Source organism: Schistocerca gregaria, chromosome 1 (assembly GCF_023897955.1).
Source record: "Schistocerca gregaria isolate iqSchGreg1 chromosome 1, iqSchGreg1.2, whole genome shotgun sequence".
Lineage (NCBI taxonomy): Eukaryota > Metazoa > Arthropoda > Insecta > Orthoptera > Acrididae > Schistocerca > Schistocerca gregaria.
In genome coordinates, this window is record NC_064920.1 from 1,030,571,379 (window position 1) to 1,030,693,274 (window position 121,896).

Below are 121,896 nucleotides of genomic sequence, written 5' to 3' on the forward strand. Positions count from 1 at the left end.
CAACTTATGTAAAAGGTTATTTGCTTTGAAAGTAACGCTTTTCAAAACACCATTTGCAATATTTTCTCGCGAGCTGTTAGAAGTAGGTTCGTTTCAGTCAATGCCAGAGAGGCAGATAACAGGCGACACTGTGCTTGCGCAGTTATCATGACATAGGAAGCCCATATTTACGTACGTGTAAAACTTTGAAAGATCATAAATTATGTCATAAAAGAAACAAGACATCACTGGATACTCCAAGAGTATCGGTATTTCGTGAACCATATTAAAATATAAACATTTAAAGTGCATACTTAGAGCATACATTCGTATGTCCAGATTCCCAATGAAGTAGACGTCGACCTGACATTAAGCTTTTCAGTATGGTTTTTCTGGGATGTAAGTTTTCTTGGAGCACCAGTGCGGTATTATATCATCTTTGGTTCTTTATTATGGCATAAAGCTAAAAATGCTAGAAAATGAAAACATGCACTTGAAATGCAGCGAACAGTTGAAACTAGCCAGTACAGTGGAATTAAACATTTCGTTTCAAATACATTGACTGCCTCTGTGGACAGACAGACAAAAATAACTTCATTGTTCTGCAAGGCAATTAGTACTCGACTGCCAGAAAGGTGGAAATAAAAGAAAATCCGTAATTATTTGAATGCATTTTAATTCAATTGATAGCTCTCTGTCACAGATATCTGTTTTGTTTTCATTTGACACGAGAGTAAACGAAGAGGAAACAGCAAAATCACTAAATGTAAACACGGATCACGTGGAGACTACCCATTATAACTCAAACTGCTCTGAACATCAGCCCCGTATCTACGATATTTGTGAACCAGGTCAATGCTAAAAAAAATGAATTTTCAAAAATATGTTCTTCTTGTAGCGCACATCTTTCAGAAAAGTCTGAAACATAAAACATACGTGTTCGAAGAAATGTAGGACATTTTATTTGGTCTTAAATATGCCAAAGTGCTGTGCCATGCCTCTTCATAAAGCATTCTTCTAATGCACATCACTGTATTTCGCTCTGTGGAATTGAAACGTGTATATTTTGTAATGGATGCCATCAAACTCAATTCAGGACAGTGGAAATTGAAATGTCCTGTGGTGTGTCTCCTGCTCCCAGACAGCCGGTTTGACAGCCTGCCCCTCTTAAAAAAAAATCTCGCAACCAATAACAGAAGGGATTATTTGTAATCGGGAGAACAAGAACTCTTCAGAAAATTTGCACTCTTTATTGCCTATTAACTAATAACTTGCTGTTTTGTGTGACATAAAATTAAATATAGGATACATAAAACAAATAAAGACAAGCGAGAAACTAGACATTTCTTCAATCCTTAGCTCCTAGCATTTTTTTTCTCTCTAATCTTTCTAAAGCTTTCTGCGAAAGAATCTAGTAACTCATCAAAGTTCGTCAAACGTTTTGTTACAAGAAAAATGGAAATGTCGTTATCTAATAATGAAAAAGCTGTTAACACTAATAATACCCAAGACTGGCGTGGTTTCTCGAATTACGTATATTTTGTCACTGTCTGCTGGATAAAACAAAATAGGCCTTTCTAATATGGCAGCAATTTTGTAGCACATACCAAATAAATGAGACTGTTTTGGCACAAATAGTAATTTTTATAATGCGACAGAATATAATTCACGAAGTACCAATATCAAAAGCCTATTAGACCTATTACAAGCAAAAAGCTTTATAAAAGTTTCATATCAGCGCACACTTCGCTGCAGAGTGAAAATCTCATTCTAAAAAGCTTTATGTTAGGAAATAGTTTCACATTTCATTCCTACGCACCAGTTTCTCAAGCACGAGATCAAAAAGTAATATTTCGAAATTTTTATATAAATTTGGAATCGTCTTATTCTTCCCTTATTTGTGAGATGTCCCCGTTTCTTCTCCTTCCGCGATCTAACAAACAATCTTGTCATCACCAATTTTGAAGCTATTCCTGCAAGTGTCAAAATTTGTTCGCCGATTAACTTCACTAACACTGACAGGATCACAGGTTTAGTTATCCCGTGATTATTTTCCGGTTAGGCGTTATTATGTGTTCGTACAACACGTTTTCCCGTTACTTCCAGAACAGAACTTAAGCGACTGCTAGCCGGGCCGGGGACTGTACAACTGATCCTAACTAGTGTAGCCATCTGGCCAAAAATTTTCTGTTAAAATTTCATTTTCTTGGATACAGCGAGAAGTTAATACGTAATCTTTCTCACCTGTTATTCCTGTCAGTCGTTTATTTCCATTGTGGTAGTCTGAATCTATGGATTTCGCTAGTAGTTATAACAACGCTGATTATTCGCAAAAGGGTAGCATCACGGCCGCCTGTATTAGGCCGTGGTGGCAATCATCTCACGCTAGGTGAGGAGAACCCTACGTCATAGTGAAGTAACACCACGTTATCGTGACGTAAATAACCTAAATCGACTACATGAGTGCGTAAATCGATCTTTGCGGTTGAACCGATAACGTCAAAGCTAAATGTAAATACATGTGTACAAACGAAGTGACAGGAGTTATCTGTTACGCTCATCCCAGTTGAATTAATTATTAAGCTGTAATCCCAACAATTTGGGATGGTATTATGTGTTTCAGGAACATAATGAATGTCTGAACAAAGGAACCATAACGGAAGTTAAAAAAAGCTTTTATTCAATTTTTCTTTAAAAATCCGATGAATCGTGCATAAATCGTGTGGATAGAAACGTGAAATAATTAATTATTAAGCTGCAATCCAAAGAATGTGGGATATTATTGTGTGTTTCATGTACATAACGAATATCTGAATAAAGGAATCATAACCATAACGAAAGTGTCTTGTTATTTTTCTAGCCGGAAATTTTTTGAGGAATCCGATAAATAGTGTCTAAATCCTGTGGATAGAAAAATGAAATAATTAATTATTAAGCTGCAATCCAAAGAATGTGAGATGTTATTGTTTGTTTCATGAACATAACGAATATCTGAATGAAGGAATCATAACCATAACGAAAGTGCTAGGCATTTTTAGTCCGATTAATCGTGCATAAATCATGTGGATAAAAACGTGAAATAGGGAGAAATTAAAGTGTTTCGTATTTTTATAAAAGCCAATGAATTGTACATAATTCATGTGGGCAGAAACGTTAAACTGAGAAACTAAACTTCGAAGTAATTCCGAATGTTGCTGGAAATATTAAACCATCTATGTCGATTTAATTTGCCTTCATGTTGTAAATCAACTAATAAGAACAACGAACAGTGCAGATTCAAGACGCACACAACAGTCGATGCATACAGAATGGACACAACAACTCATGAAACTCACGATGACGCGTGCGTGTCACGTTGACGTAGGGCTCTCCTCACCTAGCGTGAAATGAATGCTACCCATTCACAAACCGAATCAACCTCATAATCAGACAGCGATTGACATTCATCTGTACGGCTTTACACCTCTCAGCTCCTATAGCCCCGTCTCCTTTTGTCTGTGGAAAGTTTATTTCCAGATGCGACGACGATTCTCCTGACAGAGACATCACGTACACTATGCACGCATTCAAAAATCAACTTATGATTAATTCATAAATCAACTTAAAATGTGTTCAAAAATCTTCAAAAACCAACAGGGAATCGTTTCAAAATCATATGAATAATCCATAGACAAACATGCGCAGGATGCCAGACGCTTTGTGAAACGAGTTTTTTTCCTCAAGAATATGAATTTGACCCCCCCCCCCCCCCTTTTCCCGGTAGCATCTAGCTGCTTGCTGCGACTGCTTGGACAGCCAACAGCCACATTCCTGTAGCCAGAAGCGGGAGAATCTACTACTCAAACGCGACTCAACTGCGCATGCGCATGAACCAGCTCGTAACTGCTAAAACGAATCTAATGTAAACTGGTAAACAGTTGTGACTTCACTCTCATCGGAGGTAATTTGTTGTTATGAAGCATTGTATAGTCTTCCTAAAGCCTTCGATACATTTTGCAGTTGACAGGCGCTTTCATGAGCACTGTGTGTCGTTGTTGTATATGCACATTTCCTTTGCAATTTAAGTTATTTTCATTTTTCTCTCGTTTATGTTTTATTGTTGAAATATAATTCTACAGTAACGGGATACAGTAATGTCCTTTGTTAGGTTCTTACCAGTCAAAACTACAAAAATTTGACTGAAAAATAAAACAAAAATTCCCGGGTTTTTCTCGGTTTTCTCCCGGATGAAAAAATTCGCGGGTTTTTCCCGGATCTTCTGGTTGTCCCGAGTCTTACACACTCTGTCTGAGGATGATGGTATGCTGTGGTATGACACCAACAACAGAAGTTGTATAGAGCATTGAAGAGTGAGGAATCATATTGAGCTCTTGATCCATGGTGATGGTACATGGACAACAGAACATGATATACAAGCCATTACGAAGGTCTGGGCATGGATTCCACCATCTGTGATTGGAAAAGCTCCCAATCAACATGAAATGCAGCCAGTCATGGAGAGAAGGTATTTGTACCACTCTAACTCCTACAGGGGTCCAACGAGGTTCAAGTGCACCTGCCAGAAGCATTGACGTGGAATCGCACAATTGCTGAGGGATGTCTGCACATACCGGCCCTGGTAGTCGAGGCATGTCCATGACCATTCACAGCAGTTGCACCTGATCTGACACCTGGCCAAACGAAGTGTTCAGTGACAAGTTGGATTGTCAGTCGAACTTCTGGGAGACTGAGGTTGTTTAGACGATCGAAAATTGTCCATCACATCGACTGTGTCGTAATATGTTGCAGAAGACGCTGGACCCTGAATTAGGAATCGATCAGCACTCAATTTGGAGGTGGAAGGATTGTCATCAAGTATGGCATGAATTATCAGCTGCCACTCTTGTTCATTTGCCACACTGCTGTAATTGAGACTGGGGGAGATTATATGCACTAGTAAAAGGTAATTAGTGACAGTATTAACTTCCCTATGAAGAAACCAGACGTCAGTAGAGTATGGGCGACTAGATCGAGATGACGGAATTTTCTTGGGTTGACAGTCATTGACAGATGGTGTATGGCGCTCCCCCAATGGCTTGTGGTAGTGGAGATGATAATGTGGCATCCCTCGCTGTCCTCCTGAAAGTAATGTACAGACTCTTACATGGTGAGCAACTCATGAACAATTGCGAAGCATTTAATTTGCATTTCGTTTAGGACACTGTTACCTTCCAAGAGAACAATTATAGAGGTGGCACATCACCAGCCACCCCTTGCTGGAGGTCTGTCCCAATAGCCAAGTAATTTACATCCGTGATGATAGTAATCTGAGCGACTGGTATGGTGTGTGTCAGAGAATCAGCCATTACAAGACATTCCTAAGAACAGTTCAATGCCACTCACATATCCATAATCCATACCAGTTCCTGTATGCCGAGTGTGTGGACCCGCAGCAGTTTGGGTATGGGTGCTTGAACCTCCATGGTGTGCGAATAGTGTTTCCAGTAAAAATTTAGGCTTCCAAGGAACCAGTAAATATAGTGGCACGTTTGAGGCAGTGTCAATTGGCGAACAAGTTAGGCACAGTCTGGTTGGCGTCAGTTTGATCCCCTCAGCGATGAGTGTGTGTCCAAGGAAAATAAACTGCTGCTTCAACAATTGCAATTTGTCCTCATTAATGGTCACTTCTGTGTCATGGAGGGCAGTGACTGGGGGATAAGTGGCTGGGGGATAAGTGGAGAAAATTAAGATGCCATCAAGATATGCATAACAGCAGTCAAACTTCAAAAGTACCCCTTCAATGAATCGCTGCCGCATTTGTGCTGCATTTTTCTGTCCCTAGGGACTTGAACAAACCAAAGGGTGTAATAATTGCTGTCTTGGGAACATTGTTTGGATGCATGGGTATTTGATAATAGGCTTTGCGGCAATTGATCACACTAAAACTCATAATCCCTGGTAAGCGAATTTGTGAAATCTTGTATATTTGGCACAGAACAGCGATCATAAATTGTGCGGAGTTCTTAATTTGACTCCAAATCTGTAGTTCCCACAGAGTCTTAAAAAACGTGTCTTTTTAAGCACTAATTTTAAGGGCGACGTTCAAGCACTGTCCGAAGATCGAATGAAGCCTGCTTGCAACATTTGCTCCACTGCCTTCTTAACAACTTGGAGGAGAGCAGGTGGAAGGCGCCATGCATTTGGTGACCAGGTGGGCCCACGATTGTATTGCTGCGGTGCATCATGCTGTTCCTAACAACACACTGGTAGAGCCTAATTCGTGGTATGTTGTAGGAGAGACTGGAATGTGTTTGCTGAAGTGGCAGAGATGAAGCAGAAAGCACTGTACTGACCTATGTTGTTTGTTGGAGCAGCACTCGCGCATTGTGGTTTCCTCAGGCTAGTAGCGGAGGGGGGAGGGGGCAACCATTGGGGGCATGGTCAAGTCATCTGAACCACTGCGGCGTGTGGCAGGCGTCGGATTTGATCCTGCACATGTGACAACTGTGAGAGGCTTCTCGTATGTATCCGTCAGAGCAGGTGATCGTTTCTGGAGCATAGCAGCTGCAAGTCATTACAGGTCATGAGGAAGAGACATCCATGACATCCATGGACTTCGGAGATAACTTCTATCATTGCAACACATTCGTAAAGAATTGAATAGCAGTCAGCAGCAGCAGTGATGTAAGTTGTGGACAGAAAAGGGCATTGGTTTGTGGCCCATACTGGAGCCAGGGCAAAAAGCCAAGGAAAAACTGCTGTGTTGTATGGCGAAACAGAGCAGCATGGTTGATGTAGGGGAAGACACGAAATTTGTGGAGAAAGTCGATTCCTAGCACAGGTTTACCAACATCAGTTTAAGGGTAGCACAGCTCGCCTGTTTGTTGAATGACATGATTCATAATGTCATATAAATGGATGCTGGCATCACCAGCTGTGTGGAGCCACAATCTAAGAACTAAATACAGTCTGAACAACAGTTGAGGCACTGTGCAAATGTCTTAACCCATGGCAATGAGGAAGTATGTGTTTGTGGATTGATACTGGATATACAAACGTCCTTCAGCAGGTGTCAGCACCATGCGAGAGAGGCGACTTATTGTGGCGTGAGCCACCACATCTACTGTGGCTCACTTTTGTTACTTGGGCTGGCTGGAGTGGCCATGCGGTTCTAGGCGCTACAGTCTGGAACCGCAGGTTCGAATCCTGCCTCGGGCACGGATGTGTGTGATGTCCTTAGGTTAGTTAGGTTTAATTAGTTCTAAGTTCTAGGCGACTGATGACCTCAGAAGTTAAGTCCCATAGTGCTCAGAGTGGAGGGGATCCATGACATCAGCTATGCATTGAGTCTGGTGATGTCTGACTTGTCTGGGGATGTGTGTTGGCTGGGTGTGTGGTACGTTCAGTCAGGTGGCAAATCAGCATAACAAACTTCAAGTTGCAATCACTATGCCCAGTGAAGAAAAGACATCCTCGGCCATTTGCAAACCACAATGGCGCTTGATCAGGACAGGAAGGGGTATGTTGAGTTGAGTTGTAGCTTGACACTGTGCTGCATAGTCTGGTAGTGGGTGTACCATAAAAGCCAGATAGTAAGGTATGATCAGGGCCACCAGTAGCACCTTCGATGCAGTTGTAGCATCGAACAAAGCACTGATATTGCACAATGGTTGTGCATCCAAAGTGGTTGCGTCAAATGAGAGCGATCGCAGCATGATAGGCATGTAAGACGTGGTTGGTGGTTGGGATGGTATTTCTCTGTACAAACACTGAACCCGAAGTATCATTGACACTTGCTGGAGTAAGTTCAGAGTGTGAGTTCACTAATTGTTATTTCATACTTATTGTGTCTTGTGAAGCAACGTTGGCACTAGCATCCTTTTGGATATCAGTACTGTTTGTTGTTGAAGGCAATAAGAACACTTAATGGTGGCCAGTCCTGATGATTTCAGTACAGGAGAGCTGCAAGGAGTGGCGAGACTGCATGATACAAAAGTGGCCATGAAATTGCATCACGCAGCAGTTCAAAGCACAGACGCTCCACTCCACTGCTCGGCTGTGGTGGCATGTCGAATCCCTCTGTTTCTACTGCACTTGACTTAGCAGCCCTCCAAGCACTGTTAGTACACATAAACAAAAACCTTATGATTAAGTGAAGAAATAAGGAACAGTTTGCAAGGCTAAACAAACAGAATGAAGAACAGCTCACAAATCAAATGAAACTGCATAAGCTAAATTGAAGAACAAGGACAGACACAATGAGAAAGAAGAGGGCTGAACCGCACAATAACCCTGGATTCAGTGTGAGGTGGTGGGGAGGGGGGGGGGGATTTATGTGGCCTGTGGCCTGCTGTGGGTTTGTGAACAACTGAGATGAAACCTCTCCACTATTTCTAGGTCCCCGGTTTAATACAATGCAATATAATACTCCAATTAATAACTTAAAAATAACTTTAGATTGAAAAGATAGAAAATTTAACAGAAGCTCATATGATGAGGATGGAAAAGATTAAGGAACTAGAGTAGAACGTGTGACATCCCCACCACCAATACCATTCCAAATGGGAGGACCTCAATAGTACACTTTTAACCATTTGTCTTTGCGAGACATATTGATTTCTAATCTTACTGATTGACTGTCTGTAGGGAAGCATCTCTGAACGAATTTGTAGTCTTGGTGATTAGTCTGTTTTCTATGCTATTCTAATCTAATTACTATTATATTCACATTTAATGTAAGTCTTTTTATCGTTTTATGTGTGTGGTTTGTCTATTTCATTTATACATCTATTGAATATCTAGTGGTACTGAAATGCCAGTTCATGAATCTAGATGTCTCTAGCTGCGAAGAGGTTTTAATAGCCCATGTTTGTCTGCTCGCATTCAGTAACACGGAGTACTCCAAAACCACCCAGGAGCAGAATGTCAATGACAGAAATGTTCTGGAATTCAGGACTTTTAAAAGCACTAAATGCTCCTCACCAGATACACTGATGTGAGGTATTTTCAGTATTATCTTGCTGATTGTGATCATATTCTCCTCTTGAGCTCCTAAAATGTAAGTGTTATTGTCCGTTGCACTCCACACAAGAATGAGCTCCTGTTTAGTGCTCATAATAATCTGTCTCATGTGCTCTAAGTACCCCATAAGCATTTTTAGAGGTATGTATGCAATAAATCGCTTGTACTCTGCAACTGTTCTACCCTTTGGATCGTCTATGAATCATCCCGCATTTTCTAATCCGTGCAAATTTGCAGGTGATGCCGAGACATGTATTTTAAGGGTCAATGTTATATTGGCATTTTGTGTACGGTCAATCTCAGACCCATTGAGTTCATAGCGTATCTCTTGGAAGAGGAATGATAAAGCATTAAGTGTAACCTTGGATCCCACTGTATTGCTGCCATCGGTTTTCTTGAATGACCCCTCTAGATATAGGAAACTTGCACGGAAGCGTGAGTGCATTTTGGTGCTGGATGACAATCCTAATGTCATCATTCTTGTTAAATATGGTTGAAGCGTAAGGTTTACGAGAGAAGTATTCCTGATGTGTAATTCTCTCATCATATTCCACCAGACTGGTTATATTGAGTGACGACATCATTGCATGGTTTCAAGCCATCTGATTTAAGAAACTTGCACTTTGCACATATTATCACTTTGCTGTTTGGTAGCGAAGTGACATGCTGTGGATTGCGTGCCTTAGATGTAATCGTACAATGATCTCCTCACCAAGAAAGTCAACAAGTTGGTTATTCTGGTCCACAAAACGCAGCTCCAAATAATCGATTGCCTGAGCTGTCACTGGAAGGTATATTGCATTGGCAGGGGTCTCAACAATCTTGTACCCGATTGCAACTGAGGGTAATTATCCGTAAATAGAATGAATCAGACTATCGTTGAGATTGGAGTTTGTTGCAATGTTACACTCGACCTGCTGACGGGAAGAATGTCCACAGTCTGATCTGACTTGTAAAATTTACCTGGATCCTTCTTCCAAACCAGCCCTTTTGTGAAACCCGGCAGGTGCCCCATTGAACCTTTCTGGTTAAAGTCAATCATTGCATTTACAGTCCTTATTTCAGATTTTAGTGTATTGGTGTTTCCAGGTAGTTCAACACCTATTCCAGACTGCTTTAAGTCTTTGTTTAAATCATTGATATCATATGCACCTGGTTCTATTTTCATAATGTCTTTTTCACAATTGATATCCAGATGCAGTTTGTTGTTAGTCTCTGTGATGTTTGGGATGCTGTTGTACGTCTCCAGTTCAATCATTGCAATACTCTATTCACCAATGCTCAAATCAATTTCCAGGAAGTAATTTGCACACAATACAGATGATCATTCTTTTAACATCAAAGTGTATCTGAACCTCAACTAATGAAGGAATGTTTAAAGCTCCTCCTTATACAGCATGCTGCTTCTTCTTTGCAAACGTCAAGAGAAACATGATGCATAGATGTCCACAGAGGTATGTATTAAAGCCCTGAAAGCATCGAAAATTGTAGAACACAGATCTTATGTGAGTATAAATATCGTTGTAATTCTTCTGGCAGTTGCAGGTCACCATATGAGTTGAAATAGTAGACAGTATCTGCATTTTTCATAACATATGATACCCAGTGGGTGCCAGGGCCTCCAGCAACATCTAAATTCACAATGCCTCATTCACCAGTTTTCTACATAGCCTTTGGTAATGTATCCTGCCTAAACACACCACGGAATCTTGGTTTGTTGAATTTGTTTCTAACAAACTTAAGAAGATCATTATTTGTGAATGTTTGATCTGGTAGGACCGTTAATGGACTTTCTTTTATTTATGAATATACCAAGCCCTTTCCTGTATGGTTTCAAGTCTAGTCCTTTTCCGATGGCTGTAACTTCTATCATGCAGTTATGTCCTCTTGCCTCTTCTAACTGCAGTTGGGAGTTTTGCATGTTCTTGATCATTCAAGTGATAGCTGCAGCACCATCAGCGAGTGATCCTACCGCCAAGAGCCCGGAGAGTGCTGGGATGAGAAATAGAAGAAAACCACCAGATGTCTTGGGTATTGCTAGAACTTGAGGTGCTTTAACCAATACACTTCTTCTTTTTCTTCTTCTTCTTATTCCCACATCTTTCTGCTTCAGTGCTTTTTTAAATGCATTCATTGCTCTCAGGATACAGTTCTTCAAACACTCTGCTTCCCAACCTTGTCCTTCTTATTGTTTAGTGCACAATGTGAAGTATTCATAACTCACTTGAAATTCATCCCTCCTAAACCCAACTTAATTTTTCCTCACATGGTTTTATCAACTGCAAATGATGTGATTTGTTGACCTATACCATTATACTTTCTTCTCTGCATCGCCTTAGCCTTGTCAGCTAAAATTCTGTCTGCAATGTGACAGCTTGATAGATCTTTATTTGCAGTGTATGCAATGTCATGTTCCATACATGCTTCATTGAGCCGATTAACTCCCTTATCACCTCATGGCAAGCGTTTCTGAAGCTCTGTCCCAGGTCCACAGTAGTCATACCCAGGGATGTGTAATTCCTCTGGCAGTTTGTCTAGAATACCACCACCTCCACTAATGCATTTCCTAGCACGCGTGTTATGTTACTGCAGCAGTTGCAAACTATGCGGCCCCATTATGTAGCAAATTGTCAGCATCTATCCAACTGTTTTGAGTAGCAGGAAAACCAAGCAATTTGACACAATACAGACTGGTGATGGGCAGTTTGAGAGAACACCCGGTTTAATGAATCTTATTTTCCTAAGACGTCCCAAAAAATCTATAAATTATTCAGTTAATGATAGGGAAATGTACTGTGAAATACTGTAGATGACTGATGTATATAAGATCATGAAAAGCCTGAGCAACAAGAAATATAAAACCAATACTTGAAGGCAAAAACAGCAACAACAACAGCAGCAACAGCAGCTGTGACGTTATTGACATTTAGCATAAAGCAGTGAACAATCGAATCCCGCAGTATATATATTATGATGACCCCAACGAGCTAATAGATTGACTACGGCTGCTCATGGCGTCAGCTGTGCAGGTAATACAGCTCTTTCGAATGAGGTTGTTTCAATAATCTCTCAGTTTAGAGAGAGAGGTATCATCAAATAAGTACGGAGACAGTAGTTTGAGGCCTTCACAAAACAGCACACAAAACATACCCTTGTAGGCATGTTATGATTAAAGGTTTGGATGACTTATGGCAAGTTGATCTTGTAGATATGAGGGAATATTCACTTGAGAATAATGTGTTCAAATTTATTTTAATGGTTATTGATACATACTCCAAATTTGCATAGGCGTTATCTGTTAAAACAAAGATGGGTGGAAATACCGCAGATGTTTTTGAGCATTTGTTACAGACAAGGACGAATTAATGCCCAGACAACCTCCAAAATTGATCATATGGAGAGTTTTACAATAGGTATTTCAAGACCGCGATGCAGCGGTATGGAATACATCACTACTTAACATTCACTCACCTGAAGGCAAGTATCATGGAGCATCTGAACAGCACAATAAAAGGTCTAATGTGGATGCATTTTAACATTCGCAGATCATACAAATGGAAAGATATCCTCCCAGAAATAATTGCTCAGTATAATCGAACCAAACATACCACAATAAAAAGAGACCAATCGATGTTCATGATAATGGACTCATGGAACTCATTACATTAAGATGCTGCATCCACACAGACAGAAATTGAATGTGGGTGATTTGCTACGTATCTAAAAACACAAGATGGCATTTGAGAAATCACACCTACCGAACTGCTCAACAGAGATATTTACAGTTTCAAAGGTGCAAAGAATGAATGCTAGAACTTATATATTGAAGGATAGTAAGGGAGAAGAAATTGCAGGCTGCTTCTACACCGAGGAGTTGCAGAAAATCTCAGAATCAGATGTTTTTCTCATGGAGACAGTCATAAGACATTGTGGAAGTAAAGCATTAGTCAAACGGCTTGGTTTATCTGCTACACAAAACATTTGGATTGATGCCAATGATTTGCTATATAATGAGGGTGGGGTGCATAGTTCACAACTATTGCAGTAGCATAACATGCATGCTAGGAGATACATTAGTGGAGGTGGTGGTATTCTAGGCAAAATGCCAGAGGAATTACACACCCCTGGGTATAACTACTGTGGACCTGGGACAAAGCTTCAGAAACGCTTGCCATGAGGTGATAAGGGGGTTAATCGGCTCAACGAAGCATGTATGGAATATGACATTGCATACACTGCATATAAAGATCTATCAAGCTGTCACATTACAGACAGGATTTTAGCTGATAAGGCTAAGGCGATACGAAGAAAAAAGGATAATGGTATAGGTCAACAGATCGCATCATTTGCAGTTGATAAAACCATGTGAGGAAAAATTAAGTTAAGTTTATGAGTGATGAATTTCAAGGGAGTTACAAATGCTGCCCATTGTGAACTAATCAAGAAGAAGGACAAGGGCGGAAAGCAGAGCTGTTTGAAGAACTGTATCCTGACAGCAGTGTATGCATCTAAAAAAGCACTGAAGCAGAAAGATGTGGGAAGAAGAACAAGAACAAGAAGACGAAGAAGAAGTGGATTGGTTAAAGCACCTCAAGTTCTACCAATACCCAAGACATCTGATGGTTTTCTTCCATTTCTCATCCCAGAACTCTCCACACTTTTAGCGGTAAGATCAGTTGCTGGTGGTGCTGCAGCTATTGCTCGAACGGTCAGGAACACGCAAAACTCCCAAGCGCAGTTAGAAGAGCCAAGAAGACATAACAGGCATGATGGAATCTGCAACCATCAGAAAAGCACTATATTTGAAACTGTACAGGAAAGGTTCAAATGGTTCAAATGGCTCTGATCACTATGGGACTTAACATCTGTGGTCATCAGTCCCCTAGAACGTAGAACTACGTAAACCTAACTAACCTAAGGACATCACACACATCCATGCCCGAGGCAGGATTCGAACCTGTGACCGTAGCAGTCGCGTGGTTCCGGACTGAGCGCCTAGAACCCCGAGACCACCGCGGCCGGCTACAGGAAAGGGCTTGGTATACTCATAAATAAAAAAATCCCATTACCAGTCCTACCAGATCAACCACTCGCAAGCACTAATTTTCTTAAATCTGTTAGAAACAAAATCAGCATACCAAGATTCTGTTGTGTGCTTATGCAGGATACATTACCAAAGACTATGTGGAATTGTGAATTTAGATGTTGCTGGAGGCCCTAGCACCAACTGGATATCATATGTTATGAAAAATGCAGATACTGTCTACTATTTCAATGCATCTGGTGACCAGCAACCGTCAGAAGAATTACCATGATACTTATACTCAAAGAAGATGTGTGTTCTACAATTATTGGCGCTTTCAGGACTTTAATACATACCTCTGTGGACATCCATGCATCATGTTTCTCTTGACGTTTGCAAAGAAGAAGAAGCATGCTGTATAAGGAGGAGCTTTAAACATTCCTTCATCAGTTGAGGTCCAGATACACTTTGATGTTAAAAGAACAATCACATGTATTGTGTACATATTACTTCCCGTGATTTGATTTGAGTGTTGGTGAATGGAGTATTGCATTGATTGGACTAGAGACAAACAACAGGATCCCAAACATCACAGAGACTAACAACAAACTGCATCTGGATATCAATTGTGAAAAAGACATTATGAAAATAGAACCAGGTGCATATGGTATCAACGATTTAAACAAAGACTTAAAGCAGTCTAGCTTATGACACGTATGCAAGGTTTCGTGTTTCTTACTATGAAATTGTCGAAGGAGAGGGAGGAAGGTGTCTACTCAGTCCACATACGTTTGAGCAGCTTTCAGATATCATTGTAATAGACTGCTCAAAACAGAATGAGATAATTAAATATGGACCTATAGATGTGAGAATTGAATTTGAATCATAGACAAATTTCTCAGAACACACTGACACGTATTCTCTAGCTCTATATGAGCGTGTTATCAACTACTGCCCACTCACCGGTGTTGTGTAATGAGCTGCATAAATGAATAGGTGCTGCACCATATCTAGAGTATTTCACAATGGTGTCTCAATGTGTGAACATCATTGCAGATGCTCTGGGTTTCTATGATGGTGAGCGTAGACAGTTCATGTTTAAAGATGTTGCAAGATGTTGGAATAATAGCGACATTCTCAGCAAACATCTCATCACTGAGGTCTTTCAAGTACATGAAGTGTGCTAAAACATGGAAGAGTGCAAAGTAGTGAACACATTTCTACCATGGAATTCACTGGGATGATCCTGGCATACCCCATAACGATATGGTGACGGCACTTAAATTATTCGATGACTCAGATACCATCGTCTACTTGAAGGGGGAGGAGAAGATGTCATGGATGTGTTGAATCTTTAAGTTTGCTGCTATTCAAGACCTGGAATTCTACGGGTGTCCTTCTCTCCACTGACTCAAGAACATGTATGAAAATAGTGTTGCTGTGTCTGCTTATGAATAGTAAAATTACTTTTAAGTTGGATCAGAAATAAATGAATTTTTCACTCACAACCTCTGTGTTCTTTTTTCTCAACTCTGCTCCCACTGTGACAGTGTGCAGTTTTTTTTAATCACATGCTATGTCTGTGGTTTTCTTCAAGTGCAGGAGGTATAATTTTAGACATGTCTGCTATATATCTTTGGAAGCGAACATGATCACGTGCTTCCTGCTCCAATAACCCAATTCATGCTGTATGATAGGTGTAATTCCATGCAACCATTATACAGGGTGTTACAAAAAGGGACAGCCAAACTTTCAGGAAACATACCTCACACACAAGGAAAGAAAATATGTTATGTGGACATGTGTCCGGAAGCACTTACTTTCCATGTTAGAGCTCATTTTATTACTTCCCTTCAAATCATATTAATCATGGGATGGAAACACACAGCAACAGAACGTACCAGTGTGACTTCAAACACTTTGTTACAGGAAATGTTCAAAATGTCCTCCGTTAGCGAGGATACATGCATCCACCCTCCGTTGCATAGAATCCCTGATGCGCTGATGCACCCCTGGAGAATGGCGTATTGTATCACAGCCGTCCACATTACGAGCACAAAGAGTCTCTACATTTAGTACCGGGGTTACGTAGACAAGAGCTTTCAAATGCCTCCATAAATGAAAGTCAAAAGGGTTGAGGTCAGAACAGCATGGAGGCCATGAAATTGGTCCGCCTCTACCAATCCATCGGTCACCGAATCTGTTGTTGAGAAGCGTATGAACACTTCGTCTGAAATGTGCAGGAGCTCCATTGTGCATGAACCACATGTTGTGTCGTACTTGTAAAGGCACATGTTCTAGCAGCACAGGTAGAGTATCCCATATGAAATCATGATAACGTGCTCCATTGAGCGTAGGTGGACGAAACTAAAATGAGCTCTAACATGGAAATTAAGCATTTCCAGACCCATGTCCACATATCATCTTTTCTTTATTTGTGTGTGAGGAATGTTTCCTGAAAGTTTGGCTGTACCTTTTTGTAACACCCTGTATATATTTTATTATCTTCCATCTTAACTTTCACCTCCTTAATGGCACTCATCTCCAGCAAAAGCTAATGTCATTTGAGACGATACTCCTACACTGGCAGCAGCAGCAGTTTGACGGGTAAATTCAGTGACAATCGCTAGAAAGAATGCACTCTGTGTTATTCTGGGAAGCATTGGGGCATCTATCTCAGCACTAGAATTGCACCACAGCTATGCGTCATTGCACCAGCAATGGTACCTAGGTGAACATGTGTTTCGACAAGAATTTCTCGGGTGAAAGAGATGTCACCGCCTCATCCTTGCGGGACCCAAACTGACACCTATGCGTCGCTTGGCAGCTGATGGCAGTTCTAATGCTGGGGTGGGGGGGGCTGGGGGGGGGGGGAGGGGGGATGCGTTTTTTATTAGCGATATTTTGTTTTAACTATATTCCATCGATTTAACCGACTAATAGGATGCTGCGAATTAAAAAAAACTACCCCATACATGTGAAAAATATTTATTTAATTAATTTGCATAAATTTTGTATAGCAATGTAGTGTTAGCTGTACAATAGTTGAGTGGGGAGGGGGGCAGGGGAGGATGTGAGTGGGTGACATGGAGCAGAGCAGCAGGGTAAGTGCATAACACTAGGTTAATTTGCATAATTTCTGTGTAAAATGCAATACAATAGTTTAAGGGGGTGGATGACAAAGAAGAATGCACCAGAAAAAGTGCTCAAAAGCATGTATAATTTGTAAAGTGTACCAGAAAATGGCGGGAGGACATAACTATCTACTTAATTTGACATCAATGGTGGTACAATAGTTTGAAGAAATGGGAGTGACATGGAGAACCAATTAACAGAACAAAGGGTTAGGTAAGGCTTATGTCCATCCTATCCAGCACAGGCTGAGTCCTTTTCTGGCCAATTCCTCGGAACAGGTGGCAGTCAGATGACTCAGGTTAGTGTAGGTAGCCCAAGTGCCTTTTTTCCCATCATTTTCTTAGGTTAGTAGAGGTTAGTGTTGCGTTGTCCTGATGGAACTTGAGCTTCCCACCATTTTCTGGGGGGGGGGAGGGGGAGGGGAGGGGATTTACCAGTGGGTGAGAGGTTAATTAAGTTACCAATCAAATTGATAATTGTGGAGGGGGGCCTATTCCAATAATTCAGACCTGAGTGTACCTGTAGCAGCGAGGGGGGGGGGGGAGGGTGTTGTGGGAGGGGACAGGGTGGTGGGGGCAATAGGATAAGTGCCTGTCAATCAAAAGGAAATGGGGATGACATGGAAACCCACTTAACAGAACAATAGGATAAGTACCTGTCAACCAAAGGAGAACAATAGGTTTAGTAGCTGTCAATCAAAGGAGAACAATAGGTTTGGCCCTGAGTGCATACCTTTCCCTGACTAACAAAATGTGCTCATACATAGTTTGTTCTTCTACTTCAGTAGTGCATGTTCCGCAGATTCACATTACCATGATTTGTAAATGAAGTCTTGTCTGTAATCAACATATTGCTTAGGAATACTGGATTACCTTGCAACAGCTGAAGTGCAAAATGACAGAATGCAATGCAGGATTCAAAGTTGTTCCCGTATAGTTCTTCATGCAGTGAGATATGGAACAGATGAAACTGAAGCTGATGCAAGATTCTGCACACACTACTCTGGTTTATTCCTGCACCTTGTGTAATTTCTTGTACAGCCACCTGAGGATTATGTGCTGCAGCAGCCAGCAAATTTTGTTTCCTTTGCCAGTCTCTGGCATTGTACATCAATGTTTTATGGAAGCCCAGCTTCCTGTTTCCGTGAGTGTCTTGCATATGTTGCCAATGGTTCAACGTGATGGACACCGACAATCTGGGTAGTGTTCAGCATACAGTGTCTCAGCTGTAGTTGCATTTCTGTGACATTCACTATAAATTAAAATAAAAGCTAGGTTTTCTTCATTACTGAAGACCGGCATATCAACTAGATGACGGCAAATGCAACAAGCCACAAGAAACAGGTTTTAATGTGGCAACTTATGTGAATCACATTACAGTATGAGAGCAGTTCAGCAAACCAGGTTAGAAGACACTTATACACAGAAGGTAGAGCATGCAATGGTGATATTGGTTTCTTTAGGGCAGGATACAGGCACCAGTGTAGGCATCCCCTGCTCTGAGCACAGTACTACATGCGATGCATTACGTCAGAAACTGTGACGTCATTGCCATCTTTTACAAGCCATATATTTCACAACTTATGAGATTTAGAAACGTGAAACTAAGTGTGTTACCACTAATTGTATCTCTAATTGTCATTTCACAACAATAAACATTATGCACTGGACATCCATCATTCTGATACTGCATTATTTGACACATTATAAGAGGTGAACCTGTTCAAGCAAGGTACAGCTCAAGAAGTGGCTAAACTGTCCCCCTTTAGGAGTGCCATCAATGCAAATTAATGCCTTTATTGTGGCACCATACACAATCATTAACCTGGCTACAGGATGGTAGGGGCCCCTTCCCTGTTCCTCCACTGGGGTAATTCATGTCTGGCGCATCCACGTCGCGGGGGTGGCCATCCTATTCTTCAGTAGGCTGGAGTGATAGGATGGCTGAGTTCAGACAGGGACCCAATCCCATGGGGTATAAAATGGAACCCATGCCCAGGGCTATGGGTGAAGAGCTAAATGGCAGCAATGGCGGAGAAGAAAGACTTCTGAACAGTGTAGGTGGCAGATGAGGCAACCCTCCTTTCTGGGCATTAAATGAGAAGGGAACCACTGCCTTATGGTGGAGGAGAAACTCCAAAGGTCAAGGGAGACAACCCCAACTGAAAATCCTTTCTTGCATTAGGTCTAACAAGTCAGTAGGAAAGTCTTCATATATTGCTTTCAAAACACAGATGAGCCTTGGATAGAAGATGGATACATTAATGTAATAAAGACAATGTACAAAGGACACAATTGTGGAATTAGAACATCATTGGGGAACTCTGAATACTTAGAAATAAGACAAGGACTTAAACAAGGAAGTATTCTATCTCCTGCACTTTTTAATGTTATGATGGAGGGAATGAATAGGGCAGTTAAAGATATAGTAAAAGAAAAAGACAAAAAGATGATTTTTGCAGATGGTATGATAATATGGGGCAATAAAGAGGAACATGTACAGTTGCAACTTGATGCGATGAAGGAAATAATGAAAAGGTATGGATTAAAAATAAATAAACATAAGAGTGAAGTAATGGTATTTGGAAGAGACAAAGGGATCAATGGAAATATTACTTTGAATGGAGAACACGTCAAAGTGATAGACAATTTCACTTATTTAGGGAGTGAAATATTTAGTGATGGAAGAGTAACCAACAAAATTAATAGGAGGCTACATAAGGAAGCCAATTTCTACCAAACAATAAAATACCTGATTTGAAATAAGGAAGTTTCAGAAAAAGCAAAACTCCATATATGTATAAGAGTTATTACTTCCCTATTGTCACCTATGGAGGCGAAACATGGACAATGACAGAAAGGGTCTGGGGCAGACTGTGCAAGCAGGGGAAATGAAATTTCTCAGAGCAGTTAAGGGAAAAACAAGAATGGACAGAGTGAGAAGCATATATATCAGAAAGGACCTTAAACATGTAAGTATGAGAGAAGAAATTGAAAAAAGAGATTAAGATGGTATGGGCATGTTAAGAGGATACTCGCGCGCACACACACACACACACACACACACACATCCATACATACACAGACACAAGCAGACATATTTAATGGCCTTGAAATATATCTGCTTGTGTCTGTGTATGTATGGATGGATATGTGTGTGTGTGTGTGTGTGTGTGTGTGTGTGCATGAGTATATACCTATCCTTTTTTCCCCCTAAGGTACGTCTTTCCGCTCCCGGGATTGGAATGACTCCTTACCCTCTCCCTTAAAACCCACATCCTTTCATCTTTCCTTTTCCTTCCCTCTTTCCTGACGAAGCAGCCGCAGGTTGCGAAAGCTCGAAATTCTCTGTGTGTGTTTGTGCGTTTTATTTATTGTGCCTATCTACCGGCGCTTTCTCGCTTGGTAAGTCTTGGAATCTTTGTTTTTAATATATTTTTCCCATGTGGAAGTTTCTTTCTATTTTATTTACATCACACAGATGTATTTCAGATAGAAGTCCTGTAAAGCCATTTTCCAAGAGAGTTAAATAATTCCCTGGAGAAACTATGTTTTTATTTAATTCACCTGCTCTAGTGAGAGAATTATTGTTAAAAACTATACATATATCTGACTTATTGGTAGCAGAAACATCTTTGATATGTATTGGCTTTACATGCTCATCCTTGCGCTGTCGACCAGATACTTCTTTCATGGCTGACCATATCATTTTAATTTTATCCTCAGCAGCAGCTTTTCTATTTGCATAACACATGCTTTTGCCTTCCTAATCACATAATTATTTAACAACTTTACAGTACTGTTTGTAATGACCTATTGCAGTTTCATTGTTACTTGTACTATCCCAAACTTTTTTGATATAATAGCCAATTTGTTCTACATAATATCTGTATCCCATTAATCAGCCACCCATGTTGCCTGTAAGTGTCAGTATCCTCTTTTACAGTTTTAATAGAGAGCAACTTTCAAAGAGCATGAGAAATATGTTGAAGAAAGCATTCGACGTATCATCTATTTTATCTGCACCGTTAACTTCCAATAATCTTTTCTTGCCCGAGCGTGGTGGTGCAGTGATTAGCACACTGGACTCACATTCAGGAGGATGACGGTTCAAACCTACCTCCGGCCAACCTGATTTAGGTTTTCCATGACTTTCCTAAATCATTTCAGGCAAATACGGGGATGGTTCCTTTGAAAGGGCATGGCCGTCTCTTCCCCATCCTTCCCTAATCTGAAGGGACCGATGGCCTTGCTATTTGGTCCTGTCCCTCCAAATCAATCAACCAATCTTTTCCTTGCACAATCACTTTTAAGATTAATATCAAAGTCACCACACACAACTAATTTGGATGCTCACTATATACTGAACCAAGAGTGTCTCTAGTTTGAGAAGAAATGTACTGACATCAGGGTTATGGGACCTTTAGATAACTGTAATTAAGAGTGTAGTACCACTAAATTCAGTTGGCCCTGCACAACATTCATTGACTTGTTCAGTGTAGTTCTTTGATAAGTCAATAGTTTGAAACTGAATACTGTTTTACACATATATCTCCTATCCCCCACTCCACAAATAGCTCCTTGAAAAATAGCTAGCTGTATCCCACAGAACCTGTCTACCATGGAAAAACTTTGCACAGCTCTGGGCTCCATTGGTGTGGCTTTGTAGATACTTAAATGGATGATCAGGACTTCCTCTGTGGACACATAAATGTTAGTTTCTCCTTATATTTCTTAAACGTCCACACCACACAGTATGATTTTCCATTGAGAGTGAAACGGAGGGTGTAAGGAGTACTTGACAGTGTTCCGGCCTCAGAAGAACTGAAAGGCTGCAGCACATAACTATGGTCTGTTATCAAGGAGCAAAATACATGGGAGCCATTTGATGACAATCATTCTGCACAGACCAGCTATTGTGGTCTCAGACATGTTACTGTGATGTGTACAATAAACAGAAACCTGGAGAAAACCTTTAATACTATTAATCAAACTGTGTAAAGAAATGAGCCCTCAAAAGCACTACAAAAAGTGACTAAGCTATGCTGTTTACCTCTAATATTTCTACAACTGTCTAAGATATCATAATCCTATTTTCACACAAATGAATTGTGAAAAAGTTCTCTCTGAATAATGTGCAGTCTCTTTGCATAGCTATATTTATCACAGAGGTATGGGTATCGACTTCATTTTCTGAAATGGAGCTACAGTAATTTCTGCTCATAGTATCATAATTCTAAATGAGACCAATTGAAAGATATTTTACACTTCAAAGTCTGATAACTACTTATGGGGAATTTATCTGTTCTCACAATGAAACCGCTTGCTTTCTTATGCAGGGTTCATGGTTTTCATACCGAAACAACGAAGTTCATCACATTGGATAAGGAGAAAACAGAGTGTGGTACCGCCGCAATATCTGTATAAAAGGAGCACAGAGGAAATAAACTGGGTGGCTATGATTAATGTGCAGGTCCTTTGTGGGATTTAATTATCGCATGGCAGCAAAACTTGGTGATATTCTAATGCATTAGTGCTGAAGCGATTTATGCTGGAAAAAAATTACTTAAAATTTTGGCCACTAGGTGATAATCTGCCACTAAACAACATCTTGTTGACGGCTCCAGTGCTTATACTGATCAAACTGTGTAAATGGTGGTTAATAATAATGCCAACATCATGACTTTCTAATTTTTTTGGTCTTATCTGCCCATGTTCCATTCCTAATGTCCACATTCCATTCCTAATCAGTTATGTACAAAAACATTTCTGTGTGTCTTTCTTGCAATGTGGCCAAAACTGGACTATTTTTTTTTTCATTGTAAATAAGCCTGCATTAACACATCAGAATATCTACCAAGTTTCACTGCCATACAATAATCACAATCCACACTGGACGTCTCTGAGTAGCTGCACTTTAATTTGCATCAAGAGTTGAGTTATATACATGAAGTTATCCTGACAGACGATGTCCAACAACAATCACCACTCAGCAAAAGTGCAAAAATTGTTATTTGAAGGGCACTGAAATATAACACAGAGGGTAAGGAGCAACCCTGCAAAGAGCAGAGTGAACAAAATAGGTGTTTGGCAGCGTTTAATCTTCATGCTAGCTCTACAGAAAGTGCGAGTGTCTCTAGAGTAAGTAAGATCTGCATAGTTCGCACTTTCCACATGAACAGTTTCTATCTGTTTCACGTGTCTCTTCATCAGCAGATTAATAACGAGAATTGCAGAAGGGGCTTGGAACTCTGTTGGTCGTGGGGTGAATTTTCCCTCTTCTCCAGCTGAAGCATATTTTGTAGGGTTTGTGGTAGGACTTATACTAGCACTAGTGAGAAGTTGCGTCCCCAGCCGATATAACTGGGCAATATTGTGCCGACCCTAATACACCGCTAGATTAAAGTAGTATTATCTTTATCCTCTGTTCTCAGAGTATTTGTTAGGTGGTAGTGGGAAGTTGCGTCCCCAGCCGATATAACTGGGCAATATTGTGCCGACCCTAATACACCGCCTGATTAAAGTAATATTACCTTTATCCTCTGTTCTCAGAGTAGTTGTTTGGTGGTCCAGATCCTTCCGTGCCACCTCCCTGTCGATCCACTTGTGACGAAGATTCCTGGAATGATTCCGCAAGTTCTCTCCACTGCGCTACTAAATAAATAGCTACACTTCTCACAAACAGGGGCATATTTTAACCAACATTTTCACTATTTCTTTTAACAACACAACAAACAATTGCTATGGTAATACCACTCTCTTGAGTACATTAAAAAACATCCATACGTGCGTACTTTAGGATCTGAGGGAGCAAACCAGATAAACAACTGCTGCTGTTTAATTGTTCATTACGCCCTTGTTGGTGCATTGTTTATTCCATGGCACTTGGACTCAGGCACTTGCTGCACCATGGCATAAATGACTCCTGGATGATTAGTGGTTTTAATTCAATTTTTACCGGTCCCCTTCTCGACGGTTCTATCACTGCTTCACATTCACTGCATAAAAGGAAAGGAAAACACACAGTTCCCCTTTCCCACAACATTTATCCTCATTCAACTTATGAGCATCTCTTGTCGACGGCTTTCCAATGGTGTGTTGGGATGTTTACAAATATCCTGAAACACTACATATCCCGCCACTTAGACAAGAGATCTTGTGCTTAAATCTCTAGTTGCACACACATTTTTGTTAACAATTCTATTATTATTATTATCCTACCCTTACATCTTAAAGCTGCCTTTACATAATCTCTCCAACATAACTTTTTATGATCATTAATGATCACTTGTTACTGTGTCCACTTAATTACTTAACTACTTTGTTCCTGTTTGGCAGTTTCATTCATCTTCTTCATACTTGTAATATTATTTCTCATATCATTACTTTCTTCAATACTTTGGTTAGCTTTTCTAAATCACTCAAAGTATCTGAGAAATGTACATAGTAACACAAAAATATTATTTGTCAATAATGTTGTTCTTAAGTGAGGGGCATGAAAGGGAAGCAGTGGTTGGGAAGGGAGTGAGACAGGGTTGTAGCCTATCCACAATGTCATTCAATCTGTATATTGAGCAAGCAGTGAAGGAAACAAAAGAAAAATTTGGAGTAGGTATTAAAATCCATGGAGAAGAAATAAAAACTTTGAGGTTCGCCGATGACATTGTAATTCTGTCAGAGACAGCAAAGGACATGGAAAGCAGTTGAAGGGAATGGACAGTGTCATGAAAGGAGGGTATAAGATGAACATCAACAAAAGCAAAGCAAGGATAATGGAATGTAGTCGAATTAAGTCGGGTGGTGCTGAGGGAATTAAATTAGGAAATGAGACACTTAAAGTAGTAAAGGAGTTTTGCTATTTGGGGAGCAAAATATCTGATGATAGTTGAAGTAGAGACGATATAAAATGTAGACTGGCAATAGCAAGGAAAGCGTTTCAAAAGAAGAAAAATTTGTTAATATCAAGTATAGATTTAAGTGCCAGGAAGTCGTTTCTGAATGTATTTGTATGGTGTGTAGCCATGTACGGAAGTGAAACATGGATGATAACTAGTTTGGACAAGAAGAGAATAGAAGCTTTCGAAAAGTGGTGCTACAGAAGATTGCTGAAGATTAGATGGGTAGATCATACAACTAATTAGGAGGTATTGAATAGGATTGTGGAGAAGAGAAGTTTGTGGCACAAGTTGACTAGAAGAAGGGATCAGTTGGTAGGACATGTCCTGAGGCAACAAGGGATCACCAATTTAGTATTGGAGGGCAGTGTGGAGGGTAAAAATCATAGAGGCAGGCCAAGAGATGAATACACTAAGCAGATTCAGAAGGATGTAGGTTGCAGTAGGTACTGGGAAATGAAGAATCTTGCACAGGATAGAGTAGCATGGAGAGCTGCATCAAAGCAGTCTCAGGACTGAAGACCACAACAACAACAAGTTCCTTTTAATTTGTGATCCTCTTTTCTCATAACCAATTAACCATTTTCGTTTTTTGATTTAAGACAATATTATGATCTATCTACTGGATACTTGTGAGACATTTATTCTGATACCCTTAGACAACATAATATTATTCGTCTTTAAACAGGTAAAGCAATATTAACCTTCAACCTTCTTTCCATAGATAGCTCATCTTCCGTTATTATACTGACTATAAACTTTCTGAGTTTCCATTGTATTTACATCTAAGTCTTCTTGTTTTAGAGAACTTAACTTCTTTAATATCCCACCTTCCAAGAGTATGGACTTGTATTGCAAAGCCTTTGCGCACAATGATCTGGAGTGTAAATCACCTCCACCACTGCACTAAAATCTTTTCACTTCTTTACTATAAACCATTTGGAAAAACCTCTTGTTATTCATTACCAATTTTAAGAATAATTATGGATTGTCCTTTTAACAAAACATGTTCCTCCTTCCATCAAAGAACACTTCTATGTTTTGGTGCAATAAAATATATCCATTTCATTCAGTGTGGTAGTGCCCCATATTAATTCCTATTCTACTATGGTACTACAGTCAATACAGTCAATACTTCAGAATAGGTCCTCACTTCAAAGCGCTCTCTTCACTGATGACGATACCTGTAAAACATGGAGAGTGAACCTAAGAAATATATATTATTGGGACACTGAGAATCCATATTGGCCGAGACAGGTTGAACATCAGTGGTAATGGTGTGTAAATGTTTCATGTAGATTGTTGGAGACTACATTCTTACTTCACTGCAGGAAACTTAAAAGGTAAAAGATATGCACAATTATTTACTGAAGTGGTACCGGCCCTCATAGAGAAAGTAATTCTTGAAGTACGTAGATATTTGTGGTTCCAGAACAATGGGTGCCCAGCTCTCAACTTATTTGTGCCTAGGAAAGTGCTCACACAACTCTTTCCATGCTGCTGGATATGACGTCAAGGCATTACGAGATGTACTATACTGCAGTGCCTGTGTTGTTAAGAAGAATTATGCAGTGTTCCTTTGGGGACACCCACATGTGTGAAGGAACAGGCACTACAGCAGTTATAAATTACATGAAATGTATTTGCGTTTGCAAATATGAACAACCATCAGTTGTATAAGGGAGGGAACTGAAAATTTGTGCCAGACTGGGACTCGAGCCCGGATGGTCTGATTTTAGCAAGTGCTCATATTAAATGCCACTCATGGCCAGACTTTCAGCTAAAATGTCCTCCCCTGTATGCGACTTACATAATCTGTGTATATGAGTAGAGGCTGTGATGCAGGAACAGTAACACATGGCAGTTTGAGTCTGGCCATGAGTTGTGCACGGATAGCCAAAGCAGTTAAAGTCTGACAGAAATTTTCATTCTTGTCATTCCCTTATACAGCTAATTGTTGTTGGCAATCACAACAGTGAACACATTTCATTTCATGTATTATCACTTCGTCTGCATGTTCACTTGATTTGATGCTACTGGACTATTTTCTCTGGGGTAAACTTAAAGATGAAGTCTGTTCATAAGTTCTGATGACCCAAGAGGATTTAAAACAGAACATTATTTCAGCATGTGCAATGATATCAAAAGGATCTCTTCACGCTGTCAAGAAGTCTTGAGTCACAGATTGCAAACATGACGTTTTCTCGCCAGATACGCTCCTAATCATGAGTGAACAGCCACAGGCAGATTCCATATTCATAGATTTGGGAAAGCACTTGACACAGTGCCCATTGCAAACTGTTAACTGAGATCCGAGGATCTCACATATGTGAGTGACTCAAAGACTTTTAAAGTTACAGAATCCTGTACACTGTCATGGATGGCGAGTGTTCATCGGAGACTAGGGTAATCAGGAGTGCTCCATGGAAGCGTGATATTAGAACTCTTGTTCTCTATATGCATAAACAATATGATGTATAAGATGGATAGTAAACTCCGACTCTTTGCTGATGATGCTGTAGTATACAGAAAAGCATCGTCATTGCTTCGTTGAGTGAATAGGAGAATACAGGATAACTTACACCAGAATTTCTATCTGGTGTGATGAATGTCAGCTTACTCAAATGTTGAAAAATGTAAGATAATGCAGATGGCTAGCAGAAACAACCCTCTAATGTTCAATTAATGGTGTACTGGTTGAAACAGTCACGCCAATTAAAGTAACACTGAAAGGGATATTAAATGAAACAAACCTGTAAGGTCAGTAGTACAGAAGGCAAATGGTTGACTTCAGTTTATTGGGAGGATTCTAGGAAAGCATCGCTCATTTATAAAGGACAGTGCATATTGAACACTTGTGTGACCGTTTCTCGACGACTGCTAGAATATATGAGATCCCCTCCTGATTGGATGAAAGGAGTATGTCGATGCTTTTCAGATATTTGCTGCTGGATTTATACCAGTGGGTTTGGTCAAAATGCATCTATTATGGAAATGCTGTGTAAACTCAAATAGGAATCAATGGAGGGAAGAGACTGTTGTTTTCATGAAACATAATAACATTTAAAGAACCGACATTGATGACTGCCTGCAGAATGATTATGCTGCCGTCAATAACATATTGTGTGAGGACCACAAATATAAGAGAAATTAGGGGTCCTATAGAAGGATATAGGTGGTCATTTATCCCTTGTTACACTGATGAGTGGAACAGGAAAAGGAATGACTAGCAGCGGTGAAAGGTACCCTCCTATCACAAACGTAAATGGAATTTTAAGGAATTGTTTATGACTACTTTCTTTTGTGATTTCCTTTTAGGTGCCATTGTTGATGTAATTTTTCAATGTGAAAATGTATCTTAACATTAAACTCATGATGTGAAGTTATTATTTAATAGTCTTTGTACATCAAGTCCCTGTTCTACAAATCCATTTAATTTTTGTCATACATCTTTCTTTCAGGGCTTTGATAGAAAGAAGAGCAGAACTGTTACCAAAGTTAACTGATGAATTATCCTTAGATGTCACATCCTTTGCCTTCCACTTGCTATCTCACACTCACCACATTCAGTCAAGTGTGATTAGTATCAGTTTTGAATTAAACTTTTCTCCACTATTTCGATTTTCATGACAACCAGGACTGTGATGTTCTAACTCATCACATTAAGCGAGTTTGGTTGGATACATGACAAGTGTTTCCAGCTTGTTGTGTGGTGGTCTTCAGTCATGAGGCTGGTTTTATGCAGCTCTCCATGCTAATCTATCCTGTGCAAGCTCCTTCATCTCCCAGTACCTACCGCAACCTACATCCTTCTGAATCTGTTTGGTGTATTCATCTCTTGGTCTCCCTGTACAATTTTTACCCTCCACGCTGCCCCCCAGTGCTAAATTTGTGATACCTTGATGCCTCAGGACATGTCCTACCAACCGATCCCTTCTTCTAGTCAAGTTGTGCCACAAACTCCTCTTCTCCCCAATCCTATTCAATATGTGATCTACCCACCTAATCTTCAATATTTTTCTGTAGCACCACATTTCGAAAGCTCCCCAAATAGCAAAACTCCTTTACTACTTTAAGTGTCTCATTTCCTAATCTAATTCCCTCAGCATCACCTGACTTAATTGGACTACATTCCATTATACTCATTTTACTTTTGTTGATGTTCATCTTATATCCTCCTTTCAAGACACTGTCCATTCCATTCAACTGCTCTTCCAAGTCCTTTGCTGTCTCTGACAGTATTACAACCTCAAAGTTTTTATTTCTTCTCCCTGGATTTTAATACCTACTCCAAATTTTTCTTTTGTTTCCTTTACTGCTTGCTCAATATACAGATTGAATAACATTGGGGAGAGGCCACAACCCTGTCTCTCTCCCTTCCCAACCACTGCTTGCCTTTCATGCCCCGTGACTCTTATAACTGCCATCTGGTTTCTGTACAAATTGTAAATAGCCTTTCGCGCCCTGTATGTTACCCCAGCCACCTTTAGAATTTGAAAGAGTGTATTCCAGTCAACATTGTCAAAAGTCTACAATTGCTAGAAACGTAGGTTTGCCTTTCCTTAATCTTTCTTCTAAGGTAAGTCATAAGGTCAGTATTTCCTCATGTGTTCCAACATTTCTACGGAATCCAAACTGATCTTCCCCGAGATCGGCTTATACCAGTTTTTCCATTCGTCTATAAATAATTCGCGTTAGTATTTTGAAGCTGTGACTTATTAAACTGATAGTTCGATAATTTTCACATCTGTCAACACCTGCTTTCTTTGGGATTGGAATTATTATATTCTTCTTGAAGTCTGAGGGTATTTCGCCTGTCTTGTACATCTTGCTCACCAGATGGTAGAGTTTTGTCAGGACTGGCTCTTCCAAGGCTGTCAGTAGTTCTAATAGGATGTTGTCTACTCCCGGGGCCTTGTTTTGAATCAAGTCTTTCAGTGCTCTGTGAAATTCTTCACGCAGTATCATATCTCCCATTTCATCTTTATCTACTTCCTCTTCCATTTCCATAATATCGTCCTCAAGTACACTGCCCTTGTATAGACCCTCTATATACTCCTTCCACCTTTCTACTTACCCCTCTTTGCTTAGAACTGGGTTTCCATTTGAGCTCTTGATATTCATACAAGTGGCTCTCTTTTCTCCAAAGGTCTCTTTAATTTTCCTGTAGGCTGAATCTATCTTACCCCTAGTGAGATAAGCCTCTACATCCTTACATTTGTCCTCTAGCCATGCCTGCTTAGCCATTTTGCACTTCCTTAACCACACAGTAAAGCTGCATGCCCTCGGGAAAAATTTTGGCTGTTGTTTCCCCTTGCTTTCAGCCATTCTCAGTACCACAACAGCAAGGCTGTTTTGGTTAGTGTTACAAGGCCAGATCAGTCAATCAGCCAGACTGTTGCCCCTGCAACTACTGAAAAGGCTGCTGCCCCTCTTCAGGAACCACACGTTTGTCTGTCCTCTCTACAGATCCCCCCCCCCCCCCCCCTCCACCATTGTGGTTGCACATATGGTACTGCTATCTGTATCTGTAGCCTCCCCACCAGCAGCAGGGTCCATGGTGCATGGGGGGAGGGCTTCCAGCATATTCAGTCTAAATTTCACTGTTTCCATTTGACAGAGGTGGATAGATATAGAGTGACTTCTGATGCTGGTGACTTTCAGTAAAAGATAATCATTTTATGGATAGACATTCTCAGTTAATTTAATCGTCAATATAATGCAGCTTTTTTCAAAGACTTAAGATTTGTACTCCCCATATATATGCAATGTGAATGAGAGGGTTGTGCATTTAGATTTGAGCATTGAACAAAATTACACATCGATCAATGCTGTACTGACTGCAGTAACCTAGTGGAAAATGAAACATGATGGAATACAGAACTATTGTGGCAATGAGAATTATGTATTGCTTATTTAATTTGGAGGACCCCTTACAACTTGGGAAATACTACTTTCTACACTACTGCTAGCATTGCTATCCACCTCATAACAACTCTCACATTATACTAACTACTTGAGTAATGTCAATGTAAGTAGATGCCCCATGGAGAAAATTCCATTTTATAGAGACAATTTCATTTAATATTGCCTACTATTTCATACAGGGAAAATTATAAAAAATAATGTAAGATGCTTCAGAAGTCTGAATCAACCAACATAATGTAAAAATTAAGTAGGTAGGGAATGCTAGAATCTGAGCAACAGCTTTTGTGTTCAGAAAATTTTTCTTTGTTGAATATCAGCAATATTAATGAACAATGAATACTTCAGTGCACTAACCATTTTTTTCTATAAGTGTTACTCATACTCTCTGAATGATATTTGTGCTCACATAATTCATTTTATAGAACTTTAAAGTTAAAAGAAGACAGTCAGTAAGAAAAATACTTATATTTGTTTATACAGATAGAATGTCACAAATGAAGTAAATATTTAGATACATGTACTCATTTTGTGTTTATAAATCAAGATTTTAAAGTTCTGGCAGACGAAAATTGATGCAATAAGCTGACTTGTTGTTTTCCATGAAATTGAGGGATGGTTTTTCTGGCGACTGGGAACATATCTTGCAGTTTATGGTAGTCCCCCTGCTGCCACATCTGTGAGAAAATTTAATGTTTTAAATTTCAGGCAGCATTCTCTTATGTTATATTATATGCTGTGCAAGAAAAATCTCATAAACCAGTGTAATTTATATTTTATTTTTATTTTTAAACGTTCACAACAAATTGTAGAAAATGTAACTAGTTTTCATAAAAAGATCATTGTAATAACGTGTTTCTGTCAAATCTCATCAGTGTCAATTATTATGGATTTTCATTATTGATTTTAGAAATTAAGCTGAACATTTGTCATAAACATATCTATACTATTGAGAACTTAGTAATTAGATCATGCATAAAATGCATTACAAACTATGAAATCAGATCCTGTTTTGAAGAAACGGTCTCACTGTATGTCTAGTTCAGTAGCACCTCAAGTTGCAGTTGTGTCTGATTAAAAATGTGGTGTACAGGTCGCTGTTTTTTCTGTGACCACACACACACTACTCCATTCTCTCTCTCTCTCTCTCTCTCTCTCTCTCTCTCTCTCTTTCTCTCTGAAATCTCTCCTTCTCTGTATGTTGTAATTTCTAATTTCAGGAACACATGTTCGCCTGTTGGGATTGCAAGAGATTTATCAAAAACATCTCAACATGTGGAAAGTACTGTTCCACCAGAGGAATTGTGTTGTTATGGAATACATCAAGCAGATTGAGTTGGGTGTCATTTAAAATCCTAAGAAGATAATATTATGTAATTCATACTTATGAACACTCAGTCTACTCATCCTTATGTGGAGAAATTCATAAGAGTATTTCACAAGGACTGTTGTAGCCAGCCACTGCTGTTTTACTCTACTAGCCCATTTTACTATACAGACAACTATTTTTGAAGTTGGGTTCAGTGGAGATCATTATCAATGATGATTTTTCATGGTGTTAGTAGTTAATCAAGTGGAGTATTTAAACATGATAATTGCAAATAAATGTGCTGAATAAGTGAAAATATTTGTGTACACGGTAGAAAGTATTGCGTTCTTTGAGACATAGGTGGAAAATACAACATAAAAAGCATAGAGTCTTTACACAGCTACGACTCCACAAATTCGAGTGTAGACATGAGTGATGCATCAATGATAAAATCGGGTTTTGTGCTCATAAGAAACAGAAATGAAGAAATCACTGAAGAAATTTCATATTTGCAAGTTGTCATAGATACATTTTGTGATTCTCCTGACATGCAGAAAGAACTGTGCGAACATGATCCTAAAGATAGGATTACTGTGCAACTTAACAAATTAGAGGAAAATTGTGTAACTATACAAATAATATAGCTCAAGAAAAACTAAATGGGGTACCAAATGTAATTCAGGAATATGTAAGTTCTGAAACTAAATGTATAAGGAAATAGACAAAAGTTTTCATCTTTCAAAAAATAAAATGTTATACATTGTGAAAACATGGGTATGACATGTTAAATCACCAAAAACAAGTAGCAGACAGGAGCAGCAGTGAGTTTTGAAAAGGTGACAGAAGAAGCACACTTACACCCAGTACCACGAGAGACAAAAAACACTGAACACAAGTTCCTTCTTTTGCAAGAAACATGCTATCACTGTTATAATGCACTTAAATTGTAGAACTGTACTGTTTATCACATTAAATGTGCTAATATAAATCTGAAACTAAAAGTGTGGCTTTGCACGAAATGTGCGGAGCTGAGCCAAAAACTAACAGAATTATTATAGTGTTTTTTAGAAAAAAAAGCATATTGTAAAACATACATATTATGATGGGAATACAAGCAACCAAACAAAAATTACAACAATGAAACGTATAGTGATAAGAAAAAATATGGAAAGTTCTTCAGTTTCACAGCTCGACAGAATCCAAGTCCACAGTGATAAAAATGTGCCAGTCCACCAGATTGAAAAAAAAAATCAAAACCACACAGGTCCAAAATTGCAAATAATGTAGTTAAAACATTAATTTTATCAGGCAGCTGAAATTAGTAATCAGGTGACAAAGCTGAATGCAACCAGGGGAAACAAAGTGCCCCATTGTCAGAGGTGGGGAAGCCACTAAAATTTATTCACTGTGACAGTTTAAACCAACATGATTTTGTGTCTTAATAGAGGGTGAAATGATGTATATATAAATGAATCTCAAATGGCTACATGATATCTTAAATGATACTTGAGCCAGCTCCCACACATATCTATAAATTTCATTGTCTGCATCATAATACACAGGTATGAATTAATGCAATGGTCCTGTGTAAGAAAACAAAACACAGTGGCTAATATATTTTGCTCAGATATTAGCAGTTATTTCAGAAATGTCCAGATTCAGCTTTATTGGCCACAGGTTCCCTCTGCACAAGGCCTATATCTTAATAAACTGCATAAGCCACTCACAACAAAACAAACTCGCAATATTGCTACAGTAACAACAAAAGGAGCTGTACCAAAGATAGTATTGGCAGCAACAATATCATCAACAGCATGGTCACCTGCAGCAGCAAAAGAATCATCTCTGGATTCAAATGAGGAACAGTGCCTTTAATATCCTGAAGCTGATAAATCATCATACTTATTAAGGACACGAGGAAAAACAACTGAAGATACAACAGAGACTACAATGGATGCAGTATCTACAACAATTTCAGCACCGATATAACTAACAGCTCCAGCAAAAACATCAACATTGTAATGTTACATGTATGTAGGCAAACTAATCAGCCACTTTATTGGTGCGAGGTAACATGAAATTTTTGTATGGCTGAATGCTAGGGGGCCCAGGCCTCAAGGCACATTGCAGCAGGTCTAGTGAGATGACCAGTACAGGTGAGTCCAGGTACAAAGACGATGAGCATCGTTGATAATGGGTACATCCCAAAGCAGGGAATTTGGAAGGCTGTTGCTCAGATGGCCTTTGTGCAGGAGATGCACCAAAAAATTGCAGGGTTCAAACAAGCCGAAAGGTGGGTTTTTGCAGCTCTTTGAGAATCTATAATGATTTACAATCAAGTATTAAAGACAATCTGAATACCTTTGTGATCTCAGAAAAATGAGCCACAACTAATGACACAACAGTCTCTTCAATATCTTCAAAATTACAGAAGTTAATATTTCACAGTGACTAAAAATTTTCACAATGAACCCCTGAATTAACAACCTTTACACACTTCGTGCGAGTTTGGCAAACGATATCTCATATCAATCAAAAACAAACTCTTAAACTTACATGTAGCTATATAAAGCAATGGTATAAGACTATTGTTCTCTGTGTAACTGAACATTGGCTAAAAAACAATGAAATAACTGGAATAAACGTAGACAATTATAAGTTAGTATCATAGTTCTGCAGAAAGAATTTAAAAAATGGTGGTAGCTGCATATTTGTTAGACATGTCGACCATTATTTAGGAAACTCAAAATATTAACTCTGCCATCCTTATACATATATGAGATTATTATATTTTTGTACTCCAGACGCGACTTATTTGAGGGAAACCATTTTGTCCATTCACATGATACCAGAAACAAAGAAAATTTTATGCTCCCCACCCACCGCCTCAGACTGTTTGCCCAGGGACCTCAATACATGGGAATGAAAATTTTTAATAAATTAAAAGGGAACAAGTTGATGCAGATGAATTTAGGTTCACTTAAAAGAAAGCTATATGAGGTACTGACAATGAAGTGTTATTACTCAGTGGATGAATTCATGCAGGACAATCTGGAAATTTGAGCTGGGTACAATGTGTTACATGTTCCAAGAAATATCCTTATAGTGTTGTTATTTATTATAGTGCTATCATTAATTAATGTAAAAATCATTGTAATTGTTTTATAAATTTTTGACATGTCTCCTGTACGCAAACCAAATGGATTGCAAATGTACGTCATGAGATGAATAAAACACAATTCACAATTCACAATTCACATTGCATCTCTTGCCCTGTAGCTGCAATTTCATTTGAAATGTGTTGTTGTTGTGGCCTTCAGTCCTGAGACTGGTTTGATGCAGCTCTCCATGCTACTGTATCCTGTGCAAGCTTCTTCATCTCCCAATACGTACTGCAGCCTACATCCTTCTGAATCTGTTTAGTGTATTCATCTCTTGGTCTCCCTCTACGATTTTTACCCTCCACGCTGCCCTCCCATCTAATCTTCAGCATTCTTCAGTAGCACCACTTTTCAAAGGCTCCTATTCTCTTCTTGCCCAAACTATTTATCATCCATGTTTCACTTCCATACATGGCTACACTTCATACAAATACTTTCAGAAATGACTTCTTGGCACTTTCGATGTTAACAAATTTTTATTCTTTAGAAACACTTTCCTTGCTATTGCCAGTCTACATTTTATATCCTCTCTACTTCAACCATCATCAGTTATTTTGCTCCCCAAATAGCAAAACTCCTTTACTACTATAAGTGTTTCATTTCCTAATCTAATTCCCTCAGCATCACCCGACTTAATTCGAATACATTCCATTATCCTCGTTTTGCTTTTGTTGATGTTCATCTTATATTCTCCCTACAAGACACTGTCCATTCCGTTCAACTGCTCTTCCAAGTCCTTTGCTGTCTCTGACAGAATTACAATGTCATCAGCAAACCTCAAAGTTTTTATTTCTTCTCCATGGATTTTAATACCTACTTCGAATTTTTCTTTTGTTTCCTTTACTGCTTGCTCAATATACAGATTGAATAACATTGGGGAGAGGCTACAAACCTGTCTCACTCCCTTCCCAACCACTACATCCCTTTCATGTCCCTCGACTCTTATAACTGCCATCTGGTTTCTGTACAAATTGTAAATGACCTTTCGCTCCCTGTATTTTACCCTTGCCACCTTCAGAATTTGAAAGAGAGTATTCCAGTCAACATTGCCAAAAGCTTTCTCTAAGTCTACAAATGCTAGAAACATAGGTTTGCCTTTCCTTAATCTTTCTTCTAAGTAAGTCGTAGGGTCAGTATTGCCTCACGTGTTCCAATATTGCTACGGAATCCAAACTAATCTTCCCTGAGGTCGGCTTCTACCAGTTTTTCCATTCGTCTGTACAGAATTTGCGTTAGTATTTTGCAGCCGTGACTTATTAAACTGATAGTTCGATAATTTTCACATCTGTCAACACCTGCTTTCTTTGGGATTGGAATTATTATATTCTTCGTGAAGTCTGAGGGTATTTCCCCCATCTTGTAAATCTTGCTCACCAGATGGTAGAGTTTTGTCAGGAGTGGCTCTCCCAAGGCTGTCAGTAGTTCTAATGGGAAGTTGTCTACTCCTGGGGCCTTGTTTTGACTCAAGTCTTTCAGTGCTCTATCAAATTCTTCACGCTGTATCATTTCTCCCATTTCATCTTCCTCTACATCCTCTTCCATTTCCATAATATTGTCCTCAAGTACATCGCCCTTGTATAGTCCTCTATACACTCCTTCCACCTTTCTGCTTTCCCTTCTTTGCTTAGAACTGGGTTTCCATCTGAGCCCTTGATATTCATACAAGTGGCTCTCTTTTCTCCAAAGGTCTCTTTAATTTTCCTGTAGGCAGTATCTACCTAACCCCTAGTGAAATAAGGCTCTACATCCTTACATTTGTCCTCTAGCCATGCCTGCTTCACCATTTTGCACTTCCTGTCGATCTCATTTTTGAGACATTTGTATTCCTTTTTGCCTGCTTCATTTACTGCATTTTTATATATTCTCTTTTCATCAATTAAATTCAGTATTTCTTCTGTCACCCACGGATTTCCACTAGCCCTCTTCTTTTTACCTATTTGATCCTCTGCTGCTTTCACCACTTCATCCCTCAAAGCTATCCATTCTTCTTCTACTGTATTTCTTTCCCCCATTCTTGTCAATTGTTCCTTTATGCTCTTCCTGAAACTCTCTACAACCTCTGGTTCTTTCAGTTTATCCAGCTCCCGTCTCCTCAAATTCCCACCTATTTGCAGTTTCTTCAGTTTTAATCTACAGATTGTGGTCAGAGTCCACATCTGCCCCTGGAAATGTCTTACAATTTAAAACCTGGTTCCTAAATCTCTGTCTTACTATTATATAATCTATCTGAAACCTGTCAGTATCCCCAGGCTTCTGCCATGTATACAACCTCCTTTTATGATTCTTGGAAAGATATGAAACTGAAAAACATTTTGAGTGTAGTGGTATAAGAATTCAACTCCAAAATGTAACCTATATAATAATGTCTTTATACAGAGCTCCCAATGGTGATTTCAGTGTGTTCATAAAAAACCTTGATAGGTTGGAAGAAAAAGTTAATTTCATGCAGACACTTGAATATTGACTCCTTATCTGAATCAAAATATAAAACAGAACTAGAGAGCTTACCTATAATGTACGGTTTACATAACACAAATTCAAAACTATACAAGAATAGGCATGAACAGTCAAACTGCCATTGATTACATAATTACAAATATTCAGTCTGTCAGATATAATTGCCTTATAGAAGACATGAATTTATCACATCACAACTCACAGACTGTAATAATAAAAGAAGCAGGGAAATTAGATTCACTTAGCTTTATCCCTTACAGAGTTATGAGAAGTTCTGACATAACAGAACTAAAGATAAAACTACAAAATGAAAAGTGGCCAGAAATGTACTTATCTAATGGTGTTAATGATAAATATAACAGTTTACTATACATCCATTTAAAAATCATTGAAGAGTGTTTGCCAACCAAAACTAAACCAATAAAGAAAAAGTGGGGAAATCTGCCACGGCTAACAAAAGGTCTATTAGTATCCTGTAAAAAGTTGAAACTTCTTCATGCAATTTGGAAAGCTCCAGATATGCCTATTCATTTTGTTGAATATTATAGAGCCTATAAAATATTTACAATAAAACTTTAAAAGCTGCAAAAAACTGTATAATGGAAATGTTATTACACAAGCTCCCAACAAAGTCAGAAGCACTTGGAAGATAATAAACAGAGAAACAGGGAAGTCATCAGGAAATAACAATAAAAGCTTATGCCTAAAAATCAATAATGTTGTAACAGAAGATCCAATTATCATTAGCAATACTTTCAACCAATATTTTACCAGCATCTGCCATCAACTTACACAGGGTAACAATAGCGATTCTCTGCAATCCCAAAAACTAGTTGAAAATAAACAAAAGTCACTCAGTAACTCGTGTTACCTGTATATGGCAACTGAACAAGAGATAAGAAAAATAACAGAGAAACTAAAAAATAAAGCATCCACAGACATAAATGGCCTGTCAAATAAAATTCTGAAGCAAACTACTAGGGAAATTGCTAAACCCCTCTGTCACTTAGTCAACTCATGTCTCGAAATAGGAATCTTCCCAGATAGAATGAAGATTGCCAGAGTACTACCACTATTCAAAAAAGGTGATCACATGTGCCCAGATAATTACAGATCAGTTAGCCTCCTTCCCATTTAGTCAAAGATCCTAGAAAGAATAATATTTGTTAGGTTGATGGCATTTTGTATAAAAACTGTATCATAAATGGTAGACAGTTGGGGTTCCAGAAGGAAAAATATACAGTGTCAGCTGCATTTGAACTAATTAATATAATCTCTGCAGGCCTAGATCAAGGCCAAATCCCGGTTGGTGTCTTTTGTGACTTATCTAAAGCTTTTGATCTTGTCAATTACCATACATTAATCATGAAGCTACACCACTATGGAATTAGAAGAACTGCTCTTGATATCATAAAGTCATTTCTTCAGAACAGAAAACAAGCAGTGGAATTGTCACACAATCAAGGGAAGCAGCTATCAGAACTACAAGATATAAAACAAGGGGTGCCACAGGGTAGTATTCTAGGGCCACTCCTTTTCCTTATATATGTAAATGATTTACCTTGTTATGTAGACAATGAATTGATACTCTTTGCAGATGACACAAGCATAACTGTGAGACCGAGCTTACAGGAGGCCGTAAGTCAAAGTAATCAAACAGTTGAAATGATCACCCACTGGCTTGAAGTGAACAGGTTAATTCTCAATTATGAGAAAACTAGTGCAATCCTATTTAGGAAAAACAAAAGAAAAACAAGTGAACTAACAAATCTGCAAGAGCTAGATGTAAGAGTAGTTGAAAGTGCTAAATTTTTAGGGACCACTGTGGACAGTTGTTTAGGATGGAAAGATCAAATTTTCAATATAAGCAATAAACTTAGCAGTGCTGTTTTTGCTCTGAGACAAATTAAGCCACTAATAACTGAAGATGATGTGCGCATGGTGTACTTACTTTTCATACTTCAATGCTATAATGAGCTATGGTATAAAAATATGGGGCCACTCGACTGAGACAAATAAAATATTCAAATTATGAAAGATAGGTAATAGAATAATAGGAAACAAAAGAACAAGAGATAGTTGCAAGCCTCTTTCCAAAAAATATAAGATTCTAACCTTCCACAGCTTGTATATATATAAAATTCTGCTCACTGCTTGGGATCATAAAGATAAATTCAACAAAAATGAATATGTACACCATCACCACACCAGAAACACCAAGAAATTAACACAACTCAATATGAGAGAAGCAGTGGTTACTTGGCAATAAAGTTGTACAACTCTTTACCACCACACATCACTAATGCCAAATCGAAGGGATAAGTTTAAACAGCCAATCAAACAACTGCTATTAGAAACCCCTTTATATTCAATCAGAGTATTTCTTTCAAATGAAAATAACTGAAGAAAACAGGCACAGTACACTAAAAGAAAAATGTACACAGGTATAGAGAAAAAGAATATGTATAATGTGTTAACTTCTTAATAGCGTTGTTCTATCTAAAGATTTTGTTTTTCTAAAGTATTATTGCTGTTAAATGTTTTTATAAATGTAAAAAAAAACAGGATCTACAATATATATGTGCTATGTGACTGTATTATACCATATATATAAAATGATGGACCCATAGCATAGAATTATTGCAATTAAATGTTCTGTAATTTAAGATTACATATGCCTCAGTTTACAGTATCTAAAATTTTGTAACTATGATGTTAATTTTCAGAAATGTTGTGGCTAAAAATTATTAGTTATCTTAGCAAAACTATAGTTAGAATCAGTAAAAGTAATGTATTTTATTGGAAAACTGACAAAGCAAATACGTACTTGGACTTACTCTATAGATGTACATCATAAGCTGCTAAATAAATAAATAAATATGTTAGAATTGCATGATAGCCAATATACCAGAAAGCCACTACCTTTATATATTTCATTTATTGACTTATGATGTCCTTTATATCTTTTTTCCTATGCAAACATTTGTAAGAATATTGTATTCTCCACAATTACACGACATATAAAAGCAGCATGAATGCCTCATATCTTGACATACTTGTGTAGTTATTTAATGAATAGTTTAGTGTTTTACCTGCAATTTTATGTAAGTGTTGACTGCCAGTGCTATTAAAAAACGTGCAAATTTAAATGTGATCAATTGCACGTGTTAGCAGACACCACCACTGTGATGCTTCTGTCAAGAAGATATAAATTATCAATTAAACAATATTTAATGACAATTCATTGTCATTTAACATGAGATCGCTTGCACAAACTGTTATTTGTAATTATTGTGAATGATCTGAATGTGACTGAACATTTAAAACATCTGTTTACTTAAATATTGTTGTAATATATTAGTTTAGTCTGGTAAATGGTGAAGTAGAGTCAAATCATGTCTTCAGAACTTAAAAACAATGTATTTTTAGTTGTGATGGCCTTCAGCCAATGGAAAAACAGATTATGAGAGTCAAGTCGAGACTGGGGATTTTTGGGTGAAGAGCTCAGGGGAGGATTCTGGACTCTTGGATGTTCATTCTAGAAGAAGGCAGACCTGCCTGTGGTAATGGATGATATTTGATTAAGTGGATGACAGATTCTGGATGATGAATGGCTGCTATGAGACTTTATAATTTTTAGGTACACATTTACATGTTTGCTTGAAGGAGGCAGAGCTGCCTGTGGTAAAGAGTGGTATTCAATAATGTAGTTGATTGATTCTGACTAGTGAGCGGTTGCTATCACACTTTAAATACCAAAGGGACTTTATATTTTGAGAGACCTGAATGTGCTCCAGAGTACTGCACTCCTCCTCCTTCTGGGGGTGAAGCCACTGTGATCCACTGAATAGGAAGGTAGCGATGACGAAGAGGCCCCCGGCGTCCCACAACCGGAGCCTAGGACAGAACTGGCGACAAGCTGTCGAACTTCGGATCCTGTTCCACCATGGGAGGGGCAAGACCCAGGGGTGGGGACAATGGGTAAGGCACAACCACAGGTGAACCAGCCTCCTGAGAAACCGGGCCTGCGAGGGGGGCCGGCTCTCACCAGGGCATCTCGAACGATGGCGATGCTGGTGTTGGAGCTACTGGAGTCCGCCAAGGCTGAGAACCACCGCAGTGTGATGGAGTCACAGGGGGAAGGGAGGTAGCGTCCCCTGAGAAAACAACATGGGTTCAGGCAATGGGGAAGCTGGCACCTGAGGGGTCGGAGGGTGGGTGCCCAAACGTGGACGTAGCTGATTTTGGTGACGGCGCACCTCCCAGTCCCCCACCTGCAAGGTATAGAGCAGGTGGCCATTGCAGTGCAGGATCACTGCTGGTATCCAAGGTGGACTGCGACCAAACCCATGTGCCCAGACCGTCATACCCGGTGGAGAGCCAGGTACCTTGTTTTGCAATGACTGGCAAGGACCAGGCCGGAGGAGGTGTAGCAGAGTCCTACGTTGGCGCTCGTAGAGGAGGTCTGCGGGGCTGCGTTCTCCCATCGGTGTGGTCCGGTATGCCGTCAGGAAAAATGTCAATGCCTTCTCCGGAGGAAATTCGTGCACATACTTTTTCATCTGCGTCTTAAATGTGCGCACCATGCACTCGGCTTCCCCATTTGATTGTGGATGCAAGGGGGGAGAGCAAACGTGTCGAATACTGAAGTGCCTACAAAAATCCTGGAAGGTCTGTGAAATATGCCGGTCATGGTAGCCGAGCGGTTATAGGCGCTTCAGTCCGAAACCGCGTGACCGCTACGGTCGCAGTTTCGAATCCTGCCTCGGGCATGGATGTGTGTGATGTCCTTAGGTTAGTTAGGTTTAAGTAGTTCTAAGTTCTAGGGGACTGATGACCTCAGATGTTAAGTCCCATAGTGCTCAGAGCCATCTGAACCATCATTTGCGAAATAAACTGAGGTCCATTGTCCGAATACCAGGGTGACTGGCAGACCTTCCACAGAAAGATTTTTGCGAGTGCCTGGATTGCAACTTCTGAAGTGGTTGAGGAGCAGCGAACCACATATGGGAAACGGGAATAAGCATCAATGACAATAAGCCAAAAGCCATTGAGAAACGGGCCAGGAAAATCTATATGAACACGTTCCCATGCCTGGGTTGAGGGCGGCCATGAAGAGAACACTGACCTGGGAAACGCCTGTTGGCTCGCCCACTGGGAACAGGCGGCCACCAAGTGCTCAATTTCCCTGTCAATATCAAGCCAGTAAACATGTCTGTGAGCCAAGGTTTTAGTACGGGAAACACCCCAGTGCCCCTCATGTAATAATGTGAGGACCTCCCTTCGCAAACTGGCAGGAACAACCATGCAAGGAGCTGTATCATCGGTAGCCAGAAGGGGAACTCCTTCCAAGACTGAGAGGTGGTCTTGTAGAACAAAATAATTATGAAGAGAGTCCAAGGTCCAGCCTGGAGGTCGGGACGACAACCCCTGCTGAGCAAGGCAAACTACTTGCTGGAGAACCGGGTCAGCTGATGTTTCCCTGGTAACTCTAGAACTAGTGATTGGGAAGCCATCAACAGCGTGGCGGGACGCCACATCCACATGAAAACACATAATCTCCTCCCGATCGAACTTAGGATCTGGGCCCACCAGAAGACGGGAAAGAGCGTTGGCATTAGCATGTTGTCCGGTAAGGCAAAAATGAGTGTCATAATGGTACTTAGAGAGGAATAAGGTCCAGCGCTGCAGTCTGGTCTGCTTGTGTCTGTGTATGTGCGGATGGATATGTGTGTGTGTGCGAGTGTACACCTGTCCTTTTTTCCCCCTAAGGGAAGTCTTTCTGCTCCCGGGATTGGAATGACTCCTTACCCTCTCCCTTAAAACCCTTATCCTTTCGTCTTTCCCTCTCCTTCCCTCTTTCCTGAAGAAGCAACCGCCGGTTGCGAAAGCTAGAAATTCTGTGTGTGTGTTTGTGTGGTTTATTTATTGTGCCTATCTACCGGCGCTTTCCAGATGACAGAGTTGGATTTTTACAGTTTATGGACCTCACTGAACTTCTGCACCAGGCAAAACACATGAGCTTTTGTGCTCTAAAATGGTAAGTTATTTAGATTATAATAACAATTAGTTTTGTACAGATTAATTAGTAAATACACATCTTAGCTTCCCATACTATTAAAGGTTTACTTTTCTTTATGTACTATTTCAGAAAACACTAAAATATCGTAAAGTTGGGTTGGAGTCGAATTTTTGTTTATGTTTTGGTGCAGTGCACTTACTGAATCTTGTTAAATGATTCTTTTTTCTTTCCAGTAAATTAAGTGGAGCACATCCATTTATTATTTAATTGAAATTTCTGGAAAGTAGCATAAATTTTAAGTTGTCTGATTCAGAAACTATGCATTAATATTTCGTTTATAAGCCCTTGCCTATAGGCCTAATTTTTGTAAATGTGTTGTCTTTTTTTATTGGTAACTGAAATTCCTTTTTATCATGAGTGAAAAGTGCCTCACTCATCATAGAATTATTAGTTCTGGTGTTTGTGTGGTGGGTGCTGTAGCTATATCCGTTGGGGTGACTGTAATGGTGAGGGAACTGGGTAAGTAAATGAGGCCCTTCAGCAGTTTTGTAGGATATGTAGCAGAAATAGGTAGATAGCGGAACAAGAGAGAAAAACTGCTACCCTCAGGCTGAATTAGACAAGGCTAGGAAACATTTCTGGAGAGGTTTAGGAGGGAGAAGAGGAACGAAAGGTGGGAAGTGGAAACAGTTGCTTCAGTTAGAAATTGATGAGTCTCAAGCAGATGTAGGTGTAGACAGGGCACAACAAACTTTCCAAAATAAATTGAAAAGCAAGAATGTAGGGAAGCCAGCAAAGAGAAAGAAAGGTTTGCTGTTAGATAGTTATCATATTAGACGTGTAGGCCAACTGGCATGGACTACACCTCAACAGGAAAGGGAAGGGTAAATGGCTGGGCTAATAGCAGAAAATGAAATGGGTTGGGGTGCACTGTCATGAGTGTTCAATACCAGTGATTACAGGTGCCACAGCAGAACCTTTTTTATGGTGGGAAGGACAGAAAGGAAACAAGTTTTAAAGAGATTAGAATGGAAACAAACATTTAATTTGAGAAAGAAACTGAACAATATAATTCTGGAATATTGCATCAGGACAAATATCTATTGGTTAAAAGTTTTCAGCAATCAGCAGAAATTTTATCTGTCAGTGTGAAATGTCAACTATCTTCACTGCATCAAAATATTCGAGGACTAAGAAGAAAATTAATGAACTATTTATCTGTATTGATGAATTAGCCACCAAACCTCTTAATATAATCTTCCTGTCTGAACTTAATATGATCACTGGTATAGATGTGCTAAATGTTACAGGATTAAGGTTAGCTTCTCACATCTGTAGAGGTGAAATCCAGAAGGGAGGAGTTGCCACATTGATCAGGAAACATCACAAATTTAACATTCAGAAATTTTGCCTAGAGCATCATACAGAAGCATGTGCAACAGAAGTAGATTTTCACTGTAAATCCTTCATAATAGTAAGAGCGTAGCACCTGTGAACACCTGCAGGTAACTTTAATTCGTACTGGCCTATTTAACAGCAAAAAACAAATAAATAATGCAAATATTGAGGAAAATAGGTAATCTACTAAATTTCAGTTCAAGAGGGTAGTCAGTAAGGTAGAAATGGTTTATTTTAGGACCCCCCTCAAAGACATAAATTTAAGTGATGTACACAGCCCTCATGGCATGAATGAAAAATACAACACTTTTAGTAATAAAGTACTTGTCTTATCTGAATATTGCTGTCCCTCAAAGCTAATGCAGATTAAGCCAAAACTACAAAAAAGCTATAGATTACTTGAGCAATAAAGATACCATTACTCGAGCAATAATCTTGTAAAACAAAAACCAAACTGTATCTGTCAGTCAGAAACAGTTCGATATTGATGCTGTAGCTAAATGCAAACATTCTGCAAAATATTAAAGATAGTAATACAGACATTGCAACTAATGCATTATGAGGAAAAAATAATCACACCAAATGATAAAAACAATATGGCGTATAGTGACTGAGGAAATTGGTAGAACTAGACACAATAAGCAGCAGATAGCATTACGAGTAAATGCTGCACTGGTAAGAAATGTGTGCAGTGTTGCACGCTGCCATGGAAAATTTATGATCACTCATTATAAATAACTTTAGTAATATGAATATGAGCCTCACTACATCAGTAGAAGCAATGTTCACTACAAAATCTTTGAAATCAAAGAATTCTAGTTGTAATAAAATGAAAAGGTAGCAATGTGCTTCTGAGTTTAGCAAATATTGGGTTATCTGTGTAGCCAGTTAATTATCAGCGGAACATTTCCTGAATAGTTCAAACATACTGAAATTAAGCCTTTGTTTTAGAAAAGAGATAAAGAAACACTGCCAAATTTCCATCCAATTTCACTTTTTCCAGCATTCTCAAAAATTTTAGAAAAGGTGATATACAATAAGCTATTAACTATTTCACAACAAAAAATGTATTGTCAAAGTTACAGTTCAGATTTCTAAAATGTTTAGATATTGAGAAGGCTGTCCACACATGTAGCAAGAATGTACTTAATTCATTAGATGCATATTATAGGCTACTTGTCTATTTTGTGATTTGTCAACGGAATTTGACTATGTAAATTGCAACACCCTTTTAAGTAAATTAGAATCTTGCAGCATAACAGGAAATGGTGTCAATGTTTCAAATACTCTGAGATGAAACAAAGGTTGTCATTTTGAGAGAGACATCTATTAAACAATCAGAGACCATCCAAATGAGAATGAACTATTTGTGGTGTCCCGCAAGATTTAATATTAGGGCCTTTACTTTATCTTTTGTGTGTTAATGACAATTCACATGTAACATTACCCGATGCCAAGTTTATTTACTTGCAGATGACACAAACATTGCAATAGATAGCAAATCAAGTGTAGTCTTAGAAACTGCAGTTGTTAAAATTTTCCTGTATACACTATGTCATCAAAAGTATCAGGACATCTGCCTGAAAATGACTACAAGTTCATGGCGTCTTCCATCAATAACGCTGGAATTCAATATGGTGTGGGCCCTCCCTTGTCATTGATGACAGCTTCTATCTCGCAGGCATACGTTCAATTAGGTGCGGGAAGGTTTCTTGGGGAATGGCAGACCATTCTTTATGGAGAGTTGCACTGAATTATTGATGCTGGTCAGTGAGGTCTGGCACAAATTTGGCATTCCAAAACATCCTAACGATGTTCTATAGGATTCAGGTCAGGACTCTGTGCAGGCCAGTCCATTACAGGGATGTTATTGTCATGTAACCACTCTGCCACTGGCCGTGCATTATGAACAGGTACTTGATCATGCTGAAAGATGCAATAGCCATCCCTGAATTGTTCTGCCACAGTGGGAAGCAAGAAGGTGCTTAAAACATCAGTGTAGGCCTGTGCTGTGATGCAAAACAACAAGGGGTGCAAGCCCCCTCCACGAAAAACATGACCACACCATAACACCACCGTCTCCAAATTTTACTGTTAGCACTACACATGCTGGCAGATGATGTTCACCAGCCATTCGCTAATCTTGCAGTCTCTGTCAGTCAACAGATGAGGATGGCCTATACACTTTTGTGGTGTACATGTCCATTCATGTTTCCACTACACTATCACATTGGAATCAGAGGACGTTTGGGAGTGTGGAAATCTCCTGACCATATTCGAAGTTTGGGATATCCAAGGAGCGCCCCATTCTGCTCTCTCACAATGTCTAATGACTACTGAGGTCGCTGATATGGAGTACTTGGCAATAGGTGGCAGCACAATGCACCTAATATGAAAAACGTATGTTTTAGGGGGTGTCCAGATACTTTTGATCACATAGTGTATTAATAAATCATTCCTAGACAATTCTTTGTTACTAAACTTAAGAAAAACACACTGCATGTAGTTTAGAACTTGTAAGAGGTTTTCTACCAGGCTATGCCTAAAATATGACAATGAACAGACAGAAGAGGCTGACTGTTAAATTCTCAAGATCATAGCTTGATAATAAATTAAGTTAGGAACAGCAGACCACAGAACTGCTGAAGCACCTAGACAAATGTCTACTCACAATTCATGTATTGCCAGACATATTAGATACAAAAGCCGGCCGTTGTGGCCGAGCGGTTCTAGGCGCTTCAGTCTGGAGCTGCGCGACCGCTACGGTCGCAGGTTCAAATCCTGCCTCGGTCATGGATGTGTGTGATGTCCTTAGGTTAGTTAGGTTTAAGTAGTTCTAAGTTCTAGGGGACTGATGACATCAGATGTTAAGTCCCATAGTGCTTAGAGCCATTTGAACCATTTTTTGTGATATAAAAAAGATAGCATAATACCCTTATTACCATTCTGTAATGTCATACAGTATTATTTTAGGGGCAACTCATAGTTTCCCATGCCCAGGAACATACAATAAGAATTATTTGTGGCGTGTACAAAAAAACATTCTGCAGAAGCATGTTTAGGGAAATAGGAATACTAATTATTGCTTTTCAACATATTTATTCCTTAACAAAATTTATTTTGAAAGTATATCTCTTTTTCAAACCTACAGTTCAGTTCATTGAATCAATATCAGAATTATCTTCTCCAAGTCACATTGCCACAGAAAAGTATCCATTATTCAGAAATGAACATTTTCAATAACTTGAAAGGAGCCCTGGAAAGTTTAACCACTAACAAAGTTCATTTTAAGAAGGGCCTAAAGGATTTAACGGTGGCCAACTCCTTCTACTCCACTGATGAATTTTGAAGTAGAACCAGCTGATAATAATATCAAATAATGTGATTAGTACTATAATCTCACTTCCATACAAATTCAGTACACTAATGTAATCATTATAAGTAGGTTTGTAACATGATTTTTCTATTTGATCTTGCAAGGCCTCAATAGCCTAAGAATTGTCATATGCACCTCAGTGTTCTGAACATTTGTAAGTACATGTTTTATGACAAGATATTTATTATCTTTTGAATGAAATATGTTTATGACTTTTTGACTTATTCCACATCCATACAATCATTCCACTTGGGATCTACTGAAGGTACATTGGCAAATTTGTTTTTGTTTGTAAATATTTATTATTCATTCTTGTTTTTCTGACATGTTCTACCTCATAGAGGATCTCCTCATTATGGAACTAGTACAACAAAAAGTAAATCTAATCTACTCTAATTTCATCTTGTTATGCTTATTGAAGGATTGTTGAATACCTGTTCTTTCATTCCTGTTTTATAAGTTGTGAGAAGCAGTCCATAACTGGAAACAATTGGCAACTGAATTTAAAAATGTTTTATATTCAGACTGTCCTGCAACTTTGGTGTAGGTGATAAAAAACATTATTTGTGTACATGGATAAGGACAAGGCTCTTCAGTAGCATATTTTTATTTTTCTGGACTGGCACTGAGATACATGCTCACCATCAGGAGTCATGTATTTTATTTTTATGTCCTCAAAGAATTTTTGGCAGGTGTCGTGATTTTATCTGGTTTCCAGCAGGCCCTCATGTTGGTATGATAAAGGGCATATAATAAAATACGTGATCACTGACAATGAGTGTGGAGCTCAATACTGGTTTAGAAAAATAAAAATATAAAAAAGCCAGCCTTATCCTTCTTTACATATACAAATAACTTCATTTTTCAATGAATTTAAACATCATTGCTACAGCCTCAATCTCATCACACCATGGATTTACTCTAAAATTAAAGTATTTTGTCATTCAGGTTAAAAATTGTAAACCAAAAACCAAAAAATTGTAAACCAACAATCCTGGAAGAAAGGATAGCCACAGCCTGAGGGATGTTTCCAGATTGAATTTTCACTCCAGGAGTGCTAATTCTGCAAGGTTTGCAGCAGAGCTTCTGTGAAGTTTGGAAGGTAGGAGACAAGGTACTGGCAGAATTGAAGCTGTGAGGACAGGTTGTGAGTCGTGCTTGCATGTCTCAGTCAGTGAAGCACTTGTCTGTGAAAGGCAAAGGTCCTGAGTTCGAGTCTGTCAGGAAGTTTCATATCAGTGCACACTCTGCTGCAGAGAGAAAATTTTATTCCTGTAACATCCCCCAGGCTGTGGCTGTCATGTCTTCGCAATCTCCTTTCTTCCGAAAGTGCCGAAACTGCTAGTTGTGCAAGGTTCGCAGGAGACCTTCTGAAGTTTGGAAGGTAGGAGACAATGTATTGGCAGAATTGAAGCTGTGAGGACACATTGTGAGTCATGCTTGGGTGGCTCAGTCAGTACAGCACTTGCCCGTGAAAGGCACAGGTCCTGAGTTCGAGTCTCGGTCTGGCACACAGTTTCAGTCTGCCAGGAAGTTTTATAACTACTATCATCCTGTGTAGTCTGGCCTTTTTTCCAGGTGTACCTTCTCCTGTGATTTTCGAAAATGCTTTTGTTATTACTAATGGATCCTTACTGCAGAACTCAACTAGTGTACTGTCTTCATTTACTTTTTATGAGCATATATTCCCTGCGGCTCTGTCTTCTAATCATATCTTTATACAGCATTTCAACTCACATTACAATGTATTCATCTCATTTAACATACTTATTCAACATATCATTATATTCTGCTTTTGAAGTGGGTGTACATCCCAGTAGTTGTAGTGTCAATTTGGTTTCTGTTCTGATGAGAAGTATGTTATTGCTGAACTGTTCACAATACCTCACTACTTACCCTCCTTTACTTTTCATAATGACTCTGTTCTTTTTATTCCATTTCCAAATGATGTTGATATTACTTTATTTTTGTCTAATCAAATGTCTTTATCTTCTTTCCATTTCCCTTTGCTGATTTCTACCACATCAATATTCAGCATTTTAATTTCCTTTTTCAGATCTTCTCACAGACCTAACAATATCAGACTTCTGAAATTCAATGCTCTGACTTGTATAATGCTATCTATTTGTTGGTTATTAATTTTTCTTCTCATGATCATCTCTTGTTTGGCATCTCCCCCCAGCAATTACAATGTGGACCAATGGAGATATCACCATGGTCTTTTGCAAATTACAGATTATATGTGCTGTAGGTCACTTTCTATGTTTGCAATGCAGTATTTTCCTCAGTGGCTTTCTGCAGCCCTTCACCACTGGAGAATGCTGATTCTATTGCCCTTATGGACTAATGCTGAACTTAGTGGCTAGATACTGACTTGATCCTTTTCAGTTGCTTTTCTGCCTTCCTTTTACTAGGTTATTGACAATTTAAGGTTAATGTCTTGCATGGGAAATTATTAGTTGCATATTTCTGTCATGATGAAAATATGATATTTAGAAAAAATTTATGCTAAAATATCTGCTGGGAATTGAACCTGGGCCCACCAATTACTTATCAAACTGTCAGACAGCTCAGCTGTACGTTCCCCACTGTTACTGGTAAATGCCATCTTCTTTAATTTTCTTTACTTATGCCAACTGGGATGCTTCCTCAGAACTGGGGTGAGCCCTCATAGTTTTCTGACTATATATTGTCCCATTTTCTTGGCTCCTCACATCACAAATACGTATGAGAATGGGTCTTACCATTACAATATAAATTGTTTAAATAAAGCATCTTTTACATAAATTATAAGCAACATTGCATGTGTGTTATCATGACAAGAAAAACAAGACTATTTGATTATATGTTAATTAGTACATCAAATTAACTTTTTTAATGTTATTCACAATTGTGCAAATTAACCATGTGAAAGAATTATATCTATGTATACTGTCTCTTCTCTTGATACTACTCAAACTTTTAGAATGGTCATATCTCTCACTGTTCTCTCATAATGTATGCATTCAATTTTAACCTTATTATTTATCACTTTTCCTATGTTAATGTGGATATATTACATCATTTCAAAGTGCTGTAGTAATTATAACTTCAGATGCTGTGAGGTGTCTCTGTTTCTTACTGCCACTAGGTAAAAAAACAATTAATTTTATAATCATAATACTTCTCACTTTTGCGCCAGTCTGCTCTATAGTATTACAAATCTGAGTTGCTGAATTGATAGCTTTTACCTCCAGCTATCCAACGATGCCTTGAGTGCTAAAATGTGATAAGTTATCTTTCTGTACTTAACCTGTATGTTCCAGTGCACTTTCGTGTCTTTTATTGTGACTTTCTTTTACTAAAATTGTCATATCGAGAAGCCGTTATCAGCCAGCAATTTTGTTTCTACATTTTTTTTACCAGTTAGTTTACTTGCATATTATATAGTGTAACATTCTTTAAAAATATTTCTAGTGCTACACTAAATGAAGGCGAGTGCATACAAATATACATATTGAAAGTTATCTTAATAAGAATAAAATTATTTTTGCTTACTGGCAGTGTAACCATATATTGTGGTTTCTCACAAAAACAAATTAAATATGCTAGCTACAGGCTCAATATCTTTGAAAAACATATGACCTGAACAGGGTGGCGGTACTGATTGTGGTGAATTACTAACTCTGACATTTTAGTGAAATTATATTCCCAGTTAAGTTTGGCTTTTCAAAACATTTGAAAATTGAAATTGCATTACTCAGAAAAATTACATCCTTTTTTACAAATTTATTCACAAACAATGAGATTGATGCAGCAAGTATTATCCAACCTCACTAAAAATGCATAAATACAAATCATGAACTTACATATACCAGTGTAAACAAACCTTAGAAACCTTTGAAAATTCCTACAATATAATCTAACACTTGGTAGCTTCATAGAGCACACAACAAAAACTGCCTACTCCATCCTCTTTCACTCACAGACAGCTACCAACTACTGTGTTCCAAGCACTCTCTTACTCCAACACTACAATCACAGACCAGAAGCAGTATCTTTAGCTCTGTGGTTGTGCACAGTCAGTGATCCACTTTATAAAGCATATCAGAGATATACATCTTTTATAATATAATAGTTTCATTTTAGTTTACATTATTATTATTATCCAATTCATGTGCCACATGAAAGTGTACCCAGCAGACTCCTTTTAACAGCATACAGGTTATCTATTTTTACAGTAACCCTCTGTAGTACTGTTTGATGTATTCTGTAATACTGGAAATGTTAAGGGAAGCAGTCATAACCTTCCTGCTACCAGTAGTGCCCATAGGATATTCCATTACATCACTATGATTGCATTACTGGCTACATGCTGCTGCGTTCCAGAAAAGTTTGGCATGCAAATATGAATTTTTAAAGTTTTATTCCCACTGCAGTCAGGCAGCAGAGGCCAGCATGGCTGATGTGCTAATCAAGTAAGCCTCTGGATGGTATTGTTGACATTATGATAAAACATTCCAGGCATATGGGACTTTACAACACCAGTCAACAGTTGAATACATAGAACATCTGATACAGTATGACCAAGAGTGAAGTAATATTCTGTAACTCAGATACTTGCATGCTACTAAGAAACTCACAAGTTGCAGACCCAACAACCTGTTCTCAGGACATAGCAAGCTAGGAAAATTAAAAACAATATTGACAGGAAGCAAATCTACTCTTACCCCTCCAATAAGATGGCATTGGAGGTGTAGCTATAAGGGTATAAATAATCGAGTTTAGGGTCTCAAAACATTAAGTCAGGCCACCATTCTGTCTGCATCTTGAACCAGAGAGAATGATGGGTTTTTGACTTTCAGAGAAACCAAGACCCACCCTAGACGATGATGATCAGTTGACTACCTGCTAGTTGACTGACTCATTGAGTTCTGGTGAGGCGCGCCTGCCTGTGGTGTAACAGCTGCTGAACTTGGGAGCTGGAGTGCAGTCAGCATCTGCCCTTTGAGGGAATTAAGCCAATGGACTGCAAGCTGTCTATGATCCAGCTGGGGGAGGTGTGCCCTCATGGCCTTCTAGGTGCCTAGACGTCATCGGCCATTGTAATAGTCGATATCTGGGGAGAGGGGTACATGACCAGGACTTCACTGCTCAGCAGTGGACATGGCATCGGCAACCGCATCCAAGTACATGACATGAGGACCATGAGTAAACACAAGGTTGCGTAACCAGCAAGACTCTGGAGGACCTGGTCAGGTCATAATTGTTCTTCGCTGCTGGTGGAATGCATGGCGCTGCCTGCTGTTGAGCTGCCCAGCATCGCAGTACCTGCTGCCTGCAACCCAGAACAATAGACATTACCAGTGGATCGGGCTGTCTGCAATCAGCTGTGTTTGCAAGCACACAGAGCAGTTGTGAGGATGGCTGTAGTGCTGTATAAGGCCACCTTGAATAAACAACAGTCAATATTACCGCCGTTTGTCTATACACCATTTTGTAAATAATCTGCACTCTCCCTCATCGTTTCTCACCCTCGTCCTGACATGAAGCACCCCAAAACAGGCTGGATTGTTACAATTAGTGGCAGCAAGTGGTTGTTACACTTCATGATAAAGGTTGTGTTGGGAAATGTTCAGCCGATGTCCAAATGCTACAGTTTGGTGAGAAAAGTGATTGTTGTGTAACTCTTGAAACCCAAGCACTGTGGTCTGGTATCAAGCGATAAGATTGCGTACTTTAGTAAATTATCTACAAGCAGTGGTACTTGGCATATCACAAGTTTGGCAGTGTTGGGGCTCAGCATAAAGGGGTGCAGAGAGTCTCACTTTGTTTATGTTTAATCAGTATCTGTTCTCAGTTACTATATCTAACTTGTGGATTACTGCATAAAGTACATTTCAGGTTAAGTTTGTGAAGCCACATGAATGTGTGGACTTATCTTTGTTTAAGGATAATGGTAGACCCAATAATCTGGTACCCATAAGGTGGCAGTTTTGCAGTCTTGCTGGGCATGGATTGCCATGTACTAAGGCTGTAGCAGCCACATGTTTTATGCGTAGAAGTGTTGGTCATTTGGCTTGTGTTTTTTCAGAGTGTAGCTGGGTGATGCTATGCAGGAAAAAGTAGTTTATAAGTTTTTTTTAATGTATTAGTGGATTATTTGTGTTTCTAGTATTAATTACAGTAGAGTTAATGTACACAAAATGGTTGTAACATGTGCTGCTACTACTTAAGAGTCTGTTGCTGCTCAAACAGAGTGAGTGTGGAATATGAGGACATCCTCCGTAAACCTGAGGCTTTGGAAGCTGGTCAGGTTCAGTCAAAGACTGAGTCACGGAAAAATGAGGCAGAGATGAGGGTAGCTTCTTCTTCTTTTGATCCAGCAGTAGCCACACTTATCAATTCCTTTTCAGGTAAAACGATGAAAGTTGTGTTGGTTTTCATTAATGATGTTACAGCTACTGCTGAAATGAGTGATTGGTCAGACAAAATAACCTTTTGTGGCCAACTTGCATTTAACAGGGGAAGTCAAGACAAATGTTGTATCTCATGGGAACCACAGTAAAGCACAGTGGCCATAAAATAACGGGTAGATCATAGTGTATTCACTTCTGATGGAGGTGTGGATGTAAGTACCATATGCAGAAACCATGTAAGCAACCAAAGTGTTACTTATGTGGGTAAGAGGACCACCAAGTGTCTTATTTTCGGAAGAGGAAGAACAGAAATCTCTGATGGGAGAAGCAGGTGTTAAACTCAAATGTGAATGGTTCGACCATTGGAAAGCAGTCCAAATAAACCATAGCACTGCCCAAGTTAGTGCACACATGGAATGTTGATTAGTGTGCTTAGTGACTGGTGTGGAACAGAGATTTCTTGTAGATATGGGGCCGTTATCAGTCTGGACCTGCTGAGAAGGAGGACTGTGTCCACCATAATATACGTTATGTGGGCTTGGCAATAGTAGTGTTGAATCATTCAGTATGACAGTGCTTCAGTTTATCATTGGGGAAACTAAGTTTACAGAGAGTATGGAATTTTTGCCATATGTGGGTGATGGAAATTCAGCAATTCTCAGACTACATTTTCTCGACAAATATCATGTGAAAATTGATCTTTGGTAATGCACGTTTGGGCTCAATGAAACCTTGTTTCACTTAGCTTATAAAAACGGCTGCAAATTAAGCCATGTTGCAAGGATCACCTGTCATTAAAGTGATGCCAGCTAAACTGCAGACAGGTTTGTTAAAGCTTGATCAGTAGGATAAAGTAATGGCAGGTATGGGAAAGGTAGTATGGGTTTCAGTGGATGCCAGTTTGCCTTGTGGGACTTTGTATGTGGTTGGGTCACTCTCAAGCAATGAAGAGTTGGATGGTTCACACTGTTTTGGGCACAGAAGCATAGCATGTGTGAGTTAGTGCAGATAACATTGGCAAAGGTGCAGTCAGTCTGTCAAAAGGTATAGTTAGAACCATTCTGTAAGTATTAAATGAAGAAGACTTCAATAGGTCGAGTCTGCATAGAAGCCACAAGAAATGTTATGTAAGAAGCTGGCTCATTTGAAGGGTAATGATTACACAGCTGTGGAAAAAGTATTGTTGAAGTTTAGCGACTTGTTTTTTACAGATGGGGTATTACCACCAACTCTGGTCTCTCAACACTGTGTGCCAAGAGGAGACAGTACACCGATTTATAGGAAACCATATTACATTCCAAGACATTTACAGCCATTAATGGAGTAGTCCATTAAACAGCAACTGTGAGATGGGCCCACAGAACCTAGGGACAGGCTCTGTGGCATAAATATTGTAATCTTCTCTAAGAAATCATTGGATGGAGCGAAGAAATAGAAGTTTTGCTGTGATTATAGGTTTCTGAATACACAGACCATTACAGAAGCTTATCCAGTTCCTAAAATTATGGAAACCTCGGATAATTTGGGTCAGTGTCATTACTTTACTACAATGGCTCTCAAAAGTTCTTATCATCAGTTAGATGTAGCACTTGATGATACACCAAAGACAGCATTTACTGTGTCAAGTGAACATTATCAGTATAATAAGCGAATGACATTCGGTTTAAAAATGCATCTGCTACTTTTCAGCTGTTATGAAATGGAGGTTTAGGAGAGTTAACGCCTAAGACCTGTATGGACTATTTAGATGGCATAATAGTCTATTTATAGGATACACCAGACCATATCAGCTGACTCGACGATGTCTTTAGTAAGTTGTTATCAGCCCATCTGATGCTGAGCATGGGCAAGTGCCACTTTGCTCAAACTTAAGTATACTTTCTGGGACATGTAATTAGTGAATGTGATTTGCAAACCTATCCTCATACTACAGAAGCAATTCAAAATTTTCCAGCGCTGTGGATGACCAAACAGATACAGTCATTCATTGGTTTGCACAACTACTACCACAAATTCATAAAGGATTTCACAAAAATAGCCATAACTTTGAGCAAATTACTCAAACAAGGGGTAAAGTTTCAGTGGGTACAGGAGTGTCAGCTAGCATTAGAGAAACTGAAGGACACACTGATTTGGGATTCCGTACTGGTTTTCCAGATTTTGAGAAGGAGTTCATCATCTGTTGTGACACTTCTAATGAAGCACGCGGCTGTATTTTGGGTAAGATGATTAATCGACAGGTGCATCCAATAGCATATGCTTTGAGGCAGTTATATGAGGTACAATGTAACTACTGAACAAGTGAAAAGTAAATGTTAGTGATCATACACATATTACATATTTCCAGAGTTAGAAGATTTAAAGTTGTGCCTGATCATGCACAACTGAAATGGTTGCTTGACCTAAAGGAGGCATCTAGTCATCTGAAACCTTAAGCCAGCTAGAAAACATACAAATGTGAACACATTAAACCACAAAGTAGCCATGTTGAGTACATTGAGCAAGAGTGTGTTGGAAAGGCAACAAGCACAAGCATATGATAAATACTGTCAGGCTTTTAAGTCACAGCTGCACTTCATCATACAAAAGGATTTGCTGTGCAGAGTCATGTAATGCAGACCATGTGTTGTCAAACAGGCAGTTTTTCAAAAGAAATTGTGACAACAGGCCCATGACCAAATGTTGTCAGGTCATGGTGGCCAACGAGCAACAGATAAGTGTGTTGCAGAATGGTTTTGCTGTTTTGGTGGAGAAACAGGAAGTGCAACATTGAACAGTATGTCAAAGGCAGTGTACCATGCACAAAGAGAGCAGATATTTCACATCAGAAAATCTCTTTGTAGAGGTTTCCAGAGGTGTTGAAGCCATTTCAAATGCTTGAGCTCAAAATTTGGTGACCATATAACAGAACACCTGGAGGAATAGGTGTGTGTTTACAATCATCGATAAGTTTTCACTGTTTCTACAGTAACAATAGCAATTCCAGACCAACAGGCCAATATGGTGGCACAGTCATTAGATAACTGTTGGATACTGAAGTCTGGAGTACCTGATACCTTAGTACCGGATCAGAATACAAACTTCATTTCTGTAGATATGAAACAGCTATACCATGTGTTCCACATTAAGAAGTTACGAATGAACATGTTCCATCCTCGCACCAACAGTAGGACAGAGCACGTCCATAAGACCATTTTGAAAATGTTAAGCTTTTACGTTAATGTTACACATGATGTCTGGAATACTTCTCTCTCATATGTGGTTTGCACATACATCTCATAGATTCTTACAGGAACAGGTATGTCACAATTTCCCCCCATTGACAGTTTAAGTCCTATAAGAAGGACCGAACTGTCAACCAGTGGAAAAGTTTGTGAGAAGAATACGAGAGGTATGTAGAAATGTATAAAAAGTGAACACAAAGTGTCTGGAAAACCAGGAACAACTGAACAAGTACATGGGTGGACTACCACAGTATCTTATAAGGAAATGGGTATTGGTCACTAATCCCAACACACCAGGCTCATCCATGAATTGCACCCGGCAGGCGTGGCCACCGTCTGCGGGCACAAGGCAGTGTAGTTCAACGTCCCGTATGCGGCTGTGTGTTGCTAGTGTCAGCATAGGAGTGGGAGAGATAGCAGTGGAGCGAGTGAGACTGCACAGCACTTCTCTGGACTGTCCTGTGTCAGAACCAATGTAAACAAAATAACAGAGGAAACGCATCTCCGTAAAAGTGGTCGATGGGCGGTAAAATAAGCAATTATTTACCGTTTAAGTAACAATTAGTGTTTGTGTGGCAGAATTAGTATTCAAAGGTTTAGAAAACAATATCCAAAACAAGAATCGAAGAATAACGTAGTATTGCATATGCACACTTGTCATATGTATGGTAGGCATCTTCTGAAAGATAAATCAATTTCTTTAATGAACTAGTGTCATAAATATGCTATTTTAGAAATAATTTTACATAAGGGGTATAGAGTCTTATTCTTATTGTTAGTAGTTACAAGTAAATATTTTTTATTGTGCTTCATGCTACAGCTTTTTGTACCCCTCTCCAGAGTTTAGACATTGGATCCTTAGTTTGCTGTTTTGTACACAACAATTTTAATTGACCAAGTTTGAAAAGTTATTAAAAAAATTGAATTAAAGTTATAAAGACCTTTAATCCTTACAGTCAACATTGTTGTAGAAGACCGTTAAAATTTTATGCATTTTTCTTTTTCAAGGATATTATTTTGTCTAGGTTTGGTACATTATTCTGGAAGACTGCTAACCTCAAAGAAGTAGTCAAATTTATATCGCTAAATGGTGAATGGTTCTTAGCTTTAACAAGCTTTAAAAGGGAGAAAAAGCACTCACAAATATACATAGAACCAAACATTGAGATAACTTTGGCCACATGCTTGTACGAAAGAGGACACTTCTCTCATGGAAAACAGCTGTAAAAGTCATCCAAGGTTTTACACATAAGAAAGCAGTCTTCGGGCACTGCAGGTCAATCAGCTCTAGTTGAAAACTTGTGAGACATCCGCTGCCTGAAGGTAAAATGGGGGAACAAATATATCTAAGGCTGTTGAAGCTCACTATCTCCAAAAATCTGTTTTCAGACTCTTCTTAGAAATTCACAAATGATTTGAGCATAATCTGAAAAATTCATATATTCTTTAGCGCTGTCTAATGCAGGGAAGTGCCCCACAATTCTCTTCACGCAACTGTCTTTTCCACAAAATAAGTTTCTTTTTTTAATGCTTGAATGGTCTGCACAAAATCCACAACAGAGTGATTTTTGCATTATGGTGAATGTTCAAAGTATTTAAATGAACATTTAGGTCACTAAAAATGCCAAATTCACCACCCACTTACGATCACAAAGTAGTTTTTCTGGACATCCTTTCATTTCCAAAAAAGTATTGATTTAGTCCCTCAAGGAGAAAAAACTATGAAGCACATTCCGTTTCAATATCAGCCAGAAATTCCTTAAACTGGTGATGTATGATTCCATGAGAGCAAAGATCTACATCTAGATCTACATCTACATCCATACACCGCAAGCCACCTGACGGTGTGTGGCGGAGGGTACCTTGAGTACCTCTAATGGTTCTTCCTTCTGTTCCAGTCTTGTATTGTTTGTGGAAAGAAAGATTGTCGGTATGCTTCTGTGTGGGCTCTAATCTCTCTGATTTTATCCTCATGGTCTCTTCGAGAGATATACATAGGAGGGAGCAATATACTGCTTGACTCTTCGGTGAAGGTATGTTCTTGAAACTTTAACAAAAGCCCGTACCGAGCTACTGAGCATTTCTCCTGCAGAATCTTCCACTGGAGTTTATCTATCATATGTGTAATGCTTTCGCAATTACTAAATTATCCTGTAACGAAGCGTGCTGTTCTCTGTTGGATCTTCTCTATCTCTTCCATCAACCCTATCTGGTATGATCCCACACTGCTGAGCAGTATTCAAGCAGTGGGCAAACAAGCGTACTGTAACCTACTTCCTTTGTTTTCGGATTGCATTTCCTTAGGATTCTTCCAATGAATCTCAGTCTGGCATCTGCTTTACCGACGATCAACTTTATATGATCATTCCATTTTAAATCACTCCTAATGTCTACTCCCAGATAATTTATGTAATTAATTGTGTCCAGTTGCTGACCTGCTACTTTATAGCTAAATGATAAGGGATCTATCTTTTTATGTATTTGCAGCACATTACACATGTCTACATTGAGATTCAATTGCCATTCCCTGCACCATGCGTCAATTCGCTGCAGATCATCCTGCATTTCACTACAATTTTCCATTGTTACAACCTCTCGATATACCTCAGCATCATCCGCAAATAGCCTCAGTGAACTTCCAATGTTATCCACAAGGTCATGTATATATATTGTGAATAGCGACAGTCCTACGACACTCCCCTGCAGCACACCTGAAATCACTCTCACTTCGGAGGACTTCTCTCCATTGAGAATGACATACTGCATTCTGTTATGTAGGAACTCTTCAATCCAATCACACAACTGGTCTGATAGTCCATATGCTATTACTTTGTTCATTAAATGACTGTGGGGAACTGTATCAAACGCCTTGCGGAAGTCAAGAAACATGCCATCTACCTGTGAGCCCATATATATGGCCCTCTGAGTCTCGTGGACGAATAGCGCGAGTTGGGTTTCACCAGACCGTCTTTTTCGAAACCCAAGCTGATTCCTACAGAGTAGGTTTCTAGTCTCCAGAAAAGTCATTATACTCGAACATAATATGTGTTCCAAAATTCTACAACTGATCAATGTTAGAGATATAGGTCTATAGTTCTGCACATCTGTTCGACGTCCCTTCTTGAAAATGGGGACGACCTGTGCCGTTTACCAATCCTTTGGAATGCTATGTTCTTCTAGAGACCTATGGTACACCACTGCAAGAAGGCAGGCAAGTTCCTTCGCATACTCTGTATAAAATCGAACTGGTATCCCATCAGGTCCAGCGGCCTTTCCTCTTTTGAGCAATCCCTCTGTCATCTATTTCGATATCTACCATTTTGTCATCTGTGCGACAACCTAGAGAAGGAACTACAGTCCAGTCTTCCTCTGTGAAACAGCTTTGGAAAAAGACATTTAGTATTTCCGCCTTTAGTCTGCCTCTGTTTCAGTACCATTTTGGTCACAGAGTGTCTGAACATTTTGTTTTGATCCACCTAGCGCTTTGACATAAGACCAAAATTTCTTAGGATTTTCTGCCAAGTCAGTACACAGAACTTTACTTTCGAATTTATTGAATGTCTCTCGCATAGCCCTCCTCACACCACATTTCGATTCGCGTAATTTTTGTTTGTCTGCAAGGCTTTGGATATGTTTATGTTTGCCGTGAAGTTCCCTTTGCTTCCGTAGCACTTTTCTAACTCGGTTGTTGTACCACGGTGGCTCTTTTCCATCTCTTACGATCTTACTTGGCAGATACTCATCTAATGCATATTGTACAACGGATTTGAACTTTGTCCTCTGATCCTCAACAGTATCTGTACTTGAGACAAAACTTTTGTGTTGAGCCATCAGGTACTCTGTAATCTGCTTTTTGTTACTTTTGCTAACCAGAAAAATCTTCCTACTTTTTTAAATATTTCTGTTTACGGCTGAAATCATCGATGCAGTAACTGTTTTACGATCGCTGATACCCTTTCTGCGTTAACTGTTTCAAATAGTTCGGGTCTGTTTGTCACCAGAAGGTCTAATATGTTATCGCCATGAGTCGGTTCTCTGTTTAACTGCTCAAGGTAGTCTTCAGATAAAGCACTTTAAAAAATTTCAATGGATTCTTTGTCCCTGCCACCCATTATGAACGTTTGAGTCTCTCCCAGTCTATATCTGGTAAATTAAAATCTCCACCCAGAACTATAACATGGTATTGAAATCTACTCGAAATATTTTCCAAATTATCCTTCAGGTGCTCAGCCACAACAGATGCTGAGCCAGGGGGCCTATAAAGACATCCAATTACCATGTCTGAGCCTGCTTTAACTGTGACCTCCACACAAATTATTTCACATTTTGGATCACCATCAATTTCCTTCGATACTATTGCACTTCTTTTTGCTATAAACACGCCTCCCGCTTCACTGTCCAGCCTGTCTCTGCGGTATACATTCCAATCTGAGTTTAGGATTTCATTACTGTTTACGTCTGGTTTCAGCCAACTTTCTGTCCCTAGTACTATATGGGCATTGTGACCGTTTATTAATGAGAGCAGTTCTGGGACCTTTCTATAGACGCTCCTGCAGTTTACTATTAGCACATTAATATTGTTATTTCCCGTTGCATTTTGCCTAATCCTACTTTGCCGCGTCTCAGGAGGCGTCTTGTTGGGCCTAGGGTGGGAATTCTCTAACCTAAAAAACCTACATGTGCACTCCACATGACTTCGATACCGTTGTAGCCACTTCCGGCGTGTAGTGCACGCCTGACCTATTCATGGGGACCCTACATTTCCCCAACTGATAGCAGAGGTCGATAAATTTGCACCCCAGATCTCCGCAGAATGGTCTGAGCCTCTGGTTTAAGCCTTCTACTTGGCTCCAAACCAGAGGACCGCGATCGGTTCTGGGAATGATAGTTCAAATAGTTAGCTCAGATTCCACCCCGTGAGTGAGACTTTCCAATTCCGCGAACCGCCTGTACGAACTGAGGATGAGGATGAACCCAGACAGCAGGAGTCATTGGTGCCAACATGAGAAACAATTTGCAGTCGGGTGCACCCAGTGCTCGCTATCGCCGCTGGCAGGGCCTCCTCCACATCTCGGATGAGGCCCCCCCGGCAAGCAGACAGAGTGAACACTGGCCTTCTTCCCCGACCTTTCCGCTATTCCCCTAAGGGGCTCCATCACCCGCCTAACGTTGGAGCTCCCAATAACTAATAAACCCCTCCCCCTGTGTGCCTGCTCGGACCTTACTGAAGGAGTGGCCACATGTCCACTCACAGGCAGAGTGGGCGATGCCACATGGCCAGCCTCCACATTGACCCTCTGCCTCGTGCGACACAAACGCCGCTGAACCCGCTGCTCCCCTTGGGGAGAGGGTGGCCCAACCGCGCTCGGTACCTGCGAAGATGTCTCGACAGCAGGGACATTGGGTGAATCATGTAACACCTGGGGTGTACTATGCAACACACCAGACTCCCCACTGCCGCTACACTCCGAGGCAGCAGCCTGAAGACAGCTGACCGCGGCAATCAACAGTTTCAGCTGTTCGCGAACAGTGGCCAGCTCCTCCTGTGTCCGTACACAGGAGACACACATCCTATCCATCCTAAGAAATCAATTTACTGTATAGAGTTAATCAACTTTTAACAAGACTGCAAATTCACAAAAAGCCAGCTGATTGTTGACTAAACTGTTGTTGCTAGACACTTCTTGTAGAAAACAATGAAAATAGCACTACCTGTCTCTGGACTGTATTCAAAACAAATACTAGCACTACTGGCACTATAGTTGACTAAAGAGACTCTCTCTGACTGTATTCAAAACAAACACAAAATCTATGGAATACTATTATTAGTACTCAACAATTAAAGCTTCCTAAAAGCAAAAACACAAGGAAGAAGAAGTGCCAAGTAAGAAAAATACAATTAATACTTAAATTAACTTAGCTCACTGCATAGCAAACATGAAGCAGACGGCAGTTACGACGACACTGACACTACTGGCATTATGGCTGACTAAAGGGACTCTCTCTGACTGTATTCAAAACAAACACAAAATCTATGGGACACTATTACCAGCACTTGACAATTAAAGCTTCCTAAAAGCAAAAACACACAGAAGAAGAAGTGACAAGTAAGAAAAATACAGTTAATATTTAAAATAACGTAGCTCGCTGCACAGCAGACGTGAAGAACTGTGTCAAACATTTTTTATGTTGACAATCTTCCCACAAAGTGCACCCTGGTGTATCAGACAATGGACTGCCATGAATACAGAAAAGCCAACTTCAGCTATTTTTGACCTGACGTAACCCAGGAATCCAGTGTGTATCCCTTGTAGCGCCAGGGCTCCATCCATTGTTACACTGGCCAGGTGTTCCCATTTTAAACCCATTGACTCGAACACATTTTTCACGGCTAGAAAAATATCCAAAAGCATGTTTGTGTCTTTTAATGCTACAAGATTGTTGTCGACACCCCGAATGAATGTGATGAACTCAGATACACCCGCAACGTCCAAGGACTCGTCAAGAGTGACAGAAAATGAAATGAAGTTTGCCGCTCTCTCCGTTAATTGCTGCTCAATATCTGAGGCCCTATCTTTGACTTATCGAGCAACAGTTAAGTCAAATTTTTCTGTGAGGTCTGCTGGACAAATACAAGCTGCCGAGTTGACTAGGTAATCCTTGATGAGATTCCCATTGCCCATCTGGTTCCTGCTCTTGCCACAGTATATATATATTTAATTTTGGACAATCCTGTTTTTGAAACACTTTTATCATTTTAACAATTAATTATTACATTTGTTGAAACCTGAATAAACAACTAACAAAAAAAATTGGTGTTAGGTGTGTTTTCCCCCAGCTCCCCTGAAAAGTGGTCATAGACACTAGCAAGGACAATGAAATGTGGTCGCAAAATAAATTTATATCTATTTGAATATTTGAATTTTAATTAATTGAAAACATAGATCAAACTACAACATATTTTTTCCCATCCATCCCAACATAAATACACAAAGATAAAGAATGACTATGAGAGAGTGTTAGTGATGGCTTTTCAGGAAATAGCAAAAAATAACGCACCTTAAACTTTTTCTTAGGTCTTTGTGACGTAATTTAATGCAACCCAAATACAAAAATTAACCAAAAAGAAATTGTTAAATCCTGCCTAGTCATCAAATATGGGGTGTCTAGGAAACCTGGTTTCTCAGATCATTAGACATCATTCAAACGAATCATATTAATGGGTTTTATTACAAAATGAAAAAATACAATACTTAACTTCATCCATTACACAGATGTGTTGCAAGCAAAGGGCAATATGTTAAATATGCAATGTTCTTCAAAGAGGCTGAAGCTCTTTTTTCTGTGTTCACTTTAACAATACATATGTTTAACAGCCATAAAATAAAAGCCCACTGATGATGCTGCAACTGCAGTGAAACATGTTTGGGACAAAAAGCAAAATTGCATCCAAAAACATGTAATGTTCTTCAGTATAAACAATCCCAAGTGCGGGTTACATAGATTGTACAAGCAAAGTAACTAATGTCGATGCTGCTATAGAACTCACTAATCTTGAAGCTACTCTTCAGCTGGGCTGCAACCAGTCGGGCACGGCGCTTATGTTCTCTTCACTTAGGGGCCGCTGCTGTTGTGTTGTCATCCCAGAGGGAGGTCCATTCAGTGTGCAATTGGCTAATCTCTTCTCACAGCCCACTCGGCTCTATCATTCCAGCCTGGCTTGCTGGCACTTGACTTTACACCATAACAGAAATGTTCCTTGTTGCTGACAATCTGATATTCGATAACTGGCATGTTGCTAAAATATAGCCTTATTTATCATCTTTATAAATAATAAAGAGTCATATGATAGAAAACACTTACTTCACTGCAATGCTGCTTGAAATTTTCTTTCAGTTCTTCAAGCTTTGACTGGTGTTACTCTTGTGACAAATTTTCAAATTGATATTTGTGATGGGTATTAAAGTGCCATTCAGTTGAGTACTATTTTACATACATGAGGTGCCAATGATATACTAAACATTGACGCACCTTAAACTTTTTCTTAGGTATTTGTGACGTAATTTAATGCAACCCAAATACAAAAATTAACCAAAAAGAAATTGTTAAAAAAGAAAAAAGAAATTGTAAAAAAACACTTGGCATGATTTTCGACAACACTACAAGAGAAATTAATTTCCCACTCAGGTTTAAATAGTGTGGACGCACCACTCCTCCTCCTCCCTTTTTTTTTTTTTTTTTTTTTTTTTAGCACGTTTTTGAATACTTTTCTACTCAACGATGAATTACCCCAGAATACAATGCCATACGAAAGCAGTGAATGAAAGTAGGCATAGTAAGCTAATTTACTGAGATTCTTATCACCAAAATTTGCAATAACCCTAATAGCATATGTAGCTGAACTCAGACGTTTCAGCAGACCATCTATGTGTTGCTTCCAGTTTAACCTCTCATCAATGGACACACCTAAAAATTTTGAAAATTCTGCCTTAGCTACAGACTTCTGTTCAAAGTCTATATTTATTACTGGAGTTTTCCCATTTACTGTACGGAACTGTATATACTGTGTTTTATCAAAATTTAAAGAGAGTCCGTTTGCTGAGAACCACTTCATAATTTTGTGAAAAACATCATTTACAATTACATCACTTAGTTCTTGGTTTTTGGATGTTATTACTATACTTGTATCATCAGCAAAAAGAACTAACTTTGCATCTTCATCAATGTGGAATGATAAGTCATTAATGTATATCAAGAATAGTAAAGGACCTTGTTGGATAACAAGTTGGCCATTGCAAGGTTGCTCTGTGGACTGGCAGATCGGTTGGGTGATGCAAGGAATGAGGTGATCATATCGCAGGAGGCAATGTATCATATAGTAAATGGAAGGCTCAATCTGGAGTTGATCCCAGAATGAGAGTTAATGTTGAGATTATGCCTAGCAAAGAAGCAGTTTCCAATATAATTAAGACTTACAGCAGAAGTCACAGAAAGTAATTTAGCATTAGCTTTGAATAAGGCTGGAACAAGGATAAGAATGAATGGGGCAAAGGTATATATACTGCCTACTTACCTATAGCAGGAGAAATTGATATAAATAAGGATGCATGAGGTATTATTGATTCTGGATAGTAGGGAAGCTCATGAGGTTATGTCATTACCAGATTTGGAAAAGTGCACTCAAGGGAGTTTGTTGTCTGTCCAGACAGACCAGTAAATAATGATATGTCATTATGTGAGGTGCATATCATATTTAGGGAAAGCAAATGAGACAAGATACGAAAAGTAAATCTTGCACACATGGTCTTGCTTCCAGAAGGTAGGGAGGCGATGTCTGTACTAGGTCTACTCGGCAGAAACTGAGTTGGCAATCTGCTACAAAAAAGGGAAACCTGAGTGGTTGAGAAAATTAGAGTTGCAGAGAAGCAGTATTAACATTAATGGTATGGCTTGTGAGATAGTCAGGAAGGCTTTCTGCCTTCCAGCTACACACACTGGTTCAACTGTCATGACACTAAAACAAAATACATTGTATTGGATGGAAGGCTCACTAAGGGTATTACTCACGCAGAATTCGACTTACCTTAACACAACCCTATTAGACAAAGTTACTGAATGACACAGAGGAAAATATCAATAAAGAAGATGTTTCAACATATCTACAATTTTTAAGAAAATCCTCAGTACAAGATTACATTGATAGCCATTTCAGCTAACAGTTGTGGCGTGTTTCTACTAGGAATTTGCATATTTTATTTCCGTAATAAACGTAGACATGCACAGTCAACATATCCACTGATGCATTGTAGCCAGTCGAGTGTTTATCCGGAATAAGCTGAAGGAACAATTGATCAAAGCAAGGTCTCTCACATTTTGTGAGAAATACACAATGTATTGCAAGCTGTGTATACACCCAGTAAGGTACCAGTCCTCACCAACAATAAGAACAAAGAATGATCTCTTAACTGAGGTGACAACTATCATTTGAGCTGAAATGAGTTGTGACCCCCAAAACGTACACTGAATGTCGAACAACTGTCTACAGAGCTTCTTCCACATTTCAAACAAGATTCTCGCAAATGAAATTACTGCATATTCTATTTTATTATCAATCTGACTTCTGTTTTCCTTCAGCTTCAGTAACAACCAAACATTAGAACTACCAACAATTGGCTCCCTAGTCTCTGCACTTGTCTAAACTTTTCAAGAAGATCAGTCTCGGTCCCACCTGGTGACACATTTTTTACTGGTTTAGCTGTGCTTTCATCCACAGACAACACCCCATATTTCTCCAAAGGGCAGTGTGCTTTGCACTTTTTAGTTACGCATGCTCTATCAGAGTAATTAAAAAGAAAAAAAGAAGCTCTATTGAACTGACCAACATAGCACACCAGATGATTCACAGTATTGTCACAGGCAACGAGGCTACAGAAGCACCTGAAGTGCCAAGGACGCACGACCCGAGTCAGCAGGCTGAGCTTATAGACCATGGCAAATGCCGCTACACTTCTTATGGTCTTCAAGTCCAGAGACTGGTTTGATGCAGCTCTCCATTCCTTCATTACTTTATGAAATTAGATAAACAATAAAGTATTTCAAAATTTAAATATGCTGATCTAATTTGAAAAACTCAAGTACACAGAAACAAAAATAAATAAAAAGGAAGCTCACTACAGCTATTCTTTGAAGAAAATCCATTGAACCTGACATAGTAAATATACAGACAGATACACAGAAGCACTAAACTGACATAGTTAATTAAAACAGTTGATGTTCACTTTGGCACACAATGACTTCAATGACATGGAAACAAATTTTATACAGCAACTACTAAGGCTTGTAATACTGTCTGCTACTGCTGAAAAAGAGTGGACCTAATAAACTACAACATACAGGGTGTCCCCAGAGGAATGGTTAATATTCAGGGATATGGCACGAATTATAATTCGAGGCAAAAAAGTCTAGTAAAAATGGGCTCTAAAATGAATGCATTAAGAGTTATGAGCACTTCTTCAACTTCGATACTGTGAAACAAATCTCTGTTACTGCAAGTTCTGTCGATGCTGTAGTTTTTATGTTCAAGTTTGTATCAGGCTAGTAGTAAATCATTTCAGTCTTCACATGTTTTCAACAGGAAATGGTACTGGTAACTAAGTTCTGAAATTTGAAAGATATCACTATTGTTAAATATTCAATTAAGGTAGGCAAAGAAAATCTTAGATATAACAGCAACCTTTGTACAGCTGTTAAGTAGGAAATTATAAATTCTAAAAATTATTTGAACTTACATTACGTAGTGTCATTGTTTCTTCACCAAAACTGTTGCTGTTGCCATGGGTAGAAGGAGACTGTAGGTACTTTAAAAGGTCCCTACACTCTTCGTATAATGTATCCAAACCATTCTCAAGCAACCAGTACTCTTGAAGTACTTCCTGGAATACAGATTACTCGTTAAAATAAAACTATTTAAAAATGCATATTTGCAGTTTACATGTAAAAGGCATATAATGACATGAACCAAGTGATTAGACTTTTTTTCTTTGGTGCCAGCAGCTGTAACAGCACTTGCAGTAGAGTTACGTCCTCATTGAAATCAACCCTAAAGCTATACTAAATAAACATACAAAAATGAAAAGCGATGGCAACAACAGGTAACTAAGCATTGGTTACTCCACTCACTGCACATTCCGCCTCATGCGAAAGAATTTAATTTCAACACATTTCTTAATCCTCTGCACTGACTTAAGACCATACCATAAAATTTCTTCTATTTAATATGCTAGCCCAAAAACTCCTCTGCTCAGAACTATAGAGAGCTTTCAATAAATAGAATTTGAATAATAGTGCATAGCACTGAACAAAAGCACTGTAGATTTTGCTCAGCTTACACATGCAGTCCTTTTAACACACACTGACCCTAGAGACGTTTTACTGGTGCACTGTTGTCCCAACAGTTCAGTGAAGAGTTTTTGGGAGCTTTCCCTTGGATGGAAAGCAAACTTCGAATTGGAAATCATCTTCGTCTCTCCCAAATGTTTCTAATTCTACCTGCCTTTGCTGTTCACCCTCTAAAATATACTGACAGTTCCACAGTAGATTTGCCTGATGAATAGGATACAGAATGAAAAAAAAAACAAGTTAGTAGTAGTTACTGAATGTAGTTCTGAACCAATTGCATTTCTGTGTTTGTACAAGTAATTGCAGTTTATCATCTCTGTACAGTTGAAGCTTAGCAGAAGCAGTATCAAAGTGTTCAACAACACACACACCAGAAACTGCACGCACCCCTCCCATTTCTGATGGTGGCAAGGGTGCTCATACAGTACAGTGTGCTATAGTAGCTCAAGTGGATGGGTTAGGCTCTGTTGGCATTGTACCATACTAACTGTTGTGGTGGTAACAGTAGTAGCAGATTCAATAGATTCAAATAATAGTTATCTTGGCGAATTGAGATTGCAATGGGTTCCATAGTAGCTGTAGGATTTTGACGGATGATAGTATTATTTTTTGACTAACACCGAATTTTGCTGTAGATAGAAATTTGATATTAAGGTAGAGGAAATGTTAGTTGCCAACCATGGTTCCTATAAACAGAATCTGATCTAACGTTAGGGTTAGCACTACATTTTTAAGTTATGCTTCACAATGAGTACAAGTGCTTCTTTTTTTTTTTTTTTTGTACATACCATAATTAATATTTCTAGCAGATTTCTGTCCACCACTCATCTGTAGCACCCAGGCATACTAGCCATCAAGAATATATTGGTCAACTTGATCAAACTGATATAAGACTGGTGGAACTCACACACTGCCAACTAGCACTGTAAACAGGGTATGACAGTGCAGTTAAGTGATTGGGAGGGGGATCAACTGTGCAGCAAGCTGAATTACATCAAGGGTTGCATTATGACAACTGAGTACAGTCCATTCCCTTAAGACATCAATCTTTGGCAACAACAGTGTACCCATTATCCACATGTTTGGTGGTGATATGATGAAGTTAACATATCAAGACCCAACACAATATATATACTTAAAGTGTCCAATTGTTACAAACCTGTGTGGTCTACACAATGCAATACAGATCATCATGAAGAGACTCAATCTATGGCAAACATATGTTGAGCCACTCTTCAATGATATTGTCAGGTATTTAATGGAAGAAATTCCATACAAGTGGAAGTTACAGAAGGCATTCTTAAGTCTGTTAGTGACCCAATTGGGTTGTGAAATACATGCTGAATTTAAAGCATGTAAGAAACAATTACATGAAAAATAAAGCAGATTTTTGAATAGAGTTGAAGTAGATAAAATGACAATGTTTATTTTTAATGATGCTGATTTATTTCCCACAGTTCACAAAGTACCAAATGTATATTAGCGATGCACAGAATTTGTATTAAAATGTATGTACAATAATAAATAATACTCCCCTTTTACAAGTTGTAATATGTTTTGTTTCCTCATACACATGACATTTCACCTTTTCCTGTGATTAATACGTTTTGCATCTGAAGTCTAGTATCTACGAACAATCTTTCCCAGGGAATTAACTCTACATATATCATCTACAGTGTTCATCCAGTGCAGGTGACAAAATTTTTGATAGGTCTTCATACTTCTATGGAAGTGACTATGATCAGGGGCTACCTGTTCCCATGGACAAATACATGCAGCATGATAGGGAAAATCCCAAGCAATTAATGTGTAAACTGTCTCACTTTCTCCTTCTTCTGCAAACTGCACTTTCTGCTTCTTCTTATCAGACAAAGCAAAATGTGTATCCATGGTTTAAGGCTTCTTACTTATACTTCAAAATCCAAGATGCCAGCACCTACAGCAGTAGATGGTTGATCCTCTACTGATGTATGCTCTATACGATGTGATGTGACAAAACACAAACATGTGTAACCGGAATTTGTATCCCACTGGATGTTCTCTATTTCCACTGTAACTTAAAAATCTATATAAAACTCAACATTAACACACAATCATCGGCAGTCAGCTTATAAGTAGTGTTGAATGACAGTGCCCTATGATGGCTTAGCTGAGCTGAGTGGTGCAGGTGCTGGATATAGTGGAAAGTTTAAGTTTGGAAACAATTCCATATCCTGCTCCTGCATCAGGAAGCTTGTCTGCATGGTGATGTTGGGATTCTGCTGATGGATACAGAGGAAACTCAAAGTCTGGAAACAGTTCTCCAGGCTGACTCCATTTCCACTCCATTGGAGCTGCATTATGGAGCTTGTCTGCATCCTGACTTGATTTATGCTGATTGTGGTACTTTGGTGCTCAAATGTTCTTGATTTCCACTCCAGAGTGCTGGGAGCTGCATCAGGGAGTGTGTCTGCATGTCAGTTTGATATCTGCTGCTGCTCTTGCTGGTGCTCAGATGTGTCAGGCATCACATTTTGTACATCACGGAGCTGTTGAATTGAGAAGAAATGAAAGAAAAACATAAAAAATACACACATACAGATGCACAAATAATGAATGATATAAATTGTGGGAAAGGGATGGTTTCATACTTACAACTGAGTGTGTGAGGGAGTTTTTTCTGCCTGGATGTGGTAAATCTTAGTTCATGGCAATGATCAACTATTCACTACGGAGTATGGGACACAAGTGGCGAGTCCACTTGATGGCTAGTAAGCCTGAATGCTGAGGGTGAGTGGTGGAGTAGACAACTGCTGTGCCATGGAAAATGGACTGCCTGCATACCTCTAAATCAGCCATCTTGTATTCTGACGTCCACGCAAATGTAATGGGTTCTAACCTTAGAGTCATGCAGGTTAGTACCTTCAGGACAATGCCATAGAACTACCATTACCATGCCAAGGGTTTACTTTGTTGGAATGCCACATGTGAATAACATGCTAGAAATTCAGAGCAGAGACTTCTTCCTCTGAAGTGTTCTAATGAATCTGAAATATTTTGGATGGAGTTTTGACTTTGGGAATTTATATGAAGAAGGAAACTGATCAGTGCCAACTTCTTAACACTTAACCTCATACATGGTATAGCTTGATACAGTATCTCTAAACTGTACCAAGATGTCCAACAAAATATACCCCAACTATAGCACAATGCTTCCAAAACTACAGCTTCCATCATCATCAACCATCTCAGTGCTCTCACCACCATATGAGCACTGCATACTTTACAGTACTAGTTGGCCATCAGTGAGTTTCACCATTCTTATAGCAGGATGGTCAAGTTGATCAACACACTCATGATGGCCTGGAAGCATGGACGCTATGAGTGAATAGCGGATAGGAATCTGCTGAAAATGTTAAATAACCTATGTATAGTGTAAAACATAATTTGTGTGAGGAATCACTTTAAAATATAGTGGTAGCCCAGACATTAGATCAGATTCTGTTTATAGGAAGGATGGTTGGCATTTATTGTTTCGTCTACATAAGTATCAAATTTCCATCACATCAAGGCCTACAGCAACAATATGTGTCAGTTAAAATATAACACTAAAGTGTAAATGTCGTGTGACTAGGGCCTCCTGTCGGGTAGACTGTTCGCCGCATGCAAGTCTTTCGATTTGAATCCACTTTGGCAACTTGTGCTTTGATGAGGATGACATGATGATGATTAGGACAACACAACACCCAGTCCCTGAGCGCAGAAAATCTCTGACCCAGTCAGGAATCGAACCCGGGCCCTTAGGATTGACATCCTGTCGCACTGACCACTCAGCTACTTGGGGATGACAATATAACACTGTAATCCACAAAAAGAATAGATGGTTCACTGCAATACAGTTGGTTCAGAATCCTACAGCTGCTTTGGAACCTATTTCAAGCTGTATTCCCCATGAGATCTAGTGTTTAAATCTATTGAATCTACTACCACCATCACAATTAGATTTTTAGTATGTGACTACACTGAGGTGACAAACGTCATGGGATGCCACCCAATATCATGCTGGACCTCCTTTGCCTAGTGTAGCACAACAATTCAACATGGCATGTGCCCAACAAGTCGTTGGAAGTCCCTTCTGCAGAAATATTAAGCCATGCTGTCTCTACAGCCATCCAGAATAGCAAAATTGTTGCATGTACTAATGCATGAACTAATCTCCTGATTATGCCCCACTAATGTGATCTGATTCATATTGGGTGATTTGGATGCCCAAATCATTTGCTCAAATTATCCAGAATGATCTTCAAACCAATTACAAACAAAAGTGGCCCACTAACATGGCGCATTGTCATCCATATAAATTACATCCTTGTTTTGGAACATGACGTCCATGAATGACTGCAAATAATTTCCAATTAGCCAAACATAACCATTTCCAGCCAGTGATGGGTACAGTTGGACCAGAGAACCTGGTCCATAGCAAAAATGCAAATGTGTGTGAAATCTTATGGGACTTAACTGCTAAGGCCATCAGTCCCCAAGCTTACACACTACTTAAGCTAAATTATCCTAAGGACAAACACACACACCCATGCCCGAGGGAGGACTCGAACCTCTGCGAGGACCAGCCGCACAGTCCAGAACTGCAGTGCCTTTAGAGAACTAAGTTCATTCCATGTAAAGATAGCCCACAACCTTAAGGAACCACCAACAGCTTCTAACTGCATTGTTGACAATTTGGGTCAGTGGCTTTGTGGGGTCTGCACCATACTTGACCCTCCCATCAGCTCTTACCAATTGAAATCAGGACTCATCTGATCAGGCTACAGTTTCTCAGTCGTATAGGGTCCAACCCATATGGCCACAAGCCCAGAGAGGTGCTGCAGGTGATGATGTACTGTTAGCAAAGGCACTTGTGTCAGTCATATGATGTCTTAGCCCATTAACAGCACATTTCACCGCACTGTGGATACGTTCATCATATATTCCAGATTGATTTCTGATGTGATTTCACACTACACTGCTTGTCTTTTAGCACTGACAACTCTATACAAACGCCACTGCTCGCAGTCGTTAAGTGAAGACTGTCAACAATTGCACTGTCCACAGTAGGAGGTAATGTCCGGCACACCCTTGCACTGTAGGTCTCAGAATACTGAATTCCCTAAAGATTTCCCAAAATGAATATCCCAAGCGTCTAGCTCCAACAACCAATCCACATTAAAATTCTGTAAAAATGGTTCAAATGGCTCTGAGCACTATGGGACTTAACTTCTGAGGGTATCAATCCCCTAGAACTTAGAACTACTTAAACCTAACTAACCTAAGGACATCACACACATCCATGCCCGAGGCAGGATTCAAACCTGCGACTTTAGCGGTCGCATGCATCCAGACTGTTATGCCTAGAACTGCTCAGCCATCCCGGCCGGCTAAAATTCTGTAAATTCCCGTGGTGCGATCGTAATCATGTCGGAACCATTTTCACATGAATCATCTGAATACAAATGACAGCTTCATCAAAGCATTGCCCTTTTTTACCTTGTGTGCACCGTGCAACCACCATCTGCATATGTCTTATCATTATTGCATGCCTTTTGTCGCCTCAGTATGCCAAGCCACCACATGTCTATGTGAACTATTACAGCATATTTTCCTCTACAAGCACGTTAACAATTAATCAGAAATGAGAGCTAATGTACTATTACTCTCATAAGACATCACTGTTTTGTCACATACATTTATCGCCACTAATAGTCATTTTATATGAATCATTTGGATATACCATAATTTTCTAATCGTAATCAGAGGTGAATTTCGTAAAAATTTGATGTTATACACCTCTCAAAACCTATGGATGATTGTGTCAGAGACAATCAATGTGTTTAGTGTCTAGGGCAGTAATTTCATCCCTGTAAAGTTTGCAACTATAGTGCTCGGAACTTGCTAGTTCAATGTATGTTTAAAGACCGTTGAATGGCATTAAATCACCATCAGAAAGTTTTTGTTGAATGTTTTGCACTCCCACCATGTGTACATATGTCTGATTCTCAAGAAAGACAAACAAAACTGTCAGCTTCCAAGGTTTGGTGAATTTGGGTCTGTGGTAGAAATGTGAATATCTTAATGTGATAATTCAATGCATAGTACTACCGTAAGTCAGAACTATACCTGTTCTGCGAATTATGCACACAACCATAGGTCTATATTATTAGTTGGCTGCACAGTTTTGGAAAACTTCTTATGTCCTTTCTGAAGACAGAATACTAAGGCGCTGCAGTCATGGACTGTGCGGCTGATCCCGGCAGAGGTTTGACTCCTCCCTCGGGCATGGGTGTGTATGTTTGTAATTAGGATAATTTTGGTTAAGTAGTGCGTAAGCTTAGGGACTGATGACCTTAGTAGTTAAGCCCCATAAGATTTTCCCACAGATATGAACATTTTGAAGACAGAATAACAACATTCCATCTCTTTCAACCTATCAAGAGTTTGTCCAATCCATGTAACAAAGAGTCGTAGCACTATATTGGTGCAAAAAGAGGTGAAGGTGGACCAACATGACCAAACTCAATGTTATCATACAACATTCCTTTTACACTGAAGCACCAAAGAAACTGTTTTTTGTTTTTTAATTGAATTGTATGGCTAGGACCCCTCGTCAGGCAGACCATTCGCCAGGTGCCGGTCTTTCAATTTGACGCCTCTTCGGCGACCTGCAGGCAATGACGATGATAGAATGATGATGAGGACAGCACAACACCCAGTCCCTGGACGGAGAAAATTTCCCGACCCAGCCAGGAATCGAACCCGGGCCCAAAGGATTGACAAACCGTCATGCTGACCGTTCAGCTACCGGAGGCAGACAAAGAAACTGGTATAGGCATGGGTATTCAAATACAGAGATATGTAAACATGCAGAATAAGGCATTATGGTTGGCAATGCCTATATAACACAACAAGTGTCTGGTGCAGTTGTAATATCAGTTACTGCAGCTAGGATGGCAGGTTATCAAGGTTTAAGTGAGTTTGAATGTGGTGTTATAGTCGGCGCACGAGCGATAGGACACAGCATCTCTGAGGTAGCGATGAAGTGGAGATTTTCCCATATGACTATTTGAAGAGTGTACCATGAATACCAGAAATCTGATAAAACATTAAATCTCCAACATCGCTGTGGCCAGAAAAAGATTCTGCAAAAACAGCACCAACAATGACTGAAGAGAATCATTCAATGTGACAGAAGTACAACCCTTCCGCAAATTGCTGCATATTTCAATGCTAGGTCATCAACAAGTATCTATGTATGAACCATTCAATGAAACAGCATCGATATGGGCTTTCAGAGCTGAAGGCCCACTCGTGTACCCATGATGACTGCCATTCAGGAGGATTATGGTTCAATCCCGCGTCCGGCCATCCTGATTTGGGTTTTACGTGATTTCCCTAAATCGCTCCAGGCAAATGCCGGGATGGTTCCTTTGAAAGGGCACGGCCAATTTCCTTCCCCGTCCTTCCCTATTACGATGAGACCGATGACCTCGCTGTTTGGTCTCTTTCCTCCAAACAACAACAACCTTGATGACGGCAAGACACAATTCTTTACATTTCGCCTGGGCCTGTCAACACCAACATCGGGCTGGAAACATGTTGCCTGGTTAGATGAGTCTCGTTTCAAGTTGTATTGAGCAGATGGACATGTACGGGTATGGAGACAACCTCATGAATCCATGGATCCTGCATGTCAACAGGGGACTGTTGAAGCTGGTGGAGGTTCCGTAATGGTGTGTGGCGTGTGCATTTGGAGTGATATGGGACCCCTGACAGATGATACGTAAGTAAGCATCCTGTCTGATCACCTGCATTTATATGACCATTGTGCATTCCAACAGACTTGGGAAATTCCAGCAGTATGATGCAACACCCCACACAACTCGAATTCCTACAGAGTGGCTCCAGGAACACCTTTCTAAGTTTAAACGCTTTTGTTGGCCACCAAACTCTCCAAGCATAAGAATATTATTGAGCATATCTGGGATGGCTGGCAACATGCTGTTCAGAAGAGATCTCCACCTTCCTCATACTCTTACAGATTTACGGACAGCCTTGCAGGATTCATGGTGTCAGTTCCCTCTAGTACTACTTCAGACTTTAGTCGAGTTCACGCCACGTCATATTGCGGTACTTCTGTGTGCTCGCGGGGGCCCTATACGATGTTAGGCAGGTGTACCATCTTCTTTGGCTCTTCAGTGTCAAAGTATAAGACTACACCAGAAAAGTGGGTTAACACTTACTTAAGTGGAAACTTCATTATTATGATACATTATTCGTTGGTTTCACCATAAAACTGACGTGAAAATTCAGTAATTTGCTGTATGTATGTCACCTGTCACCATTTATAAATTCTTTGGAGACGTCTGATGTTATAAGTATTTCATGTCAAAGTTTTACGATTGATGTGGAAAACTGATTATTTTGTAGTACATTTATCAATTTCAATGCAAGATTGATCTTGGTCGTATATTTGATGCTTCCAAAATTGTTTCGGCATATTCCTACCGGATTTAGGTGGTATGCTGTTCTGTACACTGATGTCAAGCACAGTGCTGTTCTGTACTGTATTCGCTGCGCACTGTAGCTGGCGTGCAACTTGTGTAGCAGGCTGTCCATGTTCCAGGCAGGGCCGTGCTCAGCAGCGAGTCGTGTGATTCATGTAACCGTGGTCTATTTACGAAGGTGCTCTACTTTGTCCCATGATTTCCCACTAGGCCACCGGCTCTCGAGGTATAGCGTTCATGTTCTCTTAATCAGATTGAGGTAACGGTCTGTGGTGTGTCGTCTCTCCTGTATTGCTGGCAATGCTACAGTCATCTGCCATCTGTTGGCACTGTACTCTGTTGTGAAAGTAGTTCGGCTTTTGTGCTCAAATATCATGTACAAGTATGGTACTGCTCTCTATTCTTGTAAAAAAAAATATCATACATTCGTGTCATATGTGTTTGCCACATTTTTTATGGGTACAATTCGACTTGTTAGTCTGCAACTCGTGGTCTTGCAGTAGCATTCTCACTTCCCGCTTACAGGGTCCTGGGTTCGATTCTCAGTGGGGTCAGGGATTTTTCCTGCTTCGATATGACTGGGTATTGTTGTGTCGTCTTCAACATCATCATTCATCCCCAATACAATCGAAGGAAGGCAATGGCAAACCACCTCCACTAGGACTTTTCCTAGTACAGCGGTGCTGTTCTGCTGTATCGTCCCCTACACTCCTTGGAGTATGGGACCTCATCATCATCATCATTCGACTTGTAAATAAGTACAAAAGTGTTTCACATTGAAATGTTGCTACTACATGCCTAACACATATAAGTTCGGGTGTTTGAGGGCTCTGTGAGGTTTGGTTAAGCTGCTGTCGGTAAATAGCCACCATTCATTCCCCACACCATTTTTTGTGGTGAATTTTACAAGCGTAGTATCTCAGACACTTTTGTTCCAGAGCCACCACACTAAGTATCTACTGTTAGGAAGATGAATGCACATCTCTAGATTTGTTAGTTTCCATCCAGAACATATGTGTGCGTTATCAGTTATTTTCAACTTACATGAATTTTAAATTCTCTTTATTAGGTTTAAAGCAGGAGAGCAGTTCCTGCATTTTTCATGCTCTCCATCATGTTAACTTGAGTCACACTTGCTGTAGCCACAGTGCTGTTGCAACTGTGTACTACCATTGCGAATCGGGACTTCTATAATTATTTCACATTAGGTCATCGGATCGGTAGTATGTGTGGGATTTCTCTCTGAATGGAGCTGTCACTGGTACATGGTGGCAAGACTCCGCACTATTAGTGGGGGTACTGCAGACAGGAGTAGACTTCTAGACCAATTTAGTGATGATAAAACTTTGCAAGTGTGGATTAGGGAGCTCTCCCTAGCAAGGTATTTGTTTAAAGGTTGATGCAAGTGTTCCTACTGCACAACATACAGATTGGACTTTAACATAAAGGGATAAGTTGGGGCAGCAGTGCAGGGGTTCTTCTCCTCCCCCAATGTTCGTTTTAAAAAATTCGCAAGTGGAGAGAGAGTTAGGAGAAGCAATGACCATACACATCTGAGTGTGCAGGTCAGCAGACAGGCCCGGACCTGCATAAATAACATTTGTCCCTGACATCATACAGGCACAGCCAGTATTCCAGGACTCGGATTCTGACAACATAGAACCTGTTACAATATTCCCTAGTCGCCATATTCGACTGCCATATTGTATTCCAGGTCACCCGTCTTGGATTCTGACATCAAATTAGAGTTGTGCCTGTATCACAAGTCTGGGCCAGTATTCCAAAACTCCACACTGCTATAAATAGCCCGTTTGGTTGAGCTAGAGTCTGATGGCACCGAGCCTGTCCGAGTAATATACGTCAGCGTCTAGGATCCTGATGTCATACAGCCTGTGCCAGTATTCCAAGCCTTTGATTCTGACGTTACAGAGCTTGTGCCAGTATTCCAAGCCTTGGATTCTGACGTCATACAGCCTGTGCCAATATTCCAGATAATCCAGCATGAAAATCGGCCATCCTGAATTTCGTTCTGATTTATACTTGGTTAACAGCCCTGTTTACACAGCAGCAATGGATAACCCCCACCAAAACTTGGATTTCCCACCATTTTATTCATAGTGCCAGTGTTCCAAGTCTTGGATTCAAATGCCACAAAGTCTGTCCCAGTATTCAAAGTGAATACTTAGGACTAAAACACTAATTCCACAGGAAACACACTAGCGCAATTGGGCTATTTTTTAAATTCCCTGCCATGATTGATTTTCCCACCATTTTATACATAGGGCAATTGGCCATTGTCAGTCGGGAGATTGGGGGGGGGGGGGGGGGGGGGATGAGGTTGAGAAAATCCCATGACTTATAAGTGATGTCAGTACACCGCAGAATCACACCTGAGTGCCTTTTGCATATCTACTTATCCTGACCAGATTTCTTCAATGCATGCTAACAGCTACTGTCACAAACACCCTGTCGCTGAACTGCCTAAAACTGGCATGGACTTTAGTGAACACACCCGGTGTTTACCCTCCACTGGTCCTAGCTCCATGCCTCTCAAGCCAATTCACAGTCAGCCTAGACCTGTGAAACTACCTTGTACAAGAGATTTCTGTAACACTGCAGGACTCACTACTCGTGGTTAGGATCGAATTTGACAACAGACAGTCGGGATACAGCACGTTCTTGAGGTCACTAGAGCACCCCACGCCCCTTCCGCCTACAATCGACACTGCAGGTTTGAAATCCACTCTTTCTGTGGACCGGACGGCTACCTGCTCGTGTCAGCCCCGGAGCATTTCAGGACTGACACCCCGGACACCATCACTGCTGGACCGACCACCTCGACACAACAACACCGGACGACGCACCACCAGCCACCAACATACCAACAGACACCGCCACCATTCCATCGGCACCGCCGCTGAATTCACGCGCCAGGCAACTGGCAGACTATGGTATGTTGGCCCTCACCATCGCAAGGAGGGCAACGCATCACGATGTACACCAGTCACCATGCTCCGCGCTTGTGGAGGGAGGGGGGGGGGGGGGAATTGTATCTTAGCCAGAAGAGTCCTCTGTAGTACGCACTCTATGCTTCATGCATTGTGCATACACTGCAAGAATAAAAGTGTTCATAGCAAGTGACGGGAGTGCGAGTGATTATTTATCGTAATAATTACCACGCCACACCCCACTACCTACAAGCTTAACCAGATAAACTATCTAGAGATTCACGAGCATAATTCAGAATCTACGTATGTAATATTTCTTACCTTAAGCAGGAAGCAAAATAAGCCAAACAGGACAACAGAACTCAGAACACAAAGTTGGTCCCGAATCTGTGCTGCAGAAAAGCAGTCCAAGTAAAGGTTCGCTGATAGAGTAATTATCAGTGGAATAAAAGGAACTGAAACAGAAAAGCACAGCAATACGTTAAATACTTCTTTAACATATTGCATAAATTTGTGAAGAATGATCAAAATTTTTAAATAATTTTGATGATGATGATTGGTTTGTGGGGCGCTCAACTGTGTGATTATCAGCACCCGCACAGATTCCCAACCTTTGCTTAGTCCAGTTTCGCGACTTCCATGAATGATGATGACAACACAAACACCCAGTCATCTCGAGGCACTTGCAAATCCCTAACGCCATCGGGAATCGAACCCGGGACCTCGTGTTTGGTAAGCGAGAACGCAATCGTGAGACCACAAGCTGAAGATCAAATAATTTTGAATGTTTGTGGTTGTGAATTAACAATGGTTAGGAAGGATTTAAGTTCGTTTGACGCCTGTAGTACTAATGAACTGTCACTATCAAGCAATATGCTCTCCTTTTAATGCATTAATTTACTTGAACATGATATGTAAAGTTAAGATGGATTATAATTTTATTTCGCTAATTTAAAAGCCTGCAGATGATATGCAGACTGAGTTTTGAATAATTATCTGACCGACACAATAAACATTAATCGAGACATTAAAACGAACCCTTGCAGTTGACTTTTATTAGTTCACTTCAAACAGTAAATTTTTAAACTTGACGTGGTGTGTGACGTTGGTGTGCCTTCCCAACAAGGAGATTATTGACTTCGTGACAGTAACAACTCAACGCTGTCACATCAAGAGTACTGTTTGTAGGTCTGAATGAAGTTTTCATGCACTTTATAGACATCCTTTTAGGCACTGTAAGGAGGGATATGACTTACTGCCTGAACAGTACTCTTCATTCACCCGTAACTTTCCAAACGGTAGACCTTTTCTAAGAATGCAGGCTGGCTGTTTGCTGGTGGGTGTGTAACTTACCCTTATCTTCTTCTCCTTAACAAGTTGACTAAAATAAAGATGTGTCTCTGGGTGTTTAGATTGCTCATAAAATAATATGCTACTATATGGGGTGTGTTGTCGTGGGTGTTTTCTCTAGTGTTTCAAAAAAATGGCTCAAATGGCTCTATGGGACTTAACATCTTAGGTCATCAGTCCCCTAGAACTTAGAACTACTTAAACCTAACTAACATAAGGACATCACACACATCCATGCCCGAGTCAGGATTCGAACCTGCGACCGTAGCAGTCTCGCGGTACCGGACTGCGGCGCCTAGAACCGCACGGCCACCGTGGCCGGCCTAGTGTTTCAGCAGATATTTGAATTTATTTTTGCAATCTGTAGCTGGAGTCAACCAAAGCCAACAGTGCTCATCAAGTCTTTCATGAGATGCTTAGTGTCGACGGAAAGTGCCGGTTTGTTTACCGATACAAACAAAATGGTTTCTAAAGGGGTGTTTCAAATGCCCATTCGATAGAGCGCCCCCAGATTAATCTAGTGGGATATTTGTTTTATCAACACATGTTAACAAGGGTTGTAAAACTCTTGTTCGCTTTTAGAAAACCAAACGAAGAACACGTTTGGCAACACCATCTCGGGTGGGCTGCTTGAATTTGTGTACGCAACGGTCTGATTGGCTAGCTTCAAGTTTAATTAACTCAGAAACGGCACCATGTATAGATTTTTTAACAACTATTTCTCAGGACAATATACCCTGCATCACCCTTACAAGCTTTCAGGCTCTTTCCGACTACCCTCTATAGTGGCGTCGTACTGATAGTTATCGTGATGTCACCCACAGCGAGCAGCGACCGTTATTGCTAGTATAGTGGTTGCGTGTACTTTGCTTAAACAACATGCGATGTAACAGTGCTCCGATCAAATGTGTATTATATGAACATTAATAAACGGCATTTTACATTCAACGTCAAAGAAAGTGTTACTTATATAGTTATGGCATAGGAATTCCTAATGCGATACACTAATAAATTTGATAGCACTCTGATTATCAACCTTTAGATTAGGAACTCAGGGCTCGTCGACAGTTGTAATTCTGTCAAAGACTGGCCTGACAGCACAAATGACTTGGAAACAACAACTGTGACACGGTGCTGTAGTTACAATTTTAAATAATCCAATTACCTTGAAATTTGTAAAGAATGTAATGAGTTGGTCATAGTATGCACTAAGTATGCACTACTCTCCAGCAAGATCATCATCATTACTATAAGCTTCGATTCTAGAGCCTTTCCACTTTTTGTTGTGGTCTTCAGTCCTCTAATGCAGTTCTCTACGCTAATCTACGCTGTACGAACCTCTTCATCTCTTCATTACTAATGTAACATACATACACCCATTTGAACATGCTTGCTGTAGAAAAGCCTTGTTCTACTTTCACAATTTTTGCCACTCACACTTTTATTACCAAACTGACGGTTCCTTGACATCTCAAGATGTCTCAATCTTTTCCTTCTTTAGGGCATTTACATTTGATGATGAACCACAGTTTAAAATATTGAAATTTATTTCTGAAATTCAACTGAAATGTAAGAGGCATAGATGTGCTACCTAAGGCGACATATGAAAATTTGGGGCATACAGGGACTCGAACACACATTTCCCGCATATCGCAAGTGGTCGCCCTACCACTTAGGCTATCTGAGCATGCTAATTGGACCGACCCAAATTTTCATATGTCACACAACTATCTATTTATTCTCATAAATTATTAATCCATTTACCAACACTCACACATTTTGTCAATCTAGTGCAGATTTCTTAGAATGAAGAAACGAGAAGTCATAGACTGTAGCAGTCATTGTCATGACAGACCCATCAACTCCTTCCTTCTTTAGGGCATTTACATTTGATGACGAACTACAGTTTAAAATACTGAAATTTATTTTTGAAATTAAACTGAAATGTAATAGGCATAGATGTGGTACCTAAGGCGACATATGAAAATTTGGGCCAGACAGGGACTCGAACCTGCATATCGCAAATGGTCGCTTTACCACTTAGGCCATCTGAGTTTGTTAATTGGACCGACCCAAATCTCCATACGTCACACATTTATCTATTTATTCTCATAAATTATTAATTCATTTACCCACACCCACACATTTTGTCAATCTAGTGTAGATTTCTTAGAATCAAGACAACGAGAAATCATAGACTGTAGCAGTCATTGTCATGACAGACCCGTCCTCGTCTTATATTTGCAACTGATGACGAGCTACAGTTTCAAATATTGAAATTTATTTCTGAAACTCAACTTAACTGTAATAGAGAAGCACTATGTAAAGCGACTTATGAAAATTTGTGGCGGAAAGGGACCCAAACCCGCATTTCCCGCATATCGCAGGCGGTCACCTTCCCTCTTAGGCTATCCAAGCATGCTCCACGAACCGACCCAAGTAGTGCATATATGACTGATACACTTACGTTGAATTTCAGGAATGAGTTTCAGTATTTGAAATCGTAGTTCGTCATCAAAATATAAATAGATATAATGCGAAGACGAGCCTGTGATGAACATGACAATCATAGTCTATGATTTCTTGTTGTCTTGATTCTGAAAAACCTGCACGGGAATCACGAGATGTGCGAGTGTGAGTAAATCAATTAATAATTTATGAGAAGAAACAGATAGGTGTGTGACACACTCGGTCCGCGGAGCAATCTCGGATAGCCTAAGTAGTAAGACCTGGTCTGGCACAAATTTTCATATGTCGCTTTAGGTCGTACATCTATACTTGCTCCAGTTACACTGAGTTTCAGGAATGAATTTCAATTATTTTGGTCAAGTTGTGACACAAGTTCCTCTCTTCTCATTTTGAATCAGTAGCTCTTCAATATTTATCCCATATAGTCATCTAACATTCAATATTCTTCTGTGGCACAAACACTTCAAAAGCTTCTATTCTCTTCTTATATGAAGTGAGTAAAGGGCTACAAGCCAGAGAAATGCCTTCATAAAAGATTCCTTAACATCTGAATTTATATTAAATGTTAAAATAATTCTCTTTTTCAAAAACAAATTACTTGCCATTGTCGTTCTACATTTTATATCCTCTCTGTTTTGACCAAGGTCAGTGATTTTCTACTCATATAGTAAAAATCATCAGTTGCGTTTAGTATATCACTTCTGAATCTAATTCCACCAGTGTCATCTGATTAATCTGATCACATTTTATTGCCCTTGTTTTACTTTTGTTGATATTGATCTTACAGTCTCTTTTCACGACACTGTCCATTCCGTTCGTTTTATCTTGCAAGTCCTGTGCTGTCTCTGACAGAATTATGTCACTAGCAAACCTTAAAACTTTCAATTCTTCTCCGTGACCTTGAGTTCTCTTTTGAATTTCTTCCTGGGCATCCTTTGCTGAACCCACGGATGGAATAACATCATGGAAATGTGACGACCCTGTCTAACTCTGTTGTCGAATACTGACTCTCTTCGACTCTTGTAACTACAACCTGTTTTCTATAGAAGTTGTAGATAACTTTTCTTCCCCTGTAATTTATCATCGCTACCTTCCGAATCTGAGATTATGCCTTCCAGTCAACATTTTCACAAGTTTTCTTTCTATCTCTACAAATGGTATAAACATACATGAGAAAATATTTGCTTACCTTTTGTTCATCTTGTAAAAAAAAGTTGTGAAGTCAGAATTTACTCGTGTGTGCTTGCATATCTCAGTGATCTTCCCTGAGGTCGGCTTATACCAGTTCTTTCATTCTCCTGTAGTTCCTTATATAATTTGTTAGTATTTTGCAACCATGTCTTATTAAACTGTTTGCTAAATTCACACCTGTCAGCATCTGCATTGTTTGAAATTGTAATTATTACATTCTTCTTGAAATCTGAGTGTATTTCTCTTGTCTCATATTTCTTCCATACAAGGTGAAATAATTGTCATGGTGTGTTCTCCTAGCCAACGGCCTTGCCGCAGTGGTAATACCAGTTCTCATCAGATCAACCAAGTTCAGCGCTGTCAGGCTTGGCTAGCACTTTGATAGGTCACTGTCTGGGTCTGCAGAGTGCTGTTGACAAGTGTAGTGCACTCAGCCCTTGAGAGGCCAATTGAGAAGTTACTTGATTGAGAAATAGTGGGACCGGTCACAAAAATTGATAATGGCCGTGAGGGCGGTGTGCTGACCACATGCATCTCTGTATCTGCATCTGGTGATACCTAAGGGCCGAGGATGACACAGCAGCCTGTAGGTACCATTGGGTCTTCAAAGTCTGTTCTGGTTTTTTTTCTTTTGTTTTTATATGTTTTCCTAAGGATGTGATTATTTCTGAGCGAATGTTGTCTAATACAGGTCAGTTGATCTGACTTAGGTCTTTCAGTGTTCTGACAATTTTTTCTCATGGTATAGTATCTCCTTTCTTGTGTTCACCTGGTTCCTCTTTGCTTTTCATGTTATCTTCTTCACATTCGTTTCCTTCGTAAAGCCCTTCTATATGAAATTATCTGGCAGATTTATACTGTGTGCCATGCCGAGTGCTAGTTCTACCAGGTTCGCAGAAGAACTTTTGCAAAGTTTAGGCGACGAGGTACTGACAGGACTGAGTCTGCGAGGATGCATCCTGAGTCATTCTGGGGTAGCCCAGTCGGTAGAGCACTTGCCTGCGAAAGGCAAAGATCTCGATTTCGAGTCTCGCTCTGGTACACAGTTTTAATCTGCAAGGAAGTTTCATATCAGTGCATACTCTGCAGCAGAGTGAAAATCTCATTCTAGCCCTTCTATATATCCACCATTCAGCCTTCCTATCTTTGCTTAATATTAAGTTGCTATATGTTCTCTTGACATTCATAGAGCTACTTCTTTTTTCCAAAACTTTATTTAATTTATCTATAAGCAGCATTTATCTTTCCCACAAACATGCAAGCTTCCACAGTTTTGTATTAATATCTTGCCATTTACACTTGCTATCGATTTCAGTTTTATCATCTGTATTCCTTTTTGCCTGCTATATTTTTATATTTTCTTCTTTTGGGAGTTAAATTTAATATCTTTTCTGTTATCTAAGGATTTCTTTCAAGGCTACCCATCCTTCTTCTATTGGTCCACTTTCCCATTTTTTATCTAATCATTGCGTAAAGCCCGGTCCACACGCAACGAATTTGTCTGCGCAGACATCGTCGCAGATGTCTGTACATCCAAAAGATCGCTGCAAATGTGGTGTATTCACACGACACAAACCCCAATCTACTATTCGCCCACCATCTGACGGTGTAGAAAAGAAATCTCAGTGGCAAGAGACTACGCTCCCCGTAAACGTCAAAAATTTAATTTAGTTATTTTGAAATATAGAAATGGAGGAAGTTCTGTTGTGGTCTGTGTTCGCAAATTGTGTTGCAAAAAACATTCAGACCAACCGCAGGAAACAGGGAAAGCGGTCAAAATGGTGTAGACAGTGGCTGCAAAAGCGAAAGCAGTTTTCTCACGTAAATTTACTGCGAGAGTTGCAGGGTGAACCTAACGACTGGCGAAATTATTTGCGGATGGACGTCGAAACTTATAATTATCTCTTTTAAGAAAGCCAAACAGATCAAAATACCATAACGTTGGCTGATGTACTTGATTTACTCCTACACCAGATCGTCTAGATTTCTGAACTTTGAATAACTCTTTTCGGTAAACAGTTCGCAACGTTTTTTTTTTATTTTTTATTACTGTTTCTCTGTTTGCCGAGGCGTCAACTGCTCGCAATTTTTCAATTAGATCATTGTATGCTGCTCTCTTTTTGTCTCGCTCACTATATTCTTTACTTTTAATCTTCCACAAACATGGGTGGTTTCTATATATTTCTATGAATTCACTCACAAACTCTCGAGAACACTGACGAGTATCAACCATTTTAATGCCCTGTGCGCACAAACACAAACACTAGACTGAGCAAACAGCTGTTTCGTGCCAGATTTGCGGCGATCTCCTGTCCATACGCTCCAACTTGTCTGCACAGATGTGGTTTGAACCCACAGATTTGAGAGGTTTCGCTCAAACCTCCAACTCCAACTTCCAGGTTTGCACACATCTCATGTTGGTGCGAATCTTCTGTCCACACGCAACGATCTGTCTGCGCAGATGTGATGTGCGCAGACAGATCGTTGCGTGTGGACGGGCCCTAATGCTCTACTTCAAAATCTCAACAACCAGTGGTTCTTTAATTTGTACAGGTCCCATCTCCCTAATTTCCTACGTTTCCGGAATTTCTCCCATTTTAATCTGCAGATCATAACCGATATAATAAGGTCAGGGTCCACATTTGCCACTGCCGGCGTTTTATGGTTTAAAATTTGGTTCCAGTTTTATCATTATGCAACATGTCTGAAACGTTGTGGTATCTCCAGGTCTCTTCCATATATACAATCTTCTTTCACGAGTTTTAAACCTTCTTCAAGCTTATTAAACATAATTACATTCGAAATGATTAATTTTATATATCTAAGCACTTATTTTAGCACTGCATAACGCACAAATGTCGATGAATCTTGAACTATAGAAGAAACATTAAGTATATGATAGATGTAGTCCTGTACCCTGTGTTAAATACACCAAACGTCCAAGTATTTCTGACTGGAGATCAGTAGTTTTAAAAGAAGATGACTGACTCGCTTCCCATGAAAAAGTGCGACCATAAACCACACTACTGATTAAGATATGTCGTCTATTTTTCAACAGAAACAGAAGAAGAACAGCGAGAAAGACTTTCCGTATCTCCTATTCAAGTGAGTCAAAGAATATGAGCATTAACATATAGCAACATATATCACATGAAAACTTTCACAAACACAAACAAAACTAACTAACGTGCTGTTATTCTTTTCTTGGATGCTGAAGTACAAACACTGGTAGATATTAATCGGAGAATAAAGAATGAGGCAGCATGCCTGTCAAAAAGCATAGCTGTCGAATGGTGCGCCAAGTTCCATGCTGGTCGCGATTCGACATCATCGACACTATAATTTGATGACTTGTTACGAAATCGAACCTGGTTGTGATGCCATTCATCTCAGCTGCAGCCGAAATCCACACATCAAAAAAAGTTTTGCATCACCTCGGTTCCAAGAGTTCCGGAACCTGTACAGAAAACTGGAATAGAGATTAACATAAACATCATTTCTGCCCTTTTTACTGCTCACGAATACCATACATTATATGAATATCTCCACATTTAACGACAGACAAGATAGTGTAAGCCTCAGTGCAATCCTGGCTTCCGCCGATTTGCACTGAACGTCCAGTCTACCTGGTATGTGACAGTTAATGGGAAGCAGGTCTACCAATCACGTCTCCACCAAATCCACCTGGCACCTTCACGTGTGGCGAGCATGACGACGATAGCCATCGACTTGTGTGTGGCGAGTCCACTAATGTTTGGCTCCTGATCCGCTAGATGCCTATCATCCCACAAATGATTCTTTTCCTGGACATTTTCCGCGTGCAGAGACCTACCCAGTCACTCGGATTAGCTGGCACGCAGTCCACTGCCTGTTTGATGGTGGTTCCAAATCAGCCCTCAACTTCTGGCAATGAACGTACAATGACCAACATTGTATAATTGTCAAGCACTCAAAGTACCAACAATATTTCTCAAACTTTCTCCAAAGAGCTTTCCACAACCTCCATCGCAGTTGGATCACTCATGCAAGGAGCAGCTGACATTTGTCCCTTCTTTCATTTTACAGATTCGATCCCCTCAATGGTTAATCATACACACTTCCGAGAAGACGTGCATCAGTGATCTACTGCTGTGTCGCCAACACGAAGGAGTTTCTTTCCCGCTGATGTCGAAGGCGGTAGCCAGTCTTTGCGAGGATGTGCTTTAGTGGCGAAGATGTATTCATTCACAATAAAATAAAAAATAAAAATTGTAATTAAAATCTAAAAAAATAAAAGAAACAAACAAAAAACTAAAAACTACCTTCGTCGTATCCTTCTTTCCTCGTTTTTCCTTTTTTGATAGAAGTTATTGGGGACTTTCGTGACAAAGCCAACGCCTGAAATGGTTGAGCTTTTCTTTTGGAGCTTCTTCTTAAACGTTTAGGGCAAAAGTAAAGATGGTATTAGCTTTTCTTTTTTTTTGTAGTTTTAGGTACTTTCACGAGTGCTGGGGATAAAAAAAAGGTGTCATGGTGTTAGATTGTAAAGCGGGCAAGCCGTGACCAGTACTCCCTCGTGTTATTTATTTTCATTTATTCATTTTTTTCACAACATTATGAACTGTCCATCCAATCCTTGAAATATTTGATCTCTTTCTGTAGTCTTGGTAGTTGTCATACTATGCATTGGTTATGGAAAATGAATGATGTGGTAAGAATATGTTACCATCGCAGGTAAACGTGATCAATAGTGAGAGCAGTTGAGATACCACATAGACGTCTCACTGAAATGAAAACAATAAATAAAAGGGTGTGAACTATGTTACAACAAAGGAATTCAAGCTTCAAAACTTCCAAAACGGAAAGCAACTTCAAAAAAGTTAAAGGCATACATTTTGACACAGCACAGAGAAATTACGTTACGTGATTTGTGAAACTGTTGCGTTCATTCGTTGCAGCTTATGTCGCAAACTATTATGTTTTCATCATTTCCTTGGGAATGATCACATTCTCATTCATACGAACAGCTAAGTCAGGAAAGGAGGCATATCTCACTCACTCACCAGACGTACAAACTAGGTGCGTCGGTAATAGATTCCTATCATATGACGCACGTACTGTCACTAATTGGAGCACGGTAGCAATTACGGTGCTGCACTGAGAGAGATCGCCGACTGAAAGGTCTGATTAGAGGTCCGATGTCATTAAATGGTTTAAAGAAGATGATAACGAATTTCAAAAACACGGGAGGAGCTTGGTGTGGCATCTGGAAGAGGAACACGTCCTGTACCGGTGGAAGTTATAGAGAGGTTGCTGTTGCTGTAACTCATCATCCAGCATGTGACCCGTGCAGGGCTAGTGCTCGTGCAATCTCACGGGAATTATCCGTTTCTTGGTCAACAGCAAGGAAAGTTTTGTGGTCTATACTAGACTGGTACCCATTCAAAATCCAGATGGCGCAGCAACTAAAACCTTATGATCTGCAGCAACATTCTGAATTTGGTCCGCAGTTTCCAGCACGGATTAAAGTCGATGACATGTGGACGGGCAATATTCTACGGAGTGACGAGGCATATTTTACAGTAGAGGGTACAGTGAATACAGAGAACTGTCGAGTATAGAGTACTGTCAAAATGCGAGTTGTGCATCAAGAGATACTCCACTAACCTTATGTGACTGTGTGGTGTGGATTCACAGCCACCTTTATTCTCGGTCCGTCTTCTTTGAACCGAATACGCTCAGAGGATCTGTCAGGTGTACTGTGACGTCTGCACATTGTCGAGACCTACTTGTACAGCACGCGATTCCTGCTTTGGAAGAGTGCAACTGTGTGGAAACCACCGTTTTCATGCAAGATCGTATGACGCGCCACTGGGGTTGGCTGCAGTCAATCTAATTTGCCACTGACTTGCACTGATAATCCCTGGTCATTGTACAACTACAGTCCAGATTCATGTAAAGGAGTTGCGCACAAGGAAAAGGAAGGAAAGGGATGGCTCTAACATTTGGACCATAGCTGTGTGGCCAGATTACTAAGTAGTGATGAGAACTATCAGTTACTGTAATGAAATAAGGGTTACAAATGATGTACATTTATTGGTTCCTAATTCAATGGTTGCTCAGAACAAACAAGGATCAAATACTCATTACTGGAGTATGAGTGCATATATCCACGTGAACGTGTGATAACTGTGGATCTTCAGAAGGAAAGTACCAAAACAATTCTGACAGAATAGACGGAATGGACAAGAAATCGCATCAACTGACCCCTAGTCGCGAAATTAAAGGTACTAAAGAGAAACACAATCGCAAAGAGTAAAATCATCGCCGAGAGGTCATCAGATAGCAGCTGATTAATTAATCTGAAACCACGTGCCTATTTTCCTGTATGAATTCGTACGCCCTTTAGCTGCGAAACTTACATAAAATATTGGAGACGAGGTAAGGTGAGGCCCTAGGCGGAGGCGACGAGGCAATTCATTTGCTGGAGAATCAACCGCTCCTCTCCATTTCCCTCTAATACTGGCGGCGGAGATGTCTGCTTTCTCCTTCATGCTATGATGAAGAGACCTCTGTATGACTCCGGCGAAGAAGTGCCTGATACTTTGCTCTCCTGTTCCTTCACGATGTGAGCCCACCAAAACTGTCATTTTGGCCAGTCTGTGATCACGCATTTTCTTTCTCCAATCCAAAAACTTCTAACAATTGTGTTCTGGAATGTTCTGTGTCACTCTTCGGAAGACTGGGGACATGTAACTATCCCGACTATTTGATCCAAAAACTTACCAGTGCAGCTCAATAGTAAATCGTAGCTGCCAGCCAATCAAAGGGCATCACACCAAAAACTTTCTGTAACTTTGCCTTCTCAGTGTTTACGCCAGTGGCCCGTTGACACGAGACAAAAGACCCGCCTATGGAGGTTCCGCGTGGCTACTTCACAAAAGTGTGATGTTATCGTACGGGACACACCATTTGAGTGGGTGGGTCTGTTCTTTCAGAGAAAACTCCAAATTCATATTCGCCACAGCACACAACCGACTTCGCCCTCGAGTGTTGCCAGTGTTGTGAAAGACGCGAGCCACCCTTTGCCGCAGTGAATGCGACATCGTGTCGCGTCCCAAGCGTGGGTTTTGCGAGGGATTGAGCGACACGGTTGGTAAACGGGAATTAGCCGGTTGACCTAATTGAGAGGGAGACTTTTGATCTGGCTAAGATGTTAAATTCCCTGGTGTGAAGGTACAAGGCTAGGATGTTGGTAGAAGTAAACTCGTATGGACGTTATAAAAGTTCTAATTTATTCATAAAGAATACAGATCACCCTAACTGCGTAGTGATTGTACCTACAGAATAGCCAAGCCCATTACAGAGACGGTGACTGACTTCCACCGTTCTGGCTGCCTGATAGAACTTTCCAGCACTTTGCTGCCCACACTAGCACCCTACGTCAGAGTCCCGCGGTCGCTGCCTAAACGCTCATCGGCGACTATCTCCAACTGTCTGCCTGCAGCCCGCCCTCAGCCCAAGTCGGCTGCTACTCACGCTGATTACCGTCGCTGCCTAAACCCGAGAGAGAGAGATCCCCGGAGCGGCGTGCCTCCGAGTTTTGTTAGCTCTTCCCCTTCGACCCCGCCAGCGCTTGGCATGACGTAGCGTCGAGTGCAACTTTTCCTTATTAGGGATTGTTTTAGTATTAACTTCAGTACTTTTCTTCAGAAGCTGGGTGGAGGGGTAGAGGGGCCTCTCCCTATATGGTCACGCACTGCGTCCTGAGCCCTTCATTGGCTCCTCATGACGTAGTGCGGTCCCCACCTAGGGCCCTCTTTCTTTCTCTCTCCGCTCCCAGACTTCTCCCTCTAGCCAAGAGTGTTGATACTGTAAGTTATTGCTTATTAAGGGACCTGCCCAGAGCGCCTTTTTATCTTAATAGCTGAGTCTGCTTCCTTGCTTATCACGCGCAGCTGCCTGGCCGCTTGGACCGCCGCTTCGGCTATCTGGCTGCGTCGTTATCTTTTGTGACCCCTCTGACACGCCTGGCGTCCCCTGTTAACTCTATCTCCCCGTATGATTTCTGGTGTATCGTCTGAGAACAACTGCATTTAGACTTGGCTTTTCTGCGGTTACAACAATCGCACTGTTTCTCACTGAGGCTCAGGCAGTTTGCCCCATCGGGGCGCGCGTCTGGTCACTCGACTCACTCACTCAGGGCAGACCATGGCAAGTAGAAATTGCCCGCTAACTGGCAAAAAAATGAATTCAACGAACATTTTAGACTTAAAAGAAATCAAAGGACATCCTCTACAATCAGGACACCATTGCCACGGATAATACTGCTCTTTGCTCACACATCGGAATTTTTCGATTAATTATACCTATCGTATTGAGGAATTATGTGGGCTGAGAGAAAAAGAATGAAACACGAGTCTGGCTACAGCCTGATGCATTTCAATGGGGCAGCAACTCACGTCGCTCCTCCAGTGAAAATTCTGCTTAACGCAACCTTCCACAGACGTGTTATTTCCAGAGATTTTCCAGATGCATGGCCTGCAAGATGATCTTATCAGAATCCATTTGACTTTTAGCTCTGTGAATATCTAAAAGAGTGCGTTAATCAGGGACATGCTTGGTTTCTAATTGATCTGAAGGCCAGTTACAGGAACGTGTTGCACGGATTACATCGGAAATGTTGCAAGCAATTGTTGATCACATTTTACAGATGCACCATTTTGTTGACGTCTCTGGTGCTGATACTGAACAAAGTATGTAAGTGGCGGTTAACAATAAAATCACCATTATTCTTTCCTCATTGTTTGATATTTTCTGCCCATGTCCCGTTCCTACTCCATTAGATATGAAAACATTTTTACACCTTTTTCTTGTATTCACAGCGCCACCTTGTAGACAAAATAGGAATGAATTTTTTTCCCGTCGTAAGAGGGTTTCGGATTAGTCCATTAGCATATCTACCAAGTTTCGCTGCCATACGATAATATTACAGCCACACTGAACTTTTGTGATTGGCTGCAATTTAATTATAGCCACCCGGAGCGTGGAATGTCAGATCTCTTAATCGGGCAGGTAGGTTAGAAAATTTAAAAAGGGAAATGGATAGGTTAAAGTTAGATATAGTGGGAATTAGTGAAGTTCGGTGGCATGAGGAACAAGACTTCTGGTCAGGTGACTAGAGGGTTATAAACACAAAATCAAATAGGGGTAATGCAGCAGTTGGTTTAATAATGAATAGGAAAATAGGAATGCGGGTAAGCTACTACAAACAGCATAGTGAACGCATTATTGTGGCCAAGATAGATACAAAGCTCACGTCTACTACAGTAGTACAAGTTTATATGCCAACTAGCTCTGCAGATGACGAAGAAATTGAAGAAATGTATGATGAAATAAAAGAAGGGAGACGAAAATTTAATAGTCATGGGTGACTGGAATTCGAGTGTAGGAAAAGGGAGAGAAGGAAACGTAGTAGGTGAATATGGATTCGGGCTAAGAAATGAAAGAGGAAGCCGCCTGGTAGAATTTTGCACAGAGCACAACTTAATCATAGCTAACACTTGGTTTAAGAATCATGAAAGAAAGTCTTATACATGGAAGAACCCTGGAGATACTAAAAGGTATCAGATAGATTATATATTGGTAAGACAGAGATTTAGGAACCAGGTTTTAAATTGTAAGACATTTCCAGGGGCAGATGTAGATTCTGACCACAATGTATTGGTTATGAACTGTAGATTAAAACTGAAGAAACTGCAAAAAGGTGGGAATTTAAGGAGATGGGACCTGGATAAACTGATAGAACGAGAGGTTGTACAGAGTTTCAGGGAGAGCATAAGAGAACAATTTACAGAAATGGGGGAAAGAAATACAGTAGAAGAAGAATGGGTAGCTTTGAGGGATGAAGTAGTGAAGGCAGCAGAGGATCAAGTAGGTAAAAAGACGAGGGCTACTAGAAATCCTTGGGTAACGGAAGAAATATTGAATTTAATTGATGAAAGGAGAAAATATAAAAATGCAGTAAATGAAGCAGGCATAAAGGAATACATACGTCTCAAAAATGAGATCGACAGGAAGTGCAAAATGGCTAAGCAGGGATGGCAAGAGGACAAATGTAAGGATGTAGAGGCTTATCTCACTAGGGGTAAGATAGATACTGCCTACAGGAAAATTAAAGAGACCTTTGGAGATAAGAGAACCACTTGTATGAACATCAAGAGCTAAGATGGAAACACAGTTCTAAGCAAAGAAGGGAAAGCAGAAAGGTGGAAGGAGTATATAGAGGGTCTATACAAGGGCGATGTACTTGAGCACAATATTATGGAAATGGAAGAGGATGAAGTTGAAGATGAAATGGGAGATACGATACTGCGTGAAGAGTTTGACAGAGCAGTGAAAGACCTGAGTCGAAACAAGGCCCCGGGAGTAGACAACATTCCATTGGAAGTACTGACAGCCTTGGGAGAGCCAGTCCTGACAAAACTCTACCATCTGGTGAGCAAGATGTATGAGACAGGCGAAATTCCTTCAGACTTCAAGAAGAATATAATAATTCCAATCCCAAAGAAAACAGGTGTTGCGGGATGTGAAAATTACCGAACTATCAGTATAATAAGTCACAGCTGCAAAATAGTAACGCGAATTCTTTACAGACGAATGGAAAAACTAGTAGAAGCCGACCTCGAGGAAGATCAGTTTGGATTCCGTAGAAATGTGGGAACACGTGAGGCAATACTGACATTGCGACTTATCTTAGAAGAAAGATTAAGGAAAGGCAAACCTACGTTTCTAGCATTTGACAATGTTGCTAGAATACTCTCTTTCAAATTCTAATGGTGGCTGGGGTAAAATACAGGGAGCGAAAGGCTATTTACAATTTGTACAGAAACCAGATGGCATTTATAAGAGTCGAGAGACATGAAAGGGAAGCAGTGGTTGGGAAGGGAGTAAGACAGGGTTGTAGCCTCTCCCCAATGTTATTCAATCTGTATATTGAGCAAGCAGTAAAGGAAACAAAAGAAAAATTCTGAGTAGGTATTAAAATCCATGGAGAAGAAATAAAAACTTTGAGGTTCGCCGATGTAATTCTGTCAGAGACAGCAAAGGACTTGGAAGAGCAGTTGAACGGAATGGACAGTGTCTTGAAAGGAGGATATAAGATGAACATCAACAAAAGCAAAACGAGTATAATGGAATGTAGTCGAATTAAGTCGGGTGATGCTGAGGGAATTAGATTAGGAAATGAGACACTTAAAGTAGTAAAGGAGTTTTGCTATTTGGGGAGCAAAATAACTGATGATGGTCGAAGTAGAGAGGATATAAAATGTAGACTGGCAATGGCAAGGAAAGCGTTTCTGAAGAAGAGAAATTTGTTAACATCGAGTATAGATTTAAGTGTCACGAAGTCATTTCTGAAAGTATTTGTATGGAGTGTAGCAATGTATGGAAGTGAAACATGGACGATAAATAGTTTAGACAAGAAGAGAATAAAAGCTTTCGAAATGTGGTGCTACAGAAGAATGTTGAAGATTAGGTGGGTAGATCTCATAACTAATGAGGAAGTATTGAATAGGATTGGGGAGAAGAAAAGTTTGTGGCACAACTTGACCAGAAGAAGGGGTCGGTTGGTAGGACATGTTCTGAGGCATCAAGGGATCACCAATTTAGAATTGGAGGGCAGTGTGGATGGTAAAAATCGTAGAGGGAGACCAAGAGATGAATACACTAAGCAGATTCAGAAGGTTGTAGGTTGCAGTAGGTACTGGGAGATGAAGAAGCTTGCACAGGATAGAGTAGCATGGAGAGCTGCATCAAACCAGTCTCAGGACTGAAGACAACAACAACAACAACAACAACCTGGTACTTCATCAGTTGGAAAACTGTAACAAGTTTTGAGATGGCATAGTAGTAGTAAAAATAAGTTATGAAACTAACAGAAAACAGAAAAACAAAGATCTTGCATTTAGTAGCTCATAAATTTCTGCACATATTTTTAAGACAACATGTATAATAACCCGTATCATACAAGTACTCCCAAATAGAAATCCATTCGCATCTGCTTGGTAACGATACCACTCACTTCCTTCAACCCGTGAATTCGTTGACTTAATCTCGAGAAATGTGGTCACAAATTATTTGTATTTTTAAAACTTCTTTACCTATGGAACAATATATTTCTTTCTTTCACATTTCTTTCGATGCAACCAACTACTGCACAAGATTTCAGCACTGCAATAAACAATAGTGTAATGAGAATACTACAATTAAGATAAAGTTAATATTATTGCGGAAATCAACTGGAAATGAATGCTCTCATATGACATCTCATCGAGACTCTCATATGACATCTCATCGAGATGGTGGTTTCAATATAATGGCATAACGATCAGTCTGCATCGACCATAATGTACGTACCAGACACACCTGTTGAATGCTAACATTTTGGAAGGCCGAAGTAATCAGTATTAAGAAGGGCGACAACGGAGATGCCACAGTCGCAAAATCGTACAAACCGATGTTGCCTCTGGGGCTCTCTGGACAAAATACAGATTAATGGCGCACAGAGATCTATAGTCAGAGTAACAAACGTGTTGGTTAAGTTTAGCTTCATTGAGCGTGTCTGACGTCATGCATGCTCTGCTGTAAATGTTGCAGCCATTGCGAGCATTAAATGAGGTCGTACCGAGTAATTTAGGGAATTTTTATTCCACTTGATGCGAGAAGTCATGACTCATGATGGTGGTAAGCGGCAGTCACCATACAATCAAGCGAGAGGCACAATTTGCAGGATACATTCTTTATTCAAGCGTAATACAGAAAACCAGCAATGTTGCAATCCCGAACGGGTCACTATATGCGCGAACTAGCTTCGTTCGTGGAACCCAATTATCTTCTTATTTTTCTTTTGCCTGTGTTCCGTATTGCTGCAGGGTCGACATGATATTACCTGATTTCGCATCGTTAATTTAAGGGGAGTTGGGACGCCCTATCCCGACAAGGAACCACTGTAGCCAATGACATGAAACTTTTACAGGACATTAAACTGTATGTCCTGCGTCTACTGAACTACAATAATTGCATTTCAGCCGCTGCTTTCGGAAATACAATTTTTTAAATACACAGTTAAAATTTTGCGTACTTTTGCGCACATTATCCTAAGTAATTTTTATTACATATACATAACATGGTATACTTCTTTTCGTTTAGTAGACTCAGGTTATGTACAGGGTGTGGTAAATAAGTAATGAGACTCAGTCTAGAAAAACAAATTTATTGATCCAATTTGTACAAAACTTTAATATTTTTCAAAGTACTCACCTTGGGCGTCGACACAACGTTGCCAGCGCGTTTTCCATGCTTCATAGGCCTCACTGTAGTCCGTTTGAGTTATCCCAGTTAGTGCCTCCGTGACAGCACGTTGGATGTTCGGAATTCGTCGAAACGATGACCCTTCAGGCATCTTTTGACCTTCGGAAATAGGAAGAAATCAGGAGGACTCAAGTCAGGGCTGTATGGTGGCTGTGGCAGAACTTCAACTCCAATTCGAGTCAAGTAGGAGGTCACGAGGAACGCTGTGTGTGCCGGAGCGTTGTCATGGTGGAGACGCCAGCATTGAGCAAGGTCCTGTCACTTCTGTTTGACGGCTCTGTGCAATCGCTGAAGGACTTCTTTGTAGAATTCGGCATTGACAGTCTTCCCCTGAGGGACAAACTCTTTGTCGAAAAACACAATCAGCATTGTCTTGATGCGGGACTTTGACATTCTTGCGTTCTTCGGCCGCGGGGATGCCGGTGTGTGCCACTCCGAGCTCTGGGCTTTCGTCTCCGGGTCGTACTGGAATGTCCACGATTCGTCGCCTGTTACTACATTCTCTAAAAAGTCTGGATTATTTTCCAAATCATTCAACATCTCACGGCAAACGTCCACTCGTTGTTGCTTTTGTTCGGCGGTGAGCACTCGGGGAACCAATTTTGCGCAAACTTTCCTCATCATCAAATCTTGCGTAACAATTTGGTGAACCGTAAATTTATTCACGGAGACCTCATCGGCGATCATTTTGAGACTTAAACGATGGTCGGAGTCCAGGAGTTCTTTCACTTTGGCCACCATTTCATTCACAAGACTCGTTGAAGGGCGTCCAGATCGTTCCATGTCTTCAACGGATTCCCTCCCGTTTTTAAATTCATTAAACCACCGGAACACTTGAGCTCTTGATAGGGAGTCTTCTTTGTAGGTCTCCGTAATCATAGCAAAAGTTCCGAAGCAGTATTGCCCAAGCGAAGGCAAAATTTGATTGCATACCGCTGTTCTATCGAGTGATCCATCTTCAGTGTTTTCCCAAGTGTCACGGGCACACAAACAACGTAATACGCGAAGCTGGTCCCCTCTCTGCACCAGAGCTCCGACGCGACTGCGAACCGGTTCTATTGTTAGCTCAGATCCCCCACCATGTGACGTACAGGTGGAGACCGCCCTCGAGCGACTGGGGCGCCGCGCGGCGGCCAGTCTCATTACTTATCTACCACACCCTGTATGTTATTACTCCCTGAAAATTTGAAAACTCTACTCTAAGTGGTTTCTTAGATATAGGGAAAAATCCAACAGAAAATGCAAATTTTCAGGAACGGCTTCTAAAGTTTCAATAGACTGTAACTCACTTAATATATGCTTAATTTTTTTTTTATTTTCAGTCACTCAGAAGCACCCTGCGCCCTACTGTATATCATCCTCTTGATCTTTTTCCAAGTTTTTCTTCTTTTCTTCTTTCTGGATTCCTTAGTGGCCAACTGTGCTGCATACTCTGCTTTTTCAATGCAAACCTTGTCCATCCGTTCAAGTTTTCTGATGCAGTTAGCTCCAGGATTAATTCCCATATGCTGTAGCACTTTCACCCTACCATCGTTATAAGCAATAAGAGCATCACTGACCTCCCACTTTAGTGCCTTTATTCCAACAAAAACATTTTTTGGTAAGCGAGTTCATACAAGATTATTGAACGACTCACTGGGATTTTGAGTCTGACCATGCAGACACTTCTTCAGTAATTAAGGATTTGCCAGGTGTCTGTAAATAGGTTTTATGATATCCATCCACGACTGCTGCTGGGACGGAATGTTTATGGCTGTATGAACTGTCAGAATACTGGGCATGGTGGGAATTGCTCCATGAATCAGGCCCAGGAAAGCAAAGGTGGTGTACTGGTTTTTCATCAGCTGACAGTCTGTGGAAAAAGGTAGCCGATACTGCCTGCCTCATTTTCAACAAATCCTCAGTATAATTTCTAATGGCCATCCCATAATACTGCTGTAGTTCATCAATCACTTTGTCTGCCTCTTATGGTGTTAAGCCGGGTTCACACCCGCAACGAAAGTATCGCCACAAGTCAAGTCATTCTGGAGTGGCGCTGTGAGCTACCGTTCACACAAGACGCCACAAATTCTTCGTCATTGCGCAGTTTGCAAAATGGCGTCACTAAATAAGATGTTTTGGAAACATAATAAATGTAAAATATTACTTACAAAAGTGTTTCTCGTCTCTCTTGTCTCGACAACATGTGTTTAGAACCGGTCTGCAGCTTCAAACCAAGTAAGGCTGGGTTTCTAAATACCGTCTGTAGACGCACCACTCTTAAGTGATTTCAGTACTTTTTTATGTTCATTCATGTCAGCATTTTGAATGCTTCGAATTTTTAAATTTGTTGTAGCTACATCAATTCCAGATACATATTCACGCATACTGTTTACTATTTCAATTAATGCAGCATCTCTCAAATTTCTGTCTTTGTATGATTCGCTTTTGTGGTTCCAAAGGCATTCTCGTTCTTGATACACCTACAAGAATCTCATAATTGTCGCTGTTGACCACTTTTTCGACATATTAATAGCAAAAGCACTATCTGCGAACGAATACGCACTAGAAAGGTTTGAATCCAGCCGCGAGGTAGCAATCGAATGACGTTATTCGATTGTGGAGAAGGAAAAACGGCTCAACAAAGTAGAACAAGTTCAACTTTTTGTGGCGTGACAAAAATTGCGCTTCTTAAATGGTGCCACCGAAAATTAGGAGTTCACACATGCAACTACAAAGCAACTGCAGTTCGCCATTAGCAGTGGTGATACTTTTGTTGCCTGTGTGAACCCGGCTTTACCATCACAAAGTTTCTTCTCAAACTTCGTTTCAACTTCCTCAACCTGGTGCCCATCCTCTTCTGGACATGAACTTTATAACACAGCAATCCCCAGTGTTCCATACAAAAAATTACCGATTTTATTGCATCTTGCACAAAATTTTAACAGTTTCAACCAGTGTTGTTTATATTTTAAAAAAAATTAAAAAATATACTTCCCATGTGAGTTTATAAGTGATATAGATATAATTTTATTCGAAAAATTGCAAATTTTATAATGAGATAAAAATCCGAAAATATAAAAAAAAATCGCTCTAACTCCCCTTAAAAGGCGGCTGGAAGGGCTTTCTGTTGTGGTTAACACCGTACTTAGGTAGAAGCTATATTGTAAGCATGATCTGCGGGTGGTCGCTAGTCAAACAAAAACTATTCTCATCTAGTTGTACTTACATTATACTGCAATCGAAACTACTTGAATGCACACTGCGCAACACAATTAAAGGGTCATTTTTTCGGAACCCCGTAATTGCCTCCCATTCGGACGAAGAATTTCGAAATTTGGCTTAAACGTGCCAACAACCTTTCTCTGTGATATCGCAAAACCCTGGTGCCCTGTAACGTCACCTTCGGGCTCAGCGACGCTTCAAACAGCCAAAATGAGGCCAAAGCTCAGAAGTTCATGTGAGATGAAAGGCGGGTTAATGATGTCACACTGACACCAAATTTCACCACAATTCTACCAAACGTCACCATGAAAGTGACGAACGATGGGAAGGTTGTCTCATCCCGTCTTAGCCACATTTCATCCCTTCTTTTGACGCCTCTGCGATGCAGGTCAGAACCACGATGCTCCGCGTTGAAATCACGCGGTTTTCTTGTGGGTTGCCGTGGAAAACATTTCATATAGACCGCTGCTCAATATCGACACGAAAAGGCCTCAGAGAGATGGCATAAAGGCAGTCAACGAAATCACCCCTTCCCTTGGGGCGTCGATTCCCAAAGATTTAGTGCTCAAAAATGACAGTTCACAATGCTGTAAGCAACAGGACGATAATCTTGATCATCTTTGACACCGCAAACTCTCTCCGGACAATTCAACCCTTATCTAAGGACACCACTGAAAATGACTGCACCCCTTTGGAGTGTAGCGCGACTACAATTTTGCTCTGGTATACAGAGTAGAGCCTGTAGCACCCGTTCAAGATCATTCGACGAAATTTGATCGTAATTCCGATGCAGCGAAGGGTGTTTACGCTTTTTCAGTCCTCCGGTTTTGCACGTTCTTCTGAGATAATGACATGATCACGTTAGTGCGCACACACAGATGAATCGTTCGTTAAGCCCTTACAGACGGCGCGGCGATCGAGTCATGTGATTAAACACAAGCACACTACCTCTAACAGGCAGTAGCGATCAGCGAGACATTTGTGTTTCAAACGGATATTGTATGTAAACGTGGGTAAATGTAAGGACCGTGACAGACGAACAAAAAGGCGCAGGCGTGTTCGTCGGTACCATGGTTATAAAAGGCGTGAAATTACTGGATTAGTTGGTGTTTCGCGGTGGACTGTTCAACTTGTATCTTAGCAGTGGTGTAACATATGCGGCCACGAAACAGGACATCAGAATAGTGTTAGGAAAAAGATCCTGACTGAGAGAAGCCGGAGAGGAGTTTCATTGGTCGTGAAACAAAATCGCTTCCAAAGCCGACAGGAATTGCTGCAGTCAGTGAATGAAGATCCTTCCGAACCGGTTAGCCCGCTACGAACAGTTGGAGTCGGTCAACTCGCAAGAGGCCATTGTTCACACAGGCACATAAAGACGCCAACAGCAAAGTTCATCTGGGTGGCACAGTATGTGACTAGTTTACTTATCACTCCCCCACTCTATTACATCTGCACTGGCCTGCAAAATCATCCGTAGAAAATCTGTGGGACATGCTGTAGCAGCGGGTAAAACGCCAACATCAGCACCCCACAATTTGGCGCAACTACGCGATCAGCTTGTACACTTGGCTGCTGTGCGCTGCGCGATCAGCTTGTACACTTGGCTGTTATACGCTGCACATATGGTAGCGTGGCCGAGCGGTCTAAGGCGCTGGTTTAAGGCACCAGTCTCTTCGGAGGCGTGGGTTCGAATCCCACCGCTGCCAACTGTTTTTAACTTACAAAACCTAGCAGGGTGCACACTTCAAATATTGTTAAATAAAAGTTGGTATCTATAAAGCACTTCAGAGAAAGTTTAAGAATTGCTAATTGAGGACATGTATATAACGAGCCGTAGACTTATGATAATACAACATATTTCTTGATCAATTTTTGAACATTGTTACCCAAAAAACTACTAAATTTAGCACCAAACAGTTTTCAAAGAAACGTTGGATTACTACAGGTATTAAAGCGTCTTCAGAAAGAAAAAGAGACCTATATGATATAGCAAGCATTAGTAAACACCCAGAAGAAATTTCACAATACAAAAATTATGGTAAATACTGAGAAAAGTTGTCAGAAAATAAAAAGATATGCATGTTAATGATTAAAATAACAACTATGGCAATAAAATAAAATCAGTATGAAATGTTGTTAGAAGGAAAACTGCAGTAGGTAGTATTACTATTAAAGAGAATGAGATTATCTTAACCAACCTGACACAGATAGCTACTGTATTTAACGAGCATATCGTAAGTGTAGGTAAAAAATTGGTGATAATAGTTCAATGAAAAAGCCAACTGCTGCACAGAAGAGTCAATTTTGAGAAATCTTAGTCAGATTAATTTTCCCCTAACAACCTCTTGTGAAATAAGGAAAAAGATAAATCATTAAATCCCTGAAAAATAAATGTTCTGGTGGAGTAGATGATATCTCTAACAAGATGTTAGAACAATGTGGAGCAATTACAGCTGATGTTCTGAGTCATATGTGTAATGGATCATTAACTCAAGGTATTTTCCCAGACTGGTTAGAGTATGTGATTGTCAAGCCTCTCTACAAAAGAGGGGACCACGGATGTCAATAATTACTGGCCAGTGCCCTTGCTTACAGCATTTTCAAAAATAGTCAAGAAAGTAATGTACTCAGGAGTGGTTAGCTTGGGTTTCAAAAATGCTGTTCCACTGAGACTGCAATATGCAATTTCACTGCCCACATAATAGAGTCTTTAAATAGTAAAATGTCATGAATAGGAATTTTCTGTGACGTATCCAAAGCATTTGACTGTGTAAACCATGACATTATGTTACAGAAATTACAATTCTATGATATAAATGGAACAGCATATGAGTGGTTTAAGTCATGTCTATAGAACAGGATGAAAATGTTTCTTTATATAGTTTAAGTGATGTAAGGAAGTTTGCCAAGTTAGCAAACTGGAGTAAAATTACATTACATGTACCGAGCGAGGTGGCACAGTGGCTAACGCCACTATGAGGATGCAAATCACGTTTGCGTTAAATAAACGCCGTAGCTGTCGTGAGCATTAGTTACCCTTGAGATTGGACGTCGTGAGTTGATGTTAGTCAAGAATAACTTTACGGACCACTGATGCCATTTTCAACATGTCACTGAGTTTGAACGAGGTCTTTTAATAGGGGTATGAGAAGCTGGATCTTCCTTCTAAGACATTGCGTAAAAACTTGAAGGAATATAGCCACTGTACATGACTAATGACAGTGATGGTTACGAGAATGTACCGTCGCAAGAAGACTGGGCTCTAGATGGCCTCATGTCACTACCAAAAGGAACGACCGTCGTGTAAGGCATAGGGCTCTGCCATATTGTATTGCATCTGCAGCAGCAATTTGAACAGCAGTTAGAACCACAATGACACAACGAACTTTGAAAAACCGGTTACTTCAAGAACAGCTCGGAGCCAGAGTCCTGTACCATGCATTCCACTGATCTCCAATCAGTGGTGTCAAGCAAGAGCTCATAGCACAGGAGGGTGGAGGTCTGTTGCGTTTTCTGATGAAATCTGATTCTGCCTCTGCGCCAGTGACGGCCGTATGTTGGTTAGACTGAGACCAGTTGAGAGCCTGCAGACAACACACAGGACCTACACCTGGAGTTATCCTCTGGGGTGCAAAGTCGTATGATACGAGTAGCACTCTCGTGGTTTTCCCACGCTCCCTGACTGCAAATTTTTAAGTCAGTCTGGTGATTCGACCTATTGTGCTGTCATTCATGAAAAGCATTGCAGGGAGTGTTTGCAAGAGGATAGCGCTCGCCCACATACCTCTGGTGCAACCCAACTCCAGTGTTACCCATAAACAGCATTAATCGTCCCTGTATTGACTGACCAAGTGCAACAGGCATGGAACTCCAGTCCACAAACTGACATCCGGCACCTGTGCAGGACAACGCATGTACGTTTGCATGCTTGCATTCAACTTTATGGCGGCTACACCAGATATTAATGTACCAGCATTTAACATTTACAATGCCTTATATTATCTTAATTGGCTTATATTATCATTCAGATGTAGCAATACGCCTGCCAACTTTCGTTGATGTTGCAAAACTGCTTCTTGAATTTGCGTTTTTGTTTTTTTTTTCAATGTAATTTTTTTTTCCGTCTTCCATTCAACCGTTTGGCGCTTGTGAGGCATTGTAGATGTGACACTAAAGGTGTCTTGAGTTTTGGAAACATTGGAGGCCACTAAAGGGTGTCAGAGGTGCCTGCAACAACGATCGTGATGACAGCTGATCTTGTATGGAGAGTCTTTTACCGTCTGGAGGGCCTGGTTTATGTCGTCTTTAATAGATCTATTTTTCTGACAGCCGTAGTGGCCCTGGCTGATTCCATGGGATTCCTTTGGTGCATGCAACAAGTCATACAATAGTTTCTCCCGGAGTTTGGTCAGAGGAAAATTGTACAAACTATTGATACGCTTCCCAGTCGTGGTGAGTCATTTAACAGCGTTATCACGGGTGGGAGAAATCTGCAGTGCAATTTGCTGAAGAATTGTGGGATGGATTTTGTCAAGGCAGGATGTTTGGCCTTTCCTCATCTTTACCATTGCTATCGCAACCCTCTCTTGAGAAGGGAATGGTGACAGTCGCGTTTGAATACTTCGAGATAAGGTTCATTCTGGGCAGGCGTTGATGCTGCGCGTCAATGCTTGGACGTTTGACAGAAACGAGTGAGTCAAGGATCTAAAGAGAAACTGCATCTCCCTTCTGAGCTGCTGTCTCGTCTCCTTACCTACTCTCTAGAAGCACACAGGCCTTTTGCGTCAGAAGTTTATATGTTGTAGCATTTATAACAAATAAGCACACGACGAGTTCTAATGTTGTGCAAAATGTCTCAAGCCCCACTCTTGGGAAGTATATTGTGACGTAATTGCGTCTTGATAGCAAGTGTGACAATTCACTTGGTAACAGCTTATCCACATCTCACTGGTTGACTGTAGCATGGCCCACTGTGGGAGTGTCACTTCTAATGGACGCTAGTAGGTCAAAATTTTTGAGACAGCTACTCCACTGTCCCTTACGAGAGTAAGACAAGACAAGAGCAGTCGTCAGTGTAAGCTCGCGATTAGCAATAGTTGGTAGCATGAGCTATAGTGTGCCCACTACTCAAAATGTGTGTAAAGGTATTACTACTCCCTAATATTGGCTAGAATAAAAGATGCTGCTATCATAAAACAAAAAAGGGCGAAGTGTTCTTTGTAGACTTAGGCATGTAAAAGAAGGAAATTAACTTTTCGACTTATGTGGCAGCTTCAAAGACATTTAAACCAAAACATCTTGACATATTGCACTTTCTTAGTTGTTAGTGTTAGTATCCATGGCATGTAACATAATACATCGTGTCAAGTAAAGTAACATGATACATGATGTCATGTCTTGTAACTTCAGACGTGTCCTCTACTGTTGCATTTGTCATGTCATGAAGTTTAGGATGGATGCACCCCCCCTCTCGGATACTTCCTATTGTAGATGTATCCCAACCTCTAGAAGCACATAAGTTTGCCTTCTTACAACCGTCATCATACAAATAACATTGGGGGGGTGGGAGGTTGGGGGAGGTTCATGGTCTCCTTGGGGAATAAAATCAACCATCCTCGCACAGCAATCAAAAAATTGTTTTAGAGTCCCCTCACGACTAAATCCATCTCCAGAAATTTTATCCCCCCCCCCAGAAAAAAATGTTTTAACCTGTTACATGTATGCTCTTCAGCTGTATGATACACAATGATTGCTATGGCTAGCAAATCTTCTGGATTTTGGGCGCAGGATCAGGGACTTTAAAACAGCAAGATGCAGGCGTGCCACCACCTTGCAGCTAAGAGAGTTCACTGCACTGGGGAAGTGTGGCTAACTCGTAAAAAACCGTAAATATGTCAATATGTATCGTTTTAAATGTCCTTGAAGTTGTCAGATAATTCGAAAAGCTAGTTCCCATTCTTTTATACGCCTAACTCTGACATACCTTTTTGGGGCTACATGAAGGAGTACTTTTCAACCTTGGTTCCCAATTTTTACTCTACTTCAGAATGCTGCAGCAACCAATCCGAATTAAGTACGGTTGGCTGAAAGACGCAGAAGAACTACGAAACAATGTACGCATAACAAAGTACTATCAACTTTTCAATCCTGTACGAAAATTCACGAACTTAAGCTTTTTTTCCAAAAATAAATCTTCTACAAGACAGGATAGTAGTTTTTGAAGACTTGACGTGCGACTTTAGATCGCTATATCGTGGCAACGTATAAAGCTTTCACGAAACAACAGGACAACCAGTATTGTCTACCGACATACAAAATTTGAACCGATTCGCACAATTTTGAACCGTAGGAGTGGCGCGCGTAATATATATATATATGTTCAAAACAATTAGGGGTCAGGTGAGATATCACACACAATAGATGTATGGTGTCGTATTTTATTCAGATATCGGTTACAATTGTAATTTGTGTATGATACAGTACGATACTTAGCTGTCTCAACTCTTTACTTGAGGTTTACATGGCATTTACGTAGAGCGAAGCACCATGGTGCTACCATGACAGTGAAACAATCATTCTCGTTGCTCTCTGATATGGCATGTGATCACCTCGGACGGCCAGTACAGTTGCACACCTGCGTGGCATGGGCAGTATGGCGTTATCAATCAGCTCTTCAGGGATATTTGGCCTTTCTTCCACGAGTGCAATACACAGCTTTGCAACCGTTGTCGGAGGTGCTGGTCTCGGCTGCAATGCGTCTGCTAAGTGCATCCCAGACATACTCAAACGGGTTTAAGTTCGGTGAACAAATTGGTCACTCCATTCGTTCAATTCCCTCAGCTTCAAGCATGTTGTCCACCAGTGCAGCTCTGTGGGAACGAGCGTTTTCGTCCAGCAGAAGGAACCCATCTCCTATGGCACCAGCGTGGGGCACAACAGAAGGTCGAAGGATCTCGTCTCTCTACCTCTGAGCAGCCAAAGAGCCATTCTGAACAGCAAAGAGGTCCGTACGTCCGCCAATACTGACTCCTGCCAACACCACTCGTCGACCGTCATGATATGGTGATGTTTCTTGCACATAAAGAGGACTGTTCCGAGTTTCACCTTCTCTCTAGAAGAGGGGACCACGATTGTCCAGCTGAACACAAAATCTTGATTCATCTGTGAACAGCACCTGGCGCCATTCGTTACGACTCCAATCCTGATGTTCCTCCGCCCAGTTTCTCGGGGCTAAACGATGTCGTGGGTTTAATGGGACACACAACATAGGCATCCATGCGTAGAGGCCACATTCCCGAAAGCGATTTCGGACTGTTTGTGTTGATATTGCGCGTCCCGTTGCAGTTGCAGTTGAGTGGCATCCAACGTCCTGTCTCGACGGGATGTTAACCGGAATATGTTTATTCTCGCTGATGTTACCCTTAGACGTCTTCGGCCGTGCCTTCTTTTAACGGTTCCTGTTGTCTCAAATCACTTCCAGGTCCTGGAAATTACTCTTTGGGAGACTCCAATAGCTGCAGCCACCTCCCTCTGTGTCTGTCCCGCTTCCAAACGTCATATGGCCCTCCATGCCATAGCTTCGGGTAAGCCACGTTGTTGCAGCATTGCACTACCTGCTCACTACACTATCTGAACCCAACTGCTTGTATAATACGTTTCGTAGAGTAAACACAAGTCAACAGCAGCAACCTCCTCTGCAGCAACTTTCCGTTATTACCACTATCCCTGTGCCCGTAATGTTGTTGTCTTCACTCGGCAGAACCGACATTTTAGTTCATTCTGCCGATGACAATACTTCAGAACCTAGATATCTCAACTGATCTCCTAATTGTTTTGACCAGTGTATTTGATTCACTTTAAACCGTTTCCGCGCATTCAGTTCACGTAAAGAACAAAGTTTGCGTTCTACATTTAACTCGACTTTATCGTGTCTCGACAACGGACAAATGTTTAAATGGTTAATAAGAATTTCATTTTGACTTTATCCATTTATCTACCTTCGTGAAAAATCTGAACCGATTAGTACAAGTATGGTGCGCTTCAAAAACCTTACACGAAAACATGTTTTCGCACGTAAAATCCGAACGGTGTACATGCAAATGGTACCACTAGTTGACCATAATTTCAGCCCATTTAAAATCTTTTGCAAAAGGAATTAATCGATTCGCACAATTTGCGTGGGAGCCACCGCCGTTCCATCTTTCAAACCTTGCTTAATATATTATAATAGACTCTTAGTTACAGTAAGACAGATGTTCGAATGGCTATACAAATAACCGCTGGTCCAGGCTAAACCAAAGACCTTCTGTTCCAAGTTCCTAGCACAAATAGGTACTGAACACGAAGAAACCCTCACAAACCGCGATTCTCCGACGGCCGTTTCAGACATATGTGTTATAACGCTTCCCTGCTGTAACAATTCAGTGATGTAATGCTGTTATCAACAAATCAATTGCCTAGCTAATTTCGTGACTTACTAAGCAGTCAACCATGTGGAATGTTGCGTAATACACTGAAGAGCCAAAGAAACTGGTACAACTGCCTAATATCGTGTAGGGCCCCTGCAAGAACGCAGAAGTGCCGCAACACGACGTGACGTGGACTCCATTAACGTCTAAGTAGTGCTGGGGGGAACTGACACCATGAATCCTGCAGGGCTGTCCATAAATCCGTAAGAGTGTGAAGAGGTGGAGATCTCTTCTGAAAAGTACGTTGCAAGGCATCATACATATGCTCAATAATGTTCAAGTCTGGGGAGTTTGGTGGCCAGCGGAAGTGCATAAACTCACAAGACTCTTCCTGGAGCCACTCTGCAGCAATTCTGGACGTGTGGGGTGTCGCATTGTCCAGCTGTAATTGCTCAAGTCCGTCGGAATGCTTAATGGACACGAATGGATGCAGGTGATTATACAGGATGCTTACGTAAGTGTTACCTGTCAGAGTCGTATCCAGACGTATCAGGGGTCCCATATCAATCCAACTGCACACGCCCCACACCATTACAGCGCCTCCACCAGCTTGATGATATTTGGTTTGTGGGGTGCCAACTGCACGGTCATCAGCGCCCGACCAGCTTGAATAGACCTCCGCTGACATGCAGCGTCCATGGATTCATGAGGTTGTTTCCATAACCGTCCACGTCCATCCACTCGATACAATTTGAAACGAGACTCGTCCGGCCAGCAACATGTTTCCAGTCATCAACAGTCCAATGTCGGTGTTGACGGGCTCAGGCGAGGAGAAAAGCTTTCTATCGTGAAGTCATCGAGGGTACACGAGTGGGCCTTCGGACTCCAGAAGCCCATATCGATGATGTTTCATTGAATGGATCACGCGCTGACACTTTTTGATGGCCCAACATAAAAAATTGCAGCAATTTGCGGAAGGATTGTACTTCTGTCACGTTGAACAATTCTCTTCAGTCATCGTTGGTTCCGTTCTTATAGGATCTTCTTCCTGCAGCAACGATGTCGAAAATTCGATGTTTTACCGGATTCCTGATATTCACGGTACAGTCGTGAAATGGTCATACGGGAAAATCCCCACTTCGTTGGTTCCTTGGAGATGCTGTGTCCCATCGCTCGTGCGCCAACTATAACGACAAGTTCAGACTCACTTAAATCTTGATAACCTGCTGTTGTAGCAGCAGCAACCGACCTAAGAATTGCGGCAGACACTTGTTGTCTTATGTAGGCGTTCCCGACCGCAGCGCCGTATTCTGCCTGTTTACATACCTCTGTATTTGAATACGCATGCCTATACAAGTTCCTTTGGTGCTTCAATGTATCTTGTGACTACATTTTTAAGTGTTGACCCAACACCTGGAGCACTGAATAACAACATAAAACGAATTGACGTACTATTTACCGTAAAACAGAACAGTATCTTCCCAAGTCAGCTTTAGCCTATAGTTCGTTACTGGAACACGACCGTGCATGGTATTCTGCAAGGGGGACTTCAAATTTAGAAGATGCAAGATGAGCAAATCGAATCCTGCGATGCAGCACACATCTAACTGCATCGATCATATGTATAGCCGGGCTGTTACTACCAACCTGCCTAGCACGGCTTTTAGTGTGTGTGTGTGTGTGTGTGTGTGTGTGTGTGTGTGTGTGTGGAGGGGGTGGGGGGTTGCGTGCTAATCGCAAAATGTTGTGTTTCGGCAACGTAATGATTCAAGTGTCGCTGCTTTCAGATGTTGCGCCTTAGTATGACATAAAACCATCTTTTAATACTGTTTGGTGGCTCTGTAAATGTTTTAGTCTAATTTCTGTATCATGTCCAGCAAGCAAGCACTGATAGAAACTCACACTGTTCTGACGGTCTTCTGCAGTCGATTTAGTTAGGGGAGCTGGGACGTTATGCTGTTACTATAGAGTTTCAAGAGAAGAATTGCTTGTTATTGAGCACGTTCTGCTAATTCAGTGAGAACTTATGTCTTGAAGCTTACACATTTTGATAGCTGATGTACTATTTGCCTAACATATGCCAGTTTGGTTTCCGCGCGTTTAATCTTCTTGTAGTACTTCCATATACTCCTGTTGTGGTATTCTACTCTCAAATAGTCACAATGATGGCATTATGTTTGCGGCAAATTAGACGTTGTAAACATAAGCTTTCCGAGATCTTACAGTACATTGGACATATGTCTATGTTACTGATCATCCCTGAACAATTCTTGACGGGTGTTAGTTGATCTCCGCACTGTGGACAATGCGGTCTAGTTCTTCTACTATTATCTGTTGCACTTGGTAGCTTCTATCAGCTTTTATTTGGCTGTGCCATAGTGCGGTTTGGAATTGCCAACAGTCCCTATTAAAAGGTTAGACTTGCTGACATATGCTGCACCATTCTGTCTTTCCATGCGAGTGATGCATATGTGCATTGGATTCGTCCGTTTTACACTTCAAGACAGCAACTCAATTATGCTCAAGTCACACTGTAGCACTGATGTGAGATCTTTGCAATAACGTAATGTCTTACTGTAAACATTGGTTTACAGTGCCCATTAAGGGTAGCTACATTTAGTGAAAAGCGGAGCGATTAGCAGCCCTTAAATAAAGCTACTGCAATAAAACATCTACACCCAGTTTCTCTATCGCTTTTTGCAGCTTTGCCATTACCAAAACATTTATAGTTATATTAATACTATAAAGTTTCTCTGACTAGAGGCACCAACCTAAAACGTAACATTTTGTTGAGTGCAGCTACACACCCCTGTGAACTTCCATAAAGTCTATGTAACTCCTTTCCAAGCTCATGATCTCTTTTCATCTGGTGCCCTCTTTCCAGAGGAAATCATACATTTAGAATAAGAACACATTTATACAATGCCTGGGAAAGTGAAGCACCCAGAAGACAGGGTTAGATGTAAATGTAACTTCGTACATGAGCACACCATCGGTAGGCACGTAAATAATTAGAACTGCAATTCTGTGTGACGGGTAGAATGGCTACCACAGTACATAATTAATGTTCGTGTTGTTACCAGCCCTGGTAGGGTATGTAGTGTTGTGAACAACGTCAGATGTTGAGTGATCACTGTGAAGGACACGGAGATACTGTGTAATCGTGGGAGACAGAGTTATCAATACCTAACAGAGGTTGAAAGAGGCCTCATTGTTGGTTTCCATTTGGCCTGCTGGTTGAATCTTGAACTATGTAGATTTGTGGGGCATTCGGATGTGACATTGGCCCGATGTTGGACAGCATACGAACGTGGGGCAGGCACACTACTTCTGACCACCATAAGGAAGGATCACCAAGCACATCTTAACCCCTTCACATCTGCGACTGCCATCCGGGAACAAGTATTGTACTCCCTGCAACACCGTGTGTCATCCCGTACCATTGGTCAGAGATTAATAGCACTGGACTACAGAATTACTGTTCCATGAGGAGGCTGTCGTTAACTGCACAACACAAATGGCTTCGTTTTGAGTGGCTGCGTGCAAATCATGCACTGCTGACGAATCGAGTCACACTGTGTTCAGTGACGAATAGCGATTTTGCACTGCCCACAACGAGCATCGGCGGCGAGTAATGCGGTTATGTGAGGAGAGGTCCCATTCTTTCAATGTTTTGGAGAGGCACAGCGGTGTTATTCCTGGCGTCTTGGTGCGGGGAGCCACTGGATATGACTCCAGGTCATGGCTGGTAGTGATTGAGGGAACTCAGATGACACCATAATGATACGTCCCAAGCGTCCTGCATCATGGGTTACTTTTATGCGACAGCATTGTGGTGTCATTTTTCAACAGGACAACGCTCGTACAAATATGGGACGCGTCTCTACAAACTGTCAGAGTGATCCTCAGGTACCTTCGTGGCCAGCAAGATCCCCAGATCTGTTCCTGATAGAAGGTAGTCCCAACTATCTTGGACGTCCACTCCATGCGTGCCAGCATCCAGGCTACCAAGAACCAGTTACAACACTTGTGGGCCAGCTTGTCTCAGGAGAGGATACGAAGTCTTTATTAGACCCTTTCCAACCCACTCAGTGCTTGAAAGTACGCCATGGTGTGTGAACGTCTTACTGATAAGTGGGCTCATTCTGCCAACTTCTGTGTAAATTTGACTCGATTTTGTAAACACTGAAATAACATTTTATATCCTCTGAACGCGTGAAGTTTCGTTTTGTTTCCTGTTCACCTTCTGGGAGCTTCATATTTTTGTCAGGCTGTGTAATTTGCATAGAGATCGGTTTCAGTGGTGAATTTCATGAGAAAAGTCAGTTCTGTTAATTTAAATTGTTCATCATTCCTACAGTTGTAGTGCATTAATGACTTGATTTCTTCACAGAAAAGTCGCTTCGGCTAATTTAGTTTGTTCTTCAGCATTCCTACCGTTGCAGAGCGTAAGATGCAGCAATAGAAACAAAAATTATATAGCACTATATGATACTGTCTGATTCAAAATGATTTGTTAGCTGATATTTCATACTTTAGAAATAATCTGCTGCTACTGAAACCCATGCTTTAGAAATAATTTGCTGCCACTGAAACTCATAACGTCAAGGACAAACTTTTCGTTGTTTCTGTATTTGCAGCTTCATTCCCTATCCTCGAGAACATGCGGGCTGTTGCAAAACTCTGTTTTACTTTTTTCAGCCAGATTTTGGCAAGAGAGAATTGGAAATACTTGCGATCGGATTTCTAGGATTCGCCTAGTAATCAAATAAATCACCTGAAAACCTTGGCCCGACTACTTTTAATCTATTTTGGGATTAATGTTTCCCATTATGTTAAACATTTTTTGGTGCAAGGGATTGGGGGAGAGAAATCGTAGTGAATGGAGGGCACCCTGCCATTGCCTACGTGTCACAACAAGGACTCAGTTAATTGCAACAACAAAGGAATACTTCACTGCAGTATTCAAGTAGTGTGTTTACCGGTCAGCCAGAACATTATGACTACCGAACCACTATCGACATAACCCATTCCAGGAGACAGCAGCGCCACATGGCGAGGAATGACTGATTTTCAGACACACGCACAGTGCATGTAGTATCATTGAGTGTGTTGTCTATGTACGGAATGAGGAACACGAGCGGGCTATCTGAATTTGTCAGAGGGCAGATTATGATGGCCCAGGGGCTCACCACGAACGTTTCCGAAATTGCACTACTTGTCGAGTGTTCGAGAAGTGCTGTGATGAGACTATCCAACACGTGTCGAAACCAAGGTGACAACATGTCCAGACGTCGTGGACCTCATTACAGATGTCAGATGTTGTAGGCTGGGCAGACGTAATACAGAACAGGCGGTGAATTGTGGCGGAACTAACACCAGGCTTTAAGCTGGGCAGAGTACAAGTGTGTCTGAATACACAGTTCACTGAACACTCATAACGATAGGCTTCCACAGCCGACGACCCGTGCATGTGCCAATGTTAAAACAACGACTTTGGCAACTACGACTGAAGTGGACACGTGACCATCGGCACTGGAATTTGGCACAGTGGCAGAGCGTTTCATGGTCTGATGAATCTCGGTACCTTCGTCACGCCGACGGGAAAGCGCGAATCTGTGGTCTTCCAGGGGAACAGCTCCTGGACACCTGTACTCTGGGACGGAGACAAACTGATGTTCTGGGGAACATTCATGTTGGCGTCCATGGATTCAGGGGAGCTCGTGCAAGGAACCATGACGGACAAGGACTATCATACGCTGGTTGCAGACCAGTACACCCCTTCATGATGATCATGTTTCCTGAGTGCAGTGACATTTTCCATGAAGATATTGCACCCCATCTCAAGGCCAGCAGTGTAATGCAGGGGTTCGAGGGACACAGTGGCCAGTTGCAATTGATGCGCAACCCCTCCCCCCCTCCCCCAAAGCGCCAGAAACGAACCAGATCATCTAAGACGTGATCTCCTGAAAACCTTGGCCTGCCTACTTTTAATCTATTTTGGGATTAATGTTTCCCATTATTACAAACATTTTGTTGGTGCACGGGATTGGGGCAGAGAAATCATAGTGAATGGGGGACACCCTGCTCAGGTAGTTGCAGCAACAAAGGAACACTTCACTGCAGTGTTCAAGTAGTGTGTTACACCAGTCAGCCAGAACATTATGACCACCGGGCCACTATCGATATAACCCCTTCCAGGCGTCAGAGCTAAAGCACCGGCTACGCCTTCCCGGAATTTACGGGAATTTGTTGACTTTGTGTGCAAATGGGGTGCCAACTCCCTCCAGTGACCTGCCAAGGTCTGGCTGTTTCCATAGCACAACGCGTCGCCACTGTTATCCGTGCTAAAGGTGGACATACCAGCTATCAGGTATGCGATCGTAACGTTCTGGACGATCAGTGTATATTCGTGTAATCAGCTACCGAGTTAGTCGTTTTTTTTTATGATGAAACGTGTAGATGCGATTCTCCATCAAATACACACAGAGTCACGGATACTTGCCAGACGTTTTAGGAACAGTAAACTGTATTTACGACTCAACAGCCTAGGTCTACAGTATATTACCATTAGGTACCGTTTTCATAAATTGGTATGAGAGTTCGTGGCAGTGTAGCACAACAAACCGAGAAAGAATGGACGTGTATTGTATAGATCTTAAATGCGTTGTTGCAGTTAGACTGAGTGTGCAAGCTTTCCGATGCAGATTTTGAGTTGAAGTGTACGACATTAATTTCAAGGACATAGAATCAGCGAAACGTGGATGAATACTGATCAAATTGTTGCGAAAGGGTGAAATGACAAAGAAAAATGTATGATGCTCTTCGGTAAGAAATGTTGTAGATTTATCCTTTTAAATGCAGGTACATCCAAGACGTGGCCCGTCGGCCGACAGCTTTTCACACTGAAGGAAACGAATGAGTACCATATGGAATCAAGTCGAGATACATTTTTAAGTTAATTCTAAAGTTATTCGTTTACTAGTTCAGAAATTCTTTACTGTACTTTATACTATGCTGTTATAAATGACAAGTATCCATCACTGTTCTCGCGAAAGGAAGAAATTATTATGAGATTAATAGAAAACTACATTACTGTTGACAATGGACTGAAATTAGTAACTGTTAATGACGAGGTAGATTATAATTATGAACGTCGCAGCCACTTCAACGCAGTTGAACTCATTTCAACGAAAGTGAAAGCAAATAAAAAAAATTGTATCAATGAAGTTCATAAATTGACTATTCACGGTTTGGAAAACGTCATCGTAAAGAACTGAATTCGGGTAGTGACCCAAACGATACGTGTAAATAAACTTAATGGTTTGCTGAAGATGTGTAACTAACCATTACTTCCGCCTGTTCAACTGCTTCTGTAGTAATCTTGTGTAAGAATTATTATATACAGTGTCCACCCATATCAGAACAGTTCTGGTACTGGTGGCCAACAATCGATGAAAGATTGAAAAAAAAAAAAAACCTTTTCCTGCTCTTTGAGAAGTTGTTCCTATGTGCCCTGTCGTTTATAATCGAGTGACAGTTGATGACAGCTACTGCTAAGATGATACGTTGCAGGCATTAACAAACAGTCGAAATTTAACTAGTTTCTCTTCAAAAATCACTACAGATACATTGCTGGCTGCTTCATCGAGAGAAATGGGATATAAATCCAAGAAATGAAAGACGTTCCACAATAACTGTTTTTCTTTCTACGTGATTTTATGAGCTAACATGTATACGAACAATAAAGTACTTACAAAAAAGAATGAATTTTCTTCCCGAAAAGCTAGTGATGTTTTTCATTCGAGTGAGAGATTCCCAAGTACCCATGATCGCGCGACCAACATTAACCATAAACACAGTTTCTCTAAGATGCTTCACTTGTTTATGTCATCGTCTCCAAACAATAACACTGACAAAGAGAAATACGCTGGTGTAGAATAACATCGAAGGATGTGCTTCAACACGCCTAACGACGCGGAGAAAAAGATATTTAGTAAGTTTTCGAGGAATATATTTGGCGTTCACTCACTCATATTTCTCAGAATGGATAATACAACGATTATTGGCCTAATACCTCAGGGTTAGTTTAGAATTAACTAATAAACCGCCGATTCTTTAAAAAAAACTCGAACTACCATGTATAAAGTAGCTTCAAACTTCTATTTATTTTACAAATCAGCAAGTAATTGAGAAAATATTTAGGAAATTTTTGAAAAATGCTTGAAGTTTTTTGGAAGTCGCTGCGTCCTCTCATTACGAAATTTAGTAAAGAAGTAATAAATTAAAACATCATGCTTGAAGTTGAAGTTTAACTGTGCCCCATTTTAAGCAAAAGCTTGACTTCGATAGCATATAAATGTTTATGACTCCATATGTTTTGAACCATGTGTCGTACGATGATATAATTTTGCAGGTGCATTCAGTGATATATGTGGATTCTGTCTGCAAACAGTGTTGCAAAATGAAGTCGAAAGTAAAGTAGTAAGAAATTAAAATATAGTGTCTGACGATGAAGTTTGACTGCATAAACAGAGAAAAGGTGGTAACCGATAACTTTTTTTTTTTCTTTCGTCATTCTGTCTAGTGTGTCAGCGTGATAAGGTTTCGTGAAGGTTTGAAATTATGTGTCAAATTCGTTGGAAGTCACTAAGTTCTCTCATTCTCAAATAGTGGATTAATAAATTCCGGGCATTTTCACGCCATCAGTTACGCAGCCTCATGACAAACGCACAGTTTGTAACTGTAATACTTGTGTTAAACTTTTAGCATAAGATTATACTTCTTAATGAGCAATTATGCAGCATTTTCAATTTTTAAATTCGGTCAGTAACTACAGGAAACATTGCAAATCAAATTATGTCGACCCTGGAAGCCGTTAAGTAGGCAACCTTCGATTGGTAATTCGTTCCGGTACAGCAGTTTGGTAATATAAAAATTTAATTACAGAAAAGGAACAGCAGTGCAACAAAGAATTAATGAAGTCTTTGAATTATGGGAAGTCAAGAAACGATAAGATATTTGCATCGTAAATTCATTTTACGTTCTGTTGGAAACACTCTTCTAGAATACAAGTCGGGCCGCAGTTTGTTGGTGCTTGCATAATCACAGAAGCAATGCGTTTATATTGTAATAGTGAAAAATTTTGCAGAGCACAGTGACCATATGGATCCACTCTACACTTCTTTTCCGATTACAAGTTATCTATGAAGGCCCAGTGACAAATGTACCAAAATGACCGTTATCGCCCCCCTCCCCTTTCCCCCTGCCAACACACTAACGATGTACTGTTAACAATCTAGCAGCGATATCGCTTGCAATCGATCTCTCGCTTCGACACCACCGCATACCAGCGACTCATCAAGCAATTTCAATCTTCGAATGCCACTTTATCGTGAAGTTTTGCTGTAGAAAATAATAAAAAAGGACTTAAAATTTATTTCATTTAATTTAATATTCTTTTATGGGGAACCGAATTTTTGCCATGTGTACTGTCTCTGGTCTCCCTTAAATACATCTTATCGTTACAGCGCCTCTTAACAATATGTTTGTGGAGACCGCGCGTAGAATCGCGGTTTGAAGGGGTGTCGGTGCTCAGCTCTTATTCAAGATTGTTTTGGTTTAAATGTCTTTGAAGATGCCAGTTAAGTCGAAAATTTAGTTCTTTTCTTTTGTAAAGTGGCTATAATTTCGGACCTTACAAGCACTCGTCTACATACTTTCCCGCCGTCCGCTGTGACCGAGCGGTTCAAGGCTCTTCAGTCCGGAACCGCGCTGCTGCTACGGTCGCAGGTTGGAGTCCTGTCTCGGGCACGAATGTATGTGATGTCCTTAGACTAGTTAGGTTTAAGTAGTTCTAAGTCTAGGGGACTGATAACCTCAGATGTTAAAGTCCCATAGTGCTTAGAACCATTTGAACCATACTTTGGCATGATCTACAACCACAGTTAGGCATCATTTGATAGGTTGTAGATCGTATATATGATCATTTAAAGAAGACTAACATTGTCATGTTCGCCTTGTAAATAATTGTTATCGCTTTTGCATGAAAGGTGACGGAGTGCCTTTATTATCAAAATGGTGTAATGACTGATTGCTTATACTAGTAGAAGTTGGAACGCCAATGGAGATGAAACAGCAGGTGGAACTCAAGCCCTGGGTGGAAAAAAAGGCCGCACGGGTGTGCTGGTCCTCCCTGGCATAGGATGTGTCAAGACGGACGGTCTGGATTCAAATGGTTCAA

At 40.3% G+C, this 121,896-nt stretch overlaps 1 protein-coding gene and 1 non-coding gene across 3 annotated transcripts; one reads left to right on the forward strand and one right to left on the reverse strand.

Annotated features, from left to right (window-relative positions):
* Positions 1-31,454: 31,454 nt before the first annotated feature.
* Positions 31,455-119,561, reverse strand: LOC126313008 (uncharacterized). Of its 2 annotated transcripts, none has more exons than XM_049992254.1 (4): positions 119,411-119,561; positions 82,003-82,136; positions 69,590-69,733; positions 31,455-31,633 (listed from the first exon to the last, which is right to left on the reverse strand). In XM_049992254.1, exons 1-4 carry the CDS (start codon positions 119,505-119,507, stop codon positions 31,499-31,501), a joined length of 510 nt encoding a protein of 169 aa, XP_049848211.1. In that variant the 5' UTR covers positions 119,508-119,561; the 3' UTR covers positions 31,455-31,498. The 2 variants fall into 2 exon arrangements, with proteins under 2 accessions (XP_049848211.1, XP_049848209.1); XM_049992252.1 differs by lacking the exon at positions 119,411-119,561 and adding an exon at positions 99,991-100,249.
* Positions 104,870-104,951, forward strand: Trnal-aag (transfer RNA leucine (anticodon AAG)). The gene has a single exon. It is a non-coding gene; the product is annotated as a tRNA-Leu (tRNA).
* Positions 119,562-121,896: the final 2,335 nt, after the last annotated feature.

Bases quoted from the DNA above. Each gene is read 5' to 3' on its own strand.
- LOC126313008 (XM_049992252.1), bottom strand. From the start codon at position 100,132: ATGCCTGAAGGGTCATCGTTTCGACGAATTCCGAACATCCAACGTGCT. The intron at 82,137-99,990 runs GTGAGTACTTTG...TTTCTGTTTCAG, and splicing joins ACGTTGTGTCGACGCCCAAG to TTCCTTTTATTCCACTGATA. The intron at 69,734-82,002 runs GTAAGAAATATT...TCTGTATTCCAG, and splicing joins TATTTTGCTTCCTGCTTAAG to GAAGTACTTCAAGAGTACTG.